The sequence below is a fragment of the Sarcophilus harrisii genome, chromosome 6, assembly GCF_902635505.1.
Source record: "Sarcophilus harrisii chromosome 6, mSarHar1.11, whole genome shotgun sequence".
NCBI lineage: Eukaryota > Metazoa > Chordata > Mammalia > Dasyuromorphia > Dasyuridae > Sarcophilus > Sarcophilus harrisii.
In genome coordinates, this window is record NC_045431.1 from 36,057,697 (window position 1) to 36,185,632 (window position 127,936).

Consider the following 127,936-nt stretch of genomic DNA (forward strand, 5'->3'; position numbering starts at 1 on the left):
TATAGTGAGTAAGGAAAGCCCTCAGTTTGAATTTAAATAATTTGCATTCAAATCTCAGCTGTTCTACTTAATACCTATGTTATCCTGGGTAAATTGCCTTGCTTACCTCAGTTTCTTCATCTATGAAACAGAAAGTTGAACTAGATAATGAAGAAAGTCTCTGAGCTCTACATCTATAAACCATGACGGCAAGTAGTGATTACTGTGTTGCTTTCAGAGTGCTCAAAGATCACCTTTTAATAATTGATTCTAGAATATTTGCTAGGGAATTCTGGAAATGCTTTAATGTTTTGCTTCTTCCAGATTACATACATTAAAAAAAATATCTTTAATGCCTTAAACAAAAGTCCTAACCAGTGGTGGGAATTTTAGGCACCATGGTAGGCAAAAATTGAACTACTTTAGGCAAGAAATACTTTTTTTCATTTTACTCAGATTATACCACACAGCAGTACCAGCACTGGCAAAGATCCAGGCTTGCCTGGGACATTTAAGGAAGCTGCTTCAAGTATTATTGACAGGAAGAGCCTCTGCAAGTAGGAAACATATAAACTTATATTTAATATGTAATTAACTTAATAATTAACTCAATTTTTTTAGGGAGAGGTAATTTATTTAAAAAATTAAATATACTCAATCTTGATTTTTTTTGTTGGGGAGGGGACCTTTAATTCATTTGTATCCTCTGAAATTCTTTCACTTACTAGGCGGTTTTCCATGTTACATTTGAATCTAAGTTTAAGGTAATTGCAATGTAATAATATCTGATTAAAACATCATGCTGCAAAGATAAGAACAGAAAAATCAAATTAAATTAGGTTCTAGTTAATACAAGATGCATCTTCTCCCCCTCCTCCCCATGCTACAGAGAAAAGCAGTAGACAGATGAAATGAAATACAGCACAGTGCTTTTGTTCCCAACTGTTTGTGCCTGCCTCAAATTCCCAAGACACCTAATTATTACACTTCTCTCTGGTGGTTTGATCATAAATGGACTGTGTCTCTATACAAGTGTGTGAGTATAATATTGCCATCTCAAAAAACATCCTCAAGTAACTGCTATTTAGGGATTTTCCAGTGAGCTCAAAATGAAATTCTGTACAGTAGAATGACAATTCGGTCTCCCTTGGATTTCATAAAACAGAACATAACATTTAAAATACAAACTACAGTACTTGTACAGTACAGAATAGTACTACAGGCTTCAAATGGGTAGGAAATTTCAAGATATTTGAGACAGAAAATATTGTGCCACAGAAGAAGGGAGAGCTTGGGTCCAGTCCCTGTGACTTTAAATTAATGGTATGTTCCTTTCCTGGTCCTGAGTTGTAAAATGAGAAAGTTAGACTAGATGATCTCTAGGGTCTCATCCAACTCTAAAATTCAATGCTTTTGATTAATGCAGTTTTAAAATACTTGTAAAGTGTGTTATAGATATTTTATCATTTATTTCCAATGAGACATGGATGAGAATCATGGAAAACTCAACCTCTAAGAGTTAAAGATTCAGAATGTAATGAAAAGAAATATTGTAAGTGAGAATAGCCTATGGATTATTCCTAACAAAGAACTGTGTTCCAAATAATATCAAAGAAATATATGATTAGAGGAGTGGTTAGGTCAGTTATAGAGTTGGAGCAAATGTGACAGATAGATGGAATATTTATTGGTACCTGTGAAATGTCAAGAGATGTAGAAGAAGGACTTTAATGCACTGAGTGGAAGCTCTGTGGAAAATTCTGTATTGTCAAGGGGATTCCCCAATTGATTAGAGTACAGATCGATCTGAGTATCAATGTGTTATTCATGTTTTATTAGTTATTCATATTAATAATGGGACAATGTGATTCCATAGATTAAGAATTTACCTTATCTTGGTTCTGCCAATATCTAGGCTACTATTGGATCAATGGGACACTTGGGTAAGTCACTTAATGTCCCCTGATCATATATAGAAAACAGGGAATTGGGACACTTGGGTAGGTCACTTAATGTCCACTGATTTTATATATAGAGAGAATGGGGAACTGGGACACTGGGTAAGTCACTTAATGTCCACTGATCATATATAGAGAATGGGGAATATAAAGATATCCTCTGAGTTCTATCAGTACCCAGGAAATACAAAACAACTTAAGGGAAATCCTTATTGTATATTCTGAATACAATGGGAAACATTGACAGAATCACATAGGATGAGATGCTATGAGCATGTTGCATTCTGCCCAAAGCATTGTTCATCAAAGTGTAAGAAGTTCTTCATAAATCTGTTATGTACCCAGATGTTTCAAAGCAATGGTTTTTCAACTGGAGTCTTATAATGGGCTGAAACTGAGCAGATGCACTGAGGTTCGGACAAACAAGCATGTAAGGCTAATTATCAATTGGACAACACTCTACTAGCATTTGCTTGGAAAATGGACCTTCCCACTATTCTGTGCTGGCTTGATCTGTTGGTGTATAGGGAGAGGAGGAGGGGGGATAAGAGGATGGAGTAGAATGAGGAGGTGATGAAGAGGTAGAAGAAAGAGGAGAGATTCCTGTGTCCACTCTCTCTCCTCTTGCTTCAACAAATAATAAAAATCAAGACTTTTGCTTATCCTGACTCCGGCTGATTTTAAAGTATCCAGGGTGCTAACATAGTCATCATAGGGTCTGTTGAATCCCAAGAGTCCTATAGACCCCTTCAGAGATATATATGACGTCAGAATTATTTTTATAATAATATTGATGTTTTTCTTTCTGAAACAATAGATATCAATAATTATAACCTACAGAAATAACTTTTCAACAATTTTTAAAAATATAAAGTTGTCCCAAGATCAAAAAGTTCTAGAACTGCTGTTTTAGAACACTCCAAGACATGTATTTTGGACCACTGTCTGAAATATGTTTCCCAGACTTAAAGCATTCTTGAATTATGTTACAACTCCAAAAAGCCTCCTTATAAAAGGTCATTACTTTGGAAATTTATGCTCAGAAATCCTTGATTATTGGGGGTTTGTGATGCTTTTTCATGGGCATTTTGTGCCCCTATGTCTTCGACCACTCCATTAATCAAAAGGTTGACCAGAATAGGACGAAGAAAGAGCAGTGTTGCATCTTCAGTGAATTCATATTACTTTTAGCTCAATCAGAAGTTTTCTGTTTTGTACATTTTTTTCTTGCTATATGGTAGCTTTAGATATTGACATATTGACTTTAGATATTTCCAAGTAGGATTGATTTTTAGTTTTGCATCTATTTTTAACTTTCAGATAGACTAATAAACTGTAGGGAGAACAGTAAAGTTTGTGCTGGTAAAAATGGAACAGAAAAACTTATAGCAAGTATGCATAATAATGATTAGCAAGCAGGGATCTAAGTCTTGCCTGTCTCAGAAACTCTCCCTTCGTTTGCTTAACCAATTCTGGAGGATTTTGTGAGCAAAAGAAACCATATTAAATCAGTTCCTTAAAATGTTCTTATGGGGTTTTTTGAAGGAAATTCAAGGAAGGTAGGTGGTGCAATGCTAGGAGTCAGGAAGTTTTTTTTTTAGTTGTTTTATGTCCAACTCTTTGTGACTCCATTTGGAGTTTTCTTGGCAAAGATACTGGAGTGGTTTGCCATTTCTTTCTCCAGCTCATTTTACAGAGGAGGAAACTGCCCACAAATAGGATTAAATGATTTCCCAGAGTCACTCAGCTACTAGATTTGAACTCAGGAAGATGGGTTTTCCTTATTCCAATCCCGATGCTCTACCTACTACGCCACCAACCCAGGGAAAATTCTGCTGACTTTTATAGATTTCCAGTTAGTGTGTGCTGGCTCACATCCCTTAGACACACTCAATGAAGTGGTCTCATGACAAGATGATTTTTCTGGTCATTATACCCCCAGTAAATGCTAGTAGAGAATAAATGGCCTTAAAGAATCAAAAGACGAGGACATACAGAAAGAAGCTTGACAAGCAAAAATGACACGCTCAGTGGGAAGATTGCAGCTTTATGGCATCACCAGGACAAAATAGTGTCTCAAACATCAATAGCATGAAATTTCGTTTTCTAACCATGGCTGTCTCCTGGCCACATGTGCTCCCAGGTGTGAGCCCTCTGTGCATTTATCCTGACCACACGGTCACCTGATATATACTCTATAACATGTTTTCTGGCTACTTGTTCCATATGCATGTGCCCACCATTTGTGTTCCATGTCCCCTCTTCCTGCATTGTCCCCCATTGGTTATATGGTAAGTTATGGGAAAGTATACCCTACAAAATGGAATCTTATCTGATCAGTTTTTTGATGTTATTTATTAAAGATCTCTTACATTGAATAAACATGTCCTTTGGCTGATAGTGAAAGTTAACTCCTTGATTGTTGGGGGTTTGTGATGCTTTATCATGGGCATTTTGTGTCCCTACGTCTTCGATCACTCCATTAATCAAAAAATTGACCAGAACATGACCAAGAACAAGCAGTGTTGCATCTTCAGTGAATTCAGATAAGTTTTAGCTCAATCAGAGAATATCTGTTTTGTACATTTTTTCTTGTTATATAGTAACAATATCCTTTGCTACTGTAACAATGCTCCAAACAATTGGATCAGTTTACAGAGTGGTGAGTTATCATCAATTAAGCATATACTTATTAGATTGGATTATTGTAAGAGATACCCTTCTCTGCTTTTTCCTTTTCCTTTTTCCTTTTCCTAACCTTACTTTCTGAGCACACTTGGGGGTTCAGAGACCTGAGAAGGGTTTTAGTTCCCAGGGGTACCTGTGCATTAGCGTAGCTCCCCAGGAATCTCTCTTCGTTAGGATGGCAGCCTCTTAACTGATGGGCATGCCATTTGCCTCTGATACAAATGAATACGCATCTGGTGTAGTGAGAAGAGAGACTTTTATGCTGCTTGAGATAGTAATGGAGTTCTAGAGTGCTTAGTCCGTCTGAGGCTGGACAGACAGAGATAGCTATGTAAGGAGGCTACAAATACACTCAGCCCTGTGGCTCTAGGACAAAGAGATCCCCAGTCTTCAAGACAGAAAGGAAAGACTAAAAGGGGAAGTTCTAGGACAGAGTTAGGCTCTTGGGAGGATTGCCAATATCTCTCATTCAGCAAGAGGAGCCAAAGTAAACGAGACAAAAGAGCCCCCTTGGATTCTGCCTTTTCCAACAATGGCAAGTTATTTGGACTCCTCCAGTGGGGCGAAGGTTGCTTCTCTAAGAACCACAATGACATTTTCCTTCAGGCACAATATTGAGTTGAAAATGGTTACAGTCTTAGTCTATTAAATTGGACCATAGTGGATGTTTTTGGAAGTGACTTCAATCTACTTCCCAGGGCTAAGTAACAAAACCTGTTCAGTGCCTTTAGATTTTTGGTCTAGACTAGTTATCTGATGGTTAGCTCTTTTTTAAAAAAGGAATTTTATTTTAATACACATTGTTTTATGAATCATGTTGGGAGAGAAAAATCAGAAGAAAAGGGAAAAACCATGGGAGAAAAAAAACCCCAGAAAAAAAGAAGTGAACACAGCATGTGCTGATTTACATTCTATCTCCATAGTTCTTTTTCTGGATGCAGATGGCATTTTCTATCCAAAGTTTATTGGGATTGCCTTGGATCACTGAACCACTGAGAAGAACCAAAGGGTAGATCATTGCATATTCTTGCTGTTACTGTATACAATGTATTCCTGGTTCCGCTCGTTTTCCTTAGCATCAATTTGTGTAAATCTTTCCAACCCTTTCTAAAATCAGCTTATTCATTTTTTATAGAACAATAATATTCTATTACCTTCATATACCACAGCTTGTTCAGCCATTCCCCAACTCATGAGCATCCACTCCTTTTCCAATTTTTTGCCACCACAAAAAGAGCTGCTACAAACATTTTTGCAAATGTGGGTCCTTTTCCCTCCTTGGAATACAGACCCAGTAATGGCACTGTTGGGTCAAAAGGTATGCATAATTTTATAGCCCTTTGAGCATAGTTCCAGGTTGCCCAACCAGAATGGTTGGATCATTTCTGAACTCTACCAACAATATATTAGTGTCTTAGTTTTCCCACATCCTCTCCAATATTCATCATTTTCTTTTTCTGTCATCTTAGCCAATCTGAGAGGTGTGAGGTGGTACCTCAGAGTTGTTTTAATTTGCATTTCTCAAATCAATAGTGATTCAGAGCATTTTTTCATATGACTATAGATGACTTTAATTTTGACATCTGAATATTATCTATTCATATCCTTTGATCATTTATCAATTGGGGAATAACTTGTATTATTATAAATTTGACACAGTTCTTTATATATTTTAGAAATGAGAACCTTTATCAGAAACACTGACTATAAAGATTTTCCCCAGCTTTTTACTTTCCTTTTACTTTGTTTCTGTTGGTTTTGTTTGTGAATTTAATGTAATCAAAGTTGTCCATTTTGCATTTCATAATGTTCTCTAGTTATTCTTTAATCATAAATTCATCCCTTCTCCAAAAATCTGCTAGGTGAAATTATTCCTTGCTCTCTCAATTTGCTTATATCACCCTTTGTATCCAAATTATGTACCTTATTTGACCTTATTTTGATAGGGGATATAGGATGTAGGATGTAGGTCAATGCTGAGTTTCTTTCCCAGTAATTTTTGTGAAATAGTGAGTTCTTATCCCAGAAGCTGGAGTTTGAGGATTTATCAAATGCTAGATTACTATAGTCATTGATTGTGTGTGTGTATCTAACCTATTCCACTGATTCACCACTCTAATTCTTAGCTAGTGCCTAATAATTTTGATGATTACTGCTTTATAATAGAGTTTTAGGTCTGCTGCTATTGTCACCATCCTTTTTAATGTTTAAAAAATTAATTCCCTTGATAATTCTTGATTTTGTTCTTCCAGATGAGTTATTTTTTCTAGCTCTATAAAATATTTTTTTTCGACAGTTTGATTCGTATGGCACTGAAAAAATAAACTAATTTAGGCAGAATTGTAATTTTTTTTTTATTAGCTCAGCTTACCCGTGAGCAATTGATATTTTCCCATTTATTTAGATCTAATTTTGCTTGAGAAGTCTTTTGTAATTGTGTTCATATAGTTCCTAGGTTTGTCTTGTCAGGTAGACACCTAAATATTTTATTTTGTCTACAATTATTTTAAATGGAATTTCTCAATAAAGCTAGTGGAAATGACAAATTTTCAGCTTTACTATTTAAAATCCTAAAAGTTGGTCTCTATTAAAGTGTTGAACTCAATAAGCCAGAAAATTTGGAAAATTCAAAAGTAGCCACTGGGTTTAAAAAGGTTCCTCTATTTCTCCTAAATAAGGGAAATGCCGAAGAATGTCCAAAACTGTAGAACATTTGCACTCATCTCGCGGGCCAGGAAGGTTACACTGAAGATTTGCAAGCTAGGCTTGAGCTGGTTTCAGAAGAGCAGACTGGCTTTCAAAGAGGCTGAGGAACTAGAGACCAAATTGCCAACATTTACTGTAGATCGCAACGAATTTGTGGCAAGTCCTCAAAGAGACAGGAGTACCAGGTCTCTTCCTTGTTTCCTATGGAACTTGTACGCCGGTCAAGCCCCAGTTGGTCAAGACACAGTTAGAGCCGAATGTGAAACAACTGGATTGGAGAAGAATGACGAGACTTTAATTGTGACTTTTATTTATTTGCCTGCACAGTACATTATGCCAAATGTCAGGCTGGAGATATCAAACTAAGAGGGCCAAGAGAAATATGTACAACTGCGGCTCTCTGTCGAGGCAGAAAGGGAAGAGCAAAGAAGAATTCGCTTCTTGGAAAGGGTGAGGAGAGCGTCCAAGTTTTCTTGATGCTTAACCTAAACCACCCAGCCCCACCTATAAGACCATGGCGTCAGGTCCCGCGGCTCCCGGGCAGAGGGAGAGATATGGCAGCCAGGTCAGATTAGCCTTCTCCCGCTCAAAGGTCCCGCGGGCGGTGGCCGCGGTCACGGCATTAACAGGGCTCGCTCCCTGGAAGAAGGGCTGCAACAAATCCCGACCGCAGACCACAAAGCGGAAGTTGCGCTTTGTCCCGTTGGCCTGAGGTTTGGGGTGGGAGGAAAGCTAGGCCCTGCAGGACCCGGAGAGGGCCCCGGGAGCCTCGGGCAGCAGGGAGGCCAAGTCCGCGGTCTATGGGCCACGGGGAGGACAAATGCTGGAGCTGAGCTGAGAATGCTTGGACCACGTGATGTAATGAGAAGAAGGGGCTCCTTGGGAAGGACTTGGATGCGGGCAAAGGGGAGAGAAGGGGGGTAACGGGCCGGGAGGCCGCGGAGAGCAGAGGATGGGTATCACCCTAGCCAGAGGTCCTCGCGGACCGAGAGCGGAGTCCAGGGGGAGAGGAAGGCTGCAGTGCGATGACTAGGTCTGCTCGGACCCTCGGACGGAGAGCGGAGGCCAAGGGGAGAGGAAGGCCGTAGTGTGATGGTGGCTGGGTCAGCTTGGAGTCTTGGCCGGAGAGCGGAGGCCACAGAGAGCAGAGGGGGGGTATCGCCCTAGCCAGAGGTCCTCACGGACCGAGAGCGGAGTCCAGGGGGAGAGGAAGGCTGCAGTGCAATGACTAGGTCCGCTCGGACCCTCGGACGGAGAGTGGAGGCCAGGGGGATAGGAAGGCCGCAGTGCGATGGCTAGGTCAGCTTGGAGTCTTGGCCAGAGAGCGGAGGCTGTGGGGTTGGCTCATCTCCAAAGGCGGGTAGGCCGAGGCTTGGCGGGCACCACTTTGCTCTGTCCCCCCCAACGAGGAGGGCCCTAGGGTGGGCATATTCCCCGGCCCTGTGCATGGAGGCAGCCAGGGCTACATGAGCAGCTGGTGAGGTCACATTTGCCCTCAGCCCTTCCTCCAGGCAGGATTTGCACCACAGGTCCGCCAAGGGCGGGCTGTACAGTACCAGCTCAAAGGGGACTCTTGCCCCGCCCCCCGCCCCTCCCCCCGGGAGTGGATGGTGCTCCCACAATCCAGGCCCATTGGGGACACACATCCTCAGGAGCAAGAGGCCAGAGCACGTGTCTCCGGAAGTTGGCCAAGCGCATGCTCGGTCCCAGCCTCTCTGGGGTTCAAAATTGACCCAGGAGTTCGGGACCGCTGTTCATAGGGGCTGCGAGCAGAAGGGGCTCCCAGAGGTGAGCTCCGGAGGGACCCAAGGCTTCCCAGAGGTGGAGGTGAGTAGAGTGTGCGGGACAACAGGATTGAGGGGAGAGCGGGAATAGCCACGTGCAAAATCGAGGAGCGAGGATGCAGGGGGAGCGCTGCAGCCCCAGAAACCCAGTTGGGCTGGACCACGTTGGAAGCCTGTAAAGGCTCCTGCAATCCCAGAGGTTACGCTGGATCCTGAAGGTAACAGGCGGTGCCCGCCAACAAGCATTTATTAGGCGCCTGTTGTAAGCTGCGCTTTCGGAAGAGGACGGAGACTTGAGGGGAGAACAGTACAACAGCAGATTCTCAGAAGAGGACCCCGGCCTGGCCCTGGAAAGGGCAGTGTTCATCACTGGGGCCCGGGGCAGCTGCGGGATCCGGAGAAATCCTGGCCTGGGGGCCGGACCCGGCTGAGGGAGGGAGGGAGCCCACCTTAGACGGATTGGAATCGGCTTGGCCTTGGGGGAGGGGGCGGTCCCTATGGCCCCCGCCCCGCCCCTCCCCGCCCCTCCCAGCTCTTCGGTGCCGTTTCTTGGGCTTTGTTTCGGAGGCCAGCCCCTCTCTGTGTGCTGCCTGCCTCTCCACCAATCGCGAGCCCGGATACCGGGGGAGGGAACTGCTCATCCTGTCCCCCAAGCCTCGCCCCTTTACACGCGCTCTCGGAACCCCTGGGATGATTGACAGCCGCTCGGCCCAATCGGCTCGTGACGGAGGAATCCTCCCGCGGGGGCTGGGGCTGGGATCCGACTTGGAGAGGCCAATCGCCCTGGTCCTGGGGGGTGGGGCCCGTTCGTCTTCCTTGGTGGCCCCCTAGCGGCCCCCCCGTCTCGCCCGTCCGCCAATGGAGGGAGAGGGGGGCGGTGCCTGGCTGGCCGGAGAGCCAATGGCGGGGGTGGGGTGGGCGAGCCGGGGGCGGGCTCCGAGGCGGCGGCGGGTACCCTGCCAGGAGCCGGAGCTGCTGCGAGCCGGTGGGGGCATCAGGAGGAGCTGAGGCCGGGCCGGCGGGAGCAGTGGAGGAGCTGCACGAAAATGCACTCGGATGCTGCCGCTGTCAGTAAGTAACGGGCCGGGAGCGGGTGAGAAGCCTCGCGGGTAGGGGCGGACCTCGGCGCCCTGGGCCGGCAGCGCCACTGCCATCTGGACCCTGGGCCTTCCGCGGGGGGCTGCCGGCCGTGACGCTGTGGGGAGTCCAGAGGAGGGGAGAGGGCGCGCCCAGGCCGGCATCCCGGCAATGGGGGAGGGGCTAACTTGGTGAGGGGTAAAGGGGACCCTGCAGGGGATGACAGCAGGGCACTGGGGCTCCGGGGGAGGGTGAGTAGTGGGCTGGAGGTGCCGGTGGAGGAGGAGGGTGATAATAGGGCTGGGGCCATGACGGGGAGGGGGATGAAGGGATTCAGCAGGGTGGCAGGTCACCCGCGTGGGGGCGCCGGGGGCGAGGGACGGATAAGATCCTCGAGGGTGTGGGGGGCCTAGCAGGAGGGATCTGGGCTGGAGGACCCGAGGAAGGGAAGGGGCTCTGGGTAGGGGGACTCGAGTGTTGAAGTTTGTGGGGTAATGAGACAAGGAGATGGGGCAAGGAGTTTGGGGGGCTCTCCTCGGGGCCGCTGCATGGGGAGGGGCAACAATGTGGAGATGAGAACCGCGTTGGAACCGAACGAGGGGGCGGGGTTCTTGGGAAGAACGGTGTGGTGGGGGATGGGGGGGGCGCGTGGGGATGGGGAGGGGGGGCCGCGTGGGGGGGGTGGGGAGGGGCTGGCCTGCCGTGTGGGGGAGGGGAGGGGAGGGTTGGGGAACCAGCCGGGGGGAGGGGGAAGCCGGAGAGCTCGGTGGGGGAGGGGGGAGGGAGGCTTGATCGGGGGGTGAGGAAACTGTGGGGAAGAGGGTCGTCGAGAATGACTTGGGGGATTCCCAGGCTAGTGTTAGGGGATCGACGTGAGCCTTTGGGGCTGCGTCTTTGGGATTGGGTGGGAGAGGTTCCCCGCCCCCTCCTTCCAGCTCCTCCGGTTGTCCCCTCCCCCAGCCCCCAGGGCCGGGTGACCCCTGCAGCTGGGCCAGCCTGAGACCCTGCTTGGGGTTACGGGGTCGGGAGTCCCCAGCCGTGCCCTGGGGAGGCCGAGGGGGGTGGGCAGGGGGAGGACTCGGGTTGTCAGTGACCAGGGCGGTGAGGGAGCGGACGAAGGACGGAGCTGAAAGCGCGAGGGACCCCCGCAGAGGGCCGGGCTGCTTTTGTGCAGGGGCCGGTCCGGGGTCTTTGGAGGGCTGGGGCTTGTGACGCATTCTCTAATTTTTAGCGGGGCCGGATTTCCGCGACCCTCGTGGCCCCGGGCCCCCCCCGGAGCGCCGCAGTGGCCTGTCCCCTCTGAGAGCGAAGGGCGGGGGAATTGGAGGGGTGTACTTTGGGATCCCCGTGAAGCCCCGAGCTTGGAAGGGGAAGGTGGGTTTCGCAGGGCATCATGGGACCTGTAGTCTCGGCTGTGCCAAAACACGGCTGGGCTGGATGCACGTGGGTAACTGTGGAGACGGCCCCAGCATGCACTGCGGCGCCTGCCGCGCGCTGCTTCTCTCCGCTGAGGCTCCCCTGCAATTGACAGGTCGGAGGCGCCTGGGCGTTAAGCGGAGCCCAGGTCCCTTGGCGGCGGTCACTCTAAAGTCTGGCATGTTCGCTTTCGTTTCTTAAAGGCAGCAGCAGCAGCAGCAGCAGCAGCAGCAGCAAACCTCCTTAAACTGTTAGAACCCATTTTAACTCCTTTGTCGTGTGCAGTGTATGTAGAGCCAGAGCTCTTACTTGGGGACCGTCTTTTGAAGATCAGGTTGAGGTAAAAACAGGCAACAAGAAACAAAAGCAAAATGAAGATAAGTTATTGTCGTTATTGTTAATTATTCAAATATGCTGTGTTTGCTAGATTGAAGTTGGACAAAAAAAGCTCTGTCTTTTGTTTTAAAAAAGTGTCCTTCTCTGTGTTTTAGGATATTTAGTAGGCAGAATGTTTCCTTTTCACTAGGGCAAGGTGAATCTTTCACCATTGAAATGATAAGTAACTTTAATTGAATATTAAGCCTTAATGAGTTTGAGGGGATTCTTAAAAAGTAAGTCTTAAGGTAATTTTTGAATTAAGTATAGGGGATGTCTAAATGAAACTTAAGTTTTTTTGTCCATTCACAAAACTAGTATATAACATAAAATATGGAAATGATAAAAGAAAATTACTTTGTCCTGTGGAAAGCAAATGGGAATACAGAGAGGAGATGGAAGACAAAGGATTGACAAAAGTTCTAAGTACAGTTGGTCATGGAATAGTCTTATCTGTAAGGGCTTTACGATATTGTTAGTCCGTCCTCACTCATTTTACAGATTAGGAAACTGAGACTTAGAGAGGTTAAGTAATTTAACCCAAGTTCCACTTCTAAGGAGTGGAACTTCGACAAGGAGCCAATTCTCCCAATTCCCAGGAGGGGAATTTTTCTTATTTCATTACCTAATGCTGTTGTCTGTCTGTATATGTGGTGCATAAAAGCGAATGGTTGGTAAATAAAGTTAAAGTATAACTATTATAGCTAGGATTTAGTAAGAACAATTAGAACCAGTGAAGAGTTGAATTAAGGGAGACCATGTGGTAGACATAGATGAAAGATTATGTTGACAGTAGCATTTGTTAATAATATGATTTTGAAACTGAAGGTAGGAAAAACTAGAAAAACATCATAGTGGGTCTGCTTCCCTATAAAGACTGAGAGATGTGATGAATAAAAAGAAGGAAACAGTTGGGTGTAGAAAGAAGAAACTTTACTGGTTTATATACTGGTTTAAAAATCGGACATTGGATAAAGTTTAAGGGAAAAGATTCAGGAGATGTGTTTGCTGTGCCTTACCAGAGATTGTGATACATTATGAGAAAACTCTAAAATGAAATTGTGTGATACAGTTTCTAGCACATTTACTTTTGGAATAGAAGGTAAAAACAAAAATAAAGATTAATTGGTGAAATTGGAAGACATAACAATAATTGCCTTCTGGATTTATTTCCTCAAAGACCTATTAGATTACTGCTCCTTTCCCATATCCTTTGTGTTTCTCTTTTCTGAACTTTCTCTAAAGGGAGGAGATATGATCTTTTGTGATTATTTTAGAGTTAATTTAAAATACTGAAGATACTCTAAATTTTAGCTTTTTTCTCCATACATATCTTTTTAAAAAAAATTTATTTGATTTGAAAAAATAATAGGAAAAAAAGAAAAACAAAAGAGAACCGTGTCTTGTGCCCAGCAGAGCACAAGGAGGATTCAAAATATATAACAACAAATTAACAGATCAAGAAAGTGTGTGTGTGTGTGTGTGTGTGTGTGTGTGTGGCGTATGTGTATTAGTAGAAGAAATTATATTAATATCCATTTTTTCCTTTACTTCTTTTTAAATTGTTTTGTTCTCTGCTTCTTACCTTATTTTGTTCTTCCCCCCTCTCCACTTCTCATCCCCTCACTAGCCTAAGTAAACTATAGTTAAGAAAAGATATATTTATGTATACATATACAGATATATACACAACTTCCCTTCCTTCATATACATACACATATTTTTCCTATCCCTGATTGACTCTGCTTTAATTCTCCTTAACTTGCCTTGCTATTATTTAAGCTCCTCCCATCCAAAGATTCGCTCCCCTTGTCTTCTTCCCTCACTCTTTGCTTTCTCATGCGCTCATTCCTCCCTCTTTATTTCTTCAGATTTTGGAGGGTGCTATGCCCTTCATGATATATATGTTACTGTTGCCTGTTAAACCCATTTTTGATGTGAATAGATTTTCAGAACTATGAGCCCTCCTCCTCCCCAATGCCTTTGTGAATATTCTTCCTCTGCACCTCATTTGTGTAACATAATTACTATTTTTATCTTAACTCTGTCAATCTTTCTTTTGAGTCACCATATTGTTGATGTGAATCTTAAACATATAGTGTACATTCCCCATGTGAAAAAAAATTGTCCGTGTTGAATTCCTTGAAATTAATCTTTTGTTTTGGCTCTTATGTGTTAAATTTTTTGTTAAATTTGGGTTTGACTGAAAAAAGCTCTGAAAATCTTAGAGTTCGTTGAATGTGTCCATATTTTTCTCATTCAATATTATAATTTTTCTGGATATGATATTTTTGGTTGCAGACCTAATCCTTTGAGATTGTTGGTAGATATGATTCCAGGACTTGCTGTCTTTTATTGTAGTTGCTAATAAGTCCTGTAGAATTCTAATTGTAGCTTAAGAAATTTGAATTTTTTTTTTCTCCACACATATCTTATAGCAGGCATCTGAATATTTTTGTTACTGGTTTTTACAGTTTTATATATAATATGTAATCTTACAGCTTTTCTGGTAGCTTTGTTCTTTTTTCCTTTTTATTTCATGTTTTTAAAGACAAAAGCACATAAAATTTTTTGTGCTGGACTGTGTGAGACTATTCCAGTTTACTGCGAATCAGCTATAGACATTTTATCCTTTTTCTCTCCACAACTCCCAATAATTCTTTTAAAGCAATAACTGTTAGTATATATTAGTGGTCAAGGATATTGATAGCCTTACTACTCAGTATTCTTAAAGCAGTAGTGATATCTGGAATATTGTTTTATATCTGGAATATTGCATAGAAAATTGTCATTATCTAATGAATATATAATTTTCTTTTGTTTTTCTGTGGCTAAGTGACATAATGGATTGAGCCCAGGGTTAGCATTAAGAAGATTCAAATGCTCAGAGGCTTGCTAACTATATGATCCTGAGCAAGTCATTTAAATCCCTCTGTATGCCTCAGTTTCCTCAACTTAAAAGTGAAGATAATACCTACCTCATACTGCTGTTGTTGAGGATCAAATGAGATTTGAAGAAAGTACTTAATACTGTACCTGAATAGCAAATGCTATAAAAATGTTAGCTATTATTTTAGTCTTATCTCCTATAAAATACAAGTGGTAAACAGTTGCTGTATTCCTAATAATTGACTTTATGAGATTATGAAGCAGTGCTGTCTCAATTCAATATTTCCAGCATATTTGTAACTAGATACATTGTCAGGAGGAAAGCCCAAGGACACAGAAAATGGGAGTCAGATTTTTAGAGATGCTATAGGCAGTGATAAGGAATTACCATCAGTGGATAGAGAACATTGAACTCAGATTTAGGAGGAATTGAGGTTAAATCCTAATACCCTGCACAAGTCACTTATTTTTTGTTTTCCTCATCTGGGACTTGACATCTTCTAAATTTCTTTTTACTTTTAAGTCATTGATTCTGTGAACCCCACAAAAAGTAGTGCTGCTGTCCATGTTGGTTGAATAGTCTTCCTTTTCATAATGGGTCTCCCTTAGATATCTCAGACTCTGTAAACCAAACAGATTTCATTATTATTTCCCTGCTTTGAATTGTTTCTGTCAAGGACACCACCAGCCAGCTTCAAAAGTTCCATGTCACCCAGTTGGTACATCTTGTCATTTCTACTTTTACAGCATTTCTGGTCCTCATCTCCATGGTTTTTCTTTCACAGGGTTCAGCCCTCATCACTTTCACCTGGACCACTGCAGCAGTCTCTCCATATTCTGTTCTTAGAGTTACCAAAGTGATTTTCATTCAAGCCACAAATTGGCCCCAACTCACTTTTTTCAGTCTCTTTAGGTTTCCTGTCATTCACATTGTGGTCCAACCTGTCCTTATTTTTCTATGTTGCTCTTTACTATTAGTTTCTGTATCTTTGTGTGACCTCTTTCCATGCCTGGAATGTACTACCTCTTCACTTCTGCTTCTTAGATATTTCTTAACTACCACCTTTAGGAAATCTTTATTTAACCCTCTGGTTACTAGTGCCATTCTCTTCCCCCTCAAATTATCTTGTTTGTTTTATATATACTAATGCCTGTACATATTATCTTTATTGGCTAGATTAAACTTCTGAAGGACAAAGCCCCCCCCCCCTTTTTTTTTTAAAATTTAAAACACATACACATAACATTCGTTTTTTGGTAATTTTATGTATTTAAAAACATTCTGAGAAAGGGGTTCATCAGTTTTGCCAGGCTGCCAAATGGTGGGCCATGACATAAAAGATTAAAAAACACTGTTTTAAACGCATTATTCTTGATTAAAGCAGGTGAAAGATTTTTTTTTTTTTAATTCTCTTTTGGAATCTTTCTTGGAACTAGCCTATTACTAAATATTGCTATTTTTCTTATTTCCTCTGATAGTTTCATTTTTTGGGATTAAAAATTAATCACTTCATGTGAACAACAAATTTAGGACATTGGAAAACTCTTACTTTAGAAGGCAAATTTGGCTAGTTGGAAATGAACAAAAGATGAACCTTCTGAGGTTAGTCAGGAATGAATGCTGATGTCTTTTTATAGGTTGCCAGCCTGAAATCAGTGTTGATATCATTGTATAGTTTTGTCCTTGAATGTACTTTGTTGTTTATTTTGAAAGTGAGGAAAATGCCACTTGATAATTATACCATTTAAAAATAAGGCAAGAACAAAAGGGGGGGGGAAGTAGCATAGAGATTTCAGTTTTTTCAAATGCTTTTATGTCCTAGTGTTCATTTCTTGAGCATTCTTGGGATACCTTGTTTCAGGTTTGAACTGCTTTATTCCTCATGAAGTGATTATGATTAATTGAATTATTTTTAGCTCAGAAAAATAATTTTCATGTGCTTTCTATGACATAAAAGTTGTGAACTGCCACTTAGTGATGGGAAAAAGACTCCCCCCCTCCCCCCCTCGTTTCCCCCTCAATGCCACTGTTATCTATTAAAGTGAATTTTCAATATGCCTTATTAAAAGTTTTCTTTAGTAAATATTTGAAAACATTACTTGCTGGCAAGTTTCATGATATTTGATGAGAAACAACCCTTCAGGCATTTTCTTCTCTCATTGTGTTTAGATTACAGAAAAGAATCCTAGGATTATTAACTGAATGGTAAAGCTTTGTGCCTTTCTGTTGGTATTTAAAAACTTGGGAAATACACACTTTAGGTCCAAATGAAGCACTCCTCTCCATTTGAATTTGTAGTGTGATTTCAAACCAAGTTATCCTAGTGAAAAGATTGAATGTGAAGTATTGTTTTGTTAATTTTAGAAATTAGTTGGAATAATAACAACATCTGCACCACAGGCTGAAGCTAAAGTAGTAATATAAAGTATTTTGCAAACCTTTTTAAGTGTTATATAAAATGAGTACATTATTATGAATTGTTAACTTTCTAGTTTAAGGTTTAGCACAAACTGATGAATAATTTATGCAGAGGATTCTGGGGCAAACTTTTTCCTCTATTCTTAATTTTAATTAGAGCTATGCAATCCAAAACAAAACGAGGACCACCCCCCCACCCCCCATATTGTTAAGCTGCTGCTTCATCTGCCTAACTTTGCTCTTAACTGTGACCTGTGTCCTTTCCCCAGGCAATTTTCCCTTTGCACTGGGCTATCTTCCTCCCCTGACCCTCAGGCATGAATTACTTTTTTCTCTTTCTCAGAGCTTTCAAGAGCCATTTCCTCCAGGAAGCTTTCCTACACTTTTCCTCTCCTAATTGTTGGTGTTTCTATATGCTACAGTAGAATGCATTGGCTTTGAGAGTAGGGGTTGTTTTCTTTTCTGTCATTTTATACCAATCATCTGGTAGCCAAACACCTTTACATATTTCATAAATGCTGTCTGTATTAACTCGGGTAACTTGCTTTCTAATTACTGTGGTCCAAAAGCATGCAATTAAATATTTGTTCTTTGGTCTCTGATGTAATATACTTATGACTTGGGTTTGGGGAGAAAGACCAAAAGGGGTAGAAAAAAATTTTTAAAGAAGGAAAATAACAAGAACTGGGAAGATTGAAAAGAAAGAAATTAAACAAAACAAAATCTTAATAAAATTTGTTGATGGGTAAAGAGTATATGGAGAATAACAACAATAGCTGACATTTAACAAAGTACTATGCATACATTTGAATCACAGCAACTTTGCAAAGTGGGAATGAGAGCTACTGTCCCCATTTTACGGATGAAGAAACTGAGAAGTTAAATGACTTGTATCCCGAGAAAGGGGGTGAGCTCTGTCTGATCCCTTCTGACTCCAGTTTTCTGCCATTTTCTATCATTCACTGTGAAAAGTGAAGAGGGAAGGCTGTTTATGCAAAGCCAGAAATGATAGAAAATAACATCACTTGATTATTTTCTTCTGCTCCTCTTGTACCGGGTGCAAAAATATTATTTACACATATTACCTGTGCTTACACTTGTCTGTATATTTGTTTATCTCTCACCCTCTTCCCCCCTCCCCAGTGGCTATTCTTGGTTAATGGCTCTGGGTTAGGAAGTGCCTGCAAAATTAGTTTAACACAGATCAAATTATTGATTCTCGAAGTTCTTTTAAATTCTTGATTAAGTCAGAGAAGTTTTAAGAGATTTCCAGAATTTCATCTTCTACCACTTGCTTACCTCAATTTTTGACACTTTCTCATCTCATTTAACTCCCATATCAAGTTGTTTGGAATTTATTGAGACTAGGGGTTGTTTTATTTTTTAATTTTAATCCCCAGTTCCTAGCACAGTGCCTGAAGTATGGTGGGCATCTCTTTAATGCTTGTTGATTGGTTGATCATTTTTACCTAACCAAGTGAAGAATCACAAGAAAAGTATTTCTGGATCCTTTTTCTTAGGCTGGGAATAACCAAGTTGAAGTCATAGATTTTGTTAAACTTCATATTAAAAGGAGATAAACTCAGTAGGATAGCTTAAATACCCTATTTTCTATTTTACATATATATAATTTTTATTTTATTTGTAGAGCACAGCTATCATTTTTTTTTTTTTTTTTTTAATAAGGTAAGTGTTTTCCTTCTTTCTATTCCTTCTTTGGTGAAGTTGAACTCAGGTTATCTCTCTTTCACACACACACACCTCTTAAGGGTTTTGAAGTTGTTTTTCTTTACATTTCAATTCTTATTTTTTAAAAGAGTAAAAAATAAATTATTCTTTCTCAGCTGAATGGCTTAGTGGATAAGGGTACTGGCCTTGGTGTCTAGAAGCTTCGAGTTCAGATGTAGTCTATCTTACTTATTAATTATGTGTCCCTGAGCTAGTGACTTAATCTCAATTAAGTCTCGATTTCCTTAACTGCAAAATGGGTATAAGTAGTAGTAATCCCTCTGCTCTAGGACTGTTTCCATAATCACATGAGGTAATGTTTGTAAAGATACAGTGCCTGGTATATATTAGGAATTTTTATTATGTTGACTTGTCCTATCCAGGAACAATTAATTTTTTTCTAATTATTTATGTCCATCTTTACTTCTATAAACAGATGTTTGTAGTATAGTTTTTGTGTATATCTTTGATAAGTTCCTACATAGTTTATATATTATTTTGAGGAATTTTAAATAGAACTTCTCTTTGTGCTGGATTTTATTAGTATTACATGGAAATAATGATGATTTTTATGGATTTATTTCCAGCAAGTTTGCTAAAGTTACTATTTAAGTTAATTTTTAGTTGATTCTTTTGAGTTCTTTAAGTACATTCACCATCATGTTATTTGTAAAAAGTACTAATTTTTTTTCCATTGTTAATAGGATTTTAGTTTTGGTTATTAAGTAGGTTAGTTGTCTTCTTGGTTTTCCTTATATTAAACCAACCCTGCTTTGATGGCATAAATTCAATCTGGTTGTAGTATATAATCTTTTTGATATATTTTAGTTTTTCTTTGTTAATATTTTACTTAAAATATTTGCATGTGTTCATTAGGGATTTTGGTATCTAATTTTAAAAAAATTTGTTCAAGATATCAGAATCACATTTGTGTCAAAAATCATTGTGTCAAATACGATTCTTTTTTTGCTAGTTTTGTAAACAGTTTATGTAATATTGGAATTAATCTTCGAATGTTTGATAGAATTAACTTATTTTGGTTTGTTTTAGGAGAAGGTTTTGTTTATAGTTTCAATAGTTGTATAAATTATTTCGATTCTGCTTACTTTATTCTATATTATGTTATGCAAGTCTAAGCTTTTTCTGTCTCAGTTCTTATTCTATGTATTGTAATAATATTACATTACAGTTTCACATACCATAATTTGTTTAGTTATTTCCCAGTTGATGGTTTCCTACTTTGTTTATAGCTCTTTGCCTACCACAAAAAGTGCTGCTATAAATATTTTTGAACATATGGGTCTTTTCCCTCTTTGGGCCATCACTGAGTCACAGAGTACTCAGTTTAATGACTCTTGTTTTCCAGAATTGTTGGGACTGTTTCACAGATCCAGCAAAAGTGCATCAGTATAGTTGACCTTCAAAGCCTTTCCAGCAGTTGTCATTTTCCTTTTCCTTTTTCTTTCCGTTTTGTTGTTGGGTATGAAATGGAACATTCGTTTACATTACTTATTTATGTACAACATTTATTAATATTTACATTAATTTACATTTCTTATCATTGGTGATTTAGAGAATTTTTCCATGTTTGTTTCTAGTATTTTCTTCTTTTGAGAATATTTGCTCACTTATCTTTTGTTGAATGATTCTTGTTTTTATATATCTGCTTTAGTTCTCTAAATAACTTAGATATATTTTTAGCAGAAAAATTTAACATAAAGTTTTCTCCACTTGATTCTTTTCTAATCTTACATACACTAATCCTACATACATTGGTTTTGTTTTTGCAGCAAAACTTACAATTTTATGTAATCAAAATAGTCTAACTTCTTTGAGCTCCTCTGTCTCATGCTTTATCAAAAATTAACATAGTTATGAAAGATATTCTCCTTTTCTGTTCTTATATTTGTTTACATTTACCTTTATATCATGTATCTACTTGGAGCTTATTGTAGTATATTATATGAGATTTGGGGCTAAAGCCAATTTTTTGCTAAATTGCTTTCTAGTTTTCTTAGCAGTTTTTGTTGAAAAATAAATCCAGCCTAAGCTCCAGTGATTTGAATTCTTATTTTATTAGTATCCTATTTCTTTCTAGATTTTGTGTACCTAAACTTTTCCCTTCCCACTGATTATTTCCATTTTTTTAAACCAGTACCATATAGTTCTGATGATTACCGATTTGTAATGTAGTTTATGATCAGGTCCTACTCTGTGGCCTTTTTCTCCCCTCTGGTAATAATGTCCGCAATTGCTCTCAGAAGTTTTGTTCCAGTTAGATTTAGGGAGGTTTAATAAAAAGTGCACTTGATATGAATGAAGTCTGGGACCTTATCCCAAACTCTGATGCAGATTAGCTTTGTGGAAAAGCTTGGACAAGTCACCTTTTTAGTGTAGGGGGTAGTCTCTTCTAGAGCTAAATTCTATAATAATCCAATTTAATAGAGGTCGAATACAAACAAGTTGTTAATCCTCAAGGATATTATTTTGTAAAACAACACAATTCAGTGACCACAGAAAGAGAAAAATGCAGATTTTATTTTTCTTTCATATAATGAGTGAAAGTTTTCTTTATATAAAAATTTCAGGACTGAGTTTTTTAAACTTCTTTTTTAAGATATTTGCTAGGTTGATTTTTCAACAAACTAGAAATAAGCTCCTCTTGAATATAGTATGCTTATCTAAATCCTTAGCACTTCTGAGAGTTTCCTGTGTTACAGAGGTAAGTCTTCTCTAAACAAGTTGGATTAGTACTGTTTTCTAGAAAAGACTATAATCAGGGGGACCTGGCTTTGATGACACTTCACACTCAGTTGGGTGGTTCCAGGAAAGCATCATCCCTTCTGTGGAATAAGACTAATAATTGGGAGAATTTAATAAGGACGTATACAGACTTCTTTGAAAACACCACAGTTTTGTTTCAGTTTGTTAGGCCTCTACTCTGTCTAAATCATGTAGTGAGGTAGCACCAGAGTGTAGAGTGCTGGGCTTGAACTTGGGAAGACTTCTTGAGTTCAAATCCAGTCTCAGACACAGACTAGTTGTGTGACCCTGGGCCAGTCACTTACCCCGCTGAGCTAGAGAAGGAAATGGCAAACTTTGCCAAGAAAACCCCAAATGAGTTATGAAGCATTGGACACTTTTGAAATGACCAAACAACAAATGTTTTTGTCATGAGAATAACTATCATTCTCTGCTCTCCAGGGATTTGCATTCTGGAGATAGTTGGTGGTACAACTATGGAGAAAGTACTGAGCTTGGAGTTGGAAAACCTGAATTCAGATACAGCCTTACATAGTAGACGTAGGACTCCTGGGAAGTCACTTAAACCTCCGTCCACCTCAGTTTCCTCATAAAATAGGGATAATCATAATACCTACCTGTTGGGTTGTTATGAGATAATATTCATAAAGTGCTTAGTCCAGTGTCTGACAGCAGTGTTTATTTCTTTCCTTCTCTTCCTGTCCTAAGTACATAGGTATATATGTACATACAAACCCATATTCACATTTGTATGTGTGTATATGCATGCATATTTACATATGTAATTTAAAAATTACAAATGGTTATAGTTTGACATATAGCTAAGGGGGTGGCAAAGTGGTCAGGGATAAACAATTAGGAAATTAGTAGGAGCTCGGTAAAGTATTTGCTGATATATTGAATTATCTTTTGTTTACCTTTTACACAAACTATTTTGTAACTAAAGATATTTCCTTTCTTATGAGCCAGCTATGACTATGAGTGAAGTAGAGTTTGCTTTTCAGAAATCCTCACTTTGTATCAAGAAGCCAAGCTCAATTTATACCGATGGGAAATATCTAACTACAGAAAATCAGTTATTCAGATGAGTAGTTAGCTTTGAAATATAAACAGAATTTATGAATTTGGCTTTTCTTGAGCTCATAGGCATTAAATTTCATTTATTTGATCTTTACTTCCAACACTTTCACCTTCAGTTTTTCTGATTTCAAGTCCTCCTGTTTGTCATGAGTAGTAAACAAGATTTCAGTGAAAAAATTTGGCATTACCACTATGACTTCATTTTTAATTTCATTTTTGTTTGCTGTTGCATTAAAAATTGATAGACTGTTTGTTTATTCTTGAAATTGTGTAATACATACTAAAATCTTTCCTTTATTCCATCGTTTTCCTCTCTTGTCACAAGGCACCTGTATAAAGGCCCACATAGTCTCTAAATTATGTCTACTCACTGCAACAGTCAGACTGAGGGTTCTTTTGAGTTGTAAGAATTTGAAGAAAAGCAAGATCTTCGTTCATTTTGTCCTATTCATTTATTCTTTTTTTTTTTTTTTTTTTTGTATCTCTCCAAATAAATTGGGGATTATGTAGTACCCTGTATCCACACAATGGAAGGAAAGAGCAAACCTGTGCCTAAGACTTCCATGTCCAAAGGAGATACTCATTATAGCTGGCTAGAGAGAGTAGTTTGGGAGTACTGTGCAGGCTTCTAGTTATGCTTCCAGGTCCCAGAGAGATGACAGCTCCACAGATGACTTTTCACCTTTCCTTTTGTTTCGAACAAAGGGTCTGTCTCTGGTGTGTTAGACAAGCTTCCTCTTTCTAGTAGTTCCAGTATAGCGATTGGTAGAACAGGGTGTTTGTTAATCTACTGCCTCTACTTCTAGAATTATGCTTTGGATTCAGTAAGTGGTTGAGGGGAATAAGAATATTCTCGTGAAACATTCTCTGATATGCACAAGGTTAAAAAAGGGGCATCATGGACAGTCTTAGACTGTGGGATCTTAGTCTGTTGGGATCTCGAGGTGGAGGAATCCATGACCCTCACAGGAAGTACTTACTGTTTTTTTCTTTGAGATTCAACATTAACTCAGAAGAAGGGGATGTTATAGTGAAGGGATAAAAGCTTTATTTATTCATACAGGGTGGTTTAAAAGTCATACTGTAGGGTTAAGACTTTTGGACCACTCCATATATCTCTATATGATTGCTTGTATGCGTATATATTCTATCGCAGGCATTCTTAATTCATTTCCCTTTCTCAAACTTAGGTAGGAATATCACTTGAAGTTACAAATTTCTATCAAGCAAAATAATGTATTTACAAAACGAGAAACTGTTGAGGCTATCTCATAGAAAGTCTTTATCATGGAAAACATTGGAGAAATTAGTTTTTTCACCCTGCTATAGTCGGATTCCCTTCCTCCTTCCCACTGGAACTTGGGTTGGTTTTGGGAGAGGTATGAGATCTTGGATAGGAAAAGAAATGAGTTGCTACAATAGAATATGAGTTTTCTAGCCTAGGAGTCTACTTCACCTTCCTCTGATAACCCTGTTTAAGGATGCAAACTGTATTCTGGCAATGTATTGGAGTTCCTTGTACCTTATCTTCCCATGTTTAAACTCATCATGAAAGGTGGTGTGGGCAGATAGGAAACTTTCAGAAACTTGGTGTTTAGACCTTTGTATTTTAATTTAATTCACTTACATAATAGATTGTTCTAAATACTCATTTCTTATTTTTGATCTTGGACTTCAGGTAGACCAATGATTTTTAAATTGTCTCTCTTGGATCTGTTTTCCTGGAGGGCTGTTTTTGCAGTGAGGTATTTTACATTTTCTTCCATTTTTTTCACTCTTTTAAAAATTTGCTTGGCTGATTCTTGATGTTCATAGAATCATTAGCTTCCATTTGCTACATTCTAGTTTTTAATGTGTGATTTTCCTCAGGTAGCTTTTGTATCTCTCCTCCCATTTGATTAATTTTATTTTTCAAGGTGGTGTTTTCTTCAGAGGATTTTTAAAAAAAATTGGCCGATTTTATTAAGGAATTGCCTTTCTTTTCTAAGCTATTGACTCTTTTGCATAACTCTCATTTTTTCTTCTGCTTTCTTATTTGCCTTTTACAGTCTTTTACGAGCACTTTCAAAAGAAGCCTCTTTGGGCTCAAGAACAATTTATTTCACTCTTTGAGACGTCCTCTGTGGACATTCTGTCCTTGTCTGTTAGTGTTTTGGTCTGCCCTATCACCACGGTAGCTTTCTCTGGTAAGGTTCTTTTCTGGTTTTTTTTTTTTTTGTTGTTGTTGTTGTTTTGTTTTTTTTTTCTCATTTTCTTTGATATTTCTTTCTTTCTTTTTTTACTTTTAAGGTAGAGTTCTCCTCCCGAGGTATAGGGGGCGCCATCCCAAGCTTCCTGTGCCGTTTTGAGCCTCTGCTTTGAGCACAGCGCCCCCTTGTGGTTGCAGGGGGAGCCCAGCCCGCCCTTTCCAGAACCCACGCTGGTTTCCCCCAGTTTCCTTCCTGAGCTGGCACTGGAGGCTGCCCCTGCCGGGCTCCCCTGCTGAGCCAGGACCGAGGGTCCCAGCGGCTGATCTGCTGTGAGTAAGTTCCTCCCGCCGCTTTCCCAGAGTCCCGCCCGAGCTGTCTCCCCGGTGAGGCGGAGCTTTCTTGGAGTTTTCCAGTCTGTTCTGACAAAGGTCAGCGTGGTTTCATTCGGTCAGTCTCTGTTCAGAAGCTCGGCTTCACGGGGTTTTGGAGGGAAACTGGGAGAGCAGCTTCCTGGCTTCGCTCCGCCATCTTGGCTCCTGAACGCTCATCTCTTTGCATGTGGCCAATGACTTTTTGAATTTTGTTTTTCTTTCGGATTCTGATGCTTGGATAGCTGGATTAAAGCACGGCTTTGGAGGTGTCAGGGGAGCTTATGTTGTAGTTTGGGTCCTGGTCCTTCTTGGGACAGGTGCTTTATATTTTTAACTCACCCTCCAGGACCCCTTCTCTTTTCTGAAATCCTTCAGAAAACTTTCAAAATTTACTATCTTCTATGCTTGTTGAATAGGCCTCTCTGTCTGTAACATTAAAGGTAGGTAGCCAGTCAGATTCACTGGGAGGAGACGGTCTCTTCTCCTCTGTAGCATCCACTCTTCCTTCCTCATCCCTGAGTTGTCATGATGCCTGGCAGGTTGATGAGATCAGTGGTGAGAATATCATGTAAAACTGTGCTCTAGGTGGTGGTGCAGGGTCTTTTTCAGGGCTATTAGATGTTCTCAGCCCCTCTGGATTCTGACTCCTTTTCTTATGCTCGGGGCTACTTCCACTTAGGTCACTACATATTCTTGTCTTGTGAATTAAACTGGCCAAATAAAAACTTAGGATCTTAATATATATTGGTTGGTTGATCATATCACCAACCTGATTCTGTTAGGCATCTAGGTCGCTCAGTGGATGGGGTACTAGGCCTTGGAGTCAGGGAGACCCGAGTGTAAAATGTGACTTCAGATGTACATTAGCTGTATAATCCTGTGCAAGACACTATACGCTGCATGCCTCAATTTCCTTATATGTAAAATGAGCTGGAGAAGGAAATGGCACACCGCATCTCCGCCAAGAAAACTCCCAAATGGTTCATGAAGAATAGGACACAACTGAAAAATAGACTAATTGTCTATGCATTCTCTTAAGATTTCTCATGATTTGTGTGAATATTTAAAACTCTCCACATGGAGGAAAAAACGAGTTTTTAAAAATGCTTTTCCCTTTCAGTCTAATTTGTAAGTTAATAATTTTTTTTTACAGAAGGGTTTAGTTTTGTACAAATATCTTTGAATTATTGTATTTATAAGTCCACAGCCTTGCACAGTGCCCATTTTATAGCAGGTACTTAATGAATGTTTATTGTTTGATTGATTGGAAATGTGGCTGCTGTAATTGAAACTCTTTGTAATTGGTCTTGGTGTACCAAATAAAATTCTCCCATATGATAGGGAGTTTCTGCTTTTTTAACCCACAGTGTTTTTGGAGATATTAGTAGTATTATTTGGAGCACTAGTTCTTTACCTGGAATCTGTGGACTTAAGAAAAATAGATCTGGAAAGTTATTTCAGTATATAATTGGTTTTCTTTGTAGTTCTATGTATTTTATGTCTGTATAAACATTATTCTGAGTAGACATTATTAGCGTGCCAGAGTGGCCCTTGATTCACATAAAAGGTTAAGAACATTTGATTTAAGAGTGTTGCAGTAAGAGTGGGCCTTTTCAAGTACTTTTCTTGGAGAGAAGGACATAGGTTTTATTGTTGAGGATTTGTGCAGTCAGTAAATACTGACATACATAGACCCACAATCTTCAAGAACCTTAGATATTACTTACCCTCCCCCCCATTTTGATAAATGAGGACACTGAGACCTAAAAAAATTAAACCACTTGTCTGAGATTACAGAGGGTGTAGTAAGTTGCACATTCAGAATTTAAGTTCAGATCCAGCATAGTTCTTTATGGATGGTAATTTTAGTTTTCCCCTTTGACAAGCCTTAAGCACTGTCATATTGAATGATATCTTCAAATACAGGAAATCAGTGTTTTTAAGACTCTAGACCTCACTACAAATGATCAGGGTGCTGGCATAGTGAGGTTTTATGAAGTTTTTGAAATGTATTTCATTGCATTTGAATTTAGAAAATGAATTCTGGTATATAGCAGTCACTCAGATATGTCTGTTTAAAGAACGATTACCATTACCATAGGTTTCATACACTCAAGAAAACCATAATTATTATCTTTTCAACTGTCTTCCTGTTTGGTGAGTGAATAACTAGTATACTAGTAGTTGTTGGGGAGGGGGAAAAAGGAGAATGTGAGCTTTGCTGTCCAGGACCTATATTTTCATTTTATTGGACTTGTAAGCTTAATGATACTTTAATTTTAGTTGCATGACTGGCGTGATTTTGCCATTCGTAAATATATTTTTATTTTAAACTTAATAGGATTCATATAGAAGCTTTGTAATATGAGGTCTTAGAATTTAGATGGAGAATTATTGATTTCTAGGAAGAGGGCTATATGTTGAATTTTATAAGGTACAATTTAGTTAGTATCAGAATTTTTATTTAGTTTCACATCTGACATTACACAGCCTTATTTTGGGGCATGGGAAGCAAATGAAACTGATTTTTGTTTCTTTTAAAGACTTTCAGTTGAATTCTCATCTCTCAACACTGGCAAATATTCACAAGATTTATCACACCCTTAATAAACTGGTAAGTAAATATAATAAAAACAAAAAGCAACTGTTTGTAAAAGAACTTTTTGGGGGGATTTTGGAAGTCAATTAAGATATATTTAGATGTTCATGAAAATGTTGAATTACAAAACTTGATATGTGACATATTGATAATAGCAAAACTATTTCTTACAGAATTTAACAGAAGACGTTGGGCAAGACGATCACCAGACAGGTATATATAAAAACTAAATTTTGGGGTCGAGACTTGTGATTTCATTGGTGTAGGGAGCTCCGGGAGAGGAACTTCCTCTGCCAATGCAGATCAACATCTTCTGCAGATTATACTGGGAGAGTCTGGGGTTCTCCCCCCAAAAGAAGTTCCATGACTTGCTCCAGGGTACCATGGTCTGGATGCATCAGAGGAAGGACTTGCATCCAGGTCTTCCTGCCTTTGAGACTGGCTTCTTTATGCACATATCCACCACACCATGCTTTGTATAGTCATATTTTTAAATATTTAAACTTCCTTTTGGAAAATAATAATAAAGGTATGAGAACAAGCATACATGGTTTATATCACGCGTAGTGGAAAACACTGTTTTCAAGCTGTTGATATATTCATGTCAGTAACTGAAGAGAATTTTTAGTGTCACGGCTGCTTCCCACCAGGAAGTCTATTCTGGTGCCCTAGTCGTGGCTAAGGAAGCGCTGCTCAGCAATATTTATGTAGTTAATAGGACCAGATGTTTTCATGGTGGTTTTGAAGGTAAATTTCTTTTATACAAATAATTTGTGAACTTTCTATTTGCTGTTTTTATTAGCTAATTTTAAAGTAAGAAATTTATTTTTTGATGATTAAATCTAAATAATTGTGATGATTGAAAATGATGGGTTTTCCATGTATTTTAAATAGCTTTATTTTGTGATTTAGTGGTATTAGGCAAGATATGGGATTCTTGATTCTTTATGCATAATATTGATTTCAAAAGTGTAGAATCCTCTAAAAGAAAATAAAACTGATCATAATATTTCCAAAATGCCAGTTTTCTTTGAAGGTTTTCAGTGAATAATTCTATAGCATGTTTGAAGTTTTCTGATTACTTTTCAGCTATGAATTTGTTCCTGTAAAAGTAGAATAAAAATAATTTTCTTTGAATTTCTTAGGAGTAAAACTGTAATCCTCACTCACACTTTTTTGCTTAAGAATAAAAAAAAATAATGTGGGGACCAGAGGGCAGTAGTAACTAGCTAATGGTGAAATATTATATTTAGTGACTTAAGATCCATAGCTTTATGGCTCCTTATTGTGGTGTTTTATGATGTAAGTGACTTAGTCATAAACACATTTAAAAGTTTCATTTTAGCCCTTACATTCTTCTTCAGTATCTTTTAAAATTATTCTGGTTTGGTTGTTTTCTTTTTGTTAAGATCGTAGAACCATTGAGTAAATCATAAAATCATAACAAAGTCTGTCATTAGAAGAGATCTATCTTTTTAGAAGTTCTCAGCTATAAAAAGTGTAACAAGTAGAGAATCTTTTTTTCATTGTATTTACTGTTCTGAAACATCAGGTAAAATGTAAAAAGAAATGTAGTTTAAATATAGTACAAAGAATACTACGCCAAGGTCATTGCTAACAGTTAAAATTTTTAACCAAACTAACAGTAGCACTACCAATTGTGCGGTGAAAGTTGTCAGTCTCTGAAAAGAAACACATACAGAGATCTAGGCAGACTCAAGATGTTCCTTAATAGTTATTGACCAGCTATAGTCAGTTTGGTTCTTCTCTTGCATTTTATCTGATAAGAGGACATTCACTAATCTTTTTTTCTATTTAGATGCCAGTTTTATAATTAGGGCATCAATACAACCTTTTGAGTGAATATTCTAATTGAAGTGTAGCGCTTTCCACAAAACAACTCTTTGATTTTGCTTCCTTCCTTTTTTTCTTCCAGATGATCATAATAGTAGCTCACATTTATGATGATTTATCATTTACAAAGAGTTTTTCTTATAACAGCTATGTGACAATTTCAGGTCAGGAGCCACTGGTATATACAAAGAACACTTTATTTTAGGTGACTCTATTTGGGAGCAGAGATGAAGGGGTCAAGTTGGGTGTTTGTTTTAAGGTCATCTGAAAAACATCACTATTGGTCACTTGTTCCCTTTGAGGTCACAGAAGCCCGATGTGACAGTGAGGCAGAAACTTATTGCTTCAAAAGGGTGGAGGATGGGGAGAGCCAGTATTACATTGGATTGAATTTGATGGTGTTGGCAGTGGTAGTAGTACTAAGGGAACCATTTGGTTAAAAAAGAGACAGACCTATGGGTTAGGAAGATAATCTGTTTGACCCTTGGCACCTGGAAAACTATGAGAATTCAAATAAGAGGTAAAGTAAGCAGGAGATCCAATCTTGAGGAAAAGGAGAAGAGCCAAGTTTGGTCTTTTGGAGTTTAGGAGCTAAGTAGCTCTGGCCTAGCTCCTTCTCCTTGATTACATCCTGCCATGTGTCTCCTGGCTTTTCTGCCCTCGCCTCTGCCGGCTCCAGTGCATTGTGGCCTATGTGCTATTAGTGTTAACAGCAGTTAGTGCAGCTGTGTCACCAACTGCATCATTGGACCATTGGCCCTCTCCTTGCTGCCCTCCTCAGCTTTTTTTTTTTTTTTTTTTTTTAATTTCTTAAATTTTGTTGTTGTTTTTGAAGAGTCTTCTGTCGAGCCTCCCCAGCAATGTTAATTCAGGAAGGAGGCCATCTGGTATGGAGATGCTATATTATTTTCTTTTTCACAGGACTGAGTTCTGCTCCATGAGTCTGTTCTCTGATTATCTTTCCTGAGGCTGGGGCATCTTGCCTTTTGGGTTGTGTCCCCAGTCCATCCTGGATAGTAGATGGACTTAGGTGCCATTTCAACCCTCCATGGGAAAATGGGGAACTCCAAGACACTTGGAGAAGGGAATCTCCTGGGATGAGACTCACTAAGGCTCCCTCCTTTATACTCTTTGGCATTCTTTAATCACTCTGTCCTAGAAGCGATTCCTAACCCATCCCTTTTGTTCACCACTGCTCTTGGCTTTTATGCCCATAATGTTCCCGGCAACTGAAGCTGGTTTCTGATCTCCTGAATTGTAGATAGGCTTGAATTTTTCACATACTCCCTTCTCTCCCCTCCCCCCCTACTTTTGCTACCTGAGCAAACTTTCACTTACTATGTGTCAGATTCTGTGCTGGTGATGGGAAGCACTTTTGTTCTCTTTAAGATTCAAATGTTACCATTTTGGTATCTGTTTTATCATGCTCTAAAACACCAGGGAATTGTTTCTATTACTTAGTCTTTTCTTGTAGTGCTACTTAGTAGTTTTTCTGGGTTTTTTTCCCCCATTGAAGTGCTTTCTTTTTCTTTTTTTTTGTTTTTAAATGCTTTTTATTGATGTCTTTTTTTTTACATCTCCAAAATTTCCCCTCTTAACATTTCTCCTCAGTCATTCCATGTGAGAAATATTTTTTAAAGAAAAAAATAAAAATAATCAATAAAACTGATCTATATATTACAGAAACCTGAAAATTTGAACAATTTACCACATTCACATACCTTTCACCTTTGCAAATGGGTGTTGGGGTGTATTAGTGACTAATCATACCTCTTTGGAACTGTGCTTGTTCTTTATTTTTCAACTTTCACTTTTTTTGTGCTTCTTTCCATTTACATTATTTGTAGTCATGTGTATTGTTTTCTTGACTTGTACTTCATGTTGTAGCAGTTCATGTAGATCTTTGCTTTTCTGTTCATATTCATCATTTCTTATAGCACAGTCATGTTCTATTTCATTCACATACCATAGTTTGTTTAGGTATTTCCTGATCTGTGGATATCTACTTTGTTTCCAATTCTTTACTACTATGAAAAATAATGTAAATATTTTGATATATTATGACTTTCTTTTTATTGGTATCCTCTTTAAAATGTAAGCCCTCATTGTGGAATCTCAGGTTAAAAGGTATTTTAGTCACTTATTTGCACAATTCCAAATTGCTTTCCAAAGTGGTTATACTTGATTATAATATTTATTGTACAATACCACCAATAATTCATTAGCTTCCCTATCTTCCTAGAATCTTCCCCCTCCAACAGTGACTACTCTTATTCTTTGTCATCTTTGCCAGCTTTCAAGGTATGACATAAAATCTTAGGATTATTTTGACATATATTTCTCTTAGTATTCTTGATTGTGGGAGCATTCTGTTAATATTTTGCTCATTCTTGGACCACTTCTCTATTGGAGAATAATTTTTGATTATGTAATGTTTATATATCTTGGATACCAACTCCATATCAGAGAAATTGCTTCTCCTATAGTAGGTATTAATTTTCTTGTGCTGCAGCTTTTCAGTTTCTTATTATTAAAGTTAATTTCTTATATCTTTTGTAATTTCCTGTATCTATTGTTTGGTAAATAATATATCTCATATACATCCGTGAGATCATGAAGAATCAGATAGGACTGAATGAATGAACTGAACAACTATCTGTAGCTTTGGAAAATATATGATTTTTTTCTTAAAATTTTAATAAGATCTTTAATATTAACATTATTTGTAGTGTTTTTTTTAAAATAACAAATAGCTTGCATGGGGCACCTAGGTGGCACAGTGGATAGAGTGCCAGCCCTGAAGTCAGGAGGACTTGAGTTTAAATCTGGTTTCAGACACTTAACATTTCTATGTGTATGACCCTGAACAAGTCACTTAACCCTAATTGCCTCAGCAATAAATAAATAATCAAATAAATAAATAGACAAGCAAATGAATGAGTGAATGAGTAAATAAATAGCTGGCACATGTATATTTGGGATGGTGGTAATGACACAATGCACTTTATTGAAAATCTATCTTATTGCTTTGATAATTTTGATCAATTTTGTTAGATGGTACTATTCTCATATGCACTCCAATTTCTTTTGCTTTTCAGAATGTTATATTCCAATTCACTTTTTTATTCATGAGTATAGTCCTATGCTATTCACATTGATCTCTTTAGATTTTTCTCTTAATTAAAACATTTGTTGTTTGACATTGAAATAATGGAATTTAACTGAAACTCAGTTTTTTTTTTTTTTTTTTTTTTTTTTTTTTTGTGGTGGCAATCTGTAGACTTTATGAATCAGTATTTTGTCCTTTGTTTTCTGTATATCTGGACAGTTTTCTTGAATTTTCTTATGTTAATTTCTCTTTGAGATAATAGGATCTTTCCCTCAATCTATTGCTATATTCAGGCTTTTAATTTTGTATTTCTAGGAGACTAATCAGCTTTAAATTATATCTGTGATTTGTAATTTGTTTTGATTTGATATATTTGATTTGTAAAGAACTCATGTATTCTTCCTATGTTGGATTTTGATTCTGCTTTGCTAAATTTTCTAATGCTATATCAGCCATTATTTTTCAGTTACTTTACTTTGTGTTCTAAATTGTCTATGTTCTTGTTGGTTTTTATTCATTTTTCTTTGAGAATTCACTTGCTTTAATTTTTTAGTCCTAACTATCATCATTTATTCTTTAATTTTCTTTCTTATTTTTCTACTGAAATATTCCAGAATTTCTTGCTCCTGTTTCATTATTTCTGGGACCGTTTTAGAATTTGCCATGTGTATAGTCACTCCTCTTAAAGCTTGGTAAGATCTTAGAAAAGCAAACCTAAGAAAAAAGAGAAATCCTGAAAGGGAAATACATTGGGGTGTTTGAAAGGATCTCAATGAGGACTAAATACATACATGCCAAAAGTAGGAAAAAGGGAAAATAGCTCTCAAGAATCTCATTGTCTCCAAACTTCACAGAAAGAGTAAAGACAAATTTAGGTTTGAGTTTAGTTTTCTTCTATTTTGTTGATTTTAAGACGGACAAAAAGAGTGGGGAGGGGGGAGGGCAGTAAGGACTGTACTTGGAAAGAAATGAGAAATAAGGAGGAACTTAATGATTTTCGTAATTTATAGTGCTTCAGAATAAGATTATATGAAATATGGGCTAGAATGATCTCTAATCAATTGCTAGAGGCTTTTCTAGTAAGATAAGGATTAAGTGTATATGTGTGAATCTATATATATAGAGACATTTATACACATAAACACTACAACATATATATGTACATACATATACATATAAAATCTCACCATTTTTACGTACCTTTTGAAGTACTACTATCCAGGATAATAATAAGAAATAAAGGAATTAAAGGAATAAGTACAGACAAAAGAAAAAATTATTACTTTTAGATGCTAATGTGTTATGACTTAAAGAAATCTAGAGATTCAACTAAAATCATTTGAAAGTGTAAGTTCATTTGGTAGTAGGATATAAAAATATACTCACAAAAAAGCATTTTTGTATGTTCACAATGACTTCGAGATGGAAAAGGAAACTGTTGAAAATGATTACAGAATATTTAAAACTCCATTTACCAAAACACATTTAGGTAATATCTATGAAAAACTACAGAATTGTCTTTAAAAAATAAAGGAAGTTTTAAATAAAATAAAATATTTATAAATATTAGCGTAGTTCTTGGCATGCAGTAGATACTTAATTAATGCTCATTATATTCCAAATAATTAGAAGAAAAGAGAAGGGAAAGAAAATATTTTTCATAGCTATGAATGTTAGAGAACAATTTCTGATCAAATAAGTGATGGAAGACATAATCATATAAAGAGTAAAAAGGACAATTTTGATAACATTAAATTGAAAGGCTTTTCCAATTTTATCTATTGATAAATTCATTTAGAATAAGAAGGGAAACAGTTATTGGAAAATTCATTACACTGTTTCTCAGATAAAAATTGTATATCCTAGATATGAATGATTGGTACAAACATATAAGAACTGTTCCTCCATGAGCAAGTGATCAAAAGGTACAATCACTTTTCAAAAGAAGAAATGAAAGCCATCAACAGCTGTAATGAATAAGCTAGGCTTTAGGTTTGGCATTAAAGATCTGATTTCTGTGTAATGTGGAAAATGGGTGTGTGTGTGTATACACATATACATATACATATACATATACATATACATATACATATACATATACAAAACAAGAACTCTACTCCCTAAATAAGTGGCCAAAAAATACAAACAAGCAATTTTAAAAAGAAGAAATGTTAGCTATCAATAATTCTAGTGGGTAGAACTGAATTCAAGAAATCTTTAGATTTAATGTCAGAATGAAATGAGACACTCAAAGATCATTTAGTAGTTAACAAGAAGGAGGCTCAAAGATACTATAGCACTTCACTTGATTAGACACATGTCTGATTCTGTGATGTTGTGTGACATCTGCCAAATCTAAAAGGCCCCAACTCCATGTGGATGGTTTTTTTTTTAATACCCTTACACTTAGAGGGCACCAGGGAGCCACATTATATGGCCAGAGGAAGCTGCATCAATAGAGGTATGCTTTGAACTTTTGTCCCCTGGACTGATCAGATTGGCCTTTCTGAGTGAATATTAGCCAAACTATATGGACTCAAATCACTAATAATAGAAACTCCAATTTACAGCATTCTGAGATTCTACCTTGTACCCTTTCATTTTGGCAAAGGTGACAAAAAAGGGAAATGGAAATTCTTGGAAAATTTATGGGAGGACAAACATGCACACTAATATATTAATGAATTTTGGGAAACAATTTGGTGCTATGTCCCCAAAGTCACTAAAGGATGTGTGCATCCTTTACCCTGAAACAATAATTCTAATTGTATATAAATTATTATGTTCTATATAAGACAGAGTAAAGGACAGAGTTAAGGAGCCTATAAGTTGCAAATATATTTATAAAATAATTTTTGTGGTAGCAAAGGATTTAGAACAAATAAGGTGTGCACTGGGAAAAGTTAAATAAATTATGGTAAATGGAATATTACTGTGCACTTAGGGATATGATAAATGCACTTAGGGAATGCTGGGAAGACTTTTATGAACTGATGCAGAGTTGAGTGAGCAGGACCCAGGGGTCAGGAGTCCAGTTTATACAATGACTACAATGATATAAAAGAGAACAACTTTGGAAGATTTCAGAACTGTGACTACTGTACAATCAAGCAGAACTTCAAAAGACTGATGAACTATGCTTCCCATGCCTTTGCAGAGAAGTAACAGACTGGAGCTGCAGAATGATACATATATTTGCAGACACAACTAATGTGTGGATTTGTTTATCCTTACTTTTCACAAGGTCTTAATTGGAGGTAACTGACCCTACGGGTGAAGTTGGCAGGTGATGATAGGCAAAAAAAAGAAAAAAAACAAAAAGTGTTGGTGAAATATTTTAAAATAGCAGAAGGACATTCAGAAAGGGACACACAATGTAGTTTTCTTACTGTCATGTTAAGTTGAACATATTTTGAACACCATGAATAAAAGTTCATAGTTTCACATATAGTCCTTTTTTGTTCTTGTATATTGAAATGTTCATGTTTGTTGATGTTAAGGTGATAAAAGAAGAAAATTCATTTAAAAAAAGCATCAAACAGTCCACAAAACAGGAAAGAAACATGCTTGCTCAAAGAATTTGCTTCTGTCATGAGGATGATGGACACTGAGTCTAAATGAAAGGTATTATATATAAATAGTGAGGTATCCTCCAGGTGTTCCTGTTTGCAGATGTCAACTGTTCTAATTGCATCAAGCTCCAGAATACTCTGATATCTGCTCTGCTCAGTGTGACAGAAGAAGGGGACCTGGATTACACTGAATTGTGATTGGATTGGCAGTGGCACTAGGATTTAGAGGACACTAGAGGAGATGACCACTAAAAAGAGAACTGCTTAAAGATCAGATTGTTGGTTGATTGGATTATATTGCTCATATGAGAATAACCAAGGGAATGAGACATGTCCATTGGGTTGGCCATCAAACTCAAACTGAAGGATTCCTGCAGACTGCCATAATGACTTAGAAAAACTCAGTGCCTTGTAGTTTTGTTAAATATTTGCCAGTTACATTTTAATCTGGTTTGGGCCAGCTAGCATATGTGAAACCTCTGGTCTAAACTGTGGCATGCATTCAATCCAAAATTTTATTAAATGGTTACATATATTTTGGATATGCACTGCAGATAGACAGCAAACAGGCTCAGGATTGAACAAGAAGTACAGAGTGGTCTTGTCTTAATTATGTTTGGGGAAGGAAAAGGAATAAGCATTTATTACATGCCAAGTCCTCTGCCAAGTGCTATTCCAATATCATATGATCCTCACAATATTTTAAGGCATGTGCATTTTACAGTTGAGGAGATTGAGGTGTTGTAACTTTCTCAGAATCATCCAGATAGCTAGTAATAATGGTAAGGCTGAATTCGAACGCGAGTCTTTCTAATTGTAGGCCCAGTGCTCTAGTCATTATTAGCCCCTAATAGTCCCTTTCTTTGGGACAGAACAGAGTGCTTTCGGTAATCACTGTTTCCCAACAAAAATCCTTTTAGCGTCAGTATTTCTCTATTGCTGCTATATAACTATAACAGGTAAAACCCCACAATCTTGAGAAACACAAAGGGTATTGGGAAGATGCATGGTGGGAATAAAATAGGCTGCCCACTTGTGCAAATGGGATGAAATTGACATTTAGGAAATGGGACATGGGCTAGAACAACAGGAGGGGATATACAGGGATATACATAGAAAGCCTGAGTGCTATTCTTGGAATATTAAAATCTTAGAAGTAAAGGGCATTGGGTAGATCTTGTATCAAAGATTAATGGAAGTTTACGAACAAGAATTTTATGGAATGAGAAGATGTTGATGGTTTGGGATTATATTCTTAGAATACTATCTGCTTTGAGATGTGTGTGGATCCATTAAATTGAAATAACCTCATGCTATTTCATCCCATCTCAAGAATCAATGTGAAGAAGGATTTCCCAAAATTTTCCATTGCTGTTAATAAACTGGATTGTTCCGACCTTTTATAGTTGTTTTCATGTTGTCTTTCACATTAGAATGTAAACTCCTTGATAACAGGGATTGGCTTTTTCTTTATATCCCCAGCATTTAACTGGCACATAGTTGCCTAGAAACTTTGAAATTCAAACACAGGAGTTAATAATAGAAAACATCAAAAGGTAAACACAAATGATAAAAGCTTTTTAGAATAAATGGCTTACATTAAAATGTAGGGAGAATTCATTTACCTCTAATTCATCAAGGGTCATAGAGGGAGTCCAGTTAAGGCCAAGGAGTGGTTTTATTTTGTATTGATATTAATAGAAGAATGGAAAGAAGAGAGTTGGAATAATATAGGGGAGAAGAGAAAGGAAGAATAGGGAAAAAGGGAAAAGATAAAATTATGATGTACAAACAGATATTTATACCAGTCAAGAGCAGATGGAGAGAGTGGTTGATATTTGAATCTCATTTGAACTGTCCAAAGGAGGAGGAAATATATAATTGGGTACAGAAATACATTTCACTCATAAGGGAAATAAAAGGGAAAGGGGAATTAGAGAGGAAGCAGATTAAACAAGGGATTAGTCCCTTGCAGAATTTGAGGTTAAATGATTTGCTTATGTGTTAAATGTCTGAAGCTGAATTTGAACTTGGGTCCTTGGGGTCAGTGTTCTATCTGCTTAATTAGGGATGCACAAAAAATATAGCTCTTTTTTGAAGTGACAAAAATGGGAACCTGAGGGAATGTCCATCAATTAGGTATGGCTGAACAAGTTATCATTCCTATATGGAATGGTATTGTGTTAGAAGGGGATAGTTTCTGAGAAACCTGGCTGACTTTTTATGAATTGAGTAAATGAAATGAGCAGAAGTAGTAGAATAATTTATATGGTAACAATTTGATGATAAAAAAAAAAAACCCCTGCAAAGAATAAACAGATTAGGCTATGAAATGACTATGATTCCAGAAGACTAAAACTGAAACATTCTACTAGTGAGCAGAATGAGATTTTTTCTTTTTCACTTGGTCAATGTAGAAATTTGTTAAAGACTATTTGCATGCTTGTAACAGATTTTTTTGTTTGTTTTTGGATAGGAGAAGAGAAGTTGAGGTAAGAAGGCAGATTTTTGGTGATGAAAAAATATATAACTTAAAGCAATTTAATATTTAGGAAAAGTTTTTGGATTCTCTTTTCCAATTGAATAATAAAGATTAAAAGCTGAATGGATCTTGAGAGGTCTTTTGCCAGATCCTCAGGGAGAGTATGAATTGCCTTTTGAGTTTTTGGGGTGTGTGTTATAAGATGTGTTGAAAAGTATTAGAATGTTCAATTGATTTAAGTTTGGAAAGAAGTTAGTCTATATTCATAGTATCATTTTATCCTTTCAATAAAGTCTATATTCATAGTATCATTTTATCCTTTCAATATGTGGATTAGTCAGTACAACCTAGAGTTCATTTGCTGTGTGGTCTCTTCCAAAGAAAAAGGACCCTGAATTAATATTGCTTTTTAATAGAAGAAAAGGAGTTTTTATCACTTTATTGAAAGTTACAAAATATAAGAGACTGTTAATTAAAGAATAGTTCTCAAATGATCGATTTTATTTCCCAGTGTAATTGTCTTCCTTTGACTTTTTAAATTTACATTTAAAAATCTGTGCTTTTTTGATTTTTAATATATTTTCTAATAGATCCCTTTCTTTGCTCCCTTTCATCATACTTTCACTTTCACACTTTCACCTCCCCCCCAAAAAAATCTCTTATAGCAATGCCTTTTATCATTATCATACTGAAAATGAAAATATTATCCATATAGATTTGGAGATGGGAGAGATCCTTTGCCTAGTAGGTGAGATATGAGATTTTTAAAAAAATACATATTTTTATATGAAAGAGAAATAAAATTTGTCCTTCTCTATAGAACTAATAATTAAGAAATTAATATAAATTATTCAATTTTCCCTTTTTCACAATAGTATTTCATAGCATAAAATGTTCTAATTTTGATCATTACAGCCTTTTATTTTTAAATTAATCTGATCTATTTTTGGTTATGGTTTAGTTCCAAGATAGATTTTTTAGTTCCAAGATAGATTTCATGTATTCTTTATGTTAAGAAGCAAAGATAAACATGATTGTAGATTCTGAATTGAAGACATTTATTAATGATAACTTATTAATTTATTAACAAAGGCATTGCATTTGACCTTTCTATATCAATCCCAGTGATTTCTTTTATCAGAGACACATACTTGGATGGATTCTCAACTTACTGTGGGCACTCCCTGCAATGGGGCAATCAATCAATGAATCACTAAACACACCAGTTATGTCCCAGACACTGTGCTGTTTTGGGGTAGGAAGGGAGAGGGCAGTACAAAATTTCCACATAGGAATAACCGAGTTCATAAGGCATGTAGACCATAGCATAGAAGGAAAAATCCCCTCCAAAAGGTATGGAATGTCACCCCTCTCCATACCTTCTCCCATGCATTTCTTGTTAATGTCTTTCTGTAAATCTTTCATAGGGGCTCCTCCTCATGTACTTGTTATCTTCCTCTAGCTCCTTGACTTTGTACAGACAGCAGTGGAGTAAGTAGGCTCTCATCAATTTTATGTGGTATAGCATCACAGGAAGCAATCTTTGAAGTCTTATAATCCCCCCCCCCCTCATTTTACAGATGAGAAAACCGAGGCTTAGAAGAGTAAAATTACTTGCCAATCAGGTAGCCCAGGTCATCCAAGCCAGTATATTTCCTGTTGTTCTATACCATGTCCCAAAGCATTGCTACTTTTTTTTCTCCCGAATTTTTACATAAAAATAAAAAATTATACATAAAGCAAATCACAGAAAGGATTATATAGAAAATAGTGAGTCTCATCTCTTAATGCTTTTTACAAAAATATATATTTAGTCTTATGTTACTTTTAAAAACTGGTCTGCTTATCTGTGCTGTTTTCTGTTCTCTCAATGTGCATTTTAAAAAATGTATGTGTTCAGTTCTCCTTGAAGCACTATAATTCTTAAATCTTTTTTTTTATTAATGTGTTCATTGATAAGGTTTCTTGTAGTTATTGTTTGTTTCCTGTAAGTTTATAATTTGTTGTCTTAATACTTTATTGTTCCTATAATTTTTTTTTTTACTAATTCATTATCGAGGAGCTTTTTTAAGTCCCTAAATCAGTATTTTTTTTCATTTTTCCTTTATTCTGCTGCTTTGTTGCATTATAGTTTATGAGGGTTGTATTCAATGTCTGTCTTTCAGCTTTTGCTTTTTGTGCCCCAATACATGATTAATTTTTAAGGTTCCAAATGATAGAAAAGAATATGAGAGACAATATGCCTATAGTCCTTGAAATTAGCTATGGGTCTTGAAAGTTTTTTTTTTTTCTGACAGTCTTTTCAGATTCTTAATTTCTTATTTATCTTTCTCTTTGATTTGTGCAGGTCTGAAAGAGATGTGTTGAAGTCTTCATCTGCCTTATTGTTTAAATATTATAATATCCTAGCTTTTCCCTGAAAGTACTTGGGTGCTATCACTTGCCATGAATCTGTGTAATTTATTTTTAGTCTTATTGATGTTTTTTCTTTTTTATACTTCAATTATTTTCTAATATTCATCTCCCTTTTTAACCCACGCTTATAAAGAAAAGCATTTAGGCACAACTGATCAACAAAGCACTGACACATTTGAAATATTTTTAGGTTCTTATGGGGGGGTATATTGTATCACCTCTTCTCTGGGATGGTCATTGGTACATATATATTTAATATTGATATTGTTTCATTTATGGTGTCTTTTAAATATAATGCTTGTTTTCCTCTTTGTCTCTTTCAACCATATCTTTTTTTTTTTTTCTGATGTCTTATTTTAGATTTCAATTGATCTCTCATGTTAACTCTAAATGAATCTTTGCTTTAAAAGGAATGTTTCTTGTATATGGTAAATTATTGGGTTTTGTTATTTAATATTTCCTGCCACCATGTCTCTTTTATGGTAGAATTTTTTACTTCCATGATTAGAATTATATTTTTGTCTCTGGCAAACTTTCAGTGTTAAGGGATAGGGGATAGAGCTTGGGCCGGTGACTTCACTGGCACAGGGAACTCTGGAGTGAGGACCCCTCTTCCACTCACTGTTCAGCTTGGCTTTTTCATTGGGGCTTTGTCGTAGAGAGCTGCCCAGAACACTGAGAGGGTAAGTCACTGGTCCAAGGTTGTATGGCCGATACGTGTCTGAGATGGGACCTGAACCAACGACTTTGAGACATTACCTTCTATACTATGCTGCTTAGAGACCACACTTTGTAATATTTGTTTTTTTTTTTTCCTTTTCAAAATAGAATAAATCAACTAGGTGCCTGTAGTTTGTATTGCTTGGAGTAGCTCAGTACCAGTCTCCTCAGTTTTACTTGTACCTTGAAGCCCAGCTGTACATTTCTGAGTTCCTATGGAGTTATGCTCAGTTTATAGGATAAATCAATTTGGATTGTGAACCATTTTCCTTTTCTTTGGTATCTGATATTCCAGCATTTTCTTTCATTTGTGGTTGATATGAAATTGTTGTAGGTGACTTTGGAATTTCTTGTTATGAGATATCTCTCTTCCTGGACACTTGAAGTAGTTTGTCTTTGAACTGGGAGCTCTAGAAGTTGGTGATCACATTTTCATTTTTAGTTTTTACCTGCCCCATACTGTAAAAAGCACAATGGAAGTGAAAGAAAGCCAGCCTTAGACTCATAGATCTGCTGCAGGCCAGTAAAGTCACAACTTTTTGCTGCTCTAGGTTATCTTTTTTATTTTTGGGAGTTCCTAATGGTTTTTGGATCTTTATTGTGAAGGGAATTTACACATTGAGAGTAAGTTACATACTGATGTAAAGACAAATCGAAACATACCTAACTCACAAAATAAAGTCCTCTGGGGCCTGTATATACTTAGTTTGTGGTATGTTGATATTTAAATGAATATTCTGTTTTTAAAAGTTTTTTTTTCCCCCACTTATCAGTAAATGCTAATCTTAGAGATTTATAGGTTTAAACCTTCCTACATTGGGTTTAGCATACTTTTCTGGGTTTATTTCACCTTATTCCCTTTCACATATTCTTATTTTCTTTTTTTTCCCCCATACACTCTTATTTTCTAGCTGAACTTACTTGCTTCCTAGTCTCGAAAATCCCATCTCCATGATTTTATACAGCTTATGTTGACTTCCTATCACTTGCTAAGTCCTTTCCTTTCCCTCTTGATATCTCTAGTTCACATCGCCTTCCCTCCTCTGACATCCCATTGGGACATGCTTTCATCACCTCGTGTCTGGACTCCCGCAGTGCCTTGCCTGCTCAGGGCTCTCCCCATTCTAATCCACGCCCCACCCACCCACTCAGCTGTCAGATTGATCTTCCCGAAGCACAGAGTAGACCACACCATCCCCTTAGTCGGTCAACTCCAGCTGGCTTCCCATCGCCTCCAGGAGCAAACATGACATCTTCTTGGACTTGGAATGTCCTCTGTGAGCTGGCCTTCCTCCCTTTCTTGTCCCGTTCCCGTGTTCCCCTCCACAGATGCTGCGATCCAGGGACACTACCTCCTCCGTACTGGGGCTTGCACTGGATACTCCATCTCCCATCTCCAGGCATTTTCCCTGGCTGTCCCCCATGCCTGGACCTGTCTCCTTCCTCATCATCATCTCCCTCCCAGCTTCCCTCTAGGTTTCAGCTGAAGTCCCACCTTCTGCAAAGGCTTTTCCTGCTCTTCTTCCTGCTGGTGCCTTCCCTCTGAGACTACTCCCAATGTGTCCATGTTTGTCTTTGGTGGTTTGTGTGCTGTTAGTCTGGGAGCTCCCAGAGAGTGGGATCTGCTTGTCTGTCACCTCTCTGTGACACCCAGGGCTTAGACTGTGCCCACAGTACAGTGGGGACTTCATCAGTGCCTGTGGACAGAGAAGCCAAATTATTTGGAAGTGAGCTTGCCATTTTATGCGACTAAAACCATTTTACACTTTTTGCCTCTGTTCCTAATTCCTTTTTCAGGAAGTCTTCGATCTTGCAGTTCATCAGACTGCGTTAGCAAAGTGATGCCACCAAGGAAAAAGAGAAGACCTGCTGCTGGAGATGATTTATCTGCAAAGAAAAGTAGACATGATAGGTATGTTACAGAGGCATAATTTAAGGTAGATGAAGTGAACGTTTAAAGTTACATACTGTCGACTTGTCAAATATATCTTAAAGTTTGGCAATTTGAATTGTAGTATTTGTGTAACTAAAACATTGCTTTGGTTCAATCAGGTTACACATTGAAGTCAATATTTATTTGATAGATCTTATATTATGTTTATCAAGTTAACACACACAAAAATAAACCTAGCAATTTTGACCCCTCAGTCAATATATTTTTATTTTAAACCTTTGATTTACTAGAAAAGTAGACTTAAAAATCGATGTCTCTATTTTTAAAGCTCTTTGATTTGTATATTACTAAAGCATAGACTATTGCATTCTTTTAAGTGATCTTCACCAGTGATATAAAATGAAATATGACTCAATTATTTTTACAAATTTATGTGGACATGTAATCAGAAAGAAAATTTTGAATTGAAATGAGGAATGACTTATATGAAACGCACCAGTGATATTGGAGTTTCTTCTGTACTGGATTCATAATATGAAAACCAAAACCTATTTGAATCATTTTTGTTTGGAATTGATATCTGCACTGTTAAATGTAGTAATTATGTTAAAATGTAGTAATATGTTAAAATCTAGTATTTAGGCTCCTAAATTGTTGTTTTTCTTCAGTTTTCATTTTTCCATTGAATGTGCCATTATGTTCAAATTTAAATTAATTTCCCCTATCTGTAAGCCACAGTGTTAGCAAAAAGACTTGGAGATAAGAATATATTACAGTTCATTTCATTTATCAAGATTGCCTCCAATAAATGAGGAACATTAAATATACACAAAGAAAAAAATATACAATTTAATCATTAGTAGGTAGTTTTTAGACCTGTCAGTCACTAACCATCTTGTAAAAATGGGCCATTTGATGTTTCTGTGGTGGGAGTGGGTTCTCATGGGTTTTCTCAGTTAAATAGCATTTTGTAAATATAAAGTATATTATAGTTCTTTATAGAACAGTCTGATAAATCCATAATATTGTCAAGTTATAGATGAGGCATGTTACATCCAATTCTGATAACTTTATAAAATATAGAGCATGGTTAGAATTCTTAGCCTGTTTTCAATTGGCATTTGTTTGGCTCATTCTAGTTTCCTGCCTTTTGATATGAATCTTTGACTTGTTGGAGCATGTCAGTGTAGATATAAATTTTATTTCTTCTACACCTGCAATAACTCTTCTGCAGAGTTTGTTCCAGTAGGGTGTGTATGAGCACTAACTCTTCTAGGGTAGAACCCCCTCTGTCTTCAGCCTAGTTTGGATGATTTGGAATCAGAGAGTCTGGCTTCAAATTCTGCCTCTTAAATTAAAGAGTGAATCTAATGAATTTTGTTCCTTCCTTCTACCAGACTGACTTGGGCCTTAGCACAGTGGTCAGCTCCCATGCCAAAGGGACCACAGTTGGCCTTTTTCTGGCATCACTTATTCCTGTGTTGGAATCTACCAGTATGGGAAAGTGGCACTCTCTGCTGAGAATCAGAGAAACAGGACCACCTCAGGCTGTCACCTTCCCTGACACAGAACATTTAATGGGGGATGCTCTGAAGATCAAGTTGCACTGAACCTCAGCAGATTTAAAGTTAAACGTGAAGTACTGGATACTATCACAATGGTGATTTGTTTGGCAAGCCTTTGGTCCAAGGAGAGCACAATGGGGAGACGCAAAGTTTCTATCCAGAAGAAAGATCTGGTCTCGATGAAGATGAACACAATCGTTGTGTTCATCTTTTTTTACTTTGGGAAGATGGTCACAAGGATGTGATTCCTAGGGGTCGTCACCAAGGATTCTGGAATTATCTCAGTGAGTGAAGTTGGATGGTGCTGAGTGAAATTCCATCTTTGGCTTAGAGGTGGTGCTTAAGATGTCTTCATTCTCTCCATTGAAGATGCCATCTCTGAAGTCATGTCTGCAGGTGGTAATTCCCATCTGGGTGGGGAAACCTTGGTAATCGCACAGCCAACTATTTCATTGCTGAGTTCAAGGAAAACTGTCAGAAGAATATCAGAGAAAACAAGAGGGCTCTCTGCCATCTGCATCCAGCTCACAAACGTGCCGAGAGTGCTGGAGATTAATGCCTTCTATGCAAGTGACCACCTCTACCCCCCCATTATTCCCTCCAGTTCTAAAGGCCGGCCACCTCTCTGGCACACTGGGCCACATAAAAGACCTTAAGGGCCACATGCTCGATGAATCATGATTGGTGACCATGTCTTCATGGGCAGTTTCTCGTGCATGCCCCAAATCCAGGAACTTCTTCAGAACTTCTTCAGCTGGAGGAGCTCAATGCGAGCATCGGTTCTCCTAGGACTGTTTTGCAGTGGTGTGTGGCCTTGTGGGCTGCCATCTTATCTGGAGGGACATCTGTCCTTGAGTGGGGTGGTGTCAGGTGTCACCCCTCTTTACTCTGATAATGAATGTCTGCTGGAGTTTAGTGCAATTCTGGTTAAGTGTCACACCCCTGTCCCCATCGAGCTCAGACCTTCTCTACCCTTTGGACAGCCATCACGGCATGCTTGTTCAGTCTTAAGAAGATGGGAGGGCAATGATAAAGGGGAGTAACCTGCTTGGCAACGTTGAACTCCTGGCAACCTCCCCTTCCCCCAGATATGTTCTCAGATTGATGTATTCTGAGAGGAAAACAGCATCCTTGGGTTTCTGTGGTGGTTCAGAGCACAGGCAAGGAGAATGAGGTTGCCATCACTTGTCACAAAGGTGGTCTGGGGGTTAGGTGAGAAACAGAGAGAAGATTACACAAGAGGATACGAAATTGCAAGGCCAGAGATGAAGACAAACATAAACCAACTGACTGGAGAAGAGCCAGACCGATGACAAGGGAGAATTTGAATATCAGCAGAAAGAATTGGAGAAAGTCTGTGATCCCATGATTATTAAGCAGTGCCAGAGTACAGAAGTCATTTTGGGAGGTGTGCGTGATGGGTTCCCAGGGAATGGGACAGTCTCATCCCATGGTACTTCTGGATCCATCATTGAAGAGGTTGATTGTATACATGCTACAAGAGAACATTTCTACATCTTAACAAAAATTGAAGAACTCAATTTTATAGTCAAGGCAGTCATAGTTTAAAAGTAGTATTAAAGTACCTGTAAATCTGGGTGTTCTGGATACTTGAATGTGTGCAGAGAGAGAAAGAGGGAGACAGAGACAGACAGACAGACAACAACACTACAGTGTTGTTTTTGAGGGAACTCGCTGTGGCTTGTGGAGGCCAAGAACCTGAGTTTGCATCCCAGCTCTGCCACGTTCTGTGGGCAAATACTTGTTAGTCTATCAGTATCCTCACCGGTAGAGCAAGGGTTGTTGGGTTAGATTATTTCTTAGATCTAGTCCAGATCTCAAATCCATGATTCTACTGAATAACTTTGACATGGAATCCATTTTTAAAGCTGTTTGAGGTAACTAAAGCTGTACTTTGATGGTTTCAATTGCTCATAGTTCTGTGCTTATGCTAGTGTGCTGTTTTTTGTTCTTTGCCCATCATTTCTGTTGACTGCAGTTATCAAGATAAATGCTTAGCCAGGTGAATTTTGATATTTTAAACAATGTATGAAATCCTAGCTAATATTTGAAGAAATCACCTTTCTTTTTAACTTAACTTTAACTTCAGTTTTATTTTTAGTGTCCAACCTCTCCCCTTCTTTTTCCCCTTCCCCCCACTGAGGAAGCAAGAAAAACAAATCCCATTTCAATATATACAACCTTTGAAACAGATTCTCGTATTAGACATATCAAAAAAAAAGAAAATAAAATATGCTTCCACCTAAATTATCCGTTCTGGAGAGATAGAGCATATTTCATCTGTTGGCATTTTGGTTTGTCATTGTATTGAGCAGAGTTCCTAAGTCTTTTCAAAGCTGATCATCTTTGCAATGTTATTTATATATTGTTCTCTCTTGTTTTTCCTTTCCTCCTGAAAGCTCCATGCCAGACTCCTTTTATCATGGAATGGAATTTCTATGGATGGTTACCCAAGTATATGTTAATAGGGCTAACCATATGTCAGCTTCTCTCTATTTTTCCTCTTGTATTATAGTCTTTACTCACCACAACATTAGGGAACAAAGATTTTGCCATCTCCTTTGCTGAACAAAGGCCCTGTTGCTTCTTCACTGTCTCCTTGGGTGCATCATCGGCCAAGTCACACCCACTGACAGTGGGTAACTTGGGGCCCAGTCCTGGGTCCTCTTTTCTCCATACATTTATTTCACCTCGTGGCCTCATCAGTTCCCATGGTCATGGTGATCTTTTCTATGTAAGTAATTCAGAGTTGCTTAGCCAGCCCTAACCTCCTTCCCAACCTCCAGTTGTATTTAGACATCTTGACTTGAATTCATTATCCTTTCTGTCAACCCTTTTTCTCTTTGTAATTTTACATTTATGATTGAGAAGGGTCACCATCCTCCTAGTCACCTGTGCTGACATCTTCATCTTTATCTTGTCATCTGCAAACTTTTTCCTCCCTATAGCTAATCAGTGAACAAGTCCTTTCCTTTCCCCCTTGACATCTCCTGTATACACTGCCTTCCCTCCTTTGACATCCCACCAGGACGTGCTCTCATTACCTCGTGGCTGGACACCCGCAGTGCCCTGCCTGCTCAGGGCTCTCCCCATTCTAATCCCCCCCCCCCCCCCCCCACTCAGCTGTCAGATTGATCTTCCTGAAGCACAGAGTAGATCACAACCACCCCCTTAGTCGGTCAACTCCAGTTGGCTTCCCATCGCCTCCAGGAGCAAACATGACATCTTCTTGGACTTGGAAAGTCCTCTGTGAGCTGGCCTTCCTCCCTTTCTTGTCCTGTTCCTGTGTTCCCCTTCACAGATCCTGCGATCCAGGGACACTGCCTCCTCCGTGCTGGGGCTTGCACTGGACACTCCATCTCCCACCTCCAGGCATTTTCTCTAGCTGTCCCCAATGCCTGGATCTGTCTCCCTCCTCATCTCCTCCTCCCTCCCAGCTTCCTTCCAGGTTTTAACTGAAGTCCCACCTTCTGCAAAGACTTTTCCTGCTCTTCTTCCTGCTAGTGCCTTCCCTCTGAGACTACTCCCAATGTGTCCTTATTTGTCTTTGGTGGTTTGTGTGCTGTTAGTCTGGGAGCTCCCAGAGAGCGGGGTCTGCTTGTCTGTCACCTCTCTGTGACATCCAGAGTTTAGACTGTGCCCACAGTGGGGCTTCATCAGTCCTAGTTCACCAACTATTGAAGCTCCCAAAAAGCTATGGTTAGTGCCTTAATCTCTTGTGTGAGATGTCCTGTTTCTTTGTTTCTATTTTTTTGAAAGTCCTAAAGTCTTCTGATATTGCTCGTTTACTACAACAGATAAGGGAAGACAATGGGCAGAGTTGCTGGGTGTGGAGTCAGGATGTCCTGAGTTCCCATCCTGCATCAGTCACTTGTTCTCTCTATGAAGACCATACAGGTCACCAAGTTCTTCAAGCCTCAGTTTGCTCATGTGTAAAATTATTATAATAATCATAGTAATAATATCACCTACTTTACTATGTTTGTTGAACTGTAGGACTCTGTGAATGTGAGTTTTTGTTAAGTTTAGTCAGGGCTCTGCAGCCAGCTTAACTCTCAAGATGGATACTTCACAATATGATTGTGGAGAGTTTTAGAAAAATTTCCAGAATCAACTCTTAACAGCAGCAGTCTTTGATAAATTATAGCAAGTACTATAGAGAAAGTAGCTTAAAGTCTTAGAACAAATTCCAGATATTTTTCAGTTAGTTTCTTAACCAAAGTGACATGGTATTTTTTACCATGAAAAGTCTTATAACTTAATTCTGGGGCAAACAGATATGACAGTTTTCTAATAATAGTTGATAGGAATGGGGAGGGCACCACAAAGTCCTCTTGTAAGTGCTCATGAGTAAATGATTAATTGATTCATCACCACTTTTTTATGTTCTCTCCAAGGATGCAAAATGCTTTAGTTCCAATAACCTCTTTTTTTTTTTTAAAATTTCTAGCATGTATAGAAAATATGATTCAACTAGAATAAAGACTGAGGAAGAAACATTTTCAAGTAAGAGGTGCTTAGAGTGGTTCTATGAATATGCAGGTAGGTAGTCTTTTTTGACTCATTGGAATCTAATCATTTTAAATGCCTTTAAAATTATTTTATCGTCATAAGGCTTGCAGTTTTGTGTGTGTGTGTGTGTGTGTGTGTGTGTGTGTGTGTGTGTTTAAGGCACATTTGGAACAAATTACTCAATACTCTAATTATAACCAGCAGCCAAGACCAATAATTTAAATATTAGTAGGGAACTAAAAGGATAAAATATATGGGGAGGAAGAAAATACATTAAGTCACTAGGAATCCTATTTTTGAATGCAGATATCAAATTTAAACATTATAGCTTTGAACCACAAAGAGTAAAGTAAAGAGGACAATGAAACTTTTTTTAATAAAAAAGAAAATGATACATTTCAAAATATCATTGCCAGAAATTTGTTTTAAATAGTTAATATATATATTTGAGTTTTATAATTGTAGAGCAGTAACAGTAAAATTTGTTTGGACTACAATTGGTAAGAAAAATTTGTTGCTTTAGCCCAAATTTTAGCATGAACTACCATACTGAACCAAAGTATTTATCAACCTCTTATCCTTTTAAAAAAAAATTTTAGGAGGCAAAAAATGTTTTATTTTCTCTTATTAGGTTCATATTTAATCTAGAAGGTGATCAGGTAAAATTTAATTCTCTTGCTTTTGGTTACAAGAAAATATGCTGGTTTTATTAATAAAAATTAAGCTACAATAGTAATTTACCTTTGGAAGTGCCATCTAACTAGATGACATAACCCAAGGACCCCTGGGTATTTCTTTCTAAACTTGTTGCTGGACTTCTTTTTGTATATTTTCGTTCCCTAATAGAAGTTAAGCTTGAAAACAGGTTCTGTTTCACTTTTTCTCTTTATATCACCAGCACTCAGCACATGGGAAACACTCAGTAAATACTTTAAAACTCATTCATATGCTTTATTTTCTTTTTCTCTTTTGGGAAATCAGTTCTTGGTACATGTTTGGGAGACAAATAAACCAAATATTAACTTTGAAAGATTCTTAAAATGTAGTTTTCTGTAGGGGGTTTGTTGAGTAATCACATTCCACTTAATATTTCTTATTAAGACATAAGTGAATGCCTTTGAACTTTCTTAAGCTGTTATTTTGAAACTGACAACTTTCTTATCCAACTCTTTGGACTGTGTTTTAGTTGCTGTTTGTTGTGGGTTTAGGAGAAAAATTCAAAATAAGTTATCTTCATTTTTCTATTTATGTTTGAAAGATGAAGATGGTTTGTAAATTTAAAAAAAATTTTGGTTGTCTTTCTCCTTCAAGATGAATTCTCTTATTTGTTGAGGAAGCATTCTTGCAAAATTGATAGAGTGCTAGACTGAGAGTTAGAAACATCTGGTTTCAAACCCCATCTCTTATATCTGCCAATTAGCTGAATGACCCTAGGCAAGCCTTTTGGCTTCTGAGCCCAAGCTCTATAAAAATCGGAATCATGACACTTGCAGGAATTCACAAGATTGTTTTAAGGCTCAAATAATATGAATATGTAAGGGGCTCTGCAAACTTTAGAGCAGTAATGTGAAGGAGAATGGCCACTGGTCCAAGACTTCGATTTAGTCATAGTATCCTAGGTTGTTGGATGGGCGCATAGGAAAGAGAGTACAGCTCTTGCATTCTCTAGATGAAGAAGCTGGAACTTAAGAGTTAAGTAATTCAAACCCAAGGTTAGACCTGGAATTTGAACACAAGTTCTCTCTCTGACTCTAAATGCATTGTCCTTTACACTATACTAGCAATGCCTGTGGTTTATTGATTCTAAATCATCAAGAAATTGACATTTTGGATTTTGATTTTTGCCAAACATAACTTGGTGCTACCTAGTTTAGAATGAGCTAATTGAATCGATTACTAAAATTTGTCAACTTTAGGTAGAATTTTGTAGCTTGTGCAGTTTGAAATTTTATAAGGTAACTTTCAAAAAGGGAATTAATAAATGATTTTGTATAAAAATAAAGTATACTAATCTGAAAATTCTTCCCTTGACAGTTCTTTTCTCTTGGGACAGTAGTACCTATTGTATATTTATTTCACTTTTGCTCCTATTATCCCTAAAAAGAATTTAGTGGGACAGACAAAAGAGGGAAATAATATTAACTTTATTATGTTTACAAAAGGAAGACAAAGAAGACATCCCAAACAACTGGTTTTCAGGCAGATGAATTATTTAAAAGAAGGGACAAAACAAAATATTATTAGTTGAGAGATAGAAAGTAGAAAACATGGGAACTGAATAGAGGTGGAGGCAGAATAGTTGAAACTTATTGGAAATGACTGGGTCCTTGGAAGAAGATAGAATTTTGATATGGACTTGGAGCATAAATGTACTAAATTTTACTAAAGCTTATGTTCTTAATAAGCCTTTATTTAGATATGGTTCTAATTGTTCCAGGTCATAACATAGAAGTGATGGGTTGCTTCTGAATTGTCACATAAACATTGAATGGAGACTGATACTTAATAAGGGAACAGATATTAGAAAAATATAATAAGCAGACACAATAACAGAAAAAGCTTATCTGTTTGAAGCCATTTAGGAGAGGGGCAAATCCCCTTACTTAGTTCTTTAGATTCTTGAATAGTGTCATTAATTTGTACTTGAATTAACGTGATTTTTGTTCTGAGATGGTATATGCCATATTGAAAAGAACTATAGACTTCAAAAATACTTCTCTAGGTGCATAACTTAAATTTTTCTCAGCCTCAGTTTCCTTAACTTTGAGATGGAGGTGATAGTTGTGCTATATATCTTGCAGGATTTTTGTGGAAAAAAATAATGTAAACTTCAAAGTATTATAAAATTGTGAGGAAGATAACTTCTATTCTTGTGTCAAAAAAATAGCTTAAATTTGTCCAATTCTATTTAAAAAGAAGAGTATGTTCCATTCACAAACGTTTTAAGAAATTTAGTTATCCTAAAGAAATAAGCTTCAACTATTTAGAAAAATCACATGCAGAATTTTTTTTGTTTTGAAAATTTGTGATAATAATTGATAAATGTCTTTGTATAAAGCAGGCAGCTAAAAATATAATTGCATTTCTATGCAAATGTTTTTAAAAACAACAAAGCACATTACATATGTTAACTGTACAAATGCACAGAGATATCAGCAATTAAAGGAAAAATGTGTAATCAAATTTTTGGATAACAAATGAAAATTCTAAAGAAAAGCACTAAACAGGATTTTAGTGGTACGTTTTACTTAATTTTCTTAAACGTAGATGAAATCAGTGGGATGAACAAGTTTGTGTGACTTTATTGCTTTACTCCATCTAGGCATACATTTTTATATACATTACAGTGGATTGATAGTAGTGAATTTACTTGGGATTGTTTTAAAGTATTGCTTTTGTCACTTGACAATTTATAATTTTAGATAAGTTATTTTAGGATGACCTCATCTTACTATCGATAGAGCTCAAAAATCTTAAAGATTGATTTCTAAGATAAGATTTCTAAGTCCCCAGAGTGGACATAGCCAGATATGCTTAAGAGGCCACTAGGCCAATACTTCTTTCACTTGATCATATCATACCTCCTCCTGCTCTCTTGGCATGTTAATGTTGGTTACCAAAAGGTATTTTAAGTGGGAGGTGGGGAAAAATTGTTTTTATAATGACTTGGTCTCTAAAATAGTTCCTTTCTGTCAGTGATTGGATCCTACTAATCTCATGACTATGAAAGTCACATTTATTAAGCCCATCAATAAAAGGTAACATATCTAAAAGATTTTAATTTTTGCCCTTCATGAACTTGGAGTTCTGTTGATGTTTAGGAGAAAACATTTGAAAACCAGCTTTTTTTATTCTCCATGTGATGTATTCTTTGCTGGCTGTGCCATGGAACCCATAAAAAGACTGCTATATATATATATATATATATGATTAATTCAAAAAAAAGGAAAAACTTAGAGCATTAGGTTTTTACATAGCCTTAAAATTAAGGCCTGTTAATTATAAATAGAATTCAGGCAGCCTCAGCTTTACATGTGCCTTGAGTTCACTACTCGAATGCCTTAAAATGTCTTTAAGCATTGAGAGAGAAACTTGGGCTTTGAAGATAGGATTTGCATAAATTCTAGAGTATTCTTTATTCATACTGCAAAAATTGATTTGCGACTACTACTGGAAATTTTAAAAAATGAACTTTTTCTTGTACAGTAAGTATCTTTGTAATATGAGACTTTTAAAAAATCTTCAAGTGCATTAGTTGAATTTATTTTAAAGGTTAAAGTAAAAATTCCTTTTTATTATAGGGACTGATGATGTTGTAGGTCCTGAAGGCATGGAGAAATTTTGTGAAGACATTGGAGTAGAACCAGAAAATGTAAGTTGAAGCTTTTTCAAATATTTATGAGAGCTTTAACAGTGAATAATCTGATTTCTCTCATTTAACATGTGTGAAAACTCTTGGATTCTACAGTTGAGACACTCCTAGAAAATCTGGAGGAGCATAAAAGAGAAAAGGCTTTTTATTCATGCTTTGAATGTTCATGCTTTAGCAATTCTTAATTTTTTGATTTCTGATGAAATTTAAAACTGATAATCCTTAAAACCTTGAACATTGGTCTTTCAGATAGAAGAAGCTATAGGAACTTGTTTAATTCAGTTCATATCATGTTGTTTTGAATTCTTAATCTGTCCTTTTTAAAAATTTCAACAAAGTACTTTGCATAGACTTTTCTGTCTTAATTCAGTTTTAGTGTTCCTTTGTATGCTTACACAGACAGTGGATATGTATATGTTAGAAGTGATGATTTTAAAAATTTTTTTATAGTAAATCTCAATGAATCAGAATTGTAAGTTGCCCATATTACTGAAAAAAATTCCCTATTAGTCTTGCATTTCAACCTGGCAAATGAGACATTAACTGTTATCTAATACAAACTTTTCATTTTATACATAAAGAAACTGGCCCAGGGAGATAATGGTTAGAATTAGATCACATGAGTACTTAAATAGCAGAAGATTTTTTCACCCAGGTCTTCTGAATCCATAGCCATGCTCCTTCTGTTATTTACTTGATATGTTTATCATCTTCTTGTGTTTTGAAGCTGTTGTCCTCTTCCTTACTTAGCAGATACCAAAACTTAATAGCATTACTTAAATATTCTGCAAGATAATTTACCATGAAATAAATGTTTGAGTTTATCTTTGTCTGCATTTAACACTACTTACCTTTTTAAAAATATCATTCACTGACTCCAGTTTACTATTTTCTTGAATATTTCACTATTCCAAAAGCTTATGGTGCTGGATGTGGTGACCAGTGTAAGTGTTTTAAAAAATGATAATAAGGATGAGTTAGTTTCTGTGTTCTGTACACTGTACTGTTTATTCTTAGGACTGTTTTTTGAACGATATAAGAATCTAGGACTTTTGGTAACCATCATCAAAGTCTTAAACAAGATAGTTTCAAAAATACCACCATACTTCACATATATCCAATTTGAATTTAATCCAAAAATTTCTTTCTCCTTGATATAAAGTTGAGAAGTCCTTAAGGGTCAGTAGGAGATAATTTAATATTGATTATTTCATATTCATTACTGCTATGTTATTTTCAACAGCAACTTTTGAAGAAGTTTGAATTTTTTTTCTTAGTACAAATATTGTATCTTAGGTTCAAATGAAAGTACTGTTAAAGCAAAAAAAAACAAAACAAAAAAAACCCAAAAAACTCCAGTAAAAAACTCCTGCTTTTTATCTTCCATCCCAAGCATTTATCATTTACTTGTATTCAAGACAGAATCCAATGTATTTCAGAAAGCTAGGATTTGAAGGCAGATTTATAATACCAAATAATAGTGTTCTCTTTCCTTTATATCATATTTCTTCTCTGAATAGCTAGCTTGCTTCTCTTTAGTGTTATTTCAGTTTGTCATCTGCAAACTATAATCTTTTTCTGTGCCTTCCCCAATATGTTTTGTGTGTGTGTGTGTGTGTGTGTGTGTGTGTGTGTGTGTGTGTGTGTTGTGTGTATTTTTTTCTTTTAAAATTCATATCTTTGAAATATTTTTTAGGGTGGAAATACTAGTCTACTTTTCAGTTTCCTATACTCGTAGCTTCTCATTTCTTGGTTTCAGGTCCTTTCTGTCTTGGAAAATATGACAGCCAGATTTCCTTAAGCCTTGTGAATTCTGGTACTTAGAAAATTGGGTACAGCCTTAGTTAAAGTAAGGGCTACTTAAAAGCAGGAGATTACTATGTTTAATTAAGCTCTTCAGTTCTAAACTTTTATTTAACCATATTCTATTCTTTCAACAACAGTGTTTTATTGGTGCCTTTTGTTTTTGCTGTATAGGCATTATCCCTTTCCCCATCAAATTCTCTCTTATAGGAAAGAAAAACAATCTAACAAAAATATCTAATGCGGAAGCTTGTTTGACAGTGAATATAGTATGCACTGCAGCATACCGTATACACTGTTGGAGTTTGAGAATTTTTGAGAACTGGAAGGGACTTCAGCACCCATCTCATCCAACATGTGCATGATGGGCCTCCCTCTTGGAACATACTTAAGAAGCAGTAGACTAGCCTCTCTCTGAGATTTCTGAGGATGGACAGGGAATCCACTAACACTTTTTTTTTTTTTTTTGATCCCAGCTTCCCCATTCCACTTCTGGACTGTTCTCTTAGGACAGTTTTTCTTGACATTAAGCCTAAATTGACAGCTTTGTAACTGGTATCCATTGTTCCTAATTCTGCCCTTTGGGGCTAAGGAGAACAAATCTGATCCTTCCTCTTTGTGACAGCTGTTGGAAATACTGTAATACTTAACATGACACATTACACTGTGACTCATACTTGTGTTCCATCACAGCCCCATATTTTTTCAGAGCTGCTTTCTAATCATGCTTCCTCTAAAATCCAGGTAAACTATGGCCATAATATTTCCCTCATTTACTGATGTAAAAGTCTTGTTAAAAAAGGAAATAAAAAGTTTGTTATAACCTGATCCTGATGAAGCTATACTGGCTCTTTGTAAAAACTGCTTCCATAGATATTTCCAATTATTTTATTCTAGTCATTGCATAGTTTGTTTTCTAGGGTCTGTTTACCTATGTCAGTTCATGTAAGCCTTTCCTTGCTTCTTTCTGTTTATTATAATGGCAAAGATGACAAAAAATCATCCATAATTAGTGTTGGAAAGATTATGGGAAGATAGGCACAAGAATGCATTTTTGGTAGAGCTGTGAATTAATACAACCACTTTGAAAAGCATTAGGGTTTGTTGAATTTTGGGTTATTGAGTTCTGTTCTTTCTTCCTTTCCTAATCTGTTCCATTGATTTACTTCTCTATTTTCTTAGCCAATACCAAATGGTTCTGCTTTATAATGTAATTTGAAGCTTGGAAGTGCTGTTCCCCAATCATTCCTTCTCTTTTTTCATTATTTCCCTTTGACAGTCTAGATTTTTTTGTTTGGTAGAGGATTAAAAATGTAAATTTGGTATGTTTTCATTTTTATAATATTGGCATAGCCTAGAAAAATAAGTGCTGATAATTACTTCAATCATTTAAGTTCTTTGTTTCTTTCAGGAGCCCTTTATAATTGAATCTATACAAGTATTTTGTGTATTTTAGTATCTTGATGATTTCAGTGTAACATCACTATTGGCAACATGGCTGAACTATAGGAGGGAATAATGTATAAAAAGGCTAGAGAGATAGGAGAAGACCAAGTTGGGAAGAATTGGAGGAACTAGTTATATTTGGTTCTAGAGGTTAGTAAGAAGCCCCTGGAGTCTATTGAGTGGAAGCTGTGAGAAGTCTGATCTGCTTTTATGGTCAGATTTATGCTTTATGTTGGCTGTGTAAAAAAAAGGGAAAATAAATCAAGAGAGTTTTGTAATAGTCGGGACAAGGATGACGAGAAGGCTACAGGGAGTGGAGAGAAGAGGACCGATTCAGGAGATGTGGAGATGGAGATGACAGGATTTGGCAATTGGTTGGGTAAGTGGGATGGAGGAGAATGAGATAAGGCTGGCTAATTTTTAAGCTGGCTGACGAGCTCTTGGGATTCTCTTGTCAGTAATGGGGAAGTTCAGTAGGAATATGGATTTGGGAGGGACAGATAATAAATTCTGCTTTGGATATGTTGAATTCGAGATGCCTTAGGAGATAATCACTATAGAGTAAATTCCATTGGGATTATGGGACTGGCCAGTTCAGGAGTCAGTCAAGACTTATACAGAGATCTGAGATGATGTAAACTAGAGGAAATAATGAGGTTACTAAGGGAGAGAGATCAGGGAAATGACATGGGGACTCAGGGCAGAAACTTGGGCACAATTTTATAGGCACCAGGGGACAAACTAGTAGAGAGGGAGAGATTGGATACATGGGGGGAGGGGCACATGGTGGAAGAGAGGGTAAGAGGGAAAAGAATGGGAGTAATTAGCTGTGGAATGACATTGCCTGGGGAGAAGGCCTCCTTGTCATCAGACACCAGGGTACACTCAAGCAGGAGATGCTGAGTCATGATGTCAAGGTTTGAGAAGTGAAGGGAAGTTGAGTACATGATGAATGACCTGGGTCTTCTTAGGATAGCCTGAGTCATGACTTAGCCCTGAGAGTATAGGAAGGGGGGCTGTTGTGAGACGTTTGAAGAGAGACTCAATAGCGGGCAGTGGGATAGAAAAACCAGTTCGGAGGGAGGAAGGATTGATTGTATTGTCGCAGCGATGGCCCAATCAAAATGAGATAGACAGAACAGGCTGTGAGATTTCTCCCAATTCTGTTCATTTGTAGGTTAGGGTTTGTCAAAGCATGAGTGGTAATAGGGCAAGGCGGTTGGGGAGTCAAGAGCAGAGGATGGCATATACTAAAACTGGTTCACTCAAGAGCTCAAGATTAGGAAGAGGTGAATGTGTGCCAGAGCAAAGGCCTTTAGGCATCACAGTAAAAAGAGTTTTTAAGGCTTGCCAATTGCTGCATGTACATTATTTCTGCTTGATCCTTTTACCAGTTCCCATGAGGAAGGTGCTGTGGGCATTTTCTCCATTTTGCTGGTGAAAGCAGCGAGGCTCAGGGGTTCAGGGATTTGGGCTATTATATAGCTATTAAGTGTGGAAGGGATCATTTAAAAATGAGTCTTTCTGATTCCTGGTTCAATCCATTCCAGTAGAAAACTATGGGAATGAATGAAATTGCAGGGGAGAGAGAGTAGAGAAAGAAAAGGGCCTGTGACTGGGTCATATGAGCAATGCTAGATCAGCTCTGGAAGGGAGAAGTTGAAGAGATTCAGGAAAAAGCAGCAGTGTGAAATCCAAGAGAGGAGAAGGTATTAAGAAGGGAGTGGCCAAATCCTGTTCATTGAGGAGGAGGTCTAAGAACAGGGTCTTTGATTAAAATGTCATTTCATGGCAGCTTGCCAAGCAGTGCAGAATTGTGGAATTGGAATTTAAAGTACAGTGAAATAGGATTTAGTGTGGAGCAACAGATATAGTTTACCCTTTCTGATTTACCTGGACAGGTGAGGAGAGAAGGTAACTTGGAGGAGCAGCAACATTTAAGGAACTTTTTTAAGGGTGGGGAGGGGTAAGTAGGAAGGTGAGGTTTCACTTATATCTTTTGGTTTAAAAAGGGATTTCAGGGGATGTTCAAAGTAATGAAGCTAAACTGTTAACATATCTTGGGCAGGTTTGAGTAAAAGTGATTGTTTATGTATGTATGTTTACAAATAGTCTATTTCTAACTCATTTTATAAATCATCTATCTCTCTATATCTTCTTTCTCGTCCCCCACCAGTGGAAATTTTCTCCCACCATTGTTGTTTTGGTTGATTGATCATTCCCTGGGTCACCTGGGTTCTTGTATTAATTTCCTCCTGAGGGTAGGTCCTCCTGAATCTCTAAGGTTCAGGAATCTTCAGAGCCCCTTTGAGGTCCACAAGAGAATTCTATAGACTTTAGAATCCTGGAGTGTCCTGGTGGAAGACATGCTAGTACTTAGTAGTCATTGCTACATTCCTATGCGGAACTGGTCACTTTCGTTCACTGGAACTTCTAAGGTATCTATTAAGAGTAGAGTTTTTTGTTTTTGTTTTTTTACAATTACTGTTAGTTTTCTTGGAGAGTTCTCTCTTGCTGTCTCTGGACAGAGTTCTTTAAGGCCATAAAGTGTCTCTGGATTGTCTCTGGTTGTACTTGGAGGCTATGAGCTTCCCTTCAGGTCCTGGTTTTGTTAATGGCCCCCTTTCATACTGCTTTTGGGCTATAGACAGGCTTTTTGCCCAATTCTGGGGTAGAAAAAGTTAGTGTAGGTTCTTTTTGGATTGCTTGATTTTTATTTGGTCTAATGTGAATTTCTGGTGTGCGTTAGAGTGGATGTATAGAACTACCTCCATTTGGGTAGCCACCTTAGAAGTCTAAAGTTTTTTTAATTAAAAGTTGCTCTGTTCATTTTTCAGTAGTCTCATAAATGGAAAGATTTTGCAAGGTATAATTTAGAAACTGTAAATTTCGAAGATTTACTGCATTACATCTGTATTCTGTTCTTTTTTTAAACAGGTGGTCATGCTTGTACTAGCTTGGAAATTGGATGCACAGAACATGGGTTATTTTACATTACAGGAATGGTTAAAAGGGATGACCTCTCTGCAGTAAGTCATTTTATTATTATTATAAAGAACAACGATCACTTAAATTCAGTTATGTATATGCACACACTTGTATATCGTGAATTTTGTTTCTGCTTTGCAGATTTTACTAAGTTACTTTTCAAGTAATATATCTTAATATCTAATATTTTATATGTTGAATAATAAAGGTGCAATAAATAATTAGGAATTTTCACAAAATCACAAAGTTGTAAGAGATCTTGGTGGCCCTGGCGGTACAAATAATAGCGGAACACTGAACCCTTCATTAACAAATGATATGGTATCCATTTGAAAATTCACAATAATGGAGGGAATCTTCTGTCTGTATATCTGTCTCTCTTTCTCCCTCTCTTTCTCTCAAGCCTGCCCATTGTAATTTTGAACCACTTAACTGAAGTTTTTCCTTAAATGGAGCCAAAATCTAACTGTACTTTTATGTCTTTCTCTTAATTTTACTCACTGAGACAAACCAGAACTGTTTTCATGAAATTCTTGAAGACATAAAAAAGACTTAAGATAGCTATTGTGTATTCATTGCTACTTTTTAGATCCCCTGTTTTCTGGGCAAAACATTATTCAGTGCTTCATCTTATATTCTTCTTTGGCACAGTGTTTAGTCCCCTCATAAGCCAGGTTGGCTTCCTGAATGTATTTTAGTTTCTTTATCCTTCCTAAAATACAGTGCCTACAGCTAAATCCAGTTGTCCTGAAGTGATATGACTGACTATTACCTTTCCTGTTCTAGAAACTAACTCTTTTCATTCAGTCTATGAACTTGTTAGGTTTTTTGCTCTATCACAGTTAGAAGTTTTGAAAACATATGTACAATATTAAATTCTAATTTCAATAATAGGAAAATAAGCCATCTTTCCAATCTCTTTCTATGATATAAATATTATAATCTATCTAAACTAGGGACAGATAAAACAGAAACATGAATCTCTAGACCAGTGCCCCTTAATGAACATTAATGTAAAAATTTTAAAAACATATTTTAAAAGATTTTAAATTATGTCCAAATTGTATAATAGACAATATATTGTTGCTTCAACAGAAGGAAGATTATATATTATGATACAATGTTAGTTATGTAATAAAAACCATATATTTATTTCAATAGATAATGAAAAGATTTTTGACAAAATCCAAAACCCATTTCAGTTTTAACCTTTTAAAGTATAAAGATGAATAGATTTTGTCTTGATATAGTAATACCTATCTAAAATTAAGTTAAGTATTATATGTAATGGAGAAAAATTAAAAATGTTTCTCGAATAATCATAGGTAAAGCGAGTATTCCTGTTATTAACACTTCTATCAACATAGTCGTCCTGGAAAGGTTCTCTGTACCAGTAACTAAAAAAGAAAATTCCTGGTAATATTCCTAGGCAAAGGAAAAACAAAATTACAGTTTTTTGTAAATGATATGATGATTTATTATAAATTCTCCAAAATCAATTAAAAATTAATTGAAACAATTCAACAAACCTGTAGGATATAAAATGGATTCATATAAAGCCATTAGCATTCCTATAATATCATCTGCAAAATTCAACAGGAAGAGCTAGAAAGAGAATTTCCATTCAAAACACCTACAGAAGGTATAAAATATTTGGCAAGGATATCTGCCAAAATACATATGCAACATAAGAGAATCAATGTTTCTGAGGTGGCTTTGTTTAACCCCAATTTCTTTTTCCCTCATGGGGCCTCATTGCTCCAGCTTTCCTGATGTAGTTTTCTTGGTGGAAAGGCTTACCAAGTCCATCCATTTGTAGTCTACACTCTTACTGAGACTATGGGAATTATGCTATATCATGACCAGACATGTTTTCAAATGGAAATAAGGGAGGGGCTGCATCTGGAGGGGCCAGTGCCACTTTAATCTTGTTGCATTTTCTCACTATCTTAGGATAAAGGGGAGCCTCTCTATTAAATGTTTTGTTTTATGAGTTGCTCATTTTATCCCAACATTGAATCTGAACCAAAAAAGGTACTGGTATTAGAGCTGTGTCTACAATGTGTAAGAATTATATAGATATAAATATTAAGAACTGCAGAAATAAACAGACATAAATAATTGGACAAGAGATTGTTTAATAATTGATTGGAATGATCTATGTCAGTTTAATAACAATGACAAAACCACGATGTTCATTTAGTCATATAATCATATACTAGTGAATTACCAAAGTATTATTTTGTAGAGCTAGAAAAAATAAGGAAATTCATATGGGGGAACCAAAGGATCAAGAATCTTAAAGGGGAAATAACAGGGTTAAGAGTGGGGGAAGTGAGATTAGTAGCACCAGATCTCAAACTGTACTGCAGATCAGTCATAATCAAGATGATTTGATAGTGGTTAAAAATGTAAGGTCAGTCAGTTTGAAAGTGGTTAAAGATCCAGTATAAATAAGAAAATGGCACTCTAGCATCATGTTTGATAAATCTGGAGATTAGTTATTGGTTTAAGGACTCATTATTTGACAAAAATTCTTGGAAAAATGAGAAAGCCATCTGACAGAAATTAGTTGTAGACCAAATCTCATACTACATACTCAGATAAACTTCAAATGGATGATACATAACTTAGACATAAAAGGTGACACTCATAAATAATGGAAAAAGAAGAAATTACCTTCAGGTCTGTGAATGAGGGAGGTGTGGGGGTAGGTAGAGGGGGAGTTGCAATCATGGAAAGAAACATAAGACTGTTTTGATTACATCAATTAATATGGTTTTTGCAAAATGAATAGAGTTAAAATTAGCAGGGAACTTGGAGACTGGTAGGAAACTATACCTTTGCATTTCTAAGGCATAGAAGGAATGAACTTAAATAAGACTAAAGAGCCATTTCCTCATAGATAAATGGTCAGGGAATATCGACAGGCAGTTTTCAAAGGAGGAAATTCAAACTGTCAACCATAATAAGAAATGCTAAAAATGAGAATAGTACAAATTAAAACAACTCTCAGGTTTTCCCCCCTACACCACCATCAGATTAGCAGCAAATGACCAAGGATGGAGAGGCTGAGAGGAAAATGGGCAATATAATAATGCATGTGTGTAGAGCTGTGAATTGAATCAGCCATTCTGGAAATTTGGAGCTGTGCCCCAAAGTTAAGAAATTATCTTGTTGCCAACTTGTCTTTGTCATCTCGGTCTCATTTTTCCTCTCTGAGATTTATGACTTCCTTTTTGAACAAAGAAGTGGAGAGTTTTATTACCGACCTGCTTTTTCCCCAAAGCTATGAGGCTAGAATGCTGAATAAAAATCAAACCATCTTTCTTCTAACAAAAAATCTTCTATTTTTCAAAATACTAAATATGTTTTGAACTTAATACTCCTTTATTCACAGAAAGCAAAAATATGACATAAGCAGTGTCTATTACTTTATAATTTTACCCATAGTGCATTACTATACAAAATATGTGTGAATTTTTTTTGGGGGGGGAAAGGGGTTTGATTAGTAGGTGGGAAATAGTCATAATGGCAAAAATTAACACAAAAATAGTTGAATGAAAAAAAAGCAAAAGGGAATTATTGACGTATCTTTAAAAAATTTTTATGGTTACTAGTTCAGCATCATGAGGACTTTAAGGAGCTCAGAAAGTCTTATTCATTGAGTCAAAAAACAAACACAAGCCAAATGTCTGCCTGGGAATAGTTCATAAGGAAAGGGTTTAGCAGCTGATCCTGTCAGGTCTGGGGGGGTGGGTAGCCCTTGTTTTTGATTCTTCAGGGCTTTCTAAGTTCAAATTTGCCTTCAGCTGCAGGAGGAAGGACAGGAAGAATTTAATCCCATGAATCATGGGGTAAAATCAAAATAAATAAATAATAAATTAAATTAAAAGAGATAAGAGCATTTTCAACAGCTAAAATGCTCCCCTTTCCCCAATCTTTCATGGCATGAATAAAGTTGAGGATTTGGCCCTTTAGCTCTCCAGTTTTCTCATTGCTTATTATTTCTGGGATATTTTGCACTGCCGACACCAAATTGTAACTTTTAGACTACTTGTGTAACAATTACTAGAATTAGTGTGATCACATTTCATGAAGATAACAGTGGAAATTTAAAACAATAAGTTAAATAGCAAAATGCTTTCATTGCTCTGGGACACAAATCATCTTGTCGTTTTGTTGCCTTTAGTCATGTCTGACTCTTTATGATCCCATCTGAGGTTTTCTTGGTAAAGATACCAGAATGGTTTGCCGTTTCTTTCTCTGACTCATTTTATAGAGGAGGAAACTGAGGCAAACAGGGTTGGTAGTCATTATCTGAGGTTGGATTTGAACATTTGTCTTAACTCTACTGCACCATCAAACTGGGATAGGTGTGTGTGTGTGTGTGTGTGTGTGTGTGTGTGTGTGAGAGAGAGAGAGAGAGACAGACAGACAGACAGACAGACAAATAGAGGGAAGACATTTAGGGTATCATCATGAAACGTGGCCATTGTTCCATAGCTTTTATATTGGGGACTTTGAAAATGGAGACTTTAAAACTCAACTATAAAGAGCTAGTAATTGTAAGAATAAAGTTGATTTGTTAAATATTTTATTGTAAAAACATCAGTTTCATTTATTGTTTGAAATGGGTTTATCTCTTTACCCTTTAGTGTTTTCCCTTTATTTGTAGTAAACTACAAAGTATGCTTTCTGTGTAACAGATCATAAACATGAAGTTTATATGTAGTTTCTTTCATTTTTCTCTCTCTTCTTTAGATGTGATTCAACAGAAAAATTAAGAAGTTCTTTGGATTACTTGAGATCATTATTAAATGAGCCTGCAAATTTCAAACTTATTTACAGATATGCATTTGACTTTGCCCGGGTAAGTATTGTGCTTTCTAAGTCAGATGTTTTTGCTTTCTGTTTTAAATATTTCCCGAAAGTTCTTTTTATGTGCTATAGCAAAGAGGATGGTTTAAATTGCTCTCTTGATGCTTGTTAATAGTTCTCTCAATGTGTACGTTTTTTAAAATAACCCTTTGTGTGTGTAAAAAGTAGATATGATTACAAAACCTTTGTAATAGAAATAAAACAATAATCAGTTTAATGAAAATTAGCTTAACAAGGGAAAAACAATTGTTTTCTAATATTTGTGTTCATCAAGATTGATATGGGTCATGACAATTTAGGTTTGTGTCATCTACAGCACTGTTTATAGTAACTATTCAACAGAATGAGTATTTGTTAGATAATGATGAAAAGTGTAAAACAACAAAAATTTAGTTTTAGGTCCAGTTTAATCTTTTCTAATATAGTTTTGACTTTGATGTTAAGATGAGATTGTCTTGTGGAAATGATTGGAATATCAAATTAAACTGAATCTCACTATACAAAGATGGCAACTTTACATTTTTAGAACTATTCTAGTTAAATTTGCAGAAGCTTATTACTTGCTATGTTGGCCGTTATGTGATCTTTTTGTTTGTTTGTTTATTTGGGTCAGACAAACTTGAAACTTTTAAGGTACAGAACGAGTTGTGATCTGCACTTAGGGCCAGTTCCCACATAGCAAATCATAAATTCTTGAAATATTGAAATATTTCTTTGAAACATGTAACATGTATTTATTGTACATTTTTGAGTCAAATTCAACCATATGAGAAAGTTAGTCTTTAATAATGACCAGTGTTAAGTTGTTGTAAGAAAGTGAATTTTGAAACTATGGATAACATTAAGTCCCCAACTTTTGGGATAAGAATTCACTATTTGATAACATTAAGTAAATGATGTATGTTTACATATGTTCAAAACGTTTATTAAATATTTGAAAAGTTACTTATCCAGATAGCTAGGATTTTTCTAAAGTGATAGATATATTTCTTCACAATGATTTTTGAAAGTTGTTTATTTTTAATTTTTTCTCAATTACATGTAAACAATCTGATAGGTATGGGCTAGAGCTCAGTTGTTTTAATATACATTTCTCTAATCAATTAATTAGAGCATTGTTTTCATATGACTAGATAGCTTTGATTACTTCATCTGAAAACTATTCATATCCTTTAACAATTTATCAATTGTAGAATGGTTCTTATTTCTATAAATTTGCCTCACTTCTCTATATATTTGAGAAATGAGATCTTTATGAGAGAAAATGTGCTATAAAAATTTTCACACTTACAATTATTGTGCATTTCTCTCCATACTATTTCATAGCCCCAGTTATCCTATACTCTTTCCCCTTTCACCCTGTCCATTATCAAAAGTGTATATGTTATTCCATCTTTGAACTAATTATAAGAATAAAGTTCATGTGCTCTTCTACATCTTAACTGTCTTCCCTTCCAATGTAAAAGGTGTTTTGTGTCTCTGTTATGTCAGGTACATTACTCCATTCTATCTTTCCCTTTCCTTTTTGCCCAATGTGTTCTTTCTCACTCCTTAAATTTATTTTTATAGATAACTCAGACCCATGCCCTGGGTCAATAGTCTAGCTGCCCTAATAGTGAGAAAGTTTTTAAGAGTTATAAGTACAGACCAGGAGATCATTATATACTTCAACAACAATACTAGATGATGACCAGTCCTGATGGATCAGGCCATCCTCAGCAACGAGATCAACCAAATCATTTCTAATGGAGCAGTAATGAACTGAACTAGCTATACCCAGAAAAAGAACTCTGGGAGATGACTAAAAACCATTACATTGAATTCCCAGTCCCTATATTTATGCACACCTGCATCTTTGATTTCCTTCACAAGCTAATTGTACAATAATTCAGAGTCTGATTCTTTTTGTACAGCAAAATAATGTTTTTGGTCATGTATACTTATTGTGTATCTAAGTTATATTTTAATATATTTAACATCTACTGGTCATCCTGCCATTTAGGGGAGGGGGTGGGGGGGGGGTAAGAGGTGAAAAATTGGAACAAGAGGTTTGGCAATTGTTAATGCTGTAAAGTTACCCATGTATATATCCTGTAAATTAAAGGCTATTAAAAAAAAAAAAAAAAAGAGTTATAAGTACATTACTCATAAGTATCAGCCAATATAGGAATATTAATAATTAAACCTTATTTGAATCCCTTATGATTTTTCTTTTCTATTTACCTTTTGAAGTTTTTCTCAAAGCTTGTATTTTTTAAAGTCAGATTTTCTATTCAACTGGTTTCTTTAAATCAGGAATGCTTAAAAGTCTTCTATTTTATTGAATATCTGTTTTTCCCCCTGAAAAGTTATACTCATTTTTGCTGAGTTAGGTGATTGAGTGCAGTGAGAGCCTTTTTGCCCTCTCGAATATCATTCCAAGCCATCTGATCCTTTAATATATTGCTGTTTTCTAGGCCAGTTGTTTTTCCTACAAGATAATTTGACATTTTGAAATTTTTTTCACTCTTTGGATTTTGTTTTATTGTTACTGATGATTCATAGAGTCATTAGCTTTCACTTGACAAATTCTAGTTTTTAGGGAATTATTTTCTTCAGTGAGCTTTTTGTACTTCCTTTCCCATTTGCCCAATTCTACTTTTTAAGTTGTTCTTTCCTTTAGTGAATTTTTTGTACCTATTTTTTTTTCCTATTTGCTAAGTTTTTTATTCTAAGGAGTTCTTCTCTTCATTAGATTTTTGTTTCTTTTGCTATTTGGCCTTATTCTGTTTTCTAAGGTGTTGTTTTCTTCAGCATTTTCTGTGTTATTCCTTTACCAAACTGTTGACTCTCTTTAAAATAGTTTTTTGTATCACTTTTATTTTTCTCTCTTATTTAAATTATGACAGTCTGTTAATAGTATTTTTTACTAATTACATGTAAATATAGTTTTCAACATTCATTTTTGTTAAGATTCTCAGTTTCAAATGTTTCTCCCTCCTTCCTCCCTTCCCAAGATAGCAAGTAAAATCATCTTAAATATATTTCCATATTAGTCATGTGAAAGAAAAATCAAAGGGAAAAACCATGAAAAAGAAAAAAAAAGAAAAGAAATTTTTAAAAAGTGAAAGTAATAGCTTTGATCTGCATTCAGATTCCATAATTTTTTTTTCTGGATGTGGAAAGCATTTTTCATCATAGGTCTTTTGGAATTGTTTTGGAGCACTGTACAGCTGAGAAGATTCTCTCATCCTCATCCCTTCCCAATTTTTCCTCTACACCTCTTACTTGATTTGTAAAATCCTTCCATGGCCTCAGACCGATTCTTTTTTTTTTTTTTTTTTTTTAAGCTTTGGATATAGGAATTTTGATTCTATTGTCTTCTGAGTGTGTATTTTGATCCTCCCTGTGACTGTAGTAACTTTCTTTGGTCAGCATCTTATTTTGCCCTTTGACCATTTTTCTAGCCTACTTCTTGATTTTTAACTCTGTGCTAAAGTGGGGCTCTGCTTCTAAGTGGAAGTGGCGTGTCCCAAGCTTCAGGTTTTCTCTTTGACTGTTTTTGAAGGCAGTGCTGAGGACACCAGGTGGTGTCATCTAGGGAGAGGAGGTTTTCTACGCTCCTGGGGAGCGCACTGGTCTGTGAGAGACCCCAAGCACTCTTTTCAGCCCTGGACCTGTGGCCACAAGCTCTGGTGTGCTAGTATTGGGCCTGGGACTGAGACCCAGGGCTGAACAATGCATGAGAATCCTGTCCCCCTCCTTACCCCAGTACCAACAAAGGAACCCTGTAATCTCCTGCTTGTTTGATCCTCTAGTTTGTGGCCTGAGATGTCTGGAAACTGCCATTGCTATCTCTGATTGATTTGCCCCCAAAGCCTGCTGCTGGTTTCCAGGGGTCTGAGCGTGGGCCTGTGCTTGACTGTGTTGTACTCACCCTTTCCTGCTTATCACCTAAGTTGTTTTGGGCTGGGAAATTGTTTCATCCCATCCTTTTACAGGTTTTGCCATTCCAGAATTTATTTTCACTCATTAAAGCTGTTTGGAGGGGCTTTGGGAAGAGATGAGTTCCTGCTTTTTTTCTACTATCTAATCTCTGCAGCATTTGTTCTTTAAAATTTGAGTTTCTAATTCACTCCCTTCCTTTTTCATCTCCCTCCTTTCTTTGATATCCAACATTTTATACAAATTATACATGTGCAATCATTCAAAACATTTCCACATACAATGCCCCTTTAAAGCTGAAAACATTGGGCAAATAATATTACTGTTAACCTTTTTTAATCTGCTGCTAACTGATTAATCCTTTCCCCCCCACACCAAGTATTTTAGACTTCCATCTAATGTATATTTATTGATTAACCTATTTTATCTATTATATGGGTCTCATTGATTTTGTATAAATAAAATCAGTAAATTCATGGCTTGGAGAAGACAAATATAGACAATAATAATAAACTGGATTTATAGTTAGTACATTTCATAGAATTTCTAAGTTGGAAGAGCACTCAGAACCAACTTAGTTCAGTCTGTCACTATCTCCCACAAGTGGTTGTTGAGTTTTTGCTTAAAGATTTCAAGTAAAGACATGCCCCTTACCTTCTGAAGCACTGATTTCCTTTTGGGAACTTGTTTTATCCTTATAATAAACTTTAATTTGTCTCTTTGTAACTTAGATACGTTGTTACTAATTTTACATGGACTAATGCAGAATAAATCTCATCTTTCTTCCCCTCAGATATTTGAAGATAGTGATCATGTTCCTGCTAATACTTTTCTGTGTTAAATATTTTTAGTTCTTTTCATTGATCCTTGTATGATGTGAAATTGAAGCTTCATCATCTTTCTTGCCCTTGTCTGGAACTCTTCATCTTATCAGCATCCTTCCAAAAATAGGTTTTTTGTTTCTGTTCACATTGATCATTCCATTAATTTATGTGCCACAATTTGCTTAACCATTCTTCATTTGATGGTTCCTCCAACTTTGTTCCAGTTCTTTGTCACTATATTTTGGGCCACTCTGAATATTATTTTGGTACACTTAAGTGTACCTTTCTGATTGTCTTGGATGCCCTTGGACTATATACCTGTGAGTGTGATTCAGGAGCAAAGGGGTTTAGTCCTTTTTAAAATTTTTTTTAACTAAATAATTTCACATTGATTTCTAGAAAGTTTGAAGCAATTGACCTCCTCACCTAGAGCAGCTTAGCATGCTTTCTATTTTGTCCAGCTTGCTAGATGAGTTGTTTGATTTGCATTTCTCTTTTTGGTGATTTGAAGCAACTTCTCATGTTATTATTAATCGACTATAGATCTTTTTTTGAAGACCCTTTGTTCATGAGATGGTTTGACCACTTAGACGGTGACATAAATGTATTATCTGGGGTTCACATGAGGCTACTAGCTTTTCTCTTTTTACTATTATAAATCCTAAAATGGAGTTATTTCCCCCAAGGTTTCCATCATTTGTACTTCAATATCCAATTCTTCCTTGTTGCTAAGAACTGCAGGGGCAGAGCATTATAGGTAAGATTTAGGTAAGAATTACCTGCATACCAGACTGGTTTTTAAAGGAAAAGGCTTTAGTGTTGTATAGACCAACAGTAGGGGATTGATTGGTCTAAGGGCCTTCTCCAGGATGGGTGTTTCATAGGGAAAAGGGGTGTGTGTGTGTGTGTGTGTGTGTGCACGCGCACGGGTAGACATTTACTTTGTACTCAGCGGTCAGATCTTCTCCAGGGAGAGGTTTATTTCTTAACCATTGGCCACATTTTAAGAAAAACAAGGAATAGAAACATCTAGTAGGACCTGAGCTTCATAGCATCTGTCCACTAGGACCCGAGCTCTTGGCACCTGAGTATGTGAGTAACCATGTCCTATTTACCACAACCCAATCACCCACACCTATCCCGGTGAGCAACAACAACTTGTTTTCCTTCCCCATCCTTAACTACAAACAGAGATCCCTTTGGGGCCATTCCAGAATCCATTTGGAACAGAATTTCCCCTTTTGGTTCCTCCACCATTTGAAGGATTAAATTTTTATTAATGCAGGTTAAGAAATTTTTTGATTTTTCTGCTCTTGTCACAAAGAGCTCCAGAAGCTGTCTGCTTCCCTCCTGCATAATGCTTCTGGGCCATGATTGGGACCCCTTGTGCCCTGTTCTTCCTTCTTGTCCTTGCCCCCTCATCGCTTCCCATTTTGACTCTTGCAGTAACCTGCTGGATAGAGCCCTTCCCAGACTAGTTTAGTAAAGTGCATGAGTTCCTTCTCCCCTCCAGGAACAGATATAAAATTAGATCTGTTTGGCAGTCATAGGTCTTCCTACCTTTCCAGTGTCCTTACACTTGGGGCCGGATTTGTTCTTTATCGTTTTGTAGCATTTAATTTTGATTGTTATATAGTGAGGATTCTTTTTTGTGGTTGTTGCCAGTGTGTGTTGTGTTTTCTTGGCTCTGCTCATTTATTATTCATTAGATCTTGTAAGTTTTTAATTGCTTTGCTGATCATATTCATCATTCCTCATAGCACAATAATTACTTTATTTACATCCCACAGTTTGTGTAGTCATTCCCCACTCAGTGTGCATCCGCTTTGTTTCCAGTTCTTTGCTATCACAGAAGGTCTTGCTCTAAACGTTTTGGTACAAATGGGGCCTTTCTTTTTTTCATTTACTTGGTGGTAGTGGTGATGATGTCCCTCTGGAGTCTCTGACAATAGAGCACAGACATTGTTTTCTTCAATGGTTGTGTGAATTCACAGATCCATCAGCAGCGCATGAAGTGTGCCTGTGTCTACAATCTCTTCATCATCTGGTCTCTTGTTACCTGTCAAGTTTTGCTTTAATGGACATTTCTCTTATTAATGACACAGACATTCACATGACTGTTATGAGTTTAAAAGTCTTTTGAGAATTTTTTTGTTCTATCCTTTGACTTAACTATTGGAGAGTGCTCCCCCTTTAAACTAATCTATATCTCCACATGCACACATCTTATATGCAATGAAATGCATCCTCCCCATTCCATACAAACACATATGGACCCTTTTAAAATTTAATGTTTATTTTGAATGAGATAGGCCCTTCCAAAGTTAAAGTCTACTTGAGGGTCACTAGTAATCCCACTACATTTTAATAATGTTTGTAAGAGAAAATTTACTGCTATGAATAAGATTTCTAATTTATCTGGCTTGTAACCCATATTTTGTCAATGTTAGGGTATCTGAAGTTTTATTACTGTCTTTTTGCTTGTGATTTGTCTGAGTTTCTAGGTATTTCACTTGCTATTCTTCCTGCATTGTAGCTATTTGCTGTGGTATCTAGATTAATAGATAATACATAGGCAGTGTTATCTTTTTGTATTCCTTTTCAATTAAACTTTTAAAATTAGTTTTTCAAGACTTTGGGTAAGTACATTCTTTCATATAAGCCATTATCCAATGTATCACATCCTATAGAGGAGCTTTGAATCCTGCAGGGAGAGGGTGGCTATGTGTGTATTTGTATTTGGCGTGTAGATGGAGTGTTCCCAGAGCTTTTTTCCTTCAAACTTTGATTTCATTAGAGACAGGTATAGACTGGTGTAGCAGATGGGCTGATGATGACTTTGGCTTCAGTGTGGGAGTTAGGCCTGGTTCAAAGGTCTGCCTTCTGACATATCCTAGCAGTGGGACCCTGAGTGAGTCACTTGAAACTCACATTGACTCCTGGGAACCTGAGAAAATGTTGCAGGGCAGCTGCTGAGTTGCATTAGTAGAATGAATTTCCTTGCCAGGAACTTTTTACATTAAAGGAATCAGGAGCCAGATAGCTTGGTAAAATGAAATATTACCTCTCATGGAATATTTTCTTCCCAAATTCTCCATTTCTTTCATCGGTAGATTTCCTTTAAAATGTATGAAGTGTTTTTTTTTTTTGTTTTGTTTTGTTTTGCCATGATGTGGGAGTCACTGTATTTCTCTCTATTTGCAACCTAAGTCTTCCTTCTGATATGCCCTTCTTGGCATGTGTGAGTGTGTGCTTATGAAGAATATAAATATTCTATTGGTTACCTAGTATTAAAAGGAGTCATTTTTTTTTCTTTGCCCTGCTTTCCCATCTACAGTCAGTCAGAACAGATTGAATTCTTTCCAGTGTTTCTGTTCCCATCCCTCTGTCATTACAATAATTCAGCCCCTATTATGTTTCTCCTGAACTATTTAAATAGACTATTAATTATTGCATTCATTTTTACACATCCAGTCTATCCTCCATCTCTACCTTATTGCATATCACTTAATTATTGCTCTTTCTACATCATTGCTTTATCATCTTACTTCTCCCCTGCAAAATCTTTTATTGCTTCCAAATCCTATTACTTCATGAGTCAGATTCAACCCCTTTGGTCTAGCATTCAACACACTGCACAATTTGGCTTCTAGCCTGCCCTTCCAGTGGTAAATCCCACTGTTCCTCTGTAAATACTCTTCTTGGCATTCTCTGAACATGTCCTGATCTTTCCTACTCCTCATCCTTTGATAAGACTGGGTTGCTCTGAAATGTTCTTCCTTCAGGATCCAGCTTGGTTCTCTGGGAAGCCTTTCTCTGATCGTTGTATCAGAAGTTTTCCCTTCCTAACATATAGCCCTTGGTTTTTACCATCTTAAGAAATTTTAGCATACTTTGCATTGTGTGGTTTTTGTTTGTCAGCACATTTTGGGGATTTTCCAGATTTAGCAAATCTTGGTCCCAAAGGAACATAGATTTAGACCCAGCAATCCTCGACGTTCTGAAGTCTTTTGGAGATGAGGAAGTAGAAGTGACCTTCTTACACATGTTGCTGTCTGAGTACTGCCTTCTATGTTCTGTGCCACTCCACTTAGTGTGCTCTCATTGGAGAAAAGGCAAGGTGGTTTCATTATTTTTAAATTACTGAAATATCAGAAATATACTGAGAATATTAACTTTCCTTTTTTCTTCTTGAATTGGACAGGGATTGGGAAACAGGGAGGTGAAGGTAAATGGAATATTACACAAACAACTGATTTCTGCTAATTTTAGTCATTTTTATCTTTGAGACTCTCATTCCCTTTTTATTGTACAACATGATTTCACTCAACAGGGAAGTTGTTTGAGCTGTAAAACTGTAAAATGAATATTCGTTTTCTTCCTTTGGTGCTGTTAACTTTTTAAAAACCAAAATCTTACTAAAGACAGTTTTGAGAGAGATTGCTGTAAGTTTGTGTCTAATGAAAACAGAAATTATTTCCTAATTGAACCAAAAATGTTTGTTTACTTTTGGATCTTATTTTAGGCTTGGGACTTAATTATTTTTGAGCCAGAGGAAGAAGGACCAGATATAACACTCCCTGCTAGTATCACTCTTAGCAGTTTGAAATTGCATTGGAGGACCAACCTGGGAGGAGGTGGAGAGAAAAGAGATGTTAGATGGAATTGAGAGAGAGAGAGAGAGAAAGAGAGAGAGAGAGAGAGAGAGAGAGAGAGAGAGAGGAGGAGGGGGAGGGGAGTTAAGTGTTAACTCATTTCCATTCTTTCACTCCGATTTAAACAGCTTGTTTTGATTTGAATTTAATTTTCTGGCTTAGTGAAGATTTTTTTGTGTACCTACTTGGTGTAGGTAAATTTTGGAGATTTTACATAGGGAAACCTTTTTTATTATTTTCTCAGATGAGGTGGGATAAATAGGAGAGTCAGTGGGGTAATCCAAGAGAGCTAAGTGGAGAATACTCATTGATTTGGGAGAGAGACTGGCTTCTAGTTCTGACTCTGCAGTTAGCCAACCAATCACTTTTGGCAGGTTAATCACTTCTTAGTTGTGAAAAATCTCTTGGCTCAGCTGAAGTCAAGCAATCTTACATGAGAATTGCTCCTTTGATATGACCTCTCCCAAGTTAGTCCAGGAGGGCCAGTTATTTAACTTGTTGAAATTGATTAAAAATCTACACTTTTGTTTTCTCATCCATGCTCTTTTTCAACAAAGTAACTCCTAGCATGCAAAAAGTTCAGACTGTGATCATCCTTAAGCTATGATTTGTACAAAGAAGTCTTATGGAAATGCTGGAGTTTTTTGTTTTTTTTTTTTTTTAAGAAACATCAGAATACAATTGTAATTGTCTTGTAGGAATTTGATTCTATTTGCAAGCATTTTAGCTTTTATTTATAGTGTGGTGTAAATTCATTCTTCCTGATGAGTGACATTTAAAAATTTTTAGTGTGCTTTTAAAAATAATTGCCACCAGAAACAGAGTTCTAGATGTACATTTGCTGTATTTTGTTGATAGTTTATAGTTTTAATTTTGTATGAAACAAAACTCTAAGCTATGTTGAGCTCTTAGGGGGTTTTTCATTCTACTTTTACATTATTTTACTTGGACAAACTAGGTTAAGGAGATTTTATGTTCTGTAACTTTTCTACTGTGTCTTTATTTTAAATAACCTTGACTTTTCTTGGTGTTTGTAGCATTTTGATTTCTGTTACCAAGCATTAACAAAGTTTTCTTTGCATAGAATACTGTTGTAAAATACTACTTGTATTTGGGTTCCTGTCTCAATTTATTAGGTTATTATTAATTAATTAATTAATATTATTATCTGAGGTTAAAGACTTACCTTTTCTTCCATGGACTTCATTCTTCCCCTAACCCCCTCTTTCAGTATTCATTTCTCTTCCTCCTTACTAGTGTTATGAGTTGTTGTGTTTATATGTATATATAGGCTTTGGGGAAGTGAAAAGTACATCCTTTCTTTAAAAAAAGTGTAGTTGTCATAGCTTTTGTCTGGATACCTGGATACTTTGGATTTTTAGCAAATCTGTCAACTTAGGGTCAGGTGTTTTCATCAGATGTAGTTATTTGCTTGTTTTGTCTAAAAATCTCAGGTCATCATCAGTGCCTATAAGAGAAACATGTGAATTTTGTATGTTATAATTCTTATTAGCAGGAGAAGTCAGATTCATAAGATCTTAGCTAAGTAAGACATAATTTATCTTTACAACAGAACTACTACAAACAAATTCAGCTAATAAATGTGCTCATTGTAATTAACAGGGATGTAAAGTAGTTCTGATTGTTTTTTATCTGAAAGTATGTGTTGTTGCATATGCAATGTTTTTTTTTTTATAATTTGTCAGAACATTCATTGAGTTCCTTTGGGTTTATATTTTTATGTATTTTTAAATAGGCCACAGAGTATCCTTAGGAGCTGCTCTTTCTGATATGTAGGCCTCATTTAGTTCTAATGCTACTTTTAAAAAATGAAGTTACTCCATTTGTAAGTCAGATTCACTGAGATTTTTATTCATTTTGGGACTGTTTGGTTTAAGGAAATACTTGGGTTTTTTTTTTTGTTTGTTTGTTTGTTTGTTTTGTTGTTTTTTTTTTTTTTGAGGGGTGGGCATTCTTTCCCTTCTTTAAGGCCTCTGAGGAACTCTGAGGGGTTGTAGGTTGCTAGATCATCATTCCATGACTGTGGATTTCTTCTGCTTAGATTCCTTACATTAATTGTACCTGTGTTTAATTGTATTTGTGCCTCATGCCATGAGGTATATTATAATCATAGTATTATGAAGTGTTGCTAGTCTAATTTGTTTCAAATAATATTTCTGAATATCAGGAGTGTTCTCTTTGAACCAGTTCAGTTGACCTAGACTAACCGTGTTGATGCCCGCTTGGGGAGATGGCTGGACGAGGCAGACCTTGCATGGAAATCTGCTCTCTGGCCCACACTGCTAATGTTGTCCCAGGTGTATTAGAGGCTTTGGGTCCTCTGTGGACTTTGTTGGATGTATTGTTTTTAGACTTTAGTGTTCTCAGGTAGTCATCGATTGTACACTTAGCTTTTGTAATCTTCCTCTCTTCTAGGTCCCACTAATATATGATAATGATAATCAGTGAGATGCCGCTGTTTAGATCCTGAGTGCATCCATAATGTCTTTCTCTTGTTTGCTAGGCAGAAGATGGTGTTAGTGATTACGAGCTGATACCTGGCACGCTTGCAGAGCAGGAGTAAGTGATTGCTGTTCAGCTTTCCGATCCTGTGAGTCCGATGACTTTTCTTCATGTTTTGGCACGACTGCCAAACACATGCATTAAAATCTCTCATGATCGTCAGTTTGTCAGACGATGGTATTGTTGCAAACGGTCTGTCAAGGTCCTTGTATAATCTTTCTTTTGTCACCTTAGTATTGTATCTATCGTGGTGGGGACACATAGATGGAAGATCACGGACGAGACCTCTGTTTTAGCTGTAGCTTTGGGTAAAGGCAAGATTGGAAGTGTGACATAAGCTAATGATTGCAAACCTCTGGTTTTCTATGAAATGTTCTTTTAGGAATGGGCCTTTGCTCAGTGCCATAGTATCAATGGCCTATTTCTCTGGTCCATGTGCAGTCCTTTATGAACTGCTGACATTCTTGTGGTTGCATAGTTTTTGGTGTTCTATAGCATGATTGTTTTAGGGTGGAATATAGCATTCTGTTTGTCTGGAGAGTACAAGGCTGTTACTTAAGCTATGTGGCAAGCATTTAACCAGTTAGTTTTGGACAGAGTGAGGCAAGTCATTAGAATACTTTTCCAAACTCTCCCTCTGTTGTGTAAACAATATCTTCTTAAGTAAAATGACTCAGATTTTCAATGGGCAGTCCAACTTTGACTAAGATCTCAGGCTACTTGCTTACATAGAAAGGTTTTGGTTTGAGTCATCCCTACTATTGTGGTATTTGAGAGAAGTGTCTAGAAAAAGCTTGCCCAATCTGTTTGTACACAATACCATTAACTGTGAGAAAAATGACTAGTGAGTGATCCGAGGAATAAAACTGTTTGTGGATTCTACTTAGTAGCATGCTGTTGTGCCTCCTTCATCTTCTTTTGAAATTGTTAAGTGAGGTACACACATTTCTAAACTGTTAACTTCATTATTATGAAATTCAGTACCATACTTAAGAGTTTGGGGGTTTTTTGCTTATGGAAAACATGAGTTATTATTTAAAATAATTACCTTATCTTATCAAGATGTACTAAGATAGAATACATTAAAATTTTAGAAAATTAGAATACATTTGAATTTTAGAAAATTAGTTAATTGTTTCAGATGCAGCATCCTATATTTCATACTGCCAGAAAGCTTTATCCTTTTAGCTAAACAAGTCAGTAAACTTCTAGTTCCTGCAAGAATTTAATGTTTTCTTATACTGACTACCATCTGAATAATATTTCATGATGATTCATACTCTTCGGTGGATACTGACTTTGAACAAATCATTTAACAGAGTCTTGACCCTTTTATTATTTTTCTAAGTTTTTCTTTAGTTTTGATTCTAAAAAAACTGACTTATGGGCAGGGGAAGTGAAAGAAAAAATAATCATTTGCCAAAATTATAATGGAGAAAAGAACCAAATCTTTCTTATGATTTCTAAGCATATGTGCTGTCTTTTGGGGTTTTCTCAGTGAAACGTATATCTAACTTGAAGTATTGTATTTCCCATGGTCATCACTTACGGAGAGGTATGTGTAGCTGCATCTATATTGCATATATGCTGCATAGGTAGATAGATAAAGAAATTTATTTGAAGAAGAGATATACATATATACACATTTTCCAGAGAGTGAATACATGCAGTTCTCTTGTTTGTAGGCTCACTTGTTTGAAGAGAATTTCCACAGACCTAAAATTATTATTCTAGGGTGGTTTGGTCTTGTTTAATTTCAGTATATGTAATATAATAGAATGTAACAAGGAAGATAGCTAGTAAAGTTGTAAATTTGACTTCATGGAAATTCATTCCTTAAAAAATAATAGCTCTCTGTTGCTGGTCTTAGAGCACCTAAATCTATTTTAAAATATCAAAATAGTTTTATTTTGTTTTTTATTTTTGTTAACAAAGCAAGTGTCAAGTAAGAATTAATCACTTTGTGATGATTCTGGGATTTCTTTTCATGAAATGGCAGTGTTTTCTGGGGTGGATTTAATTGATTTGGTTCTTAATTTGATTATTTAAAAAACCCAACCATATGTATACAAATTTTTATTTCCTTAAGAAATTACAATTTTCCATAACAATTCCTTTCCCCTTACTTCTTTTCTTGGCCTTTATCATCTTTTGTGATTTTTGTGATGTTTGTGATAAGTGAAAAGTTCTCAGTTTGTTTTAGATTAAATAGAAGTGTTGGTGACTGGAATTTAGAAAATTCTTCAACTTTCTCATTCACATTTTTGTCTGTTAAATAGGAAAAGGACCAGAGAAGCCTAGACATCAATACTGCCAAATGCATGTTGGGACTGTTGTTAGGAAAAACCTGGCCCCTTTTTCCAGTATTCCACCAATTCCTAGAGGTACTGAATGATACTACTGAATGAAATGTTTATTTGCCTGTTAAAAAGCCAATTGTGCATTTTATTTGTTAAATTTTACATAATTATATTATTACTGTGTTTTAAAATTAATGCTTATGCTATAATTGGTTTCAATTTTTTGGGTCTCATGTTTTAAATTTTAAAAAAATTCATAGCACTAGTACATTATAATTACACTGAAATAATCTTAGATGTAAATAATTTTTCCGTGGCCTATTTCCCCTCATTTCAGAAATTCTACTTTTATTTAGATTTGTTTTGAGCACAGTAAAAATTTGCCATTTACCTTTTTGTAGTCTTGATTGAGTTTCATTAAGTAGTGACTTTTAAAAACAATTTTAGACCAACCTGCATGCTTGCCAAAATTGTTAAGACATTTATTTAAAAGAGAGACCGCATAAAGTGATATAAATCAAGAAGGCCTAGGATCAAGCCCTCTATCTGATACGTGTTGGTGTAATCCTCCAACAATTCCTCCAGCAAAAGCATCAAATTCACTGGCTTGCTGCCCATGAAACTGGATGGCATAACATAGAGAATGTTAATTTGTGGTTTCCTAAGTTAGTATGGGGCCAGTTAGAATCCATTTCTGTTTTGAGTTGACACCACTTCCTACAGTATTGAAATTGTGCCTCTAAACCAAAAAAATCAGCATATGTGTATACAATATATATTTTTATTTTATATAAATATGTATAATTAATATAGTAATGATAAGTAAATATAATTTAATAATAAAAATTTTATGTAAATTTATAATTTACATATAAGTATAGATTTAAAATTTTCTATAAAAGTAAAAATAATATAATTAATGTTTAGTTTTTTTTAGTTAGAAAATATTTAGTATTTTTAAATCTCCTTTAATACAAAATTTTATTTGATTATAGAAGTATCTTCTGCTGAAAAGTAATTGTAATAGCCAAAATGAAATCCCAGTACCTTCTTACCAAGAATCATTTTTAAATTTTGTGTCAAATATGTTTACCTATTTCCTCCTCCCCTTTTTCCATTTCCTTTGCATAAAGGAAAAAAAAACATTTTTATGAGAAGTTTTTTGGAAAGATTTTCTGAATAATACATAATCAGTAATAACAAATATCACATTTGAAACAGTAATCTGTCATTTTCAGTTTTTTTTAATTACATACTCATCTTATGTTTTCATAAGCCCTTTTAAATAAAACACCTTAGAACTTATTTTAATAGGAGTCTAGGAAATTGCTGATGTTAAATTAATATCTTTTCTAATGAGTGTTGTTATTAACTCCTATTTTCACCAAAAGGTACTAGAATTCTTTTAGAAATATGAAATGTTTAGTTCTTTGAAAAATTATTCATTTAGTTTACATGCAAAAATAATCATGGATGCGAAATTTATTCACATAAATTTTTATCACGAATAATTTGTACCAATTCTTGTTGAAAAGCAGTGGCAGCAAAATGCAGCCTGTATTTTTGTTATGATGATAAAATATTCCTTGCTAAAGGAATAATTATCTGGAGGTACTCTAGTCATTAATATTAATGCAAGTATAAAACAGGGTGAGTTATACTCCCCTAAGGTTTTGCTGCCATTGTGGAGGCTCTCCAGTCCAGAGTCCAAATGGAAAAAGGAGTTCCCAAGATGGTGGTGTGGTCCAGAGATGATATTGTGCTAGTTTGATTTCCACCAATCTGGAATGTTGCCAGGACCTCATTTGGGAGAGTGAATGGAGTCAGAAAGACCTGAATCAAGTGCTACTTCTGGCTTATTTTTTGCCCTTGTGACTTCAGTTACTTAATTCCTCATTTTTCCACACAGAGGTCATCACTTTGTACTTGGAGAAAAATTTTTATCAGTTGGATTTTCCTTAGGATGGAAAAAAAAAAAATCACCATTCTGTGGCTGCCATAAGTCTAGTTCTCCATGTTGAAAAGACAAATTAGTGTCCGAGTCCCCCTCCTCGGCATCCTGTTCCATGTGCTTCCCCAGCTGGTGACTGGAGAGAGAGCCCACCTAGAATCCTCCTGTAAGGGGCGGGGGTGCCCAAGCCTATCATTCCTTCATTTCCTATCTAGGCCCCTGTCCTTGGCTTACTTCTTCCCACTCCCCTTCTCTTCCCCCCTCCCACCCCCAGATTTCTTTTGTTCCTAGCCTCCTTCTCTTCTCCCATTAAATTGCAAGCTCTTTGCGGGCTGTCTTTTTTTCTTCCCCTCCTTCTTCCTTCCCTTCGTTTTTTACCCTTAGCACAGGACTTGGCACATAGTAGGTGTCTAATAAATGTTTATTAATCGACTGGCTGTTAGACATGTATATCTATTGAGCCAGTTAATCAGTCTGCTATCCTGGGGAAATGTCAACCATGAAGATTGAGTTCAGATCCAGAATTAAGTAGGAAGAAGAAAACAATTAAAACATATTTTCAGTATTTCCAAGTTAAATAAATTTATTTATTTATACCAGCAGTCAAAATGGAAGATTGTCTTACATGCCTTTTGCTTATACTTTTTATACATTTTGGTAGCTTATGTGTCTCCCTGATTTTAGTGGCTAAGATATATATCTATTACTGGCTTTATGGCTTGTTTTAAAGACTATTTAAGCATTGTGGTACTGTATGAAAAATAAATCACGAATATGAGCCTTTCCTCACTTAAACTTTTTCTACTTGCAACCCCTTTTTCCCCAAGAAATTTTATGCAACTCTGGACATAAAGGCATACAAATCAAAACATTTACTGATAATAAATCTTAAGGAAATTTATTTTAAAACAATTCCCTAACATACATATAATTTTACCATTTGTTAAAGATGAAAAAGCAAATCTACATGTTAATAAGATGGGTGTGCTTATTTCTTTTTACATAAAAAATTAATTTGCTGAAATACTTGATACCTTTTATTATTGACCAAATTTTTGTGGACCCCCCACCCCCACATTGTTTCACAACCCCAGATGGAATTATGACCCACAGTTTAAGAAGATTTAGTTTAGATGATTCACCAATGATCCTAATACATCGTGCACTTTAAGGTTGTGCCTAGTTATATATATTTGATTTGTATATACCTTTACTACCTTTTACTACCTTTGTGTACCCAGTTCTAGCTGACAATCTACCTGTGTAAATATCTTCCGACTTGTTGGCAAGCCATGCTATACGTACTTAGGAGGTAAGAATATTCCTGTATGAATCTCTTAACAACTTAGGACTGAAGGATATGAATTTTCCAAACTCTCATATGATGACTGTTAGAGAAATCTGTACTTTTTCCCTCTGCTTTGGAGTCTCTTTGTATTTTTGCTCTGAAACTATCCGTCAGCTCCTAAAACATCACTCTTGTTCTGTTATGTAGTCCTGTTTAATTTGGGCCTAGCACATCTTCAATTTGAATCCTTGGTTTTAATATATGTATATCAGAAAGTTCTTCCATGTAGTCGTTGAAACAATTTCTAGTTCTTTCATGTGTTGTCCCTTTTTTTCTTTTTAACAGCAATCAAAATATAAAGTTATAAACAAAGACCAGTGGTGCAACGTGCTAGAATTTAGCAGGACAATTAACCTTGACCTTAGCAACTACGATGAAGATGGAGCATGTGAGTACAGGCAGGGTGCATGGGTGGTTCTCCTCCATCCTCTAGGAAACATTTGCACAAAACGTACTCTCTCTCTCTCTCTCTCTCTCTTCCCGCAGGGCCAGTGTTGTTGGATGAATTTGTGGAGTGGTATAAAGAGAAACAGATGACATAGGAATTTAACTATGCACAGCAGCTCAAGAGTCCCTGTTAGCACAGTTCTGTCAACCATTAGCCATAAATTGCTGTTTGTATCAAAGCGCATGCTGCTTTTCTCACCCAGTGCCCCTCCTGCTGGGAAGTTGTGGTGTTTGCTCTTAACAAGCCGACAACGCTTGCTGTGTAGCATTGTCCTCTTTGAAGGCTGCTTTGCATTTTGTATTTACACTACAGATTGGTGAATTTGCCAACGTCTTCACTGTGATGATGTGTATATTGCTGTTTAAATTTTGTATATGTGTATAAAAAAGCTTCACCTAGAGATTATTTCTGCAGAAATGTATTGTAAAAATAATTTTGTGGCACATTTTGGTCACTTTTTTCAAATGAATCTTTTATTTCTTTATTTGGTCCCAAATGTAGCATTTCAGAAAACAAGACTCAGCTCTTTGGACATTGTTGCCGTCAGCAGCCATTGCCAGTGTAACATTTCTGTTGAAGAGGTCAATTGTTTTGATAGGGGAACGAGCGTCATTTCTTCCTTCAGCAGCACGTGCCAAGTGGCACTTCATTTGAGTAAACTATTGGCCTTTAAAAATGGTTAAAAGTGTAATTATTCGGATACATGGCTGGAATATGCCACAGATAATATCTACTTGGCACATAAGAGTATTGGGTTGTTCTGTTTTTAAACATAAACATGTTCAGAATTCTTTTATGTTTAAAAAAATGAAACCCTGTAGTATTTTCGAGAGTGACACAAATCAGCAAAGTAAAAATATGCAAATACACACAAAAAAACACGAGATTTGGGCTCCTTTAAATTGCCTTTGGCATAATAGTCCCTTCCTCCTCCATGACACTCTTGTTTTCCTTTGGCTTATGAAGAAAGTTCAGGCTTCTGTTGTTTCCTAAACTAATAAAATGAAAATTGAGGTTCTCCCTCCATCCGGAATGAATGGTTTTGTTGGTGATCACGATTTATCCACTCCAGCCAACTGTGGGTCATGGTTTGCATTTTTAGTTAGGCTTTCATAGTATCCAATTTTCATTTTGTTATGTAATTAAAGGATGATATCAAATAGTGAGGATTTGTTTTTCCTTTTCTTTCCTGCTGGGTTTTTCCTGGCAAAACATTCATTGCAGGCAATGGATGTTAAACCACCAGCATTGGGTTAAATACACACTTATCTTTTAAGTAGGGACCACTCTTTTTGGTGACCGAGTAATTTGTACAGCAAAGTTTTAGCTATTATTTGCCCAAATGAGGAAAATTAGAGTGAATGGAATGGTACCTTTATATATTTGCATTTTATGTCTTGTTTTCTTTGCCTTATTACCCCTTCTTAAGACAAATGTAGATGCCAATACTTATTTCTTTAGTATATCTGGTGCTAAATAATGCAATGTCCCCTATGGTTTTATGAAAACAGAAAATTTTATGGTTTGACAAAAATCAATCTATTGGTGCATTTGAACAAATGAAATGGATACAGCTATTAATGTGCTATGAGCAGAATCCAAGACCAGGCAGGTAATTAGAAGCAGTTTAAAGTTGGATGAAATCTGCTAGCAGCATTTCTGCACACACGACCTTCTTCCCTCCCTCCCCCCCAACCTTTAGATTAAATGTGAATTTTTCGAGCTGTATGAAATGAGGAAAAAAGCACACAGGCATATTTCTCTACACTACTGTGTCACGGTTTCTCTGCTAACAATGTCCAGGGTTTTATATTTTATTTGAACTTTCTCTTCCCTGTTGTAATTCAGCCACCAAAGACAAATTATATATGTATATACAGTGTGTGTGTGTGTGCATATACAAAATCACGTTATGGTGAAAATGCAACTACTACCTTTTCCCACCAAATAGAAATGTTTGGTTTGCTGTGAAATAAACACACATAGAAGTTTCAAAAGCTATATAATGACTAAGCATACCTGACTATTCCTTGTTTGTATTCTCACATCTGGTCATTTCTTAGTGCCAATTTGCACAAGATAATTAATAACTGTGAGTGGATTATAAAATGTTTATGGCAAGCAACCAATATTAAATCCAATGTTTTGAAAGGATTTTTGTGTAAATGTACATATTTCAGTGGTATCGCCAGAGGGAAAATAGAGAGAAACATAGAGTACTGTTTTGATTTTTTTAAAAATTCCATTAAAACCACTTAAACCACATTTTAGAAGTAACGTCTCATAAATTTGATCAATTGTGATTCTTTTAAAAAAAGTAACACACAAAAGTCTTGGGTTTATTTTATTATTTTTAAATGCCAGATTAAGAATCTGGAGAATTAAAAAAATACTAAATGGCACAATTCTCAGAATATAAAAAATGTTGTGAAGGGGAAATTGCCTTAGGAAAATAATTAGGCTTTTTTAGCAGTAGAGAGTAGAACTTGAGAAATTTGTTAATTATGTATGGTGTTAAAAACATGAAACTCAAGGGGCAACCAAAATCTACAAGCTTTTGAAAATCCTGAATGGTTTTAATTTTGCAAATTTTAATTTTTTTTAAAATAAACCTTTGGGATTATTTGATTGGAGATTCCTTATCTTCCCCCTCCCCCCCCCTTCTATTTTAATGTAGTTCGTTTTAAGAATAGAGAGGTTATAGGAGGGATGGGATGCTTAGACTTTTTTAAGTCTCTGTCTACTTCTCTCTAGACTAGGTTGATATCAACTCATCATAGATAGCATCAGATGGTTGTTTAGTGGCTTATGCCAAAAGATTAATATATTTTCCCTCCTTTATTTCCAACAATATCCTCAACTCATTCTTCCTCATGATATTTGAACACTCCCATACAAGTGCTCACAGGGAAATGGAATGTGAAGTTTAGGTTTATGTTGCCACAGTGGTTGGTCAGAGGTTTCATTATTAGTAGATTCTTTTAAAAAACACCTGCTGAAATGTTGTGGATGTTCTTGAAGCATGAGCTAGTAGTTAAACAGATTTTTTTCCCCCCTTAATCTGAATAGGAAAACCTTTACACTTTTGTCCAACTTAACAGATTTTTTTTGACCTCCAATTTCTATTTTAACTGTACTTTTGAGGTTTATACAGAAAGCTTTAAAAATGAGCTTGTCTCCCGAATTTTAATTCTTACAACTGCTAAAATACCTCTGTAAGCCTTATCCTTTCATATGTTATATGATAAATGTATAGAATTCATCCACCAACTGAAGTGTTGGTTGTCTGTAACTGAGACCAAAATGTGGGTTGGTTTTTGTCAGAAAATAATTTCTACTGAAGGTTACTGCTTGTTACACGGACAACAGTTAACCTATAACTGTGAATGCTTTTATGTCTTCAGTATTTGCGTTACATCCATGAGGTGTGCAAGTCTTGTGATTCACCGCCTAACTCTTATGCCGCCTAACAGGACTTCAGCAGGTTGGTTTTAGGTTTTAACGGAATTGATGTAAAATGGTATTCCCACAAATAAAAAGAATTTGTGTTTGGTTTCAGAAGCTGTGTGGTTTTATGACTTTTGCTTAAAAAGTTCTCCAAGATAATGCGTTAAAAGTGATTTCAATTACATTTGCTTAAAACGTTTAATAGATCGGTAGGTTTATCCCAGCAGTGATTTCCTCCCAACATGATAGTAGAAAGAGGGTTGGGTTTGGTTTCTGTAGATTTGGATTTAAGCTATCTCATTGCTATAAGTTATTCAACAGCCGTGTGAAACAAAAAAGTTGCACTGGACAACCTCTGGGTCCCTTCTGATTCTGAAGTCTGTACAGAGATTATAGTGCTGGAGCAGGAAAACCTGAGTTCAGATCTGGCTTCCCACACTGACTAGTTGTGGAACTCAGGGCAGAAGTCACTTAACCTGTGCTGGCTTCAGTTTCCTCAACTGTACAATGGGGTGATAAAGATGAGGATCAAAGGGGAAAAGTAATATTTTTAAGGCTCTATGTGCGGTGCCCACCATGTATAGTTGCTTAATGATTTCTATTTCCCTTCCTTCCCTCCCCCAATCTGGTAGAAGTGTGAACATTTTAGTTTTATGAAATCTAAATGTTCTCTCCCCTAAAATTATTCTTTCCTCTTGAAGTTTGTTTAAAATGTCAATATGAGCTATTTAAAGCAGAACCATCATTTCATCTTTTGGGGAAATTCCATCTTACACCTTTTCCTAGTTAAACTTTGTGTTGTCTGTTTTTTACTCTGAAAATTAATTTTCTTAGATGCAGCGGTCCTGCCCTTTCGTTGATCTTCCTCCATCAGAGTATCACAGATTTCAGTCATCCTAGTGGACACCTGACTCAAAATAGACCTCCTTTATTACAAGTGTATGTTCTGACTGAGCCTTAGCATCTTGGATGTTTGCGTGGCCCATGCCATCCTCAAGCATTTGTTAATTGCCACGTGCTTGATGTTGGGGACACAGATCCAGGCAAAACTATCCCTGCTGTCAAGAAGCTCCCATTTTTCTGGGATTCCTACTCACATGTGAACACGGCCGTGAGGTGGAAGCTCTGTGGGTGGGTGGCCGGCCGGCAAGGGGAGGTCAGAGAAAACGCTGGTGTCCGATGTGAGGAACAGCACGGAGGGGCAAAGGGGCAAAGAGAACGAGCACTTAAGTGCCTGCTGTATGTCGGGCACCGTGCCAAACACTAGATAGCACAACCACCCCAGGAAGTAGGTGTTTTTGCCCCATTCTGTTCTTGGGGAAACAGAAGTGGCTTGTTCAACGTCACATGGCTTGTCCAGGTCCATATTGGAACTCGGTTCTTGACTCTAAGCTCACCGCTCTATCCACAGCTGGGTGCTGGACTGTCTGGCTACTAGGACCGGAAGGATACGGTGCAAGTCCATCGGAGGGGTAGGAAGGAGCCTGGTATGTAAAGAAGGCCCGATCAGGGAAGTTGGCCTGTGATTCTACAGACATTCAGCAGGAATGACAGGTTCTTTAGGGAAGTCACTTTGTTAGTGGAGGAGGGCTGGGAGAGGGAGAACCAGGCAATCTTGGGGGGGGGGGAGAGTGAAGGGGAGCAATGGTGGCAGTGCAACAGGTGCTGGGCTGGGTTTGAGACCAGGAAGACCTGGGGATGAGTCCTACCTCAAACACCTGGCTCAAGTTGCCCTCTAACCCAATTTCTTCTTCTGAAAAATGGGGATAATGACAAGGGCCTGGGAGGATAAAGTTACATGACATCATCAGAAGCACTCCGGAAACCATGAAAATCATAAATGTTAGCTGTTCTCAAAGAGTACAGCTATGCCCTTGCTGCAGGGAGGGCCCATTTGAGACTGGGTAACAGTGAATGCCCTCACCAGTTGGCCACCTCCGGCCCCAGTGGGAAGCGGCTAGGAAAGGAGGCAGATGGCGGGACCCGTCCCGGCTTGTGGCCTGGCCAGGTCTGAGCAGCAGATGAACTAGAGGGCAAGGGCCCGGTGGAGCCGAGTGGCTGGCTCACCAAGAAGTGGAGATTGGCAAAGGAGGAGCCCCGCCTGGAGGGCCACACCCTGGGTACTAGTCCCAGGCCCCCAGGACCATGCCAGCCTCCTGCTGCCTATCATCCCTGAGCCAGTCCATGGGGTCCTCATGACCACTGCTGTCTGGCTCAGAGCCACGCACAAGCGTTCCTGTGACTGCATGATGCGTATCCATATTTTAAATATTTCCTAATATTTTAGTTGCGTTTGCCACACAGGTGTGCTGTAAGCAGTGTGTTTTAACACCTCCGGTCTGGACCCCTGAAATGAGGAGTAACCTAACTCTATCACAGCCACTCCCAGTGGGGAACAATGCATCCCTCCCTCTCCAAATCAGTTAAGCCTTAACCACAAATACATCTTGGGGACTGGGACTATCCCAGCCAGATTTTCACTGGCTCACAGTAAGGATATGCACTATGTATTTAAAATATTCTTAGCAGGGGTCTGTAGGTTTTACCCAAATGCCAGAGAGGTCCTGGCCCCCAGGAGGTAAAAACAAAACAAAAACTTAAAATTTCCCATCTGATCTTTCCTTCGAGTGAATTTATCAGGCTGCCCAGTTTTCTCATCGATCATGAAAACTGTCAAGATGACAGTCACTTCTTACCAAGTTTCCATCATTTCTGCTTTTGACTAGTATCTTCTTATTGGTCTATATCAGCTCTAGAGCAGTTTCCCTCGTCATTTCCTGAAGAATGAAATGATCTTCAAATCAAGTTTTTAAAAATTTGCAAAATTATGCAGACATTTGTTTTGCATGACTGTAGACATTTGTAATGGGTTTTATGTTTCTTGCTTTCTTAAATGGGTAACAAAGGGGGAGTGAGTGAGGTTAGGAACTAAAAAAAATTTAAAAATAATAATAACCAGCTGCTCTTCTACTCAAACTCTGGATGGTAGAAATTTCCCTCACAATTACACCTTGCCTTAGCAAAGGCTTGTGGTCCATTCTACAGATCTCCCACTGGTGCTGCCAACATTTTCCTTCTTCCTTGATTAACTTTCTATTATATTCCCACAGGGATTATTTCACCTCAGGTTGCTTATCCTTACCCCTTCCCCGTCCTAAACAGAGGGCTTTGTCTCCTACTGTGCTGGGTAACAGAACCCATCTATTGGGATCCTCTCTTCTGCATCCCCTGCTCTTTGGAGCCCCAGGTTGGGGGTGGCACTGTCCCAAAGTTCAGATTTTTTGTCCAACTAGTAAATTTTCAGTTCTCTCATGATGGTCTCAATTGGAGATTCACTGGAGACCACCAGATTTCTGCTGGTCTTTGAGCAATCACAAGTACTCATTTCAGTCCTGGAACTATGAGGAGGGCTCTGGAGAGGAGAGTGAGGCAGGTGACTTTGCCCAGCCCTCCCTTGCTTAAATCCAATTCCCTTGTATATCATGGCATCTCCTCCCTGATGCCCCAGTCCTCTTCCCAGAAGAAGTCCAAAAAACAATGCCCAAGTGCTAAGACTAGGGAAATACCCTTTGAGGCATTTTCAGCCTGAAGCTGGAAAGGGGATATTTCATGGACACTAAGAACCACTGTGAACATTAGGAAATTTATGCTCAGGACAAACAAAGGGTAGTAAAAAATCATTAAATGACTCCCATAAGGAGAATAAGGTCCTTGAAATGTACTAAAAATGAAATTATACAAATGTAAAGTCCTATTGAAGGCAATAATAAATATATATTCTACTATTCTGCAGACCAAATAGAATCTGTATTTCAGTGTGATTTGGGGCATCGAACTTACAAAAAATGATGTCATAGATTTTTGGATTTTTAATCCTTGACTTTTTTTCTATTTTTGTGAACTGTTATTGATAATATGGGGAACTAAGGAGACTGTGCATTGAAGTAAGCACAAAAAGTCAGGAATATATTTTAACTGGACAAATCCCAGATTTTCTTAAAATAGAAGTTTCAATTATTAGAAAATTATGTCGAGATAAATATGTATAGTCAGACAAAACAAAGCTCTGTGCTGACCACATTCAAAAATAAATCCTTGAATTCAACACTTCTTGTTAGAAAAAGGATAGCATGTCCACCATTTGTCCACTGAAATATTTTGTCAGTCATTGTATTGACCATAGTTCTTAAGTTTTTCAAAGTTTAAAACGCTGCAGTTCTTGTTACTGTATACATTTTTCTCCCAGTTCTCACTTTTTTCTGTCAATTCATAAGTCTTTTACTAAAACATGTTCTGATGGTGAATGACCATAGTTCGACCTGAATATATAATCTGGATTTTGTTTGTTAGGAGTCAAAATAGCAGAGAAAACCAGCATTTGGAGTCCTTGAGAAAAGAACAGCCTAGAGACTTTTCTTATGTCTGTTAAAAAAAAATAATTCTGTGGGGAAATGTCTTAGTTGTTAGGACAGCAGTATGGACATTATGAATAGTCTCAAAAGTAGAAGATAAACATACCTTCAAAAATAAGCTAACTAGTCCAAAAGTCTATCTCCTACTGCAAACATATAATAGATTTGGTTCCCAGACTTTCATACTCTATGTATTTAAGTTATTATTTCAGGTTTTACTTAGAAATTGTGAATCTTTCTCATCCTTTATAAATGTACACATCAATCTAGAACAACAACTGAAAGCTGAAACTGGAGATCCATTATTATTACAAGGAAGTAGAATTTAAAAAAAAAACTCATTTTATACTGAACCTCCTGTTCTTTGAAAATAATATTTTTCAAAGTTCTTTATTTTTGTCCCATTGAATTGTGCCCCTTTACAGACACCATCTGAAGAATAAGGGATCATGAAATCCTAGCAGTGAAAAAAGGAAGTTCTGAAGGAAATCTTTCTTTGACTCTTGCCTTAGAATTGCCTAAATTTGAGTATCTGAAATTGTAAAACCAATGTTCTCTAGGGTATTTATCCTTATACTTGGGCCCCTAAAAGAGCTGCAGCTGTACTCATTACCAATGAATTAACTGATCCTCACAAGATGACAGCCTATCTCAACTGTAGAACAGAATATTAACTACCACATCTGTCCTTTCTTTACTGGGGCTCTCAGTCAGTACTGCTTATTTCTGTTTCATTCATCATTTGTGACTCATTATGCATCTTTTATCTTGAGGATGAACAGGAATTGGAACTGTAGCCCCGGTTTTACCACAGAAGCTGCCTTTTGCTCTTAAATAAAAACATGTTAATCAATGTACCTTTTTTGTATGAGTCAGACTGCTTGGAAATACTTAGTTTTTTGTTACCACTAAATCCTGGAGCCTCTCAGTCACTGTCTGCTTAGTTCCTGAGCCTTCTTCCCTCTTATTTAACACTATTTGCTGAGTCCCCACCTGTTCACCATTTTGTTTGGTCCTGGAGTAACAAAGTTTAATGAGCAATGAGCACCAAACACTTTAGAAGATATGATCCTTGTCCCCAAGAGTCCTAGAGTGTCATACATATATTTAGAACTAAAAGAAAGAGACCATGGAATCCAATCCCTTTCTTTTACAGATGAGGAAACTGAGGCTCAAAAATGGTCAATGATTTGTGCAAAGTCACAGAGCCAGAATTCAAACCTTAGTCGTATCATAAATTTAGAGAGGGTAGGGCCTTAAAGGTCAGAGGCTAGCTCCCTAATTTTTCTGTATTTTGAACCTGAGGCCCTATTCACTGTACCTTGTGGTCTTTAACACCATGCACACATGATATAAATGATGGAAGTGTACAATGGAGTTATAAACCCAATTGTTCAGAAGAGAAGAACAGGTTCCTTTTCACTGGGGGAGATGGAAATCTTCATGGGACAGTTGAACTTGAATTAGACTTAATATAAATAGAAAAGGGGAAAGAGTTTCCTCCATGAAGGAAAAGAAGAATCTTCTAAACAGATTCTGCCATAAAAACAAACAAGTATTTATTAGGTACCTACAATGTGCCAAGTACTGTGCTAAATAAGCATTATAAATATCTCATTTGATGCTGACAAACACCCCTGGAAAGCAGGTGGTCTTATTATCTTCATTAAAACTGGGGAAACTGAGGCAAGATAGCATTTAAATGACTTGGGCAGTGCCATATATAGTAAGGGTCTTAGGCCAGGTTTAATGTTGGGTCTTCCAGATTCCAGATGGTTTAGCATCCAAATGGTATAGGTGTTTTGGGGGGAGAGAATGAGGGGGTGAAGATAGAGGAAAAAGAGGAATAAGGGGGAGGGGGAGAGAAAGGAAGGGAAGGATAAAGGGGGTATGGAAGGAGAGAGAAATTTAATCTGCTGGATAGAATTTAAAGATGAAAGGAAACAATCCCCCCTCTTCTGAAACTGGAAGGAGGAAAATATAGTTTTAGACATCTGTGTGGAGACAGAAGACAGGGAAGCTCATTCCAAGATAATCTTGACTTCAGTGAAATGGCAGGTCATCTTCTGAAGGTGAGGACAGGAAAAGGCAGAGGGCAGGGCTGCTTAACTTTTGGTGTATTGTGGACCTCTTTGACAGACTCATGAAGATTTTGGATCCCTTTTCAAAATCATGTTCTTAAATGCATTAAAATAAAATAAATAGAATTATAAAAGAAACTTTCCTTCCTTGCTTGCTTCCTTCTTCCTTTCTTTTCTTCCTCCCTCCTACCCTTCCTTCCTTCCTTCCTCCCTTCTTTCCAGCCTTTCTTTCTTCCTTTCCTTTCCTTTCTTCCTTCTTTCCTCCTTTCCTCCTTCTCTCCCTTCCTTCCTTCTTTCCTTCCTTCCTTCCTTCCTTTATAGAGATGCCCTGTATCTCTATTCAGGTTCTTTCTCTCCCCCTCCCTCCTTCCTTCCTTCCTTTCTTTTTTTTCCTTCCTTCCTTTGCTTTCTTCCTTCCTTCTTCCTTTCTTCCCTTCCTCCCTCCTTTTCATTCTTCTATCCTTCCTTCCTTTTCTTCCTTCCTTCCATCCTCCCTTCCTTCCTTTTCTTTCCTTCCTTCCTTCCCTCCTTCCTTCCTTTCTCCCTCCCTTTCTCCTTTCCTTTCCTTTCCTTTCTTCCTCCCTTCCTCCCTTTCCTTTTTCTTCCTTCCTTCCTTCCTTTCTTCTTCCTCTCTCCCTTCCATCCTTTCTTTCCTTCCTTCCTCTCTTCCTCCCTCCTTCCTTCCTTTTCATCCTTCTTCCTTTCTTCCCTTCCTCCCTCCTTTTCATTCTTCTATCCTTCCTTTTCTTCCTTCCTTCCATCCTCCCTTCCTTCCTTTTCATCCTTCCTCCTTTCTTCCCTTCCTCCCTCTCTTCCATTCTTCCTTCCTTTCTTTCCTGTCTTTCTTTCTTCCATCCTTCCCTCCCTCCCTCCTTCCTTCCCTCCCTTTCTTTCTCCCCCTTCCTTCTTTTCTCCCCCCTCCCTTCCTTTCTCCCTTCTTCCCTTCCTTCCTTCCCTCTTTTCTTCCTTCCCTCTTTTTACTCCCTCCTTCCCTCCTGCCCTTTCTTCCTTCCTTCCTTTTCTTACCTAACTTTAATCACCGGTTGACTGTTGCCTCAGTCAAACCAAGACCCATTACCAAAGTCTCCCACTGCATCAGGGGCCATCCCCAGTTGTCCTGACCTGTATTTGGCCACTGCACGCAGATGGCTCTTTGGTCCCTTTGCCCAGCCCTCCCTCACTTCTGTCCAGTTCTCTTGTGTGTCATCTAGAAGGAAGAACATACGACAGCTGCCCATAACTCTTCATCCTGTGTCACTCTGTCCCTGACCACCCATGACAGGGCCTTCACCAATGTGTTAATTGCTTTCCTTTGTTTTTCTTCATAACATGAGTATAATTTGCAGTCAGTTGTGTCCTACTCTTCCTGACTCCACCTGTGGTTTTCTTACAAAGATACTAGAAGAGTTTGCCATTTCCTTCTCCAGCTCATTTTACAGATGAGAAAACTGAGGCAAGAGGGGTAAGTGACTGGCCCAGGGTCACTTCTAAGTGTCTGAGGCCGGATTTGAATTCAGGAAGATGAGTTTTCTTGATTCCAGACCTGGCAGTCTATGTGCTGTACCATCTTAGCTCCTGATGAAGATGCCAATCCTATCTGATTTTTATCTTTCAGGCCTTTTTTCATTCATACATTTCTTGGACGACATCCTTTATTCCGCTTATCATTTCTTAATTCTTTGCCCGTGACATGTCATCGTATGCTCTTGCCCATCACACACCTCTCCATAAAACCTTGGGGCGATCCTCAATTTCAGTTATTGAGAGTCATTAGTATACTTTGACTCAAAGCCATTAACAGTAGAAGAAACTCTACAAAAGTGGGTTTCTTATTAGACTATCTCTTCCTATAAAAACACTTATTAGATTGATCAGCATAAGAAGTTCAGGGTTAATTTAACAACACAGCTTTGACTTGGAAAGACTAATATCCGAAGTAGGATGCTTAATGAAAGAGCAAATGAATTTCTACTCTTTCTGGTTCAGAAGATTTCCATTACTACAGTTAGATACTAGGACCTTTTCCCCTAGATTTTCTTTTTGTGAGTGGGTTACTTTTTTTTTTAACCTTCTAACTGCCAAGAAGAAGTAAAACTAAGGCCTTCTTTGTATCATTAGGAACCTTTCTGAATACCAGCATTTTTCAAATTCAGCCTATAGATCATAGAATGATAAAACTAAAGACCGGGGGTTATAGCTTCATAAAATAGCAAGAGCCTTGGACTCTTGGATACACAGGGGACCTTGTACACATCACATAATCTGTCCTTGTGAGCAATTCATTTCACTGCTCTGGGCTTCTTGGATCCTGGACTTTATCTCTAGTGTCCCTTTCTAAGCAGAAATTCTATGGTGTTGATAAGATCCCTTAATTGTTGGTTAGGAAATCTTTAATCCCACGAGCACTACAAATATCAATCTAATCTAACCATTCTCTCTGTCTCTTAACTCTGCCCTCAACGCTCCCTACAAAGGCGGACACACACACACAGAGCTCAGATAGTATTTTAACAATAATTGCTTCTCGCTCCAGGGATTTTGCGTGCTGTAGTACTGTGACCTGGCTCCAAGGGATGTATGATCAACCAATTAGAAGGTGGAAAGATGGATAGCCTGCTACCCTCATGGTGATAACCAGTCATGGGTTGTTTCCAACACAACCATATCTATCCTTATCCCCCAGCATCTCCACATTCCCTCCCTCCTCCCACTATGCAAACTCCCCACTTTCTCCATTCTTAGATTCAGAGTTTCTCAGGGCACCCCAGCAGTCATGGCAACGGCAGCGTATAAATACCACTGGGAACTCCCTCTTAATTGTCAGAGTCATAATCTTAATCTTCAACAACCCACTCCCATAAGATAAGGATCCCATATATTCAATTACTTGCTAAATCTTATTTCTACCTCTATGTATCATAGCATACCTCATTAACCATCCCCAATTGCTATTCATAGTGACCCCTCTGGCTGAACCCCTTATTAAGTCTCCCCTGAATTTTTGCAATGGTTTCCTAATGAAAGCTCTGACTCGAATCTCTTCTGGCACCTATTTAATTTCCATACAGCTGACAGGGATTTTCTTAAAGCATATAAATCTGACCATTTTACTCCCCTACTCAATAAACTTTAGTATAGGAGGACATGATATAACTTGTAAAAAGTAAATGTATACATTTTAATGCTTATTCAAAGATTTTTCCGCTAATGGAGATGTATGATCAAAGCAATGTAGAGACCACTAAGCCCTACCTAGAGCAACTAGTGCCTGATTAATAATGCCTCCTACAAACATTTGTAATGTGCTTTTGTATATTGTCTTGTTGGCCCTATTCCTGAGACTGCCCATTTCAAGAAAGTGAGAGAATATTTCAGGTAGAAAAAAAGGGTAATTTAAATGAGAATAAACCATTCAATTTTTATTATTTATTTATTTATTATTTATTAATCAATTTATTATGCATCTATTATGGGCTAGACATAATTTTTTTTATATTGAACTGAAATTCAAATACCCTGTCACTTCCTTTCTGGTAGTACTAATTCTGCCCTCTGAGATCATGTGAAATCAGTCTAACTCTTCTTCCAAAATCATGTTGTATGTACTTAAAAATGAACATGTCTTCCCGATAGAAACTATTTGAGTTTATTTCTATCTTTGTATTCCAGTGCCTAGAACAATCTCTATCACACAGTAAAAGTTCAATTCACTGATTCCCATTTAGTCATTCTCAGCTCCTTAGAGGATTATAGCAGTAGTCCAAGGAATTCGCTAACTTTTTTTAATGAGACCTTCAGCAATCAATAATTACCCAATTATTTTACAAATATATTTTTCATTCTGTAACAAATATGTGCATTTTTGAACTATCCTAGGTTGTTTCAGCAATGATTCATGCAAACAATATTTTTGGTGTTTGTGTGATGATAACTTGTAACCACTTCTAAGTGCAACATATTCTTGAGGTTTCTTGTCATCAAATTGTTTCCAAACCAACACAAGAATTTGACATTCTAGCACCAACTGATTCCCAGCAGATGATCAGATAATGCTAATTTTGTTCTATACTCCGTATCAGCCTAGCTCCATCATTACCCTGTATCAGCATAGCTCCATCATTACCCTGTATCAGTATAGCTCCATCGTTATCCCGTATCAGCATAGCTCCATCGTTATCCCGTATCAGCATAGCTCCATCATTATTACCCTGTATCAGCATAGCTCCATCATTATCCCGTATCAGCATAGCTCCATCATTATTACCCTGTATCAGCATAGCTCCATCATTACCCTGTATCAGTATAGCTCCATCATTACCCTGTATCAGCATAGCTCCATCATTACCCTGTATCAGTATAGCTCCATCGTTATCCCGTATCAGCATAGCTCCATCATTATTACCCTGTATCAGCATAGCTCCATCATTACCCTGTATCAGCCTAGCTCCATCATTACCCTGTATCAGCCTAGCTCCATCATTACCCTGTATCAGTATAGCTCCATCATTACCCTGTATCAGCATAGCTCCATCATTACCCTGTATCAGCATAGCTCCATCATTACCCTGTATCAGTATAGCTCCATCATTACCCTGTATCAGCGTAGCTCCATCATTACCCTGTATCAGTATAGCTCCATCGTTATCCCGTATCAGCATAGCTCCATCATTATTACCCTGTATCAGCATAGCTCCATCATTACCCTGTAATCATACTTTAATAGCTATGTAATCATGCGATGAAGATATTTGAAGGTTTGCCTTCTTCTCCTGCAAATGTCAGGCTATTTGAAAGCTTTGTTGAGCATACGAGTTACACGCCATCTTGAAACCATCATGGACAATTACAAATGTCCTGCAGAAACAAACCTCAAATTATTTTTTATTGCAATACTGAAGCTATTTTCCAATTTAAATGAATTCTCCATCTATGTTACTATTCTTCTTTCTGGCGGATTTCAGATGAATTAGTTGGCAATATGGGTTAGTTGTTCAGTAGAATTTTTATGACACTGTAGCCAACATGACAGTCATAGACAAAAAGAAAGACACATCTGAAGAGATTCTTTCCTTATGAAAGTTGTTGTATATGTAAACATTGTTAAACATTATAAAAAATGAGCCAATATATATGAACTTTTAAGTAAATTTGCCACTTAACACAGCTGTTAGCCAGTAGACAAATATTTTGTATCATTTACTATTTATTTTTATCAGTTGCTTAGGTGACTAAAAATTAAAAACTAAATTTCCATCTCTCAGCAAGAGAGTTTGAAAAACTCTCCTATCAGTTTTAATCACATTTGTGTGTGAGCATTTTCAATTCTTTCTTGTTTTTACTCAAAGTACAGAGATAAGCTCCAGGAAACAAATTCAGGACTTTGTTTCTCTGAGTTTGAGCCATATGTTATATACTTTTGTTCAAATAAAAATGCCAAACATTGGAATTAAGTTTATATTTGATTATTATATCATGTCAAGTATTCTCCAAGATGTAACTTCATTTAAAGTTTTATTTATGTTCAACAAAATTTGTAAAATAAGAAACAATCTGAAGTCCTTCCAAAAATAATAAAAACGAGGTTTTCCTAGATTACTTCCTGGACTGCTACTTTATAGAATGTTCAATATAAAACATTATAATTAGTTTTAAATGTTTATGCTTAGTTTTTATTCATAGGCAGACTAAATTTATCTACATTAAAATGATAAACATTTATAATTTGGATGGGGGGAGCTATCATTGTAGTTATTGTAAACATTTAGTGAATAAATCTTTCAAAAAGTAGATGTTTATATATATGTGCCTAGCCCATAATAGATGCATAATAAATGTTGATGAATTGAATGGTTTATTCTCATTTAAATTACCTTTTTTCCCCATCTGGAATATTCTCTCACTTCCTTGATAATCCAACAAATTCACTTTCTTCAGAATTCAATTAATCAACAAGCTTTTATTAAAAACTTACTATGTGCCAAGTACTGGCCTAAAATCTTGGGTTTTGAAAAAAATAAAAATAAAAAATAGTCCTTTTCTTAAAGGAGTTTATATTCTAATAAAAAAGACAATATACATCAATCAACATATACCTGATAAATACTGTGGGGAGAAAAAGGAAACAGAGATGGGAGCGGGGCATGATACCAACAGGTTTCCTCAGCAGGCAGAATTTACAGCTAAGTCTTTTTTTTTTTTTTTTCCCTCCAGTAAACTGGTCTAGACGGCTGTGGGTTAAAATTTGTGTTCTGTGATATCCTGTTTCCAACTACGGTAGACATTAAGCTATTGAAGTCCAAAACTGGTATCTTCTATAGACATACCCTGTTTTAAGACAAATAAAGATACTGATCGATCAATAGTTATAGATATCTGTAAATAATTGATATATATATAGGCATTTGAGGAATATTAAATAGATCTAGTGTGTGTGTGGGAAACAAAGAGGAGATTGTTTACTTTACAAGAAGATTCACTTAAATAATGAGCTGCCTGGGAATGTTTGTCTTTGTTTATGTATCATTATCCACTTGAAGGATGGAAATCAGAGAAAAGAGCTGAATGAATTTATAGCTGTTGTGCTCTAAGTTTATTCTCAACGAAAAATGAGTCAGAAATGAAGATAAAGCAGTTCTTAAATGAGGTTAGTCAGGAGGGAAATATTAGTTTTACAAAAATTCAATTTATCTGTGACTTTTCAGGAGCACATTATCAATTACATAAAGTGAATAGTGCCTCAGTTATTGCTATATTCCTCTGAGAGCACCAAGCAAAGCTCTGTGCCTTCCCAATTTTTCAATGTCAATCTCTTAATTACATAGAAAGCAAACACCTTAAATGATGATAACTAAGCCAAGGTGTTTTGTCCCTCTTCCAGAGATCTGTGACTTCAATTGTGATTATAACTACATGGAACAATGGTTAGGACCCTGGTTCCGGAATCCAGAAAACTTTGGTTCAAATCCACCTTCACATCAGCTGTGTGACCCTAGGCAAGTCACTTAACCTCAGTTTTCTAATCTTTAAAATAGGATAAAAATAGCTCCTATCTATCAAGATTGTTTTAAAAATTAAATGAATTTATAAAGCACTTTGTATATCTTAAACTGGCATATAAATGTTAGTTGGGATGATGATGATGGTTCTCTCTCCACTAATAATTTTGTACATTTGCCTTTGATGAGGTAAGTAATATAAGCATTATGATTCCCATTTTACAGATGAGAAAATTGAAACTGACAGGTTGTAACTTAGGGTCATCTAGCTAATAAGTGTGAAAGGGAAGATTTTTTTTTTAGGAATATAAGATTATAAATTTGGAAATGGGAGAGAATTTAGGCTTGCTCCTCATCTTACATTTGGGGAAGCTGAGACCCAGAAAGATGACAGTGATTTGTCTTAGCATACCCAAGAAGTAATGGCAGAACTCAGATTCATTAAATTCAAATTCAGCTCTATTTCTATTGCATCATTATTATCTCCAATTCCAGCTCTCCATCTACTACATCATGCAACAGATTGCAACCCTCTCCACATGATGGGTTTCTGTGGTTGACCAATAACAACAACAACAATAATAATACAATAAAATTTTAAAAATTCATGACCTGATGGCTAATTTTCTGGTGATGGGAGTGGTAGGACCTTTACCAGCTTTGGCTTTGAAGATCCAGCGTCAACTTGATGACATGACACGGAGTCCCCTGTTAAATATTTCTGTGATTTATAAATTGGCTATACTGGTGGCCCATGTAAATCAAGAACTATTGGAGGGGGGCGTGGTTTGCGGGGGAGAGGAGACATAGGTTTTTAAAAAATAAAATAATAATAAATCCTTAATTTGGTCACGAATACAAATAGTAGTTTAATGAATTAAGAGCTGTCTTTTAAATCAGAAAGAGTCAAGTTCAAGAACTGCCTTTGGGACAAATTGTCTATGATCCCAGCTTGGCAAATTATTTAACCCTTCAGAGCTCCAGGTAACCCTCTTGGTAAAGGAAGTTCTTCACTGGGAGCTTCCAACACCAATGAAATCACACGTTTAGTTTAGTTTTCTTTTTAAGCTAAATGGACATATTTCTTAAAAATCTAGACCAACGATTTCATCAATATAGAGAATTCTTGGTGTGTAACTCATCAATGCAAATGGTCAATGTCTTGGTTGCTTGAAAATATCTTGTTTTGTTTTGTTTTGTTTTTAATTTCGTGGGCTAATATTTTAACATGCTGAATTGATCCTCTGGGACCTATTCTTAGCTTGTATGACTTGAGTACAACTGTTATCAGTCCAACAACAAATATTTTTTAAAGTGCCTACTATGTGTCAGGCTCTATGCTAAGCATTAAGGATACAAAGAAAAGGAGGAAAAATACACTCCCTGCGCTTAAGGAGCTCACATTCTAAAGGGGGAACAACTATGTACAAACAAGATATTTACCAGATCAATCGGGGATAATCAACAAAGGTAAGGCTGTAACTTTAAGGAAGAATTGAAAAGGTTTTTGGTAGAAGGTGAGACTAAGATTTGAAGGAGAATTTTGGGGAATAGTCAGTGAAAAGTAGGGATTAGTGTCCAATTCAAGAAACAACCAGGAAGCCAGCGTTGCTGAGCCAGAATAATTGGAGTGTAAGATGCATGAAGTTTGGAATGGAAGGAACAGACCCCATTATTGAGAAGGGGCAGGAGGCGGGGATTTAAAGGCCATGTTCTATTTGATCCTGGGGAGTCACTGGATTGATAAAGTAATGAGAAGATGGGATCAGGCTTGCTTTAGGAAGATCAGTGTGACTTCTGAGTGGGAAGGGATTAGAGAAGGCTTTGCTTCATACTGGGGTGTGGTAAAACTCTGTTCCCTGGGAAGAGGAGAAATTGCTGTTCCCCAGGTTGTGACTGAAGCTGATAAAAGGAATTGCTTTGGATCTCTATCAGGGGCTTGGCTCTCACTCATAAGTAACCACACAGATTTAAGGGGGAGAAAAAAAAAATATATATATATATATATATAAAATATATATATATAATTTATATATATATATTATATATATATATATATATATATTTAAAATTACGAGCCCTCTCTTTCTAAAACAGCTACAAGCTGGGGATCCAAATATCCCTGAAAAGCTGTGGGACATTTCGTGATGTCAGCCTGTCCCCTCCTGGGTCTACTAGGCATTTCCTGTTTTTCTTAGCCAGAGGGCATCAAGCTTTAATTTCTCCTTTTATTTGTAGAAAAGTGAAATTAAGTGAATCTTGAGCACTTCCGGCTCTCTGCTGAGCTGAGTTAAAGACGTGGACTTTTGGCACTTGCATTGTTTCCTTTGAGCTTAGACAGCCTTCTCAGAGTTTCAGATTGCAGCTCAGCTCCAAACAAATGAAGGTTAGTTACCTCCTCTAATTGAGTCAGCTGCTAAACAATGTCCAGAACCTTCTATAAGGGTCAAAATCTTAATATTTCATATAATTATGACTCATTTCTTTCTGGAAATCTGTGTCTGTGGTAATACTGTGTGTGTGTGTGTGTGTGTGTGTGTGTGTGTGTATGTATGTGTAATTTAAAAAGAAACAAGGACTAATCCCAGAGTATGGATTTCAGGATGGTTTAGGATATTTGTGAACTAGATGAATTCAATTCAGGTAACAATCGGGTGTCAGCAGATGGCAAAGCATTTGCTTTCTTTCCCAGAGTCCAAATTGATTGGTGTTATTATTGCCGTGTTCCTACTTGTCTGGGCAGTAGTCCTAACAAGTGAGATGTGATTCTGGCTCATCTTATATCATTTAATTACATGGGGATTAATATTGTAAAAGGTTCTTGTAAATGCAGACTGGCTCCTAGGGCAGCTTGAGTCTTCAGTGATAGAATAGCTTGTTGTTGGTCCTTGTTCTGGAAGAGGACCAGGACATCAGGGAGGGGATGCCATGACATGCAAGGGAGTTCGATTTGGGGGGGGGGGGGAAGCTGGGTAAGGTCACCTGCCTCACTTTCCTCTCCAGAGCCATCTAAGCCCAGTGGCCACTGGATACAGGTCAGGACGACTAACTAGAACGTCAGATGCCCCATACATCCCAATGCCCCCCTTAGGGCGACTGTGCCTCCAGTGAGGATTCCCCCGGCTTGATGTGGTGCCCACAGAATTGCCACGGCTGCACCTTGGCACCCGCTCCCTAGCTAGTGAAACATCAGAGCTTTGGCAATATCTTGAGTCATTTTGTGCTTGCATATTCCAAGTCTCCTAACTCTCCTCTGCTAATTAACTTGTTCATTACATAGCTGCTTTCACAATGGCTTTAAATGAGAAGTAAAACAATTTTGTGGGAAGCTCATGAACTTGGTAGGTGGGAAAATAGGATCGTTTCCTCCTTCTTTCTAATGGCCTGTTTGACTCTAATCGAATGGCTGAACCTCCTGGGCCTGTGGGACCACAAAGCAATGAGGCTGAGTTTTAAATAAGCATATGTAAAGCCATAAAAACTTTGAGTCGAAATGAATGTCGGAGAGACAACAAAACAGAAATCAGGAGAATAATAGGTAGTATCTATATAGTGATTTCCAAATATCAACTTATCTGATCCTCATAATAACCCTGAGAGGGGGGTGCTATTACATTTCCGTTTTGCAGTTGAAGAGACTGAGGGATTATATGACTTGCCCCAGTCCACACAGTTGTTAAGTGTCTGAAACTGGATTTGAAGTCAGAACTTTCTGACTCCAGAAGTAACATTTTACCCATGGTGCCCCTTAGACACCTCCTTCTCCAATAAAAATATTATATTTTAAAAAATTATTATTAAATATTAATGATGCTGATGGTAGCAGACAGGGCACCAGACTTGGAATTAGGAAGATTTGCATTCAAATTCTTCCCTCAGACACTTATATGTCATACTTATGTAAGTAGGTATGATCCTGGCAAATCACTTAGCTTCTCTGCCCTTCTTCACCTGTAAAATGAGGGGGATGGACTCAGTATGTAAGTTCCCTTCCGGTTCTACATTCATAATCTTGTGATCCTAGGTCTTCTTCTCCTGTCCCTGGTATGATTCAAGAATCCTCACTACAGTACCCTTGAGAAGTAGTCATTCAGCTTCTGTTTGAAGGGGGAGGGATTCACTTCTAGAACCCAGATATTCAATATATGTCACCCTTTAAAGTTGAGAAATTCTGCATTTATTTCAATGATGTGTGGTGACCTACTGGAAAAAATCATGGGTTTGGTGTCGATATCTGTCCTTTGAAACTTTCTAGTGATGGGATCCATGTTAAATCAAATGTTATGTGTTTTGGCTCATTCCCTAGGACTGACTCATCAGGTGAGGAAGGAAATTCTGTATTCTATGTGTTAGGCACTGTCAGAAACATTTTCCAAAATTAATTTAGGTTATTCTGATAGAAATGTATGTATTCTGCTTACAGAGAAAAAAATCCCAAAGCAGGAGGGTCTATTAATATCTTAAGTCATTTTGGAGTTCTGATTTAATGATATTCTCAAACAGGATACCAAATTCTGTGGTCACTGTTGAGCTAGAGTTCAGAGTTTACGGAACAGTTTGCTTCATCCAACAGGAACACAATAGACTCTTAACTTTGGGAATCTGTTTCCTTAAAGGATTTTCCTTTTGCCCTATCCTATCAACCAGGAAGTCTTAAGTCTGCTGGATCTCTTAAGTTTGGGAGCTGTAGTAGGTTAAATTCATTGGGTGCCCATACTACAGCATCGGTATGGTGAGCTGCTAAGGTCTAAGGCCCAATAGATTCCCAAAGGAGGGTCAATTGATCCACATTGAAAATGGAGTAGGTCAAAACTCCCATACTGATCAGTAGTGGAACTGAGCCTCTGAATTTCCTGCATTTCCAATCTGGGATATCAAGAGATACTTCTACTAACTGAAATAATCCGACTTCTTTCTTTTCTTAATTTGATTACTATCCTACTTAATTAAGTTCTTCCTGGACTGATCCTTGAACATTCAGATGAGAGTAAACTTTGTGCTACATCTGCAGCAAGTGTCCAAATGGTCAGATTAATGCGAATGCTCACTCTCTCTTGCAGAGTTATTGAAATCCAATGGCAAGATGATCTTGTTATCTTCGTTAAGGGACCAAACTCTAAAGCTCCATAGCACCAGCTTCTGTTGGATTTGTGGCCTTGGAACAAATTATTCTCATCCTCTGATTCTATTGGGGGAAGTTTTTACAGGCTTGTTGTATGCATCTCCCTAACTCATCGATGGATTTGAGGTCTGTTGATTATTCTCAACCTGGTTTAGGCCATCTGCTGAGAATTTTCCTGGGGTGTGGCCACTGTGCATGATGCTATAGCTTCTTGGATCTCACGTATCTCATTATTTGCTTCAATCCACTGGAGAGGTAAATGGCCAGTATTCTTGTCAAGAAAGTCCTGTGGAGGGTATGGTCCACGGGTCACCAAAAGTCAGTTATAATCGAAGAACAGCAAAAAAGTGCTTAGCATTCAACCTGCCATGTAGTAGTCATTTAATAGATATTTATTGAATTGAATTGATGGGTTGTTAACTGCACTGGTGAAGGGAGTTCCCATATTGTATATTCCTCTTGCTAACAATATAACAACAAAATAACAAGATCCTTAGAATATCTACATCAATTATGATGTTGCCTTTACTCAACAGGTTTTAGGAATTGCCTTTGGATCCTGGTTCTGAGAAAGATCTACTAATTTGCAATTTTACCAATGAGTTTAAATGAAGTTTAAATGAGTTTAAATGAAGGAATAAAAAGCATTTGTTAAGCAATTACTGTGCATCAAACATTGTCCTAAATGAAGATACAAATACAAAATCAAAAACTCCCCACCCTCGAGATCCCTCTAATGGGCAAGGCAACACACATCAGGGATGGTAGCCAAAGAAAGACTGCTTTGGGCCAGAAAGTTGTTGGGATGGAGAATGGAGATTCGGGGGGTGGGGGGTTAGACTAACGTCCAGAAACTATTAATGGTAGAGTTGGTATGATCCTAAATCAAGATTTCATAATTGAAGGAGGGGGTGGAGATAAGAAAGGGTTAGACTATGGAGGAGATGGAGAATAGGAAGTGAAAAAAAAAAGTATACTGTAGCTTTGCTAAAATACTTTCTTTGCTTTTTTTTTTGTCATTATCACCAATTGATTTGTCAGTATTGCATAGTTGTATTAAATTGCATCTCTTTAATAATTAATGAGGTTGAGCATTTTTCAAGCAATTACTAATTATTTATGTTTCTGCTTTGGAAAATTATTAGTAATATCTGATCAGTTATCCATTGAGAACTGGTGTTATTGTGAATTTTAAAATGTCTTTTAAAATAATTCTTGCATTTTGTTTTTAACAATAGGAATCCCCCCCCCCCCAAAAGCCTAAGTAATAGTCCCATTCAGAATACATTCCCTAAAAAGAGTTTTACAAAATCAATTGTTAACAGGAAAAAGGATTGTGTTCTTTAGTCTAACAGCTTTTATTTGCATTTATCATAATATTTAACCATAGTTTTGTTGCCTTTATCATATCAACACATGTAGAAAAAGCTTAGATAAAATGCAGCACTCATATAAACACCAAAAAGCATAGGAGCAAAAAGACTTAATGTAATTGAGAATATTTATTGAAGGCAGCATGTATATTGATGGGGTTTGATTTTTTGCTTTTGCTATGTATACTATTCTTTCCACATTTGTCTGAATTCTTCATACTCACCATGATACTCCATTATATACATATTCCATAATTTGTTTAGTCATTCCCAAATCATTGGGAACATTTTTGTTTACCATCTTTTTTATCACAAGCAATGCTATTATAAGTATTTTTGTATACATGGAGTGATTTGCATAATTCCAAATTGTTTTCCAGAACAGTCAAATCAATCCAAAACTCTACCAGCTGTGATATAGAATAAATCTCTTCTCAAAGCCATTTCCTTTCTTGTCTTTGTTAGCTTTTGAAAGGAGGAGATATTTCAGAGTTGTTTTAATTTGCATTTCTTTGATTTTTTTATAACACTTTTCAAGTGGGTAGTTTGTATTTCTACATTTCTTCCTTAGAAAACTCTTCATATCATCATATCATAACCTATCATTTGGTTATCCTTTTTTGGATACTGATGGTCTTAATCTTGAAAATTTGTGCTGATTCCCAATAGAAGTCAGATGCAAAAGTTATCAGATATATTTAATGCAAAATTTTCTGTAATCCACTTCTTTAGAGTGTATCTGCATTGATTTTATTTGCATAAAAGCTATTTAGTTTTATATAACTGAGATTATGTATTTTCTCTTTAATGATCTCTTCTAGTCTTTGCTTATGAATTCTTCACAACCGGAATTATGAAAGATGCAGCCTTTTACCTTCCTCTGCTTTTTTTTTTTTTAATGGTGTGATATTTTATATTCAGATCATTTACTCAGAATTTATTATGGTATATGGTATAAGATTCTTACCTAAATTTTTTTTAATTGATTACCAGTTTTCCTAGCAGTTCCAGATGAAAAATTTAAAAAAAATCCCTTCCCCAGTAGTTTGTGCCCTTATAATGAACGAATACTGGCCATCCTTGTGAATTGATTCCTGGACCTTGTTAATCTAGTCACTTCCACGGATCTACTTTTCTATTTTTAATCCAATACCAAACAGTTATGATAATTTTGTAGAGGGAGGTGGGCAGAGAGGAAGGGAATAAGCATTTTTTTTTAACGTATCTACTATGTTTCAGGCATGATAATAAGCACTTTAATTTTGTTTCTTTCTCTTCCTTCCTTCCTTCCTTCCTTCCTTCCTTCCTTCCTTCCTTCCTTCCTTCCTTTTTGCTGAGGCAGTTAGGTTAAGTGACTTGCCCAGGATCACACAGCTAGGAAGTGTTAAGAATAACTCAGTTCCTCCTGAATCCAGGGCTGGTGCTCTATCCACTGCGCCATATAACTGCCCCGCACTTTAATTTTTGTAGTATAATCTGGTTAACACTAATTTACTCATAATTCCTATCTTTTTTTTACATATTATTGACCTTCCACTTTTCCAAATTAATTTTGTTACTATTTTGTCTAATAGTATAAAGTTTTACTTTGGCAATTTGATTGGAATAACACTAAATCTGTTGAGTCACTTCAGGAATATAATTTTGCTATATTATAGCAATAATATTGAATAATGAATCTCTTTCCAACTATTAGATCTTCTTTTAAAATGCAAATAATTATACCACCTGTCTCAGGTTGCTGTAAATATCTTTTTGGCACATAATAAATACTGTATACATTTTATCATAATAATTATAATTATTGGGGCAGCTAGATTGGTGCAGTAAATAGAGTGCTGGCCCTGAAGTCAGGAGGACCTGAATTCAAATCCAGCCTCAGAAATTTAATACTTCCTAGCTGTGTGATCCTGTGCAACTCATTTGCCCCAATTACTTCAGCAAAAAAAAAAAAATTGCAATTATTTTTTCTAAAGACTTATTTTTGTTCATATATGCCAAATTAATTAGATTTAATTTATGTTATTGTCTATAAATTATGTAATTATTAATATTTCTGCCTTTATTTTTATGTTTTATCTTGTCAATATTTTAAAAATTGCTATTTTATATGGAAATATAAGTATTCTTATTCAATAATTGTCAAAGGACTATCATCTTTAATTTTTCTAACATTCAATTCAGATGCTTAATTTATTTCTCATTTAATCTTTCTTTTTTGTTTGCAAAAGAGGCAGATTGAAATCATGTATAATTTTCTTACATAGATTTTCTTGAAATTCAGTTTTTAAAACATTTAAATGCCATTGGTTGTATACATATTGCTATTTGTATTGTTTCATTATTTATGGTGCCTGTAAGCATAATGAATGTATTTAATTTTTTTCTCCTTTGATTGTGTCTATTTTTTATATTGCTTTGTCAGAAAACAATATTACTAATTGTGCTTGTTTTTTTTAAGATTCAGATTGAAGTATAATAAATTCCACACCAATTCTTCATTTTAATTCTGCATCTTTCATTATATTTTAAGTGTTTTTCTTGTATATAACAAACTGTTAGGATTTGCTTCCAATTCAATTGATTTTGGTCATTGAACCTCACTTATTCTTCCAATTTTATTGACTTTTGACTTTGCTTTAATAATCTTTTGCATGCTTGTATTTTCAAATTCTTTTTCCTCATCAATAAAATAATATAGGTATTGGACTAGTTAGTTGCCTTCTAAGGTTCCTTATGATCCCCTCCTTTTCAAGATATCTACTACTTTGTTAAAATTTTCCAAGTTCTGTTTGGAATCTTTCAAATTTTTCATTAAAAACTCCAATATCATTCCCTCCCTCCCCTTCTTTCTCTTTGTTTCTGTCTTTCTCTCTCCTTTCTGTCTCTCTGTCTCTCTCTGTCTCTGTATCTCTCTCTCTCTCTCTGTCTCTGTATCTCTCTCTCTCTCTCTCTCTCTCTCTCACACACACACACACACACACACACACACACACACACATACACAAGTTTGCCCTTTCAATCACTCAGTGGGTTTGGTGATGTTTACATGATCTTTTCTAGATTTTCTCCTGGAAATTTTTTTCTTTTATGCCAAGATGTTTCCTCATTATATTAGGGAACTTTTTTTTAAAATTAATTAATTGATTTCTTTAATTTCATTGTCTTTGATGGTTTTCGGTGAGAATTTCCTTGTATAGATATCTTTTCTTTCTCCCTTTTTACTTATTATTGTTCTTTTACTTTTGTTGTTGCTGTTCAGTTGTTTTAATCATATCCAACTCTTCTTGATCTAATTTGGGATTTTCTTAGCAAAGGCACTAGAATAGTTTGCCAATACCTTGTCCAACTCAGATGAGGAAACTAGCAAAGCAGTGACATGCTTAGATCACACAGCTCGTTAAGTGTCTGAGGTCAGATTTGAAGTCAAGTCCTTCTGGTTTAGACACTCTTATCTACTGTGCCTCCTAGCTACCTTTATTCTTTTACTTTATCTAGTATATATTTTCCTATTTTGAGGTAATGGGAGGTATCTGGACAGAGATATAACTTCCTACTCAGTAGTAATGGAAAAGAAAGACCTTTGAATTGAATATCAGGATACTTGGGTTATAGTCCCAATTTCAGTCTAACTATGTGACTTTAACAAGCCTTCTCTGGGTCTTGGTGTCTTTATCAGCAAAATAAAAGCAGTGAGGTATAATAGAAAGATCACTGCTTTTGAAATCAGGGGAACCCGGCTCAAATTCTCTCTCTGTCACTTACTACTTTTGCCATCTATGACAAGACACTCAACTCCTCTAGTTTCCTCACTTATGGAATGAGGTGATTGCCTTAGTTGGCCTCTGAGGTTCCTGAAGACATTGGGCTGGAGTGTCGATAGCTTTTTGGAGCAAAATATTTGCTTTGCTTCTATGTTGCCCAGTGGCAGTATGAGAGATTATGTTTGAGTTCACCCTGGAAAAGCACTTTTTAATGTCTGAGTTGCCTGACCATACAGATCCCAAATTCTGTTAAGCCATCTTCATTCCAGCATTGACTGTTAACAAAACTCCCTAATCCACATCCTCAGGCTGATTAGATTGCACAGGTAACTATTTGGGGTCTCAGAGGATGAATATATTGATTTAGTCATAGGGAGGCAGCCAGCACAGAAACTGTCTGAGACATTCAATAGTTCCCTAACAATCAACATGAACTATGTGATGATGATAAAGGCTTTTTTGTTAGGATTTTGCATTGTTAGCACAAAAGATGATTGTGGTCACAAAATATGCTCACATCTGGGAATTGTTCATTTGAAGTTATGCTGTGTCTGCTGGCTTAGAATTCATTCTGATAGTGAAAAATCTTGAAATGGGAAAATATAGAATACGTTTGGTATAACCTATGTCCAAACCTCCTGCTCTTCCATGGGAAGTAATCAAGAAATATTTGTCAATTCAAATTTGAAATTATTTATTAAGGGGATATTATATTTAGAAAACACAGGAATGAGGTTTCATATAGGCGTCATGTCAGCCGTTCTTTTTTTCCTCATTAAATATCTCCAAGGTTTACATCAGGAGGGAAAGAGAATTGGAAGGGATCTTGGTAGCCTTTCTGTCCATCTCACAGTTATCTCTGGTACAGTATATCTCCAGTCTTTTCTTGAAAGATCTCCAGTGAGGGGGTGTATCTACCAGTTCCTGAGGCTGTCTGGGAATGAAATTTCAATCCATCACATTACTGGCTTTCCAAATTCTGACTGAGACTTTGGGGGGGGGGGAAGTCTATTCTACAAATATTCTATGATTTAGATTCTGTCATTGGAGTATATCATTCCTCCCTATCATCCCTTCCCTCTGATTCTTTATTCCCAGCCACCTAGCCTCAACACCCACATTGAAGCCCTACCACCTCATCAGAGTCTTCATCTTTCTTCTGACCAGCTCTCTTCCTCTCAAGGATCACTCGATCCTGTTTCTAACTCCTTCAAACTTTAACCTCTTCTAAATGAACCTTCTGTCCTCAAAATTTTAAAATAGCTCATTCACTTACTTACTTTCATTACTTTCTTACTTACTTTACTTACAAATTTAGCCCTCCCCTTTGGAAACTAAATCTCTTTATATCCTCTATTCTGGAGGTCATTTTTCTGATAACTCTTACCAATTTTCTTTAGGGCCAAGAGAAAGGGTGCACTTATTAAAGGGTCCAGAAAGGGATAGGGAATATAAGTAGCCTCCTTGAAATATTCAAACTTCAGGGAAATGGGTTAACTATTCCTTGATATTCTATATGACATTTCTCCTGTTCCAGAATTGGCTCACTAGGGCCTGAATTTCCACCCTGGCAACTGGTTTGTCTCATTCATTTCAATCCCTTGAATTTCTGTGCTTTGAAGAACCCCTATTATCTACCTGCATTGTTTTATAGATACAGATATAGATCCAGGTTGGCTCGGCTCTCGGTTTGGATCCTGTGCTTGTTACTCCTGGGTAGGCACTGACCTTCTCCCACTCTGGTGTTTGCTTAATGACTGAAATTCATTGAGTAGTCATGGTGTGGTGACATATGACCTCCAAATTCCTCAACTTGTTCAACTCTGATAACCTTCGTTTCTAAGACATTTTAGCTGCATTCTGGTGTTATTGAATGTCATTGTCTCTAGGAATGACACTATCTCCAGGATGTTGAATGTCAGTATCTCGGTTTCTGATGATGACCACCTATCCTTTCCCTCCCTTTCACATACATAGAAGCTGCTTATTGTCCTGATTATGACCTCGGTTCCACCTCCATTCTTCCCTTAGTTCACGGTTCCTTGCCACTTGTCCTGCTCTGGTACGGTTGCCTGGGAACATGGGACCTTTCTCACCCCATTGTATCAACAAAGAAATGTTCTGGCTGATTGGACAGTTCTAACTGCTAAGGATTCCCCGAAATGGATTGTTGGAGCAAATTGGTCAACAGGACTTTCCAGTTTTATCCTTCCTCAGCATGTCATTCCATGTCCAACAACAAGAATTAGTTCTGCTTGATTCATTTCTTGAGTTCCACCTTTAGACTTGCCTTGACCATCTCTCTTCAGATTTAGGAAAGGACTTAGAAGAACAAGGGCTTATTGCGGAAGACACAACATCTTCCTGCGTAGGCTTTTTGCTCATTTCTACATTGAGAATTCATTTTTTTTCCTGACATGCTCTTAAGTAGGACCAAGGGCCCTGTGTTATTTCAGGTTCAGAGTGCACATAGGATTGTGTGGTATTGCCCTGGCAATCAATTAATTATCAATTGATCAACTGTGAACTGACAGGAAAAGAAACACTAATTCCCCCAGAGCCACCTGGTGTTGATTTTCAGCTCCAGAAATACAAAGAAAAGGAAGTAATCATTCTTATCTGGCGATGGCCACTGATAAGGAGGTTTCATTTGGTATTTCAATATAATAATTTGGAAATAACCTAGAAAGACTCTCTTTTGAGGAAAAAGATCATTTGCCAGGCGAGGCAGCAGACTGAGTCAGGAGAGATCCGGATTCAATTCTCACTTTACATACCTCCTAGCTATGATTCAGGGCAAATTTCTTCAGCTGTTGTAACACTCATTACCCACCTGACAGGGATAATGAAAGGATTAAAGGAGATAATAACGTAATTCAATTTGCAAACCTTGGATCACTGTAGACAAGGCAGTTATTACTATGATTATCCTAGGGGAGAAGTAATATGTATGTATACTAGGGGGCCACTTAGAAGCAATGTTAGACGTTTTGTATTTTGATGATGTTTTGCTCTTTTAAGCACTTTTCCTTAGCTTAATAGTGCGAAGTTATTCCAAGATTGAATTGTAGATGTTTGTAATACAGTTCTACAGTGCTTATTATATGCCAGATCCTGTGCTAAGCACTTGACAAATATCTCATTTGATCCTCAAGACAACCCTGGGAGGTAAGTGCTATTATCATCTCCATTTCACAGATGAGGAAAACGAGGTAATGAGTGGTTAAGTGAGGCAGAGAGAGGTCTTTCTGCTTGTATTGCATACTCTTATTCTTAATAGCTGTATGTATTACCCTATCCAAGTCACTTAACTTGGACTTCCTGCTTTCGTTTCCTCATCTGTAAAATGAGAATAATAATAGCATCTATTTCCCAAGATTGTTGTGAAGATCAAATGAAAGATATTTGTCAAGCACTTTGCAAACCTAAGTGCTGCTATTATTGTTTTTGTTATTGCTATTATTATCAAATAATATTTTGCATACAGAAATAAAAGTTAAGGCATTTGGAAAACCTGCTGGTTCTTTGTCTAATCCTGATACAGTTTCTCTGCCCATAGTCAAACAATGATGCACATATGCTGAGGGGACCACTTAGAAGAATAAGACATGGCTCCTAGGCACTTGGTGTTCATGGTCCAATTGGAGAGACAAGGCATATATACACACGGATGAACTGCTGAGTAATAGTAGATAGATAGGTTAACAGATTGCACTCTGCATTCCCACCAACCTCCTTCACCCTCTTCCCCAAACTGAACAATCCCATTTTTACCCAAATAAAAGCTCAAATGAGGTCACGTTTATAAATCACTTTATAAACCACCACACACTTTAAAAACACCTCGACTATTATTAGAAGCTCCTTCACATCTTGTGTCAAAATAATGAAAAGGACAAAGATCTCCATTTCTCTTTGCATAACGAACAGCTACCTTGTTCCAGACAAACTTTCTTGTGGCCCAATCTGTTTGATCTTTTTTTTTAAATGTGTGTTTAAAAGCAAAAAGTTTGTCCCATAGCTCAGTCCCGAAATCTTGGTCTGCTTGAATCAGCCTGCTCTTTAAGGGAGCAGACCAAAAGGCAAATGATTTTCATTTTTCTTGACCTGGTAGGCAGAAAAAAAAATGGACCAATTAGCATCCCAGCTGTGGAAAAGCTGCATTGCTCTGACCTCCTCAGGATTTCATATAAACTGTTCCAAAACTAGATGCTTTTAAGGAAGTGTTAGAAGGAAGTAGAAACAAGATGCCTTGTAAGAGAACAAAAAAATGTTGAGGATCTCATGTTCCCCCTGACTGAAGAGATGGAACAGGGTGATTGGGGGAAAGATGCTTTAAAATCAGAATACAAAGAGTGCTGGACTTTGAATAAAAAAAGAGAGAGACCTTAATTTGATACTAACTCTGTTGTTTAATAGCTATGTGAATATCCTTTCTTGAACTTAGTTTTGCCATCTTATAAGATGGGAATATCATCTATTGTATTCAGAAGAATATTGGCTCAAGAGAGCCAACTGTTATTTTTTTGGAGTATTGCTAAGTGTACAAGTTAGGGCTTGATTTATTGTGTTGTTGCTTGACCAGACTTAAGAAAATGATGAAAAAAAAAATGAAGGTATTATTTTAATGTTAACTAAACTTAAAACCCTGTCCTTTTTTTTTTTTTCTTCTCAAAGAACTGGTTGTTAAACATTTAACTACCGGGTCACTGGTTGTACCTCTCTCAGAAGTTGTTGTGAAGATCAAATAAGATAAATTATGTGAACTGCTTTGCAAACCTTAAAGTAATATATAGATTTCAGCTATTATAATTAGAATAAGGATTCTGTGTATATGTTTCTAGGATTAAAAACTGTGGAAGCAGAATAAAATTAGTATAGTCTTGAATGTTATTTTTATTAAGTGTAACCTGGAGCTCAAGTCTATTTGTATAATACTCTCGCTTTAAATTTTTTTATTATAGCTTTTTATTTACAAGATATATCCATGGGTAATTTTTCAGCATTGACAATTGCAAAACCTTTTGTTCCAACTTTTCTCCTCCTTCCCCTCACCCCCTTCCCCCAGATGACAGGTTGACTGATACATGTTAAATATGTTGAAGTATAAGTTAAATACGATATATGTATACATGTCCAGACAGTTATGTATAATACTCTCTTTATTGGTGGAAAATGATTATTTGATTTTCGGAGCCTGTATGAGGAGAGGAGTTGGTGAGAACTTGGGACACAAGAAGTCTTAGTTCTGGTTTTTGGAGTCGAGAGAACACTTCAAAGAGAGACTGAGAAGAAGCTGATCTGTAAAGGAGACAGTGTCTTGGAGTTTGTCCCTGTTTCCAATTTGCCACAATAGAAACTTTGGGGAATTTCCTGTTGGGGGAGATCAAAGACTATCTCTTTTATGATGGAGCTCTCAAGGGGAGAACCCATTCATTCTATATGTTGTCTGATTTATTCTAGCCTGTGCAAATTTTATGATTTCTGTTTGCTGTTGGCTTACAGAAATGGGTTTATTTGCTACTTACTGTATGTAATTGTCCTCATGACTGGTATTTGGTGGGAAGAGAATCAAATCTTTGGATGTTTAGTTTGGAGCAATCTTTCCTGTTAGACCAGGAGCATAGCTTAAACCTAAATATTATCCTTCCTAGATTAGCAATATTTATTGGGGTGAGATGGAGAAGGGTAGAGTGGCTGACTTTGTGGCCCCAATTTCCCGCTCCCTTTCTGGCAGGAATCAGTGTTTTTTGGGAAAAGAGTGGGAAGCTACTCTGAGAACTCTAACTTGTGGATCCACAGCAACTACACAGGCAGCAAACACTCACACACCTTATATAAGTTTTCTAACCCAAGATTGATTAAACTAAGCATCGAACATCATGTAGCAGTGGAAATGTTGGAAGTCAAGAGTCTTGGATTATAATTCCATATCAGCAACTAATTAATCTATATGACCTTGGGCCAATTAGTGAAAGTCTCTGGGTCTCATTTTCTCCATCATTAAAAGGAGCAGCTGAAATAGAGAATCTTTAAGATGGCTTTTAGCTCTAAAATTCTGATTCTGTGACTCAAATTCACAATTACTAAGAGCTAGAATCAAAGCAAAAACTTAGTAAAACATCCATTTTCTTTATGAATAGCAGTGTGAACAGAGATATAACTCATGAATTTGTTAATTATTATTTCCCGTTTATAGCCATAACTGTCATTTGGCTATCTTCCATTGCATATAAATCAAAGGATTTTCATACAGAAATGCATCACAGTTTATTGGATAACAAGATTTGAAATAAATCATTCGTTGGAGCTTAGAAGGCCCTCAGTTCTTTGGTTGGCTCATTCCACTTTCCCAGTTCTGTCCATTAGGATTCTACAATCTTAGTCTTTGTTGAACGTGAGCAGCATGGTAAGTCAACATGGAATTGGATACTAAATTATGTGCTTCATTTATGTAACATAACCAGTAAGTTTTGTGCTGGACAAAAAGTGAGCTTGTATGCAATTCTGGTGGAAAAATCCCCTGTCCAGGGTCATCATGGGCCAGCTCAACAGGATCATAATACTTTTTATTTTAGCTGGTCCTCTTTAATAAAGAAAAAGTTGGTAAATATTTTTGCTGAATTCGGAAAGGTCATATCAGTCCAATTGTTCTTCAGATGTGACTTTGCTGTAACACATTCTCCAAAGCCAGAAGCTAACTGAGCTGTCAATTCACATTTTCACACTTTTTAAAATAGAAAACTTAAAACTAATTCTAAGCAAAGAAAATGTTACCTCAAATATCAGAAATAAATTTTCTTGACCTATTTCGAAACCTTTTAAAAGCTGGAATAATAATAGAGAGCAGTGATAGACCACTTTAAAATCTCAAAAGTGCTTTCCCTATATTATCTCATTTGATCCTCACAACAATCCTGACACAGGTGCTATTATTTCCTGTTTTACTGAGGCTGAAAAGTGAAATGGCTCAGGGTCACACAACTATTAAGTATCTGAGGTTGGAGTCTAACTCAGATCTCCCCAATTCCAAGTCAGGCACTGTCATCCTACACTTTAGGGGAAATGCTTTCTAAAAGAAAGGGGAACGTCATTCCATGAGTTATTTAAAATTAGATTAGATAGTATACAAATACAATTTTATGTATGTAGATGGAAAGATTCGGACCCAAACTTTTATCTTCTCTTTAATGTTCATAAACATCTTTTATAAATATGGGGATTTTGCAAAATATATTTTTCTCTCCTATGTATCTTATTTATTTTTTGTTGAGGCAATTAAAGTTAAGTGGCTTGCCCAGCTAATAATTGTTAAGTATCTGAAACTAAATTCGAACTCAGGACTTCAGGACTGATATTCTACCCATTTCACCACCTATCTGTCCCTCCTTTATGTATTAAGCTGAAAATACACTCACACATACAGATATATATCTATATACACACATAAACATCAGGGGTAAAAGAGGCACATGATAATAAAGGAAGCAAAAGTAGAAAATATTTGAATTAAATGGGGATTTCTATTTCTATTGTCAAGAGTAATTATTTATTTTGTGGAAGATTTCCTGCCTTGAATAAGAGTGTTACTGGCCATGACTAAATTAAAAGATATTTGAATGCCACAATTATGTTTAAATTGTACTTAGTTTGTATTTCATATCTAAGGCCTAGTTTCAGATGGTGTTTTTATGTGCTGATACCTGTAATTGGAGCACAATCTTCAAGGATCATCTTTTGTAACCCACAAATAAATTTATGCTTTCACTGATATGGGAAGTTTCCAGTGATGCAGAATGAAACTCATTCAGTCTATGCCCTCCCCCAAGTTCATAATAGAAGTGGTGTCCATCCACTGTGTTGGAAGTCCTCTTTGCCTTCTCTTGACCTTGCAAGGGTACCTACCATTGGATCCCCCTGTCTTATTTTACTCTTACTAACTTATCATAAAAGTCTTTCTCCCATTCTTCCTCAGTTATATATGTCACAATCTGCTTATACCCATCATGCACCTCTCCATTGCTCCCCAAATCATACTCATTTTACATTTTTCAGGGGCAGCCACGTTCCATGTCTCCCTGTCATAGAATCACTGGTAGAATATTGGTATTATAAAGACAGACCTTTACTTTCATGGGAAACTTGGGTTATTAAAGTTGCCTTGTAATTTCCCAGTGAAAATCTGTCTATTCTGTTCCTCCTGTTGAATCTATCTACATTCGCCTCGTTCTCCCTTTCTGTGGTCTGTCTTAGACATTCACATCGGACGAGTTCTTTGGGTGTCCATCCTTCCAAAGGCAGTTTGAGATCCGAGCAAAAGTTATTTTTCACTCGGCTTTATCTTTCCTCAGAGAATGAACAGGACCAGCTTTTTAAAGCAATTGCAGATCTCTTCCAGAAGGTTTTGCAAGGTTCTGGGGACATGATGGTAATCAGTGCAATTTCATCGCAAACAGCAACACCTGGAGGACATCACCATCCTCAGGTCAGAAGGATTACCTGATTCTGCTTTCGATCTCCTCCACCACACTGGTGAACAGCTTTGGGGTGAAAGAGCCTATGATTTTGTTCTATTACTAGCAGCATATATAGAGTGCTTTTAGATTTGTCTGGGGACACACACTAGTAAGTGTCTGGGGCCAGATCTGGACTCAAGAAGCCCGAAGTCCAAGTCCAAGAAGTTTTCCTGACTTCAGGCCTGGCACTGTGTCCATGACGTCACCTGGCTGTCCTGTTTCTTCTTAGGAGAACACACATCAAGACAAGAATAGCGTGGCCAATAATAACTGGCATTTTCATTGTGCTTTCAGGCTTTCAAAACTTTTATGACAGTAACTTGTTTATACAATTGAGGATTATTTCCATTACATACCACATTCTTTTTTCTCATTCTTCTTTTTCTTGTTTTATTCATTCTAATCTTCTTCTCTCACAAGTCAATGGTCTTACTGTACACAAGCAGATGACTCAGATAGCTCCCACGCCAATAACAAGTCTTTTCCTGTTTGTTGGAATCTGATCTAGTTCATTTTTAAAAATGTAATTGTTTTGGTGCTTCCCAGGTTCTGCATATGACAGAGAAACAGGAGGCTTCTGTGTAATTTCTATGACTCTGAATTATCTCATGCCTTCTTTGTGGACTACACTTTACTGTGTGTTTTTTCCCTTTTTCACCTTTTCTCTATCTTTGCCTTGAAGTCGCCAAGAATTGAAACATATCCTGATTTAACTTGTTGAGTTCATGTTTGATATAGACACAATAGTATTATAAATAAACCTCAAAACCCTAATTTATACATTTACTAATTCTTTTTTTTTATATTATAAGTGTCTGGCCTCTAATGAGCTTAATGTTGGCTGTCTATTAGATGTTTCTCATGCCTTCTTTGTGGCCCATACTTCACTGGATGTTCTTTCCCATCTTCACCTTTTTCTATCTTTGTCTTGAAGTCACCAAGTATCAGAACATAGCTTGATTTAATGTTTGATTTAGACACAATAGTATTATAAATAAATCTCAATCCTAATTTAGACTATAATTTACTAATTCTTTTTATACTGTTAGTATCTGGCCTTTAATGAGCTTAATGTTGGCTGTCTATTAGATGTTCCTTTCTAAAAATAACCCAACGTGGGTAAAGATCCTTTAGATATTTTAAGTCTTAAGTAAGAGTTTGTGTGTGTGTGTGTGTATGTGTGTGTGTGTGTGTGTGTGTGTGTGTGTGTGTGTGTGTGTGTATTGGTGTGGAGTAAGTTTGAATTGGAGGATGGGAAAAAAGACTGTAAACATAGTGCACTATACATTTGAAAATATGCCAGAAGGTGAATTGTCTTATTTAGTAGGGCTTCTTAACCAGAGGTTCCAGAGCTTGGTTTTAAAGTCTATTTTGACAACAGTATTTCAATTTAATTCGTTTCCTTTGAAGTGTAATCCTCAGCGTGGTTTAGTTTTGGCTGCTAAAATGATTCCCTCAAGATGTGGCCACAGGGCATGCTACAGCTTCTTGGAGCCACAGGTAAGAGTTGGGTGAAAGGTGGACACTGAAGGTGGCTGGGGGATTGTCTAGCAAGAGTATGAAGGCTTCCCACAGTGGAGTGGGTGAATGAGAACAATTGGTTCCAAAGATCATGAAGGTGGCTGAAGCAGTTGCTGTGGAGCACTTGGAATTTGGTGAGACCTTGAAGATACAAAGATCATTCACTGTCTCCCAGGCCATTGCCAGTCATCCTAACTTTTGTCTCGACACCACATTTTGATGACTCTTGAAGAAAGAATGGGGCTGACAACTTTGTACACTTCTTCTTCTCCTCTTAAATCTAATTCATGTGTGAGCCAAGATATCACCCCGTGATGCCATTGGTCCTTTTCCAAGGGAAGGATGAACCACAATATTTTATTTAATGCATTAAAAAACATTACTTTGAAACTACATAATCTCATACTAAAGAATGATTGGGTGAAACAGCAAATCATAGACATAATTAATAACTTTACCCAAGAAAATGACAATAATGAGACATTATATCAAAATGTGTGGGATGCAGCCAAAGCGGTAATAAGGGGAAATTTCATATCTCTAGAGGCCTACTTGCATAAAGTAGAGAAAGAGAAGGTCAACGAATTGGGCTTGCAACTAAAAATGCTAGAAAAGGAACAAATTAAAAACCCCCAGTCAAACACTAAACTTGAAATTCTAAAAATAAAAGGAGAGATCAATAAAATTGAAAGTAAAAAACTATTGAATTAATTAATAAAACTAAGAGTTGGTTCTATGAAAAAACCAACAAAATAGACAAACCCTTAGTAAATCTGATTAAAAAAAGGAAAGAGGAAAATCAAATTGTTAGTCTTAAAAATGAAAAGGGAGAACTCGCCACTAATGAAGAGGAAATTAGAGCAATAATTAGGAATTACTTTGCCCAACTTTATGGCAATAAATTCGACAACTTAAATGAAATGGAAGAATACCTTCAAAAATATAGCTTGCCCAGATTAACAGAGGAAGAAGTAAATATCCTAAACAGTCCCATCTTAGAAAAAGAAATAGAACAAGCTATTAACCAACTCCCTAAGAAAAAATCCCCAGGACCAGATGGATTTACATGTGAATTCTACCAAACATTTAAAGAACAATTAACCCCAATGCTATATAAACTATTTGAAAAAATAGGGATTGAAGGAGTCCTACCAAACTCCTTTTACGACACAGACATGGTACTGATACCTAAACCAGGTAGGCTGAAAACAGAGAAAGAAAATTATAGACCAATCTCCCTAATGAATATCGATGCTAAAATCTTAAATAAAATATTAGCAAAAAGATTACAGAAAATCATCCCCAGGATAATACACTATGACCAAGTAGGATTTATACCAGGAATGCAGGGCTGGTTCAATATTAGGAAAACTATTAGCATAATTGACTATATCAATAAGCAAACTAACAAAAACCATATGATCATCTCAATAGATGCAGAAAAAGCATTTGATAAAATCCAACATCCATTCCTAATAAAAACACTTGAGAGTATAGGAATAAATGGACTTTTTCTTAAAATAGTCAGGAGCATATATTTAAAACCATCAGTAAGCATCATATGCAATGGGGAAAAACTGGAATCTTTCCCAGTAAGATCTGGAGTGAAGCAAGGTTGCCCACTGTCACCATTATTATTCAATATTGTATTAGAAACACTAGCCTCGGCAATAAGAGTCGAGAAAGAGATTAAAGGAATCAGAATAGGCAGTGAGGAAACCAAACTATCACTCTTTGCAGATGATATGATGGTATACTTAGAGAACCCTAGAGATTCTACGAAAAAGCTATTAGAAATAATCCATAACTTTAGCAAAGTTGCAGGTTATAAAATAAATCCCCATAAATCCTCAGCATTTTTATACATCACCAACAAAATCCAACAGCAAGAGATACAAAGAGAAATTCCATTCAGAATAACTGTCGACAGCATAAAATATTTGGGAATCTATCTACCAAAGGAAAGTCAGGAATTATATGAGCTAAATTACAAAAAACTTTCCACACAAATAAAGTCAGACTTAAACAATTGGAAAAATATCAAGTGCTCCTGGATAGGTCGAGCGAATATAATAAAGATGACAATACTCCCTAAACTAATCTATTTATTTAGTGCTATACCAATCAGACTTCCAAGAAAATATTTTAATGATCTAGAAAAAATAACAACAAAATTCATATGGAATAATAAAAGGTCAAGAATCTCAAAAGAATTAATGAAAAAAAAAATCAAATGAAGGTGGCCTAGCTGTACCTGATCTAAAACTATATTATAAAGCAGCAGTCACCAAAACCATTTGGTATTGGCTAAGAAATAGATTAGTTGATCAGTGGAACAGGTTAGGTTCACAAGACAGAATAGTCAACTATAGCAATTTAGTGTTTGACAAACCCAAAGATCCTCACTTTTGGGATAAGAATTCATTATTTGACAAAAACTGCTGGGATAACTGGAAATTAGTATGGCAGAAATTAGGCATGGACCCACACTTAACACCGTATACCAAGATAAGATCAAAATGGGTCCATGATTTAGACATAAAGAACGAGATTATAAACAAATTGGAGGAACATAGGATAGTTTATCTCTCAGACTTGTGGAAGAGGAAGAAATTTGTGACTAAAGACGAACTAGAGACCATTATTGATCACAAAATAGAAAATTTTGATTACATCAAATTAAAAAGCTTCTGTACAAACAAAACTAATGTAAACAAGATTAGAAGGGAAGCAACAAACTGGGAAAACATCTTCACAGTTAAAGGTTCTGATAAAGGCCTCATTTCCAAAATATATAGAGAATTGACTCTAATTTATAAGAAACCAAGCCATTCTCCAATTGATAAATGGTCAAAGGATATGAACAGACAATTTTCAGATGATGAAATTGAAATCATTATCACTCATATGAAAGAGTGTTCCAAATCATTATTAATCAGAGAAATGCAAATTAAGACAACTCTGAGATACCACTACACACCTGTCAGATTGGCTAAGATGACAGGAAAAAATAATGATGATTGTTGGAGGGGATGCGGGAAAACTGGGACACTGATACATTGTTGGTGGAGCTGTGAACGAATCCAACCATTCTGGAGAGCAATCTGGAATTATGCCCAAAAAGTTATCAAACTGTGCATACCCTTTGATCCAGCAGTGTTTCTACTGGGCTTATACCCCAAGGAGATACTAAAGAAGGGAAAGGGACCAGTATGTGCCAAAATGTTTGTGGCAGCCCTGTTTGTAGTGGCTAGAAGCTGGAAACTGAGTGGATGCCCATCAATTGGAGAATGGTTGGGTAAATTGTGGTATATGAATGTTATGGAATATTATTGTTCTGTAAGAAATGACCAGCAGGATGAATACAGAGAGGCTTGGAGAGACTTACATGAACTGATGCTGAGTGAAATGAGCAGAACCAAGAGATCATTATATACGTCAACAACGATACTGTATGAAGATGTAATCTGATGGAAGTGGATTTCTTTGACAAAGAGACCTAATTCAGTTTCAATTGATCAATGATGGACAGAAGCAGCTACACCCAAAGAAAAAACACTGGGAAATGAATGTAAACTGTTTGCATTTTTGTTTTTCTTCCTGGGTTATTTCTACCTTCTGAATCCAATTCTCCCTGTGCAACAAGAAAACTGTTTGGATCTGCACACATACATTGTATCTAGGATATACTAGGACATATTCAACATATATAGGACTGCTTGCCATCTAGGGGAGGGGGTGAAGGGTGGGAGGGAAAATCGGAACAGAAGTGAGTGCAAGGGATAATGTTGTAAAAAAATTACCCTGGCATGGATTCTGTCAATAAAAAGTTACTATAATAATAATAAAAAAAAAAACATTACTTTGAGAAAACCAATAAACTTTACTAGTCCATCAAAGGTGGTGCCATGATATAGCCCCGCTCTATATTCTGGTCCATAAGAGAAGATGACAATTTGTTGCTGCTGCCAAGATCTGAGATAGACCAGGCCTCTAAAAGGCAACGTGGAAACAATGCTGGGTTTAGATTTCAAAGACAAAGGTTCAATTCCCAGCTCTACAACTTACTACCCATCTAACCTTAACGGGAGTCACTCAATTCCCTCTATGCTTCAGTTTCCTTATCTGGCAAATGAGGACATTGGAATAAATGACCTCTTAAGCACTTTTCTAAAATCTACGATCCAGGGTATTCAGACCAGAAGTCATTCACAAGGGCAGAACCAACTAGTCTGGGAATTTAAGATGGCAGCCAATTACCAGGTCTGTTAAAGTAAGAATGAAAAGATCTCATAAAAATTTTCCTTCCAGAAAATCCCAAGGGCATGGGCGTTTATCTAATGCTCTCTTCATGGGAGAACCCCTTCTTCTATGTCAATAAGCTATTTTGCAGAGATGTAATGATTTTTTTTTTTTTTTTGTGGTTTATTTATTTTTGTTTTTTAATCAGCCTTTACTTGTAAAATATACAAGAGGAAGGCTGTGTTCTGTTTTGTTTTCTAAGTTTGGGTGTGAGTGAATTTCTCTCTCTATTGTTTTGTAAATCATTGCCCAGCTTTTGACTCAGGCATTTTTATAGCTACTTCTGGAATGTGCTTAATGCTAACTGCAGATTAGAATGACTTTCCAAGCCCTTTGTGGGAGCAAATGTTTCCCAGTAAGCTTCATTCTCAGAAACAGATTGGTATGGTGGATGCAGTGCACCCGGAGCCAGGAACATCTGCACTGAATGCAGTGACTGGTACTTCCTGGGGACCAAGACTTGCTTATGCAAGTCACTTAGTCTTGGGGAGCCTCAATTTTCATATTTGTAAAAAATAATAATATCTATCCCCCCCACATCATTCTTGTGAAGCCAAAATAAGCTAATGAATGAATTTCAATAAGCATTTATTAAACACTTGTGTGCTAAGGAGCTAGATGTGCAGTGGATAAAGCACTGGGCTTGGATCCAGCCTCCAGCTGTGTGATCCAGAGCAATTCACTCAATCCTGTTTGCCTCAGTTTCCACATCTGTAAAATGAGCTGGAGAACAAATTACTCCAATATCTTTGCCAAATAAATTCCAAATGGGGTCATAGAGACTAAACAACAACAACATGTGCCAGCATTGGGTATACAAATGAACAGAAGCAAGCAAATTAGTCCCTGCCTTCAAGAAGCTTACACTGGGGAGGAGCTAACGAGTGGGGAGGGGGACCTTTGTAAATCTTAAAACCCACGTCGATGTCACTTTGTAAATCTTAAAATCCATCAGTATCACTTTGTAAACATGTCAATGTCACTTTGTAAACCTTAAAACCCATGTCGATGTCACTTTGTAAAGCTTAAAATCCCCGTCAGTGTCACTTTGTAAACCTTAAAACCCATGTCAATGTCACTTTGTAAACCTTAAAATCCATCAGTATCACTTTGTAAACTTTAAAACCCACATCGATGTCACTTTGTAAACCTTAAAATCCCCGTCAGTGTCACTTTGTAAACTTTAAAACCCATGTCAATGTCACTGCTATTTTTGTGATGTTCATCTGGCCAAAATGTGTAATAGTTCTCCTTATAAATGAAAACCATAAATAAACAAGTATGGCAAGATTGATGGACAGTCCTAGAGGTGTTGAGTGGAAAACCCATGAAATGTATGATCTATGTAGCTAGTTTCAAGCTTACATTACTTTTGCTCCATCTCCTCTTGGCTAAGGAAAATGAGACTTGATCAGTCACATAAAGTATATAAAAATTTTGTCACTCCTTAATAAAAGGCTGAGGTGGTGATAAGAGCTGCTTTTGTTGTAAATAAGGTTGCCACCGAGTGGGTCAACTGTGTTTTTAGTGGGAAAAATTTTAATATGGGCCCACTTAGGCTGCTGAAAATAAAAAAAAATATATATCTCCTAAGGGAGAATTTGGTTAGATGGTGTTCTTTCTTCCTGGGAAGAATAAATATTCCCAGCAGTCATGGCTTAACCTGTGCCAAGTGGAACCAAGAGAACTTCTGAGAGGAAATCTGTAAAGTGCTCTGTTGGAAGGAGGGGATAAGCAGGGGATGAGTGATAATCCTCTTCCAAATCCCTGGAAGATTGAGTGTGAATGTAGAAGGAAATCTACTTTCCTCCAAGGCTGATTGAGCCCAGCAGAGCACAAATCATCTGAATTGGAAGGACCTGAATTGTTGAAATCTCCAGGCTAAATTAAATGTTAAATAGTCCCCACCACTATAGCACGTGGCATCAGACTTGGACCGGTCTTCTGTTACCCCTTGAAGATTTCCTGGAATACCTTAGTATTATGTCCCCTAAAATAATTAACCTACAGGAGGAGGAGTACTTCAAAGAGAAAACTCTACTTGAGGAATCTTGGGAGAGAGGAACAAAAGAATGAATGTGGTCCTTGGAAATCTCAAAAGAATCACAAACTCTTAATAACTATATGAAACAATACTAATTGTAAAAGAAATACAAATCAAAATAATCTTGTGATGCAGCAAATTAGCAAAGATGGGAAAATCAGGATTGCAGGAAGGGCACAGTATTGTTTTGGAGCTGTGAGTTAGTACCAATATTCTGGAAAACAATTTAAAATTATACAGATAGAATAGCTAAAATATCCACATCCTTTGACTCAAAGGCATTTATCCCCCAGAACTAATTGATAAGAGAAAGTCACTATACACCAAAATATTTGTAGTAATACTTTTTTGTAGTAGTAAAGAACCAGAAACAAGATATGTCCATCAATTGGGAAATAGCTAAATATATTGTAGTATATGAATATAATGGAATTATTGATTCAGTGTAAGAAGTGAAAAATATGATGAATACATAGAATCAGGGAATTATAGAAGCCGATGCAGAAAGAAGTGGACAGAACCAAGAAATAATGAACACAATGATTACCTAAGGAAAGAACTACAAAAAAAAAACCCAAAAAACCAAAAGTGAATGTAGCAAAATTGCAAAGAATAACTCCATAGCATCAAAGGAGAGAGATAAAAAAAAAAATCCTACTTCTCTCTGTTGCAGGTTGATTTTTTTTCTTTTCTCCCTATTTTTCTTTTCTTTAAAAATATTATTGGGATTC

At 36.9% G+C, this 127,936-nt stretch overlaps 1 protein-coding gene and 1 long non-coding RNA gene across 8 annotated transcripts; one reads left to right on the forward strand and one right to left on the reverse strand.

The window, feature by feature from the left end:
* Positions 1-10,041: 10,041 nt before the first annotated feature.
* Positions 10,042-87,189, forward strand: DCUN1D4 (defective in cullin neddylation 1 domain containing 4). Of its 7 annotated transcripts, none has more exons than XM_031942950.1 (13): positions 10,061-10,186; positions 24,911-25,048; positions 25,152-25,384; positions 27,966-28,036; positions 28,195-28,234; positions 43,971-44,085; positions 50,104-50,195; positions 54,467-54,537; positions 60,724-60,815; positions 65,539-65,647; positions 79,861-79,965; positions 83,466-83,568; positions 83,667-87,189. In XM_031942950.1, the coding sequence occupies exons 6-13, from the start codon at positions 44,015-44,017 to the stop codon at positions 83,720-83,722; spliced, it is 699 nt and encodes a 232-aa protein (XP_031798810.1). In that variant the 5' UTR covers positions 10,061-10,186; positions 24,911-25,048; positions 25,152-25,384; positions 27,966-28,036; positions 28,195-28,234; positions 43,971-44,014; the 3' UTR covers positions 83,723-87,189. The 7 variants fall into 7 exon arrangements, with proteins under 7 accessions (XP_031798807.1, XP_031798808.1, XP_031798810.1 ...); XM_031942951.1 differs by having other exon boundaries at positions 25,156-25,384; XM_031942947.1 differs by lacking the exons at positions 24,911-25,048; positions 25,152-25,384 and having other exon boundaries at positions 10,042-10,186.
* Positions 87,190-111,497: 24,308 nt separating this feature from the next.
* Positions 111,498-112,842, reverse strand: LOC116419809. The gene is made up of 2 exons (XR_004230111.1): positions 112,461-112,842; positions 111,498-111,756 (listed from the first exon to the last, which is right to left on the reverse strand). It is a non-coding gene; the product is annotated as an uncharacterized LOC116419809 (long non-coding RNA).
* Between the last annotated feature and the right edge of the window lie 15,094 nt (positions 112,843-127,936).

Excerpts from the sequence above, each read along its gene's own strand:
- DCUN1D4 (XM_031942947.1), top strand. The coding sequence starts at position 10,162 with ATGCACTCGGATGCTGCCGCTGTCA. Across the intron at positions 10,187-27,965 it reads CTCGGATGCTGCCGCTGTCA|ACTTTCAGTTGAATTCTCAT; the intron begins GTAAGTAACGGG and ends TTTCTTTTAAAG. Across the intron at positions 83,569-83,666 it reads CTACGATGAAGATGGAGCAT|GGCCAGTGTTGTTGGATGAA; the intron begins GTGAGTACAGGC and ends CTCTTCCCGCAG.